General features: G+C 40.3%; 1 protein-coding gene across 1 annotated transcript; it reads right to left on the reverse strand.

Annotated features, from left to right (window-relative positions):
* Nucleotides 1-34,649: 34,649 nt before the first annotated feature.
* LOC306849878 (uncharacterized protein) lies at nt 34,650-63,888 on the reverse strand. Its single transcript, XM_079385253.1, has 9 exons — nt 63,609-63,888; nt 51,726-51,764; nt 46,588-46,843; nt 46,355-46,500; nt 38,064-38,337; nt 37,817-37,956; nt 37,550-37,641; nt 36,518-36,617; nt 34,650-36,414 (listed from the first exon to the last, which is right to left on the reverse strand). The coding sequence occupies exons 1-9, from the start codon at nt 63,643-63,645 to the stop codon at nt 36,389-36,391; spliced, it is 1,110 nt and encodes a 369-aa protein (XP_079241379.1). The 5' UTR covers nt 63,646-63,888; the 3' UTR covers nt 34,650-36,388.
* Nucleotides 63,889-144,179: the final 80,291 nt, after the last annotated feature.

Consider the following 144,179-nt stretch of genomic DNA (forward strand, 5'->3'; position numbering starts at 1 on the left):
CTAACTGTGCTTATTTCCGTCGTTTGGAATAAATGGCAGTGGTTGGTAATAGACAAGAAATGTACAGCTTTATACCATCCTGCTGTTAATGTTTCTTTAGTCATTCGGCAATCCTTCAGCCTGAACCACTGTATAGAAACCACCCTTACAAACCATTTACATACACAAACAAGCAAATATTTTACATTAGATTTGTTTGGTAAAGTAGATCCAAAAAAATAATAAACTGAGAAAAACAGTCCTAGAGATCAAGTGACAAACAAAACCATAATTGACAATCTACACTACCTTTCAAAAGTTTAGGGGCAGTATTTTCTTAAGAAATTGATACTTTTATTCATCAAGGACACAAATAGAATGAATCACGGTTTCCACAAAAATATGAAGCAGCACAACTGTTTTCAACATTGCTAATAATCAGAAATGTTTCTTGAGCAGCAAATCAGCATATTAGAATGATTTCTGAAGGATCATGTGACACTGAAGACTGGAGTAATGATGCTGAAAATTCAGCTTTGATCACAGAAATAAATTACATTGTACATATATTCACATGTGTGGTTTAAAAAAAAAAAAACTGCTTAATTATAGACAAGCATGAATGCATGCAACTGATTTAGATTATTTAGGTTTGTTTGGCCAGAAATTGTAACACTTTATAATATGCTGTAAATCCCCATTAGAGCCCTGTTGAAAAAAAAACAGCATATGCTAGTTAGGTATGTTTTGAAGCCAGGATGCTGGTTTGAGCTGGTCCTTTGCTGGTTTATGCTGGTCCGACCAGCTTAAGACCAGCTAAGGACGAGCTTAACCAGCTCAAACCAGCATCCCAGCCTCAAATCATACCTAACTAGCATATGCTGTTTTTTTTTCAACAGGAAGGATGAGTGTTGGCATCTCTGAACAAAAGAAAACATTACAGAAAACTCAGGTGTTAATATCTGTGTAAATCTAGTAAAATAGCAGATACGTGAATGTTGTACGTTACCTAGTAAGAACCACAGGAACTTGTAGAGCTTCTTCATGGCTGATTAAAGGAATCTGTCTTTCTTTAGGATGAAGAGTGTGAGTGATGCACGTTTTATGGGGGATGATCTGTTTAAATGTGCATCACATGACCAACCTGGTCTCTCCTCCCTTCAGTCACACTCGCACTGTATTTGTTTACCTTGTCCTAATGTCTATTGGATCAATGTGAATTTTGTGCACATCTTTATTTTCGTGCATACTGTGCAAGAACCTGCCAGAATTGCAGAACTGCGCAAAACATTATGTTTAGCACATATTTTCAGGGAGTTTGTGCTGAAACTCCCGTCAGTTTACACAGACCTGCCAAATCAGGTGCAAACACGCAGACAAACAAAAACACAGACAGATTAACAAATAAGCGTCAAATAAGCAGCTGTATACTCTACCATCGACACTTGAGACACTTTAAGGTGATCATGCTTTTTCCATTGCTGAACAACTTATCTGTGGACATCAGAGCTTCTCCATCTCTTATGGTTTTTAAAGGCTTTGTAAAGTTTTATTTGTGTTCTCTAACCTTAGTGTAGTTTAAAAGACTTAGCAGGCATGAATGAATGAGCAAATAAATGCTACGAAACACATTAGTGTAAGAAAACATCCTAATTAGTCCATTTATGCACCAGAGGAGCCAGAGCCATCCATACTGCATTTACATCCATTTTTATGCAAACTTTGCATCGTCAACTAAAACATTGACATAAAGGCTTAATTCACTATAGGCTGAGGTTTTTTGGAGTTTTGAGTCGACAGATTTTCAGTGCAAAAGAAATGCTATTCGTAATAAGCATTTTTTTTTATTATTACTATTATTATTTTTCAGTAAAAAAATAAATCTAGATATCTAGAAGATATTAAGACTTTTTTCAGAGACTATATCTTTAATCTAATTGTATTTTTCTCCACTTGCAGATTTTCCCCCCACTTGTTTCAAGTATAAGCACATTATAAATACATGAAAAAAGTACTGTAGTAGTCAACAGTAATAACTTATTGTTGATATTTGTAAACATACTGCCTCTTTTGTCTCTTTTGCCAGTATTTTTGACACTCATTTTAGCACAATAGTTTGATAGAGGGAAAACCATTAGCATATAATGCAAAAAGGACTGCTAAAGTCCTTTTTTTATGATACCATCTTTCTGGAGTCTTTTTTTCCCCTCCTGTAATTTGGCTCCAAACCTCAGATGAGAATGGTCATTTTGACTCCTGTCTTCAAAATAGCAGATTACTCAGTAAATATTAATTTGTGCCTTTTAATATTCTGGCTTTCATTGCTATATATGTCTTTCATTAGAGAAAATATGAAAAAAAAAACTATTTTTTTAACAATTTCTAAAATTTGGTATATTTGACAGAATTACTCTAATTGTTTAAGGATTTACTTACTAAGATTGAGTAAGAAAAGTCAGAAAATCCTCTGATTTCCAATGCTGATTTGTTTGATGTTTTTGTATTTATCCTCACATTTGTTTTGTACCTGAGAGAGATAGTAGGCAACCTTTTGTCAAAAATTTGATTAATGAGGGGGGTCATAAAAATTCCACCCCCACCCATAACTGGACACCTGTTCCCATCCACCCCCACCCATCTAACCGGCCATCTGGTTATCCACTCCAATGATCGAAAGGAATTTATGACTGTTTTGGGAAATGTGTTTTTGTGTGTGGTCTGTTGAAACTGTTTTGTGCTTTAAACTTTAAAATGTGAAACAGTGTTAAATGGGGATGAAGGGAAGTTTTTATTAAAGTTTTTTCACACACATATCAAACATAAGCTTAAAATGAGCAATGGCTTTTTTTCCTGTAAAACAAGTCAAGACGAGCTAGTGTTGTTAAAACAATTTTAGGAAAAGGTAGAGTTTGTTACAAGTTAGAAAATACCCACGGCACATCTGGGGCCATGGTGGATTAGGGAGCTTGGGTGGCCATGGTGGATTAGGGAGCTTGGGCGGCCATGGTGGATTAGGGAGTTTGGGCGGCCATGGCAGATCAGGGAGCTTGGGCGGGGCCCCCCCAAAAAAAATTCCTTGGGGAAAGTAGGGGCTCGATCTGGCTGGCATTCTGGAGGAGTGGACACTAGAGGGCGCTTTGGAGGAGCGGACACTTGGGCTAGAGTCAGCGGTGGCCGCAGACGGCAGCGTTGAGTTCCCTGCGGACGGCAGCATAGAGTTCCCCGAGGATGGCAGGCTTGGGAGAGCCACGGATGGCGAAGTTGAGTTCTCTGTGGATGGCAGGCTTGGGAGAGCCACGGACACAATAACAACTTCGCCGCAGAGGGCGGCAGCTTTGAATTCGCCGTGGACGTCGGTGGGCATGACTTCGACGAGGATGTGAGTGAGCCACGGAGGGCAGCGGGCTTTTTGACTTTGCCGCGGACGGAGGGCTGAGGACAAGGGTGGAGCTTTGGAGGATACGGGGGCATTTGAAGTTGGGCAGCTTCTTTTATCTCTTCTACTTCTTACTCGGAACAATTGAGGAAAAGGACGAGATTAATCAGCTCGATCAAGAGAAAATCACCGACAGGGAGATCGCAGTGGATTGATTCACGACTGTTTTTTGATGGTTGTTCATGACTCCCTTGTTTGTTCTGAACAGTTAAACTAAACACTGTTCTTCAGAAAAATCCTCCCTCTCCTGCGGAATCTTCAGTTTTCCAGCATCTTCCTGCATGTTTGAATCCTTTCCAGCAGTGACTGTATGATTTTGAGATGCATCTTTTCACACTGAGGACAATTGAGGGACTCGAACACAACTATTAAAAAAGGTTCAAACATTCACTGATGCTCCAGAAGGAAACACAATGTATTAAGAGCCGGGGGGCTGAAAACTTTTTTAATTTGAAGATCAAGGTAAATTGTACTCAATTTGTCTTCCGGGAACCATGCAAGTATCTTCTGTTGCTTCTGATCTACAAAATAATACAAATTTGGAGATCTTCATCCTGTTCAAAAGTTTTCACCCCACATCGTGTTTCCTTCTGGAGCATCAGTGAATGTTTGAACCTTTTTAACCTGTTAACGTTTACCAGAGCGACAGCGCACTGAAGCGGTTTCTTCCCCACTAGTTTAATGTTTATGAATGAATTTAACGTGAAAGAATATCGTTAATCTTGAGAAACTATATATCATTCTGAAGGTCTAAGCCTCAAGCATCGACGACAGATCGCTGTTTTTCGATGGAAAGCTTATAAGGAATGTATTTGCTACATTTGTGTAAGCAGTACACATCCAAACAAGCAGAGAAAAAAGCAGTACGTACCTTTATCATTGTAATAACGAGCCACAAACGCGTCCACTGCTGAAATCCCAGTTTAGTTAGAGAGGTAAGGGTCCACAGAACAACATCCCAGCGAGCACTTTTAGTTCAGCGAAACAATAACGTTGTAATAAGGATGAATATTCCTTTGTTTACATTTCATTTCTTCGGGAGAGTTATTGTTCGCGTCCGTTATGAAATAAATTACGCTCAAAAACAGCGTCTTGGTGATAAAAAAAAACAACACGGTGTTGTAACATACAGTTTTACAAACAGAATGAGACCGTCCACGGAAAAAAAAGTATCAGAAAAGCAGAATATAGTTTATTTGAATTTGGCGCTCCTTCCTGAAAGCATTTTAAGCATATACATTTTTTATATGTGTGTGTGTGTGTATTGTGTGGGGAATGTGGCCGTATCTGCATGATTATAATCTGTATGGACGGACATCAGCGTGTTTATTACCGACTCTATGACGGCTATCATTGTGATTCAATGATCAGCTATTATTGATTATATGGCCCATCTGTATGATTATCATCTGAATGGAAGCACATCAGCATGTGATTACTGACTGTATGACCATGTCTGGCAATATCACTTCATGTCTGGCAATCAGAATACTTCAGTATACATACTATATACAACGCATTTTTTTTCTATTTTTTATTACTCAAATAATTATTTTTGAATTTTTTAGTGCTCAAATAAATCTGTATTATTTTATAATTGAAAAACTATGCAGGAACATGTATAATGACTAAAATAGCTTGTATAATTCTGCAATCCATTTGGTGGTTATTTTTCCTCAAACAGGGGGGTGGGAGAACTATAAATAGTTTCAGAAAAAATATTGCAGGAATCTCATTTTTCATGGTATCTTCTTCTTCAAATTTGAAATATAAACTCATGAGACACGTGGCTTTCAATCCATTACTTTTCTGGATTGCTCCAGGACTTATTTCATGAATTTGTATATGAAATAAAAAAACATTCAGTGTGGAAAAATATTTTTCAAGGCACGTCAGTGTCTAAAACTTTTTATCTTTTTGAACATTATCAAGTCTGGATGATAGATAGTAAAGCCTAGATTTGTTTGTGTAGCACACTTTGTCACAAACTGTTACCATTTTAATTTAGGTAGGTTATTTTCACCTGTGAGGCCCCAAATGGGGGCGAAGGTTAACAGGTTAAATACAGGTCCTTCTCAAACAATTAGCATATTGTAATAAAGTTCATTATTTTCTGTAATGTACTGATAAACATTAGACTTTCATATATTTTAGATTCATTACAACACAACTGAAGTAGTTCAAGCCTTTTATTGTTTTAATATTGATGATTTTGGCATACAGCTCATGAAAACCCAAAATTCCTATCTCAAAAAATTAGCATATTTCATCCGACCAATAAAAGAAAAGTGTTTTTAATACAAAAAAAGTCAACCTTCAAATAATTATGTTCAGTTATGCACTCAATACTTGGTCGGGAATCCTTTTGCAGAAATGACTGCTTCAATGCGGCGTGGCATGGAGGCAATCAGCCTGTGGCACTGCTGAGGTGTTATGGAGGCCCAGGATGCTTCGATAGCGGCCTTAAGCTCATCCAGAGTGTTGGGTCTTGCGTCTCTCAACTTTCTCTTCACAATATCCCACAGATTCTATATGGGGTTCAGGTCAGGAGAGTTGGCAGGCCAATTGAGCACAGTAATACCATGGTCAGTAAACCATTTACCAGTGGTTTTGGCACTGTGAGCAGGTGCCAGGTCGTGCTGAAAAATGAAATCTTCATCTCCATAAAGCTTTTCAGCAGATGGAAGCATGAAGTGCTCCAAAATCTCCTGATAGCTCGGTCACCTATATAAGCTCGGAAACATAAAACATGGATCTGTGTAATGACCATGTTGGATGAAACCAGCGGCACATTAATAATACAGATTCATCAAGCAGAAGACTGAAATCTAAAGTGGGACAAGGACACGTTCCTGTGAATCACTACCAGACTTTCTGGACAAACATAGTCATCAAGAACATCAAACCATTTACATTCACCAGCGAGCTAATATTTAACATAAGATTTGTTTGGTAAAGTAGATCTTTGAAAAGCAATCCTAGAGATTAAGTGACAAACAAAACCATTGTTAGGTACAGTGGATAAAGATGACACGAGAGGCAAGGATCCAAATGCAAATCCATTTAATGAACAAACAAAATAAAACAGGATTGGGAACACTGAACACAAAGAGAACATTCAGCAACAGGCTAAATCAACAACTGACAAAGAACTGAAAAAGTAGTGATGTTACGTTCAAAACTGAAGCTCCGAAGCTTGTATTAAAAAACAACACATTTCACATTGAAGCACTATATCGTAGCTTGATTTGTTTTGCCAAAAGCACATGATCTATGACGTCTGAACCTTCATTCACCTGAAAACCACGTGATTACTTCCTTGAGTAGGTTGATTCTGGCTAAAAAATAAAATGAATGAATGATGCAAAATAAAATAATATATAATTATATTATATAAAATTAAATTAAATTAAAGAGAAGATGAATGAAATACATTGAATTTAAATAGAATAAAAAATAATGTAAATATAAATACTGAAAATACTACATAAAGGAAAAAGGTAATAGAAATAAATGTTGGAGGAAATGACATTACTAATGAATGTGTTTTTTCCTTTCCTTTTTTTAGTTGTTTATTTATTTGTAATTTTTTGCACTGTTTGTTGTTGGATTCTAGGCTGACTGAATATGCAGGACTGACATCATAATGCGTTTATGATGGAAAATATATTTTCAAAATTACCTATATTTCACTGCTCTGTATAATTATGTATGTGACAAATAAAATTGAATTGAATTGAAATATACTTACAAGACAAACACACACACACACACAGTGGTGTGAAAAAGTGTTGGTAAAGTAGATACCAAAAACAATATAATAATATAAATATATAAAAACAATCCTAGAGATTAAGTGACAAACAAAACCATAGTTAGGTACGGTAGATAAAGATGACACGAGAGGCAAGGATCCAAATGCAAATCCATTTAATGAACAAACAAAATAAAACAAAGGATTGGGAACACTGAACACCAAGAGAACATTCAGCAACAGGCTAAATCAACAACTGACAAAGAACTGAAAAAGTAGTGATGTTACGTATATATACAGTGGTGTGAAAAAGTGTTGGCACCCTTCCTGATTTTTTATTTTATTGCATGTTTGTCACACTTTAATGTTTCAGATCATCAAACAAATGTAAATATTAATCAAAGATAACACAAGTAAACACAACATGCAGTTTTTAAATGAAGGGGTTTTGTTTTTATGAAGGGAAAACAAAATCCAAACCCACATGGCCCTGTGTGAAAAAGTGAAGTAGACCAAAAGATCCTCAAAAGCTACACATCATGTTGAGATCCAAAGAAATTCAGGAACAAATGAGAAAGAAAGTAATTGAGATCTATCAGTCTGGAAAAGGTTATAAAGCCGTTTCTAAAGCTTTGGGACTCCAGCGAACCCCAGTGAGAGGCATTATCCACAAATGGAGAAAACATGGAACAGTGGTGAACCTTCCCAGGAGTGGCCAGCCAACCAAAATTACCCCAAGAGCGCAGCGACGACTCATCCAAGAGGTCACAAAAGACCCCACAACAACATCTAAAGAACTGCAGGCCTCACTTGCCTCAGTTAAGGTCAGTGTTCATGACTCCACCATAAGAAAGAGACTGGGCAAAAATGGCCTGCATGGCAGAGCTCCAAGACGAAAACTGAGCAAAGCTGCTGAGCAAAAAGAACATAAAGGCTCGTCTCAGTTTTGCCAGAAAACATCTTGATGATCCCCAAGACTTTTGGGAAAATACTCTATACTCGGCCTGCAGTTCTTTAGATGTTGTCGTGGGGTCTTTTGTGACCTCTTGGATGAGTCGTCGCTGCGCTCTTGGGGTAATTTTGGTCGGCTGGCCACTCCTGGGAAGGTTCACCACTGTTGCATGTTTTCTCCATTTGTGGATAATAGCTCTCACTGTGGTTCGCTGGAGTCCCAAAGCTTTAGAAACGGCTTTATAACCTTTTCCAGACTGATAGATCTCAATTACTTTCTTTCTCATTTGTTCCTGAATTTCTTTGGATCTCAACATGATGTGTAGCTTTTGAGGATCTTTTGGTCTACTTCACTTTGTCAGGCAGGTCCTATTTAAGTGATTTCTTGATTGTGAACAGGTGTGGCAGTAATCAGGCCTGGTGTGGCTAGAGAAACTGAACTCAGGTGTGATAAACCACAGTTATGTTTTAACAGGGGGGCAAACACTTTTTCACACAGGGCCATGTGGGTTTGGATTTAGTTTTCCCTTCATATTGCTGATATGCTCACTGAATATAAACCAAACAGACCACTCAGATCATTAGGATCGAGTCAGTTAGAAATACCAAGGGTTCACACAAAACAAGGGGAGTCTGCTTTTAGCTATTATGCGGCCCGCAGTTGGAACCAGCTTCCAGAAGAGATCAGATGTGCTAAAACATTAGCCACATTTAAATCAAGACTCAAAACTCATCTGTTTAACTGTGCATTTGTTGAATGAGCACTGTGCTATATGTCCGAACTGACTGCAATACATTTTATGTATAATCATTTTCTTTAAATTTATTTTAAATCATTTTCTATATCATTTTAAAATTCTTTGTTTTTATTATTTTTATTTCCATGTTTTTATTGATTTTAAATGTCTTTCACTTTCTTTTATGTAAAGCACTTTGAATTACCACTGTGTATGAAATGTGCTATATAAATAAACTTGCCTTGCCTTCATAATAAAAAACTTCATTCAAAAATTGCATGTTGTGTTTACTTGTGTTATCTTTGATTAATATTTACATTTGTTTGGTGATGCTTTTTTTGTTTGTTTGTTTTTGTTTATACAAATGGTATAGTTAAACTATAGTTAGCATAGCAAAACCATGGTTAATTTATGGTAATGATAAAGGAAAAAAAATTATAATAAAAAATTATATTAAATTATAATCTGGCCTGTTTTAGGCTTTTCCTTATTTTTATAGCCTATTTTAGACAGTGATGAAAAAAATGACTCGCCATCTCATTGGACGTGCCTTCAATTAGAGAGAAATGCATCTTTACGGTTACATAATGAAAGAGTTTTTGTTTTCGATTTGAATGATTTTGTTTTAAAATAGTAATTTAAAGCTTTCTGTATATATATTTATCATATCTGTGAGTCAATTCGCTGAGTTTCGGTTCATAATTGTGAAGCGCTCTTGCTGAAGACAGAAAGCGCATAGGCCTAGGCCTACTCTGTTTTCCTATTCATTTTATAAAAGCACAATTTTTTTGTGAATGTAAGCATATTTAACATATAAAGGTAGACCGTTTACAGCTCAGAATTATATATTACTCCTTACCAGAGCTGGGTAGATTCTTTACAAATTGTAATCCGTTACTTATTCCAGATTACATGACAAAAATTGTAGTCAGTAACGTAATCTGTTACATTACACATTTTAGGTAATATAATCAGATTACTTTTAGATTACTTTTGATTTAACTCATTAATCACATTGATTTAAATAGCATTATCTTGTACCATAATGATGTAAAAAATGCAGAGTAAGAAAACTTGTTCCATTCATTGTAATTTACAATATAAAGTGCATGAAACATTATATTACATCAAGGTTTCCCAAACTAGAGTTCGTAAAGGAACTGCAGGGGGGTTGTGTGTTTAATGAAAAGCTGACAATTAATTAAATCATAAAAAAAAAATTATAATAATTTTAAAACAAACTCCCTTTTGAGGAAAGTCGCTTCACTCGGCCGCCATATTTGCAACGCCTTCTTAATCTTAATGAATGGGGGAATCCTGAAATCTCAAAAACTGCTTGCTGAACTCACCATTAAAATACATGTCAAATCAGCAACAAAAATCTGAAATTAATGGCCCAATGAATGTTGTTTCTTATGCTAAAATAGCATTTAAAAAGCTTATTTTTCAGGCTAGACCAGCCAATGCGCATGCGGAGTTATAATATGCTTATTCTGCACATGTGCATTATCTGGTCTAGTCAGGTTTCTATGGGAAATTTGGCTCTTTTTTAATTTAGAAGGTGGGACTGTTCCTACATATTGCGTATTGCAGTTTCTTCCATTCATAAGTAGGCCTATAGGAGTGAACCGTCTATGTATTTCTATAGTCTTTGTTTTAAATAAAACAATTACTAAAAAAGATGAAATATTTTTATTTACCTGCATGCCATGTGATCATTAATCAACATCAAAGAAACCGTGAAGATACAAATGTGATACTTAATTATTGAAATATTTATTTTAAAACCTTAAAGCAAATATATTCGGTGAATAAGGTATAGATGACAAAAAGTTTTGGAATGCCTGCATTACATGTAACTAAGAAATAATGTGAATATGTGCATTTTAATTAATTAATAACACACGGTTAAAAAAAACCTAGAGTAATATTCAAATAAAAATGAATGTGTTCATCAGTAGTTGATGCAATGTTGAAACCCTTCTTAAACCTGACATTATTTTTGTAAATCCAGTGGTCAAATGCTGTCTCTGTGTGAATGTCCACAAAACTGGACTATATATACTATATATAATATGTATATAATCGCTAGGCTATTTTAGAAAGGAAAATGCAAAAGATGAAAAAGAGAAATTAGGGAGAATTAATCATTTATGAATAATTTATTGCAATTGTGTGAATAATATGTAATCATGTAATCCATAAAAATGTAACTGTAGTCTGATTATGAGTACTTTAAAATGTAATTTACTCTAATTACAAGTACTTCATTTTTGGAATCTGATTACGTAATCCAGATTACATGTAATCAGTTACTACCCAGCTCTGCTCCTTACCTTTATGAGCAAAAATGAAGGCGTATTTTAAGTTGTTTCTACTGTAAGAAAAAAATGCAAGTGAGCGTGCTGGCGCGCCTCCATGTCATATAAAAGCATGCTTTAGCTCCTCTCCGCACAAACCGTCTAACAGCGCACGGATATGGGTTAAACATTTATCACCTTGTGATATGCTTGAACTGTTTTATATCTATAGATTTTATTTTAGGCAAATCGTGTTGATTTGAGAAGGCTAAATGGATGACTGTGAGACTCCCGGCCTGTCTGAAATTTTGTCCCAGCATTAAATAATTTGTGAATATTACTTATTAGTTAATACTTATGGCTTGGAGTTTATTAAAGAGGAGAGTGAAGACATGAAGACTGAAGAAACATTCAGAGTCAAACAACAAAGATACTGAGACAAAAACAGGTTGGTTTTCATTCTCAAAGCTGAACTCACTCATTTGATACTAATTTAAATGTCCAGGCATACGCACTAGAGGTCTTCTCGGGTCCTAAAACCCGTGCCCGACTCGAATCACTTCTTACCCGAACCCGACATGCATTAATAATTAAAAAAAAAAGATAAGCCCGACCCAACCTGACCACATTTATTTTCGAACCCGACTGGACCCGAACGTAAACGGCATTTTCCGCATCGGTCCAGAAAATTCCCGGCCGCTGCTCCATTACTTTCATTCAGTTTATTTACTTATTAGCCTATTTGTCCTGCCTGATACATGTTATTTCTGAGTTTGGCTTTCAATTGTAACCAGTGGATTAGAAATATAAACTTGATAGTTTAAAAAATTTGAATTTGAATTTAATAAATCATGGATTTGCTAGTTTTGTCTACAACGTTAGCTACCTCATCTCCGGTGAAGGGCACACAAAAAAAGAAAAGCCTTGCATTGACAAGTGGATTTCCTGACGGATCTTATATCTATAAGGTGGGTTTCTGAGGTAACAAACGTGTTCCTTTTTTATGTGCGTTTCTCAAAAATTAACTTAACATTAATGCACAAGTAGGCTACGCATCCGGAAAGTTTAAAATAATTCGGGTCCATTTGGGAAAAGCACATTCATTTTAATTACCGGGTTTTACTATTCGGGTTTTTGGATCCAAGTGGACCCGTGAAGACCTCTAGTATGCACAAACCCTGAGCCCTGAAAGAGGCGTACGCCACTTCCTACGCAAAAGGTGGGATTTATGAAAACAAACTTGACGGGTGTGCACCTGTATGCAAACTCAGACCCATGCATATGAACTTTTTTTCCTGGAGAGAGAAAAGTAATGAAGTAAACAATTTTAAACTCTGTTCTCATTTCAATATATACATTTACATTAAATATTCCACTCTCATTAATGGAGATAAGCACTGAAATAGGGATGGGTCACAATTTTCGAATATTCGATTAGTCGATTTATTAATAGAATATCGAATAGGTTGTGCGATTATATTTGTCTAATTCCCCATGTTTTCGGTGCTGATGCGGTGGGGACGCGTAAGCAGAGGTAAGCGTTGTCAATAACGCACCTAAAAGCTGTCAAAGACAACAGAAGAACACACGAACACTGTGTCAAATAAGAGTTCTGTGTGCACCACAAATATCCCAGACTGGGTAAGAGGTGTGCTGAATCCATTCTGGGAAAGGCACAGAAAACAACTCAACTCAACTTTATTTATATAGCACCAATAAAAACAACGATAGTTGACCAAGGTGCTGCACAATCAATAAAAAATCAACAACATTAATACTCAGAACAACATAGATTACAGCACGGAACAGAGCTGACACCACACAATTAATTACAATTAAAGGCCAAAGAGAAAACATGGGTTTTGAGTTGAGGCTGTAAACTCATTCAATGTAGAGGCAGTTCTAATAGAAACCAGTGAGTTTCGGAGCAGCAACAGCAAAGGCTCGGTCACCTCTTGATTTCAATTTAGCCCGAGGAACATTTAAAAGTCTCTGTTTGGAAGACCTAAGAGACCTTCCAGGATTGTGAGCAGATACTAAGTCAGACAGATATACAGCAGTTAACACATTCAGAGCCTTAAAAACTAGAAGCTGGACTTTAAAATCAATTTTGTATCGAATTGTGAGCCAATGCAAAGATATTAAAACTGGGGTAATGTGCTCTCGTTTACGCTCACCTGTAAGGCTTGGGTCCCTCATGACCGAAGCACACACACCTATTTTCAAAAACATACCCAATTGCCAGACAGCCTGGTGTCTCCTGGTATTAACTCCCTTATCTCCTGAGACCATAAAACCAGGATCGAGCGAAGAAAATTCCCGTTTTGTCATTTTGAAAGAAAACAGAACTCATATTCCCAGATTCTAATTTACGTGGCGCCAGAGACTCCCCTGAATCTGACTCCGTTGAGCGCCGTAATTCAAAAAAGAAGACTTTTTTGACTTCGCGCTTCTCCCAAAGGAGGGGGAAACGCGCCTGTTTTTCTGTGGTGCTATCTAACAAAGAGAACCACACCTTTGAATTAGAAACGAGTTTAAAAGGGAACAAAGTTATACTAGTTTCTGCTACTGAAACAAATTATACTCGAAAACAAAACACTATAGACAATATAGTTATAACTCATATGAAGAATGTTTTTGTTTGTGACATTTATAAGCTTGTTGTGTTATTTTGAACTTATGGTAATCTTTTTCCAGAATGTATAAAGTTTACTTGATGACTAGATGTCAGTTCACATGCTCGATGTGATTATTTAGAATTCAGGATCGTTTAACCTGTTAACCTTCGGCCCCATTGTGGGCCTCATAGGTGAAAATAACCTACCTAAATTAAAATGGTAACAGTTCGTGACAAAGTATGCTACACACACAAATTAGGTATCTTTGGAAAGAAGACACTCTCTGCTTTACTATCCATCATCCAGAGTTGATAATGCTAAAAAAGATAAAAAGTTATACACACTGACGTGCCTTGAAAAATATTTTTCCACACTGAATGTTTTTTTATTTCATATACAAATTCATGAAATAAGTCCTGGAGCAATCCAAACAAAGGAATATTCATCCTTATTACAATGTTATTGTTTCGCTGGACTAAAAGTGCTCGCTGGATGTTGTTCTGTGGACCCTTACCTCTCTAACTAAACTGGGATTTCAGCAGTGGACGCGTTTGTGGCTCGTTATTACAATGATAAAGGTACGTACTGCTTTTTTACTCTGCGTGTTTGGATGTGTACTGCTTACACAAATGTAGCAAATACATTCCTTATAAGCTTCCCATTGAAAAACAGCGATCTGTCGTCGATGCTTGAGGCTTAGACCCTCAGAATGATATATAGTTTGTCAAGATTAACTTTGTCCCGTTTCATTTATTCTATTAGAAAACAATGACACATGCAAACAAAGAGCGTTCAGTGCGACGTCGCTCTGGTGAACGTTAACAGGTTAATCAACGCATTTAACCGAGTAATATCATTTGCATTCATATGTATTTTTGGCTATGCAAAGTTACATGGTGTTTGGTTTCGTCAGAAAGCTAATCTCATGAAGAATATTATGGTGTGAATGGAGATGATCTGTTTTCATCAATGCATGAGTACAATACGAATAGAAGTCTGCTGTTTATAAGGTTTTCATGTGGTAAAATAACTGAATCAGATAAGGTATGCACAACACGCAAACCCCACAGAAACACTTGCGATTGGATCAAACGCCCCACAGGAAGAATCCGATTGGATCAGGCGCCCGTGGGCGGATCCCAAATCGGCCCGTTAAAACCCAGATGCACAACTGAAAAGTTCGGTTGGAGTTGAAAACTGAAAAGGAAGAGCTCACGCTCGCCTCTCTCGTTCTGCACGCGCTGCAAAGCGCTTCTGGACACTAACATCACGGCTGAGCATTGCAACCGCTTCAACTTCCTGAGCGCTTCATCGAGTCAGAACGAAGCCCTCCAACCACTGAAGAGTACCCTCGTGACACGACCTACCGAGCAGCCAATCAGCGCACGGTCCGTCTCGAACCCGGAAAGAACTGATCTCAACTGAGAGCCAAATTTTCAGCAGAGACGTCTTCAACCGAAAAAAGACTGAGTTTCCGATCGGAAACAACTGAAGAAACAGTAAGGCAAGCAGAATCTCTCAAAATTGGCTGAAACTGGTGATATCTATTTGTTAAGAGTAAGGATAAAAGAGTTCCGGCGTGTGATTTCCCTCAGGTTGAAACGAGCATTAGAACCTAAGACTCTCTTCAGATCAAAACAACTCATTACCTGTATGTATGTCTGTTTAAATCGTCTGTTTTGTGTTGTCTAGTTAGTATTGGGTTAGAGTAGTAAATAAACTTTGATTTTATTAAGAAATCTCTTGTCTGTGCTATGTGATTTTGCAGATCATAATTATTTGCCAAAAAGATTGCGTTTTACCTACGCTCATGAGCTTGATAACTAAAGTTAACTATTTGGTTTATTTTATCGTTGGCCACGAATGAGATAAATACAATGGTTAAAAGATAAACGTGCTGATTTTAATACTTGCAGGACAAGTCGTTAATAAGGTATCGTTAACCTGGTATAAGTTGGACATTCTGATTAATAGCAATTAATCATATGACCATCGACTCGTAAGAGTGATTCCCTAAAAGCTAAAATAAAGATAATATGTGGGGTTAGAATCCCTACACCACAGACGTTAGAGCCACAGGCCTGTAGTCTTTTAGTCCTGTAATTTTGGATTTTATGGGATGGGGATGATGGTGGAGCATTTGAAGCATGAGGGGACTTCGCACAGTTCCGGTGATCTGTTGAAGATCTTTGTGAATATGGGGGCCAGCTGGTCAGCAGAGGATTTCAGACAGACTGGTGTAACAGTCTGGGCCTTATGCTTTTTTCCTTTTCTGCTTCCAGAAGACCTGGCACACCTCGTCTTCACTGATCTGAATTGCAGTCGTGGGGGAGAGGGGGGTTGCTGAAGGTGTTAATGGCTGTGTGGAGAGGTGTTCAGGGCGGGTATGGGGTGTTTTTTCAAACCTGTAATAGAACTAGGGCTGGGTATCGAGTTCGATACTTTTTAGGCACCGACCGAATTGCCTCGATACCACCGAGTATCGAAAAACGTCTTGTCGTTCGGTACCAAATTTCGATACCTAAGGGGTTAATCTCATCACCGTCAGTGAGCCAATAATCCTGCAGCACTAGGTGTGCTAGGCGACGCGCTGATTGATCAGTGTTTGACATCCGCGAGAGCGTTTCTAAAGTGCACGGAGCAGTCTGCTCTTTAAATCGCGCGGTTTGTTTATTATACACAGACTGAAGCACGCGTGACGCTCGCGGTCATTTCAGCGTCTGACGCCTCACTAAATGAGGACATGAACAACATCTCCAGACCTGCTCAGAAAGTCACTTCATGAGCATTTTACCGTTTGATTCGAGTAAAACTAACTCATATCATCTACACACAGAACTGTAAAGGTATTCCAGGCAACCCGTCAAAATAAAAGTTCGGTGTAACTTGGAAGACACTGCGGCAGAAATATATTAATATTGTTCAGCAGACAGTACATACTGCTACTACTAGGCTACTATTCAAATTATTAAAACTTTTTTTTTTAGATAGAAAAAAGATAAATTAAATTAATGTTTTATGTCTTCATTTGAAAACCAGATACAGAACACAGAATTTCTGAGGAAAAATAAAACATTTCATAAGGCTATTTTAAGAATAAATTTAAATAAACTAAGTTGTTTTTATGCATTCAAATAATTAGACATACTACACCAGAATTTAATAACAATAAAACATATGGTGAAAGAAAATAAAACACCCACTTATGAAAGTGGATGAAGATTTCAAATTTCTTGAAGTCTTTAACAACCTAGAAATGATGATTCTGTCTGAGCTTTGTGTTTTAAAATGAACACACACTAATGTAAACGTAGCCTAACAGATGTGTAAACTGAAAACAATTTGAACTTTATTAAAATAATTTATTTATTTATTGTGTTGGATATATTTTGTTCCTTTGTGCAGTGGCTCAGGAGATGAGGCTTTGAGTCTGTATAAATATCAACAAGCTAAAAAAATAGTTTTTTGAGATAATGTAATCTTATTAAAACTGGTATCGAAAAAAGTATCGTTCAGGAACCGGTATCGAACTCAAGGTATCGGTATCGATATCGAAAATTTTTGAATGATACCCAGCCCTAAATAGAACTCATTCAAATCGTCTGCCAGTTGTTGATTCTCCACAGTGCTGGAGGATGGTGTCTTGTAGTTGGTTATCTCTTTCAGACCTTTCCACACTGATGCTGAGTCACTGGAAGAGAATTGGATCCTTAGCTTATCGGATTAATTTCTCTTTGCCACTCTGATCTCCTTTTCCAGTGTATTTAGCCTGTTTATACAAGATTTTATCCCCCTTCCTGAACGCTACTTTATCAGATAAAATTAAATCTTTCTGATCGTGCCGGCGCCTCATGCACAGTTAAGCATAGCCTACTGACTCCACAACGCAGCCTGTTCATGTCATAATAAAATACAGTCAGCCAAAAATATTGAAGAAACATGAAAAAAATATTTTATTTCCCTCACTCCACAACAAATCATTTAAATTTAATGGTAGAAAGAATTCAGAACAAAGCAAGAATAAAAATATAAGAAGCTAACAAGCCAAAACAAATTAATTTAAACTTTTGTACTACACGTTCCAATATGTAAAACAAAATGTGCTTGGCATAATATCACGGGGTTATGGTGATCAAGCTGAAAGGCACGGACTACAGGATATTTACACTGAACAGTGCACTGTAAAAAAAATTAATAATCATGTAAACGTAGGCTAGCCTACAAATTAAGATAAGTATGTTTGAGAGGTAACTCGTCTTTTTCTTACTATGTATAAAATAATTTTAGATACAATTGAATAATATGAATATGATTTAATGCGCTTTTGAACTACAGGGAAACGGTGCTTTAACGTGAGCAACACCATGAACACAGACGCTGCTTATAGGCTAATTATGTCATGTGACACAACATTTATTTGCGTTAAAGCCCGTTCGCTCGACAAAAAGTGTTTCCAAACAAATTTTTGCAACATTTGAAGTATCAATATGGAAGTTAAACGGAAAAAAGATTTTGTCAGCACGAGAAATTTAATCGATAATTGGCATTTCCATCAGCTATATCGTAAATATTTTAAAACGCTAAATATTGTTTTTGCAAAAAAATCCTTGGATGCAAACCTGGTTACAGTCGAGCGCTTCCGCTTCTTCCGGTCGAGCGTATGTGAGGTAAAACAGCACTGTTTTATCATACTAGATACATTTGCATGTTCACGGTTTCTTTGATGTTGATTAATGATCACATGGCATGCAGGTAAATAAAAATATTTCATCTTTTTTAGTGTTTTATTTAAAACAATGCCTATAGAAATACAAAGACGGTTCACTCCTAGACTTATGAATGGCAGAAGCTGCAGTGCGCAATATGGAGGAATAGTCCCACCCTCTAAATGAAAGAGCCATATTCCCCATAGAAATATTCTTTCATTTTCTAAACAATTCTCTAATATAGAATTGATGTTTCTTGTGAATATTTTCTATATTTGTTTGGTCACAGAAAAGTCTATCAAAAGTTAGAGAATATGTATGACCCTAGCGAGAAATGACCACAGTATTATGAATCATTAGGTTTTAAACACTTCATAAATAAATAATCATAAGGTTTTGTCATTAAGTAATATTGAACTGTTTAATTGTTTAGATGACAGTGTGTCATAATCATATGCTAGTGTCACTCACCTGTAGCTCAGCCTGCTGTATGAAATGGGATTCAACCAAATACATACATGTACAGTAGTTTGGAATTTATGTTTTATATTTATTGATTGATTGTCATTATAGGTGTTTGGGTGTATATTTATTTCAACTTATTTTTGATTACTGTTTTTTAAAAATGTCTTAATGTCTTTGAATGCAGTGTTTTATTAGAGGACCAGCTGACCAACAGCAAACTTTGTAATTTACTGATTACATTCTTCCAACAGCCAGGGACCTGTAACAATATGATTATATTCTTATAATGCCAAAACCAAATAAGTAAAAATGTGTAAAAAAAATAAAATAATTACAGATTGACAGTTATTGGGTTATATCTGTAATGTGTATGGAAATTAAACTTAACTTCCAACCATATTTTTGCATCGCCCTAAGCCAAAGAGAAGGAAGGGTCCAGCAAGAAGTGCCACAGAACCTCCAGTACAAGTTCATGCAATGGCCAGTGACCACACATACAGTCTTAAAATGAACTTTGGTATGAATACTGTGAAGTCATTATTTATACATTTCCAAGTTCTATAATACTTGCCACATTTTTGTAACACTAACAATGCCATGTCATCATTTCAGAGATAAAGAGAGGAAAGTGAAAGAAGGGAAAGAGAAGACTGTGAGCAAACTGAGAGGGACATACCAGGAGACAGTGAGCCAGGAACTAGTGTGCAGGGGCATGTGAGCCAGAGAAGAATGATGGAGGAGCTAGAAATACAAAAAAATAAGTCACTAAGAGCAGAGGGAGCCCTGAACAAAATTAACAGCTATGAAAAAGATCAGATAAAGAAGATCGTTGGGAAGAGTAAGAGGGGCATGAGATGGGAAAACAACACAATTAAAAAGGCAATTAAACTACATTTTGCCACAGGCTCAACAGGTTACAGGCTAATTCAGGACATGGAAATATCTCTTCCTGACATCAGAACCCTGCAAAGAAGACTGCATCACATAAAGATGGAGCCAGGCATATTAGGAGAGGTGTTTGAAATGTTGAAGGTACCTGGCCTGACAGAGATGGAAAGGGAGTGTGTGCTGACTCTGGATGAGATGGCAATCACACCAAGTGTGGAGCTGCACCTGGGAACAGGAAAACTTTATGGGGATGTGACGTTACCCGGCCACACAGGGGCGACAACAACACATGCACGTGTTTTTATGTTGGCAGGGACCACAACAAGATGGAAGCAAGTAGTGGCTTACCACTACAGCGGCAATTCCACTAATGGGGCAACTTAAAAGCCAATCATCGTTGACATTATTTCCATTATGTATTGCATTTGGATATATATTTGAGATATTATCAAAGACTACATAAATACATACAAGCAAACAGTGTTAATTTCATTGACGATGGCAAAAAATATTCGTCAACAAACCTTTTTTCTGTGACTAAGACGAGACGTTGACAAGCTAAAACTAATATCTTATTCTGTTCTCACCATTGCGTCACTTTAGCAAAGGGTTAACAGATAGCGAACAAAGAAAACTCCAGAAAGCACTCTTGTGACCTTGGCGACTTTACTGGTTATTTTCAACTGTAAAACTACAAACAAAGAAGAAAATTATGTTTAAGCATTACATTTATATCTATGACATATACAGTTAAACAATACAATGTACATAGTTTCTTCACAACATTACTTTAGCTTGTATATACTATAAATATATGCATTTGTGTTAAACAAAGAGAAACCTAATGTTCCCTTAAACCGTTAGCATGTAGCATTAATTATTAAAGCAATTCGTTTCCCACAATAAATGCAGTATCAATCAATTATTCCAACAATTAAACAACTCCTTATGGACATCAGTATGTATTAACAAAAATATGGCACTTACGGACATATATATCCAAAGCTCAAACGAAGAAATCACCCAATCAAAGTACATTGCGTTAGACGATCTTCACTGAGATAAAACGAAAGTAAAAAGTAAACATGTCACGGGTAGTACCTTAAATGTCCAGTAGGTGGCGGGTCAAAAACGACCTAGGTTACGTATGTAACCCAGGTTCCCTAAGGGAACGAGAGCTGCATCGGAGACGCTATGGGAACGCTCTCAGCGTCATTCCGCTCTGAATATCGTATGCAATCAGTCCAATAGAAAGGGCGAAGCGTCACGGGCGGGGTGACGTCACGACCAGGAAGTATATAAGCACGTGAGGCGGCGCCCGCGTTAGCTCCATGTCATGAAGCAAGCGCTGGCAGGGATGCCGGAAGTATGGCTGCGAGACGCAGCTCTCGTTCCCTTAGGGAACCTGGGTTACATACGTAACCTAGGTCGTTCCCTTTCAGGAACGTCGAGCTGCGTCGGAGACGCTATGGGAACGCTATACCAACGCCTCCATACTGACAAGTCCCTGCCTATGTCAGGACAAAAGGACAGAGGAGCCTGGAGTGGCTCGGAGATCAAGGTTGTAAAAACCTCGCAAAGGTCAGGGGCGTGGACCATCCAGCAGCGTCGCAGATGTCCCGTATTGGGACACCTGCCCAAAGGGCCTTTGAGGCCGCCATACCTCTAGTTGAGTGCGCTCTGACTCCCAGCGGATGGGCAAGCCCAGAGGCCTCGTAAGCAAGGTTAACAGCATCCACAATCCACCTACTAAGAGTGGGCTTCGTAGCAGGAAGACCCCTCTTAGGCGGACCATAGCATACCAGCAACTGGTCCGTCTTTCTCCACAGGGCAGCTCTGTGGATGTATGCTCGCACTGGGCACACACAGTGGTGCTTCTCCTGGTCAGGCTCCCTGAAGGGAGGAGGACAGAAGGCCTGCAGTACGACCGGCTGTGGTACGACTGTCGGGACTTTAGGAAGGTACCCCGGACGGGGGTAGAGAAATACTTTCGCCAAGCCGGGCGCAAAGTCAATGTGAGAAGGGGCCGAAGAAAGAGCCTGAAGATCCCCCACCCTCCTCAGAGAGGTGATGGCCAACAGGAAGACAGTCTTGATAGTGAGGAGTCTCTCAGTTATCTCCTCAAGAGGCTCGAAAGGCGCCCTACTCAGAGCCTCCAATACCACAGCCAAGTCCCACGTAGGGACTCGTGGTCGCACCGGAGGCTTCAGCCTCAGCGCACCGCGGAGGAAACGTATCACCAGGGGTTGTCTGCCCACTGACTGGCCATCGATAAGGGCGTGGTATGACGAAATAGCAGCCACGTAGACCTTGATCGTGGAGTGGGTTAACCCTGCGGAGAACCGGGCCTGCAGGAACTCCAGCACTGTACCAACTGGGCAGTTAACTGGGTCAAATTGGCGGTCTCCGCACCAGGAAGTGAAGAGTTTCCACTTCAGGGCATACAGTTTCCTCGTAGAGGGAGCTCTGGATTGAAGGAGGGTCTCAACAACCTCAGTTGACAGACCGGAAGCTACGAGTTGCACCCCCTCAGAGGCCAAACCCACAGCTTCCATAGCTCCGGGCGGGGGTGCACAATGGTGCCCCCTGACTGTGAGAGGAGATCTCTTCTGACAGGCACCGGCCACGGGGTGCCGTCGAGAAGAGCAATCAGGTCCGAGAACCATACTCGGCCCGGCCAGAACGGCGCTACTAGCAGTAGACTGACCGCGTCCCGGCGCACTCTCTCCAGAACTCCCGGGAGCAAAACGATCGGGGGGAAGGCGTACAGACGCAGCCTCGGCCACGTCTGCACCATAGCGTCCAGACCCAGCGGGGCTGGCGGAGCTAGAGAGAACCAGAGGGGACATTGCGCTGACTCTCGAGTGGCGAAGAGGTCCACCTGTGCCTGGCCAAAGACCTTCCAGATCTGCTTCACCACCTCTGGGTGAAGCATCCATTCCCCGGGCCTCAGCCCCTGCCTCGACAGAACGTCTGCTCCCACGTTGAGATGCCCAGGGATGTGAACAGCTCTCAAGGATAGGAGCTTGCCCTGGGCCCACACCAGGATCTGGCGCGCCAGCTTGTACAAGGGGCGCGACCTCAGACCTCCTTGGCGGTTGATATACGAGACTACTGCCGTGCTGTCGGTGCGCACCAGCACATGGCGGTCTCTTAGGTCCGGGAGGAAGTGCTTGATCGCACGGAACACAGCTAGGATTTCTAGCCGGTTGATATGCCACGATAGGTGGCGTCGACTCCACAGACCACGGGCAGGGTGGCCACTCATGACCGCACCCCAACCGGTGAGGGATGCGTCCGTCGCTAGCGAGACGCGGCGACACGGAGCTCCCAGCACCGGGCCCTGAATCAAGAACTGAGGATCTCTCCACATGTCTAAGGCACGGAACCCACGGCGTGACACTTTGACAGTGCGGAGCGAGTCTCCCCTCAAGGAGACCCCTCTGTTCTTGAGCCACCACTGTAGGGGCCTCATGTACAGCAGGCCAGAAGGAATCACGCTGGACGCTGCTGCCATAAGCCCTAGCAGCCTCTGAAACTGCTTGACAGTGAATGGCTGGCCTTGACGCACTCTCCTGACTGCCGTGAGGATCGACTCGATCCGAGCAGGGGTCAAACATGCCTGCATCGTGGTCGAATCCCACACCATGCCTAGATAAGTGGTTCTCTGAACTGGAGACAGCACACTTTTCTTGGCGTTGAGTCTCAACCCCAACTCTCTCATGTGGGCGAGAACGACATCTCGATGCCGAACCGCCAACTGCTCTGTCTGAGCGAGAATCAACCAATCGTCGATGTAATTGAGTATGCGGATGCCCTGCAGTCGCAACGGGACCAGTGCCGCGTCCACACACTTGGTGAAAGTGCGGGGTGAGAGTGCTAGGCCGAAAGGAAGAACCCGATACTGATACGCTTTGCCCCCGAAAGCGAACCTCAGGAACTTCCTGTGAGAGGGAAGGATGGATATATGGAAATAGGCATCTTTGAGATCTATCGAGACAAACCAGTCCTCGGACCTGATCTGAGATATAATCTGCCTGACTGTAAGCATCTTGAACTTCAGCTTTCTGACTGAGCGGTTCAGAGCTCGCAGATCCAATATGGGCCTCAGCCCTCCATCCTTCTTTGGAACAATGAAGTATCGGCTGTAGAAGCCGGCGCGAGTCTCGTGAGGAGGAACCAACTCGATGGCTTCCTTCCTCACTAAATTCTCGACTTCTTGTTCCAGAACCAGAGCCTGCTCGGGGCGGACCGTAGTCACGCAAACCCCGTTGAACGGCGGAGGTGGGCCATCGAACTGGATGGAATAACCACGCTCTACCGTCCGCAGGACCCAAAGAGACACGTCTGGCAGCCGCTGCCAGGCCGCCAGATGATCTACTAAGGGAATCAGTCTCTCGAGACTGACCTCTGGTGTTAGAGATATGGCCAGACCACTGTCTTGCTGCGGCTCTCCGGAGGAAGACGCGGTCTCTGGCGCTTGAGGCGAGGTTCTCAGGCCCGCAGACACCACCGGCGGGGAATTCTGAGAAAAGCACTCGCTGGGACCTGCTGTGCCCTGGAGCTGCAGGGTTGGCAGACAGATCCCCGGAGAGCACCGAGGGGAGACGGTCACCGGGTACCGCGGTGTAAGCCGCTCCACCCCAGTAGGGGCCGCCCTCCGAAGTCCTGGAGCACGCCCATCAGGACTTGTGTGCCGAGGACCTCCTAGCCATTAGGGTATCCCGAAGATCAGCCTTCGGCTTCGAGGTACTCGGTGCAGAGCGCCGCCGCGCTCGGCTCCGCCGCGGGGGAGCACGAGTGGCCACGCTCTGCTTCTGCGCAGCCCGGTACGAGGAGCTGGTATGCGGAGGGGACTGCTCCCGCCCAGCAGTCCCCCGAGTTAGAGATCGGCGAGGGAGAAACCGCTGAAACGCCTCCGCCTGCTTACGAGCCTCCTGAAATCTGTCGACGACCAAGCTGACTGCGTCGCCGAACAGACCAGAAGGCTGAAGCGGGGCGTCCATGAGGCAGACCCTGTCTTTCTCCTTTATCTCAGACAGGGTCAGCCACAAATGCCTCTCCGTCGCCACCATAGCTGCCATGGAGCGGCCGATGGCACGGGCCGACTCCTTGGTAGCGCGGAGGGCAAGATCAGCGGTCTTCCTCAGCTCAGAAATATCTTCTGGCCTAACCTCGCCGCCCTCATCTAACTCTCTCAGCAGTTCGGCCTGGTACGCCTGTAACACCGCCATGGTGTGCAGACACGCACCGGCCTGGCCTGCTGCCGCATACCCCCTGCCCACTAAGGATGAAGTCGTGCGCAGAGGCTTAGTAGGCAGGGTAGGAGCCTTCAAGGACGACGCCGTGAGCGGGGACAGATAGCTCGCAAGCGTCCGTTCAACCCGCGGCATCGTCCTGTACCCGCACACGTCCAGGTCCCGCACATTGCCATAATAATATGATGCGGGGACGAACGGGCGGGACGAGAACGGTCTCGACCACGATCTCGACACCTCAGCGTGGAGATCGGGGAAAAATGGAAGGCTCCTGCGGTGAGGTGGTTGCCGCGAGCGCAGAAAACGCTCATCTAATAGACTTGACTGCGGCTTTGTTGATTTTTCGGGGGGCCAACTGATGTCAAGCTTGGCCACTGCCCTAGTAACCACCTCTAAAAGCTCCTCGTACTGGGGTGTGGGCGGCGAACCCTCGTCGGCGCTCGACGCCTCAGCCTCCTCAGAGGACGAGAGACGGAGCTCCGAGCCCTCGCCTCGAGAGGAAGGAACCGCTCCCTCAAGAGACGGGGCACCAGATCTGGCGGTTACGGGAGGAGATAGGGAAATTCCCGTCTCACTCTCGTCCGCCAAATCAGCCTGTGAACCCCACGAGTGCAGCCGCCGCTCTGCCTCGGCAAAAGCGGGGCCAGCACCGCGTGGGACGCTCACAAAGGCTCCCTTCTCAAAGAGAGCCCTCCGGGTGCGGAGTGTGCGCAGCGAGAGCCGCTCACAGTGCGGGCAAACGGCTCCCTCGACAGCCGCTGCCGCATGCTCCGCACCCAGGCAGACCACGCACAGATCATGTGTGTCCTCGCCCGTAATGTAGCGCGGGCAAGGACTAACACACAACCTATAGCGTGATCTGAGATCACCCCCTGCCTTGGTCTTAGCTTTAGGCATTCTTGTCACTTTCACTCAGGACAAACAACAGTAAATAAGACTCACAAGACAGATTGGACTGACACACACACAGAGCGCTTGCTGAATGACAGAAAGCTAACGCGGGCGCCGCCTCACGTGCTTATATACTTCCTGGTCGTGACGTCACCCCGCCCGTGACGCTTCGCCCTTTCTATTGGACTGATTGCATACGATATTCAGAGCGGAATGACGCTGAGAGCGTTCCCATAGCGTCTCCGACGCAGCTCGACGTTCCTGAAAGGGAACACAAAGATATATGCAACAGCACACTCCCCGCCTGGTATAATAACTTTTATACCACTATTGAACCTTCTATGACTTTCCAGGCAGGAGTATTATCACCTCTGAGATGGGCTTCAGATATACCTTTGCAGATCCTTCTTTAATTATCTTTACCTCTACCTTCCTCACTCTATTATCGCTGCTGGGTATGGTTTTCACAATAAGCCCAATAGGCCACTCATTGCGTTTCGCATTAGAATCCTTAAGCAAGACGACATCTCCTTCTTGAAGGTTTCGTTTTTCTGCCGTCCACTTTCTCCGTACTTGCAATGTTGCAAGATAGTCTCTCTTCCATGCCTTCCAGAAAGCATCAGCCAGACATTGAACCTGTCTCCATTCTTTCTTGTAGAGGTCCTTCATGTCAAAGTCTCCAAGAGGTGCCGGTAGAGTACTGGCCTTTTGTGTGAGTAGCATTGAAGGAGACAGAATTTCCAATGTGTTGGGATCAGAAGAAATAGGAAGTAAAGGTCTAGCATTCATTATTGCCATGACTTCAGACATGAGAGTAGTCAAGACTTCATGGGTAAGACGGGAAAGATGGGTTTTTAGCAACAGTGCATCAAGAATGCGTCGCGCAGTGTTGATCATCCTTTCCCAAGCTCCTCCCATATGGGAAGAGTGGGGAGCGTTAAATGACCATGTACAACCTTGCTCCTGCAAGTACCCCTTGAGCTCTGGATCATCAGTATTGATATTCAGTTCTCGACAGGCCCCAATGAAATTTGTTCCTCTGTCGGATCTAAAGTGTTTGACCGGTTCGCGAACTGCCAGGAACCGTCTGAGGGCATTAATCAAGCTAGAAGTTGACATGGACTCGATGACCTCCAAATGGACAGCTCGTGTACTTAAGCAGGAAAAGATGACAACCCATCTTTTGCTGTCAGCACTTCCCCCTCTGGTACGGCGTGACGTTATGCTCCATGGCCCAAACACATCTAGGCCCACGTGAGTGAATGGTGGATCTACTGCCACTCTATCCATGGGTAGTTCTGACATTCTTTGTTCTTCGAGTCTTCCTCTTAACTTCCTGCAAGTAACACACTGATGAATCACACTGTTAATTAGCTTTGTTCCTTTTACAATCCAGAGACCTGCCGATCGTAGTGCTCCAGCGGTCAGATGTCGTCCTTGGTGTGCCACCCGATCATGGTAGTACCTGACCAATAATGTTGCTACATGTTGTCTTGCTGGGATTATTAACGGGTGTTTCTCCTGTTCTGACAGTTCCGCCGACTGCAAGCGGCCTCCAACTCGAATCAGTCCTTCTCCATCTACAAAGGGAGCTAGTTCCTTCAGAGAGCTTCGTTGTAAGATTTCTTCTCCCTTCCTCAAGCATTTGAGTTCATCTTTATAGTGTTCTTGCTGCACACACCGTATGATAATAGTTTTTGCTTGTGTGATCTCAGACTGGAGACTTTTTTGGCACCAGTGCCAGCCTTTGCAATCCCCTGTATGTTTCTTTTCATAAAGTGATTTTGCAACATGGACAAGCTTTGCTATGCTTCTTACAAGGGATCTCCACTCTGAGAAACGCTCAAAACGGTGTGATCCTAGAGACTATTCTGTCACATCAGTGACCAATGTTGCCACTTGAGGACGGATCTCCTGATCCCTCTCTGGCTCTACAAGCCCGAACGGTTTATCCTTAGCCGTTTCCTCAAGAAAAGGCTGTCGTAGGAATTCTGGACCAGAGAACCAATCAGTGTGAGGAAGGGTGGTTGCTGGAATAAATCTAGTACCAAGATATGCTGGGTTCAGGTCAGAACCAACATGATACCACTGTTCTGGTTTGGTGGAACTTCTGATTTGTGCCACTCGGTTTGCAACATACACATAGAATCGCCGAGATGTATTGTGGATGTACCCTAACACAATTTTACTGTCAGTGTAGAATTTTACTGCAGTCAGTTCCAGATCCAATTCTTCTGTAATCAATTCTGCTAGCTCAACAGCTAGAACTGCTGCACACAGCTCCAGCCGCGGCACTGTGTGAGCCGGGTATGGTGCCAACTTTGATTTAGCCATGATAAACCCAACATGACACTGACCATCCATAGTGACAACTCTGAGATAGGCAACCGCTGCTATGGCCACTGTGGAAGCATCAGAAAATATGATCACATCTTTCTTGGAAGCACAGGACATAGAGACTGGTACATAGGGTCTGTGAATCTGGACTTCTCTGAGATCGGTTAAAGAATCTGTCCATGCCTTCCATTGGGCCTCCTTATCTGGTGGGAGTGGTGTGTCCCAGTCAAACTGGTCTGAAGACAGCTCTCTTACTAAGGCCTTACCCTGCATGGTAACAGGAGCAACAAATCCCAAAGGATCATAGAGACTGTTAACTGTTGAAAGTATGCCCCGTCGAGTGAATGGTCTAACATCTGGAGATACTTGGAACGTGAAACAATCTGTCTCTAAACTCCAACTCACCCCTAAGCTTCGTTGGAGAGGCAGAGGATCGACACTTAAATCCAGATCCTTCAGGTCATTTGCCCTATCAGATGAAGGGAATGCTTCCATGACTTGATGGTTATTTGAAGAAATCTTGTGAAGCTTTATGTTTGATTCAGCCAACATGTTTTTGGTGTTTTCCAGGAGACTGATGGCTTCGGCTGCACTGGAAACAGAGATCAGGCCGTCGTCCACGTAACAATTTCTATGGACAAACTGTTTGGCTTCTCTACCATATTACTCTTCTCCAAAATCCGCTGCCCGTCTTATCCCGGAGATTGCTACAGCTGGAGATGGGCTGTTCCCAAAAACATGTACAGTCATTCTATACTCTGTGATTTCTTTGGAGAGATCGTTATCCTTGAACCACAAGAACCTCAGAAAGTTTTGGTGATCTTCTCGGACCTTGAAGCAGTAGAACATCTGTTCCACGTCAGCTGTGACTGCAACTTGTTCCTTACGAAAACGCATCAGGACCCCAAGTAGCCTGTTGTTTAGATCTGGTCCACGAAGAAGAGTGTCGTTCAAAGAGATTCCTTCACACTGAGCACTAGAATCGAAGACGACCCTAATCTTCCCAGGTTTCATGGGGTGGTATACACCAAATATTGGTAAATACCAGCACTCTTCATCAGACTGACATGGTAGAGCTAGCTCTGCGTGTTTGTTGATGAACATATTTTGCATAAACTCCACAAAGTGTTTGGCCATTTCAGGTTTCCTTTGTAAGGTGCGTTGCAGAACATTAAGACACTTCATTGCTTGGTCTCGGTTGTTCGGTAATGGGTTGTGAGGTAAACGGAACGGCAAGGGAGCTACCCAGTGGTTTGAATCATCCATGTACATTTCTCTGTTCATAATATCAAGGAAGATGCCATCTTCAACAGACAGCGAAAGCTTATCATCACTGGGAGTCTTTTGAAACACAGTGTCTCCTAAGTGATCTGTACAAGAGCTTGTGACTGGATAGCAAGGTAGAGTCGACTGGTATCGACAAATGGGAGTGCAAAACTGTTCTTTGACCTGAATTTCTTTAGAACAGGATGGGAAAAAAGAAGTGCGTCCATTTTGCAGTATGTTTGTCCTGAAAACATTTGCTGTCTCAGACTTGTGTACTCCTCCCATACACACTTCTCCCACGATGACCCAGCCTAAATCCAGGCGTTGAGCATATGGCATGTTACCAGGTCCATTACACTGTTCTCGGACCTTATGGACACTTAGAATGTCCCTCCCTAAAAGGAGAAGAATGGGAGCGCTTGCGTCAAAGGGTGGTAACTTGTCAGCCACTGGCTTGAGATGAGAGAAGTACCTTGCTATTGTAAGGGAACTGTTGTGTGTGTGTCATGTGTTCCTGCCTCTTGTGCCCATATTTGGTTTGTTTCCTGTCCTTGTTAAATGTAATCATTAGTTTAATTCTTGTCCAGCCATGTTCGTCTCATTATCTATGATTTACCTGTGTATTTATAGTCCTGTCTGTGTAGTGCCATTTTGTCTGGTCTACTCGTTACTCCCCGGTGTTCCTGTTGATGTCTGTGTCTTGCCCTGCCTTGTGTTGCCCTGCCTTGATGTCAGTAAAGAATGTTATTTGAGTTTATATCCTCGTCTGCGTGTTCCTGGTTCCTCCCTCGTGTGTGCACCGTGACGGCTATTTCAGGTGTTGGAATTTCGTCTCTATCTTCAGGCAACATATTACATTCTAAGAGCATTGGAAGTGACACCTGGGTTTCCCCATCAAGTGACCTAACAATGAAATTGTTCGCTCTTCTTCCCATTGCCTTTGCTGTTCCTGCACATGTGCGTAAAGTATAGGGGTACCAATCTCCATTGATACCAAACTGCTTGAAAAAGGCAGACTTTGCTAAAGACCGGTTACTTTGTTCATCCAGAACAACATATATTCTCTCAGCTTGTTCAGGACAATCAGATGGAAAAACGTCAACCAAACAGATTTTCGAGCACGATTTAGGTCTAGGAGCTTTACCACAAATTTCTGTGCACTTGGAGGTAACTTCGGAAGATATGTCTCCTTCGGACTCCCCGCCTTGCTCTTGCTCTGTCACTAGAGCTCCCTCTGCCCATGGAGCAGGCCCTGGGTGCATTGCGGAGACATGGCGCTCACTGTTACACTCTCGACATATAACCGCAGCCTCACACTCTTTTGCCATGTGTTTATTGGAACCGCAACACCTGAAGCAGATAGACAAATCTTTGAGGTATGTTTTTCTTTCATCCAGTGGCTTTACTCGAAATCCACGGCATTTCGACAATGGATGCGGCTTGTTGTGAATTGGACATTGCTTACTAGGATCCAGAATCTTCTGTTCAGAGAGTTGCTTGGCTTTAGAATTTGAAACAGTGGCTAGTACCTCAGTTTTCCTTACTGACACAGGTATTTTGTTGCTGAGCCGTGAAAGATGACTCTGCATAGACAAAGAAAAACTGGGATCATTTCTTATTCTTGCTTGATCACAAACAAATTGCACAAAGAAGCCAAATGGTGGGAAAGAGACACGATGATCCTCTTTATACCTGGCTCCATGAGTGATCCATCTTTCTTGCAGGTTAAAGGGAAGTTTTTCAATGATGGGATTGACTCCCCTCGCTGTGTCAAGAATTGCCAACCCAGGTAAATGTCCACCTGTCTTTGCCGATTCCAATTCCAAAAGCATGTCTCCTAGCTCCCTGAGTCTCCGACCATCTCTGTTAGAAATCCTTGGAAACTCTTCCAGTTTTCTCAACAGTGCATTCTCAATTACTTCTGGGCTCCCGTAACACTCCTCCAATCGCTGCCAAAGCATACGGACACCTGCTATGGGATAGTGCGCATGAACCGATCTGATCCGTTTTGCTTGCGTGGATGACTCTGGGCCCAGCCATTTTGTGAGAAGATCAAGCTCTTCTCTGGCTGTTAAACCAAGGTCCTTTGTCACATCTTGAAAAGAGGATTTCCAGGCCCAGTAGTTCTCAGGACAATCATCAAACTTCATGAGACCTAAACTAATCTCTTTTCTCACCATGTAATTAGCTAAATCAGACGTGTATGGCAAACTAACCATGGGAGCTCTAATGTTGGGAGTAGGAGATGCTTGGAAAGCAGAGCGGCATCCATGAACTTCATCTTTCCGGTTATCCATTGTCTCCTGTTTGATTTTTAACTCCTCCATCCCATATGATGGATATTCACGACGAGAAGTTCCTGTAGCCTCGTGCTGAAGGGGTTCATCACCTCTAAAGGGTGACTGTGCAATCGGGATATCATCAAACTGCTGCTGATGTTGTTCAATCGCCTGCTTCTGAACATACTCCTTGGTACGCTGGGTTCGAATTGAGTGTGTCTCACTAACCAATTCATCTATATTTCCCTCCTCAATGTCGGCTGCTGCCTCATAAATCGCTGCTTCGGCAGATGCTGCAGTTGCTTCTTTTTGAGATTGTAGCACAAACAGATCTGCTTCCACCTCCGCTTTTTTCCTCATCATAGCTGCCTCTTTTTCCGCATAAGATGCTTTAGCTCTCGCTGCTTCTGCTTTAGCTCTCGCCCGAGATGACTTTGAGATGACTTTGAGCCAGAAGTTTGTGATCTTATTTCAAAGGCTTGTGACACATCTTTCTCCTCACTGTGTGACTCCATACTTCACTAGCTTCTGCTGAGCTGTACGATGCAATGTAATAATGACAGTGTGATTCTGTTGTCTTCACCCGCTGTGTCAATGTCCTTTTACTATTCTGTTCTCACCAATGCGTCACTTTAGCAAAGGTGTAACAGATAGCGAACAAAGAAAACTCCAGAAAGCAGTCTTGTGACCTTGGCGACTTTACTGGTTATTTTCAACTGTAAAACTACAAACAAAGAAGAAAATTATGTTTAAGCATTACATTTATATCTATGACATGTACAGTTAAACAATACAATGTACATAGTTTCTTCACAACATTACTTTAGCTTGTATATACTATAAATATATGCATTTGTGTTAAACAAAGAGAAACCTAATGTTCCCTTAAACCGTTAGCATGTAGCATTAATTATTAAAGTCAAGTCAAGTCAAGTCACCTTTACTTATATAGCGCTTTTTACAATGCAAATTGTGTCAAAGCACTGCACAATATCAAAAAAAAAAGGAAAATAAAGTGTCAATAAGTTTGAATAGTGTCTTTGCAATAAGGTCGGCGATATCGCTGGAAATGAAGCGTCCCCAACTAAGCAAGCCAGAGGCGACAGCGGCAAGGAACCAAAACTCCATCGGTGACAGAATGGAGAAAAAACCTTGGGAGAAACCAGGCTCAGTCGGGGGGCCAATTCTCCTCTGGCCAAACAAACCAGCAGTTCAGTAAAGCAATTCGTTTCCCACAATAAATGCAGTATCAATCAATTATTCCAACAATTAAACAACTCCTTATGGACATCAGTATGTATTAACACAAATATGGCACTTACGGACATATATATCCAAAGCAAAGCTCAAACGAAGAAATCACCCACTCAAAGTACATTGCGTTTTAGACGATCTTCACTGAGAGAAAACGAAAGTAAAAAGTAAACATGTCACGGGTAGTACCTTAAATGTCCAGTAGGGTCAAAAACACAAAGATATATGCAACAGCACATATCTGATGATAAAAACTATGACAAAATTTATGCTGGGTTATCAGGCTTACTCGATAAATGCACTGTAATGGACTGCAGAAGCTCATCTGGGGTGCGTTTCCCAAAAGCATTGTTAGCTAACTATGGTGGTACGTTCCATTGAGCTCTATTGGTAAAGATGGTTTCTTTTGGGAAACGCACCCCTCATCTGTAACTCCGCCCATCTCTTATTGACACCTAAAACTATAGTAAATGTTTATTTTTATGCAGTATGTTATATACATATAATCACATTTTATTTATTACCATCTTCTTTCAAAGAAGAGAATGATGTGTTTATTTTTAAGTTCAATAAGCTTTAAATAAATGTTGAATACATGTTTAAAATGTATGATAAATGATTTGGTTGGCTTTAGTAACATGTTTGTTTCTATGCTGTCATATATAATTCTATTGTTTCTTTATTACTATATTCTTTAAAATAGAGATACGCCTCTTTTGAAGCTTGAAATGTTTATGTATGTGTGTGCTTGTTTATATGATTTATCGGGACACAAATTTGTATAATGACATGGGTATTACATTGATATAACAACGTAAATGTGGTTTATGATTAAATTTCTTGAGCCCTCATAATTAAGTCACATACTAAAATGTAAAAATGCAGAAATGTTTGTGTGATGGATAGGTGTACAGTTTGTACAGTAAAAAATCAAAGGGGTTGAGACAGTATTAAAATCATTATGTCTATGGAAAGCCTTTTATAAAACATGTAAATTGGACATATCCGGACTTGCCGCGGTCCACAATATCCTCGTATCCTTGTTCCTCATTGGTTGGTTCTTGTCATGTGGCCTATATTGTTTGGTATAAGTAGCCCTTTTGTTGCCTTTGTCTCTTGTCGTGTATTGATGCTGTAACCCGCTGTCGGTGAGTCAAGTCTGTTCATGCCACGTCAAGTCTGTTTCAAATCATGTGTGTTTCAAGTCAAGTCTTCATCTGTTTGGATTCTGTTTGTATCTTGGATCACTTTGTAAATAAACTGCACTTGGGTTCTCACTACACTTGCCTTCAGTGGACTGAATTGTTACAGCTACATATCTGTGTTGCAAACATTAAATAATAACAAAAGTATTAAGATAAAAGTTTATAGTCCGGGTATAGCCGCAGTCAAAATTAGGAACTGACCTTTGTAACTAATGTTACGCTTCAAATAAAGACTGTATATGTTACATTATGCCAGAAGGTGGTGACCAGTGATTGAATGTATTTGATGTCTTAATTATTCATTCAAGAGATTCATTCAAAAACTCTGGAGGAAGTCTTTATTCATTTATTTCAAATTATTTTTTACATAATGAATTTATTTAAATGAATACTTTTTTTATTTTTTATTAAATTTTCCAATAAAACAACAGTGGGACTGGTATCTCATAACAACATGTACAGCTAGTACATATTAGACATTCAAATGCATAAGAGCAAAGACAGAAATAAAAGAAAATTATAAACCAAAAGCAGAAAGACATAGTCCCTGAGTATCCTCAAGAAAGTTCCCGAGAGAGGACCAAATGCACCAGAACACAGATCTTTGATGTAAATCATAAGTTAATTTTTCCAATGGTAAAAGAGTTGTCGCCTGACTCATATTGATTGAAGGTATCTGAGCAGTTGACCATAATAATAGTACATTTTTTGGCCAGATATATACAGAAGTTGAGTACAGATTCTGTCACAGTCCAGAGACAGATCCACTGTTCAGTGAAGAAGGTGTACATTTGGGGACATTACAAAAGTCTTTCCAATAATCTTTTGAATAATTTAGTGAATCTCTTTCCAGTACATTTTGATTTTGTCACAATCCCAAAATACATGCATCACTGTGCCAATGTCTACCTTACATTTGAAGCATAACTGAGATCTATTGGGAGATATTCTATGGAGGCGAACTGGGGTTAGATAAGTCCTGTGAAAAAAAATATAATTTTGTTCGTGAACCGAAATTGCAGCACTTTTGGGGAAGATATTTGAACAGACAGACAGCCACTCCTCATTTCTAAAACTAGACTCTATGTTCTTTTCCCAGATCACCCTTAAAGAGTCAAAGGATGAAGGACCAACATTAAACAGCATTGTATATAATTCAGAGAGCTTCTTTTTAGAGTAAATGAAGAAAAAATATGTTTTCTATTTCAATAAGATCAAGTTGTATATTACCTTCGTTTAACTGTAACTCTAAAAAGTGTCGGATTTAAAAGAATTTATGAAAATATTTTCTGGGCAGATTAAATGCCTTTCTTAACTCCTGAAACGATCTCATTTGACCGTCATCAAATACATGACCTAACTCCAACACTCCTCTATTCTGTATGAGAGTGGGAAAATCAGGATTGAATGCAATTGGAGACTTCAGAGACAACTGATTTGGAATGGATAAATATTTCTATATTTAGTTATTAAATATAATTTTCAACACATGCAATAATATGTAGGCTAATGTTTTGTTTTCTGAATCGTGGGAGAACCGTGATCTCTATTCTAAAAATCAATCCAAAGTCATAGCTTAAAAAACACATGATATATCTGGCATCTAACTAATGCTATTAGTACTGTTTCTAATATTAAAAAGTAAAGACTAGGATTACACTAGACTGTAGTTACTACTCTCACAATTCTGAGAAATAAAGTCACAATTCTGAGAAATAAAGTCATAATTCTGAGTAATAAAGTCATAATTCTGAGAAATAGTCACAATTCTGAGAAATAAAGTCAAATAAAGTCGTAATTCTGAGAAATAAAGTCATAATTCTGAGAAATAAAGTCATAATTCTGAGAAATAAAGTCATAATTGCGAGATACAAACTTGCAATTGTAAGAAAATAGTCTCTTTTTTCCCCTCAGAAGGGACTTTATGTCAGAATTGTGAGATAAAAAGTCACAGTTACCTTGTTTTATATTTTATTCAGTGGTGGAAACGGGCTTTCATAAATTATGAATAAACTGAATGAATGTGAATTTAGTGAGTCAAAGACACTGTTGATTTCCAGGGCATTATTGCATACTTCTATCACAGCGACCTGTAAATGAAAATTTTTTCTATTAAATATCATCATTTTATAATCATTCCTATTTGTACAGCATATGTCATAAGTTATTGTACAGCTGTGGGAACAGACTCACGTTTGTCAGCGTCCACTTTCCGCATCACTTCCTGTTTAGGGGTTTGAGACCACCTCAGTGTCACGTTTGTGAGTCCTCTATCAGCCAGAGCAGATCCCAACTGGAAATAACATTCATACTGGACTGGGTTATGTTTCCCGAACAATGACGTAACTCACTGATTAACCACCATAGTACGATGCATCGTTTTGGAAACTAACTAGCTAGTCACAACTGTTTCCTGAACATGGGCGCATCTCCGTCGTCTGAACCACGTTAGTTCAGCAACATAGGGCCACTGTTAATGACGTCACATGCATGTGGTGGAGGAATAACTTCTGCTATTTAACTGATTAGAGATGCTACTGTATTGAACATGGCACCTACTGACTAATTTATTATTTTTTTGTTCCCTGTCATTTTTCTTTATTTGATGTTTGATTGATCGCGGGTTCCCTCTTACGTCATACTCCGGGGTTCCCTTAGGCATTTAAGCACATGCGCACTTTTCTAAAACGGCGCTTACAATGGATGCGTAATTAAAAAGTACATAATTAAAATGCATTTATATTTAGATAGAATGGCAGATACAGATAGTCCTGCATGTTAGCTTGCTTGTTGTGTCCAAGAGCATATTTATTTAAGCCCATATATCTTACTAACAAGAAACTATGCTTCTAACCACAGGTCGAGAGCTGTAGCTCCAACCATGTAAGTTTGCTACACTGATTGCGAACGTTCGTTTGAACTATGGTTTCGGGAAACACCAAATCGTTCAACTATGCTGGTAAAGATATAGTTGGCTAACTATGCTTTTGGGAAACGCACCCCAGATTAGATCAGAATATGAAGACATTCAAATCTTCCTCTCCTCTTTTCTCGTGTCATGTCCCAAACAGTACTTTTGTAAAATCATGTCTCTTTAAAATGTGAGAATATTGTAAATTTGTTGATGCTGTAAATAGTTTGACTGAATAATCAATAGGTGATCAGCACTCCTGTCGTAAACCTATTGTGGTAAGTGTTTGTTTTCTCATCACTTGTTACTTTTACCTGTTTGAGAACGTTTTCTCTCATTGTAGAGTCGGTCAAATCATTGCTGGAGTGAAACAGCAGTTTTACAAATGATCTTTTTAAACAGGGACCTAGAAAAATATATTTGTACATATGTAAATTCATAAAAATATGGTTTGCACCCTACAAATGAGCTTGAATTTATTAAAACCTTTCCAAGCTCCTCACTGCGTCATATTGACAAAAATGTATAATGTGAAGAAATTATTATCTGATATATTATAAACCAATATTACTGATGTATACCTTCTCCATAGACCTTCACCTCACACAGAGTGAGGATCTTCTTGTCTCCAGGAATGATCAGATTCACGTAACGTCCCTCCATCCCATCACATGAGTAGCTGTAGGACTCACCTGCTGGAATAGCAGGAATAACAGCACATCTACAGACAGAGAAACACATGAAGGATATAAAAATACTGTCATATCTGTATTAATCCTTCACATTTGTACTTGACGTCTCACGCTCTTTCAGCCTCAAGTTTCTCACATGGGATTGTTGGTGCCGTTGTTCTCCAAAGAGTTTCCGATGCGAATCTCCGCTCCATTTATTTGTTCAGCACAGCAGTCTTTTCTATTAGTGAAGACCACTTCACTAACTCGGTAGACATCACGCAGATCCAGCCTCCACCATGGGTTAGTCTCATTAAGGGTTGAGGAGCATCCCGTATAGAACTGCTGGAGACCTCGATCAATGGCCTTTTCAGCAAACCAGTCCGCAGATGTTGACGACTGTATAGCAGCTCCAGCACCTGCCAGATTTTCTAAAAAATGTATGAAAAAAAATGTCATGACTCGTCTTGATGCACAAAGTTTGCAGCAGAGGGGAAGATTACTGAGGAACAATGACTGAAGATGAAGCGAGTTCCCTTTCGAGGGAACTTCAAGCTGCATCCTCTAGGGCAGTGGTTCTCAACCTGGGGGTCGCTAAAGATTTACAAGGGGTTGCCAAGCTCACTCTAGTCTGACCACAAGATTACATTCCCGACAGTTAGTGCTACCGTTTAATAGTTTTGTTTGAAAATATGGCTGAAAGCAGTGAAAGGTTTTACAGAGGGAAATTATATGAATTAAAATATGAAGGAATTAGGGGTGTGCAATATGACGATTTTTGATCGTGGACGATAAAATCTCTCCACGATCTGCTTTTGAAGAAATATCATAGAATATTTTCTGTAGCACGATACTATCAATTACAGTTCTGCGCCGCTGTCTCTGTATTCTGTACAACACGACATACAGCAGTAGAGTTACTCTGACAGGACACTGCACTTATTAGCGATTGCAAAAGTACATTATTTTGCATATTTGCCGGTTAAATGTTTCATTCGCGCGCTGGTCTGATGTGCGCTTTTTCTGAGAGCATACACCAGAATCGCGCACTAAAACCCTTTCAAACAGCGCCTGATTACTGAAGTAAGTTATCTTTTGCTCTAATGCTGTCAAAACACACAAGATTTACATATAGACTCAGTTATGTCTAAAATGAAAGTAAACTGTTGAGAGAAAAATGGATGTGTGTCTGTATATGCGTGCAGGTCTGAAAGGGACAGAACTAAACATGCTGTCGACTGTCATTAAAGAGATAGTTCACCCTACAATTGAATTCTGTCATTATTTACTCACTCACATGTTGTCCCAAACCAGTATTAATTTATTTCTTGTGCTGAACACAAAAGAAGATATTTTGAAGAATGAGGCTCACCAAAAAGTTGCGGGTCCACATTGAATTTGATAGTAGGACAAAATCCTATGGAAGTCACTGTGGACCAGCAACTGTTTGGTTTTCCACGTTCTTCACAACAGCATTTATGTTCAGCAGAAGAAAGAAACTCACTCAGGTTTAAAACAACTTTTGAGTAAATGATGGTATAAAAATAAAACATCATGACAGAATTGACAGACATATGACAGAATTTTTATTTTTGGGGGAACTATTCCTTTAACGTTAATAAAACAACAAAACGCAAAGAGAAAAATCACTCACTACTTTTGACTGAAAAACTTGAATACAGTTGCTTTAGGAATCAGTCTATATACTTTTTTTTGTTTTTATATTTGTTCATTCAATTTCTTGAATGCTCCTGCTAAATACACCTATTGCACCTGGAAATAAAGCACTGTTTGTTCTATTTATATATTATATGTACTTGTAATGTGTATCTTTGTTCTTAGTTTTTAATAAGAAAGATAAAATAATGACAAAGATTTTTATCTTCGCCCACCTTGGCCTGTCTCCCGTTATTGTTCAAATCAACACTAATTTTTTTATGCACAGTTGTAAATTTTAACCGGTTGATGAAAATTACCTAATGTTCTAAAAATCTGATAAAATAATATAATCACCTATAATCATTCATCATTTTGACTAATCTCTTTTCTTATAAACGGTTTTCAGTATGAAATGTAAGTGTAGAGCTTAGTAGACCAGGACACAGATAATTTGGGACATTCCTGAGCAGAAATCAAAGCTCCCACTCCCAGCATTTGACTGGCTGGCCGATTTCCTGCCCTAAATCTCCTTATCTCAGGAGACCTCTAAAAAACAGGAGATATCTGAGAGGAACATGTCTTTAAAGAACAGAACCTTCAATGTTTGCAACAGGACTTTACTGTGGCTTTCTTACCACTTAAACATAATTCAACCAGAAACAGGGCAAAGACCTTGTCATCTGGAAAGGATCCAGCACATAACTCCTGATGGTGTAATGCAGTAATTCAATGATGGTATCAACAAGGAGACGGTTTTACAACCGACGTCCGAGCTAAGGAAATCTCCAGATCTCCACAAACGTGACATTCCCATGACCTCGCGTTCCCTAGCAGAGGAACGCGCCTTTTCTGCTTATTAACAGACAAAGAGACTCAAACCTTTGCTTAAGTATTTCAAAAGGGACAAATTATACTAGTTTCTGCTATTGAAGCAATATACTCAAAAACAATATATACAATATATTTACAATATATATTAAGGTTGTATTTCATGTCATTTATAAGCTTGCTGTGTTATTGGAATCTAGGGTATTGTTGTAATCTTTCAATGTCTAATGTCTCACGATCACTATTGTTTAGTTTCACATGCTTGGTGTGATTTATTTAGAATTTAGGATCGTTTAATCGATGTACTGTATTAACCCATGTAAGTATATAAAATTAAGGTATGTACTTTGTTTATGCCAAATACCTAATGTTTGATGTTGAACGAGAGCTGATTTCGTCAGCAATAATCTCTTGTGGATGAAAGTTGACTTTTTTTATTATAATGTATGATTACAACACGTATAGAAATCTGCTGTCAATAGTTTCTTCATGTGATAAAATAACTGAAAAGATAATGTATGCACGGAAAGAAGCCGTGCAGAGCGGGCCTCCGCCCCACAGGAAGAATCCGATTGGGTCAGTCGCCCGTGGGTGGATCCCAAATCAGCCCGTTAAAGACAGACGCCCAGCTGTGCTGTGCGCTCTCTCTGCTTGCTCGCACGCTGTTTGAAACTTCGGCTCCTGCTCTGATCGCGTTGTTAAGCGCTTCTTGCCATTAACATCTGGCAGAGCACTGAACAACAATCAAGACTTAGTCAAACTTCTAAAGAAACTTCAACACCTGAAGCCGAAGAACTGAAACGAACTTCCTAAGAGCCATCACCACTCCACAGAGAACCCAACCAATATGCTAGAGGGGTTCCCCGTGACGACGACACATCAGCAGCCAATCCGCACCCGGGGTTCCCTTAACCAGGAAGGAACGGAAACTCAGCTGAAAGCAAGTAATATCAAACAAATCTCCTTACTTGTGCTGGAACTGGTTGTATTCATCTCTAAGAGTAAAGATAGTGAAGTTCCTTGCTTGTGACTCCCTCAGTTTGAAGTTAGAGCATTCTTGAAAACGAGCATTAGAACCTAAAACTCTCTTCAGATCAAAACAATTCATTGCCTGCAATGTGTGTGTGTGTGTGTGTGTGTGTGTGTGTTTACGTATTCTGTTTTGTGTTATTTAGCTTAGTATTGTGGTAGAATAGTGAAATAAACTTTGATTCTATTAAGAAATTTCTTGTCTGTTGCTATGTGATTTTCAAGTCTTAACTATTTGCCAAAGATCGCGTTACCTGTGCTAATTTTACCCATGCTCAACATTACCTAATCAATTCAGTAGTACTGTGGCCACGGAAATAATCTGAATTGTTAAGGCCTACTGGTTTAATGCTTGCTGGACAAATCGTTAATGAGGTATGGTTAATAAGGTATAAGTTGGACATTTTGATTAATATCAAAATGTCCAACTTATCTGCAGCTCAGGCCTTTGGCAACTTATTTGCAGGTATGCAGCTCAGGCCTTTGACCGAAGGGGATAATGTCACTGACAGCCATCGCACCATCCCAGGGGCAACTCCCTTAGCTTGGTAGAGTTGGTACTAGTGCTCGTCTTTGTGCTGGCATGCACGCCCCTCAGCAAGGTGGCATGGGTATTCTGTTACCCAAAGGGACCCCTAGAGGACGCATATTGAAGTTCCCTCCAAAGGGAACGTCTCAGGTTACGTATGTAACCATGGTTCCCTGAGTAGGGAAGGAGACACTGCATCCTCTAGGCCAGGGGTGCCCAATAGGTCGATCGCCTAGGCAATGCTGGTAGATCACGCTTTAGGACAGTGGTAACTAGATAACTTAAAACTAAAGGTAACACTTTATAATAACGTCCAGTTATAAGTCATTTATAAGTGATTAGTTAATGATTAACTAATCGTTTACAAAACATTCATAAGCGATTAATAAGTGATATGCTAACAATTTGTGTATGTTTTGTTAATTCATTTAAAAGTCATTTACAAGTAATTCGCTAATGATGAACTAATCATTTACAAAACATAACTATACATTCACAAATGATTAAGTAATATGCTAACGATTTATAAATCTGTCATAAGTTATCTTTATAAATAGCATCATGAAATAATTAAACACATCCTTAATGGTTAATAGTTACTAGTTAATATATTATTAATCACTTATAAATCATTGAAATGTCAACATTGTACTATTATCTCAATAAACATAATAAATCATTTACAAAGCTTTCTGCGTCCCCTAATCTAAAGTGTAAACTACTCATCAGTTGTAAATGTTTTACAAACCTTCCAGGTTACAGGTTGTTTGTGAATATATATATATATTTACGCACACACGACTGGAAACCATAAAGTTTGTAAAACATTTACAACTGATGAGTAGTTTACACTTTAGATTAGGGGACGCAGAAAGCTTTGTAAATGATTTATTATGTTTATTGAGATAATAGTACAATGTTGACATTTCAATGATTTATAAGTGATTAATAATATATTAACTAGTAACTATTAACCATTAAGGATGTGTTTAATTATTTCATGATGCTATTTATAAAGATAACTTATGACAGATTTATAAATCGTTAGCATATTACTTAATCATTTGTGAATGTATAGTTATGTTTTGTAAATGATTAGTTCATCATTAGCTAATTACTTGTAAATGATTCAAAACTTATTCTACAAAACATAGATAAAAATATTAACTTATCAATTATTAATCATCTATGAATGCATAGTCATGTTTTGTAAATGATTAGTTCATCATTAGGTAATTACTTGTAAATGACTTTTAAATGAATTAACAAAACATACACAAATTGTTAGCATATCACTTATTAATCGCTTATGAATGTTTTGTAAACGATTAGTTAATCATTAACTAATCACTTATAAATTACTTATAACTGGACGTTATTATAAAGTGTTACCAAACTAAAATATAATATTGACTAATGTTATGACTAATATGTTAAATAATGTAATATATATATATATATATATATATATATATATATATATATATAACAGCACCACCTCTCTACGTATTCTGTGTTTCGGAGAAGCAAACCGTTATTCATCACGCTGTGTGAAATACAGACAGAATGGCGGCTCAAAACCGCTGTATGAGCATATGATATGCAAATTACAGCTCTCGGCTGGATAAAAGAAGGCAGTGTCACACTAGTAGCCTAAAGTTTTAATGGAGGACAATTGTAATCAAGGTAAAGATGATTACAGTGACAAAGTATTGTGGATTAGGCGCGCGTTTTGTCCTTTATTTTATGCGCAAACGAACCGAGTGGAAGCTATGTGCGCTCTCGGCACATCAAATTTATAACATCAAATTTCTGCTTGAATATAGCTCAGCATATTTACGTAGTTAAATCCAGTGAGGGTTTTATAACGGATGCTCGCATGTTTTGAAGTTTGTGAGTCATTTTTGCGAAGTAGGCCTATTTTTGCAAAAAAGAACATGGAATGTTTAAATCTATCTTGAATTTTCTTTGTTTAAAAAAAATAAAAATAAAATAAATACATGAAAATACTAATGTTTTTAGTGAATAGAAAAGTTTGGGCTTGCAGTATTGATTTGGAGAGGAGGGGGTCTTGGAGTAAAAAAAAGGTTGAGAACCACTGCTTTAGGTAAATGTAGGCACGGTTCTATAGGGATACTAATGATTGAACATTATTTTTATTATAATTTTTTTTTTTAATTAAAAAGTAAATTAATGCAATATAAAGATACAACCCAACAAACTTTTTTATTTAGGCCTATTTATTTTATATGCATTTTATTATTTATTTATTTTTCACTTGGTAGATCTCGGTGAGTTTCTCATTTCAAAAGTAATCCCCACATAAAAAAGGGTGGGCACCCCTGCTCTAGGCTTTGTGCCATGCTTCGGACACAAGCTTCAGACAAAGAAGTGGATGACTTATTCTCCCGGCGCCCCTTTATGCCCCTTTATATTATACCTTATACCTTTATACCGGTAGTGACATCATAGGCTGGCGCTGGCAAACATGTTGTGGTTTTTGTATGTATGCTTCAGGCACGGGTCACGTTGACGGCGTTGCCCAAAGCGACTCCTAGAGGACGCAATGTCTCGTTCCCTACTCAGGGAGCCATGGTTACATACGTAACCTGGAGACGTTATTACTACATCAACTACCCTCACCAAACCGAATTTTGGAAGTTAAGATTTTGTGTTCCTTTATAGTACGTTTCAAGTATGGCATGATATTACATGAATTATATATTAATGTAGAATATTGAATATAATGCTCTACAACCTGCCAAGTACCCGTAGACTTCAACCTCACAAAGCGCAAGAATCTTCCAGTCTCCAGGAATATGAATAATCACGTAACGTCCATCCAATCCATTACACGAGTAGTTGTAAATTATTGCATTACTTATGCAATGGAATCATTTAAGTTTTTAAGCAACATAAAACGTTAAAAAAATTAAGGGGTATGAATACTTTCGCAAGGCACTGTACATCTATGTTTGCGCAAATCATTTGTGATCCAGCTTCATCTACAGAAGAAGTGAGTTATCGTAAGCCCCGCCCCCTTAGTTACTTTTGCTCCCTCGGACAAACAGATAACTGTCTTACGATGACAGCTGCAGTGTGAAAACCTTGTCCCACGATGTTTTTGCACAATTCTGGACACAGAAGGCCACCAAATGGGAATTAAAATTTCCAAAAAGTGATTTATAAAATATTTAAAAATAAATACGGTGGGTAACTCGAAGCGAGGGTTTACAGATCACAATGCAAGCGGGAGAAGTCTCATATTACGGTCGGTCATCACGATCGCGGATGACAACATGCAGGATCAACACTGTTTATGTATTGCAGGGTATGATTAAATTAATGTACATTTAACCAGTTTAATATGGAGAGATAGTGAAATGTAGACCTTCATTTATGTGTTTTTGCCCTACACTGTACAAGACATGAGAACAGTCCACTATTTAGGTTTGTACATTAGCATGGACTCACTAACTTTAACGTTAGCTAGTTTTAGCCAGAGATACCTTGCTAAAGCACAAGATGACATTAACGTTCTGCTTGAGCATTATAAATTGTAACTTAATGAGTGTATGACAACCATAAAATGAATGTTTTTGTCTTCATTTGGATTGAGGTTGAATGCTTTGGGACATTTTGCTCTGTTTTGTTTAGATTCAGGAAATGTAATAAAATAAGTCATACAGCTCATCCTCTCAGGATACCTGGAATCAGTGTTACAAGTACCCCAGGCATAGTTTTTGCATTTTTTTGTAGCATAAACCTCTTCGGATCGTCCAGTGTTTCTCTATGGCGCTGAAACCTAAAGATGTCCGAGTTCTGCTCTCCGTGCAACTGCTACTCGACTGCCATTGGCTCATCTGCGTTCTAGGGGAGGGGCTTACCGATAGGTCAATTAACCCTTCTAGGCTGTTGGTGTCTGTGCTTATTTGTTTTTGTGACTTCCTGCACTTGCTATACCTCATAGTCAATTTGTAATAAATCCAAGAGCAAAACTTGGGAAAAAACAGGGAGTGGAAACGGCAACTGAGCTAATGAGTGATGCTCTGCTGGCATCTACTGGTAATTTCATGTCATTTTCATCTTACAAATCTTTGTTTTCCACCAGGAGACAATTTTTCATCTTCATGAACTAAATGTAAAAATCATAAAGGTTTTTAAAATATTTTAGGGGGGGGTCTTTGTCACCTTTTTCACCCATGATGAGTTTGTATCCCTGTTATATGCTCAAGCCCCATGTTTATCAGAATCATCTGTACATAAGACACCAGTTAAGCATGAATAGTGTCATACTGGTTTGGAAAGACATGAGTGTGATTTCTGGTGAACTATGAGTTTAAAGTAAGTTTCTAAAAAAGTATTTATTACATTCAATAAAGTGCTCTACAAAAACTAATTACCTGCCAAATACCCGTAGACTCCAGCTTCAGTAATACTAAGAATCTTCAGATTTCCAGCAAGATGAACAACCATATAACGTCCCTTCATACCACCGCATGAGAAAGTGGTCGTGGCACTGGCTCCAAGAGTAGAAATCACACCACATCTACAAACAGAAAGATCATCTGTTATCTGTTTCTGTTCATTCTTCACTTCAGCCACAGAAATCAAATCAAAAGAAAGAAATCCTCACATGGTGTTGTTGTAAATGGCAAGAAAGTTCCCGATACGAATCACCGCTCCATTAATCCTATCAGCACTGGTCGGTCTATTAGTGATGGTCACTCTGTTCACTTTGTACACTTTCAGTAGATCCACTCTCCACCATGGATTGGTCTCTTGGTTAGTGTGTGTAAAGCTGGCCAACGATCCATCAACAGCCTTTTCAGGACCATATCCTGGACCATAAGTTGATGACTGACTAGCTTGGCCCCATAGTGCTGCATTCTCTGGAAGAAATTCATGGATAAAGGCCAATAAGAAGTCATCTACTACTGCAGAAGACCTTTACCAAACTAATGTTTCTTACTCATCATCAGCTACATGTCCACCACAGGGTCAGAAATTAAGGGTTAAGGGTGCAAAACAGTGACAGATATTTAAAACACAAGGGTAAAAGGATGATTGCGAACATCTTTTTTATTATTTTGGATATCCAACATTTGTTACTCAGTTTAATTCTAATCTTGGCCTATATATCATGATGGGCTTGGTATGTTCTATTATACAAAAGCAGTATAATATGCAATACCTGCCAAATAGTGAGCCATTTTTAACTCACATGTTATAAATGCTTAACAAATATATTTATTAATACTTATTTCACTCAAAACCAGATTCCTGATTTATTTCATGATTTCATGACCTGTGAACCATTTATTAATGATTTATGAACGTTAATAACCTATGAACATGAATCTTACAAGTGAACACCTGTGAACCATTTATTGATGCGGTATGAACATCATTAACCTGTTAAAGTGAACTTACTAATCATTTATTAATGCAGACACAAAATATATTTTTTTCTCTGTTAAATGTATTTTATTATTGATGCACTATATCAGTAAACAAAACTACTTAAACAACATTACTGAGCATAACTGCACATGGAAAGTGGCTTATACAAATGAAAAAAGTGGCTTATACAAATGAAAAAAAGTACATATTTTTATTTTATCTAACAGTTCTGAAATAATAATTAAATAAATGACTGAAAGCACCATTACAGAACATTATATTAATAAACAATCAGTGTTTTTTTAAGTTTTTTATATCATGATAAACCCGCTGTAACTTCAGTATTTGTTCATTCACACTCGCAGTAACGTTACCTGTGTGCGGGCAAACCGTCCGTGGATCGCCGGCGTGGTTATTTTTACGGTAACAAATTAATTCAACTAACAAAACGATTACACATTTAAACACTTGAAAAGTATACTCTGCAGTGTCACCTCACAGTTAGCTGATCCCTAAAATTAATAAACACTTTGTGAGATTAAAATTTCACTTCAGAGCACGTTGGACCAATCCTAGCAGTGTGACTTCCTCATCTTTGAGGATGCTCGTTAGCACCAACTAGAGGCCTTGGTGACACACAGGCAACTACAGACACACAGGCTTTGGTGATGTGATCCCTTTTTTTCCCCAAAATGTAACAGGAATGTAAATGTAACTAAAAAATAAAAGGAAAGAAAAGAATCACAAATTTGCACACCAGAATTGATCAGAAATTGTATAACAGCATTTTCACAGATTTCTAATGTTGTTTCTATGTATTATTATAATATGTATTTATATAATGTCATGTTTAGGTCCGTGTTTGTTTGCTTAGTGATTCTTTCATATTATTGCCTAATGATAATAACCTGCCCAACTCAATCAGAGCAGCTGAGTCCTTAGCCGTCTTCAAGAATTTACTAAAAACACACTCTTCCATTTTTATTTGACCCCCTAACTCTAGCACTCTCTATTCTAATTCTATTCTAAAAAAAAAAGAACTTGTTCCTTTTAGATTTGCACTTTATTCTTTTACTGTTTGTTTTATTTAAAAAAACAACAAAAAACCTATCACTAGCTTTACTAGTCTTTTTGTATGCTATGTTTTATTTTTATTTAAAAAAATCTGTTTTCCTTTTATAATATTATTTAAAAATCTTGCTACGTGTATTACGAGACTTGTTATAGTACTAGATTTCATTGCTCTTTTGTTAATTTTGATTGCTTCCATTGTCCTCATTTGTAAGTCGCTTTGGATAAAAGCATCTGCTAAATTACTAAATATAAATGTATTGCATTATATTTTGTTCCTTTCTCCTTTGGTCTATTATAGTCCTAGAGTGTAGAGTAGTAGAGTTTTAGTCTTTGGTTGTCTGAATTCCTTTGTATGTGGATGGTTTGTTCTCCTACATTTCCCTGAGTTAAGTAATCTTCTTAATAAAAATAGTAGATACTGCTGCATCTGAATCCTACTTCCTCACTGCCCTTCACTACGATCTGTGACAAATATGTATATTTATTTATTTATTAGACGTAGCATAACATTGCATTTGTAAGTAATCATTAGAATCATTGTTCTAACTTTAGCTTTTAGGGAATCACTCTTAAGATTCGATATGTATATGATTAATTGAGATTAATCAGAATGTCCAACTTATACCTTGTTAACGATACCTTATTAACGACTTGTCCAGCGAGCATTAAAATCAGCACGTTATCTCTTCACAATTTTGTTTATCTTATTCGCGGCCAACGATAAAACAAACCAAATAGTTAGTTATCAAGCTCATGAGCACCGGTAACGCGATCTTTTGGCAAGTAATTTCAAGACTTGGAGAATCACATAGCAACAGACATGAGATTTCTTAATAGAATCAAAGTTTATTTCACTACTCTAACACAATACTAAGCTAAACAACACGAAACAAAAGACGTAAACAAACACACACATTCGTTGCAATGAATTGTTTTGATCTGAAGAGAGTTTTAGGTTCTAATGCTCGTTTTCAACCTGAGGGAAATCACACACGCATAGAACTCTTCTGTCTTTACTCTTAAAAGATGAATACAACCAGTTCAGCCGATTCAGGAGATTTTGTCTTACTTTCTCGCTTTCAGTTGAGTTCAGTTGTTCCCGGCTCAGAAAAGATCGCGCGCTGATGGGCGGCTTGGTAGTTCGTTGTCACGAGAATACTCTTCAGTGGTTGGTTGGCCTCGTTCTGACTTGATGACGCTCCCAGGAAGTTGGTTCAGTTTCTGAGGCTTTTAGATGTCAAAGTTCTTTGGAAGCTTGAGTCTTGATCTCAGTTTACTGCGCGATCATGATGTTAAATGGCTGAGAGCATCCAGCAAGGAGCGAGCTGAGCTTAAGCTTTTCTTTTCAATTTCCAACCACTACAACTCTGAAGAGTATCTGTTTTTAACGGGCCGATTTGGGATCTGCCCCCCGGGCGACTGACCCAATCGGATTCTTCCTGTGGGGCGGAGCCCCGCCCTGTACAGCTTCTCTCCGTACGCATACCTTATCTGTTCAATTATTTATCACATGAAAAACATATTGACAGCAGATTTCTATTCGTATTGTAATCATGCATTGATGAGAACAAACAAATTTCATCCACACCAGCTTACTATTAATGAAATCAGCTTTCATCTGAAACCAAACACCACGTATTTGACATGCACAAAAATACATATATCCTTTGTATTCATTACGCGGTTAATGCATCGATTAAACGATCCTAAATTCTAAATAAACACATCCAGCATGTGAACTGAACACTAGGCATCAGGTGAAGTTATGCATCAGAAGATTACAACAATTTCATACGTTCCAATACCATAGTAAAGTTTATACATGTCGTGACAACCTTAATATATGTTGTGAATATATTATATATAGTGTTTTTCCAGTATATTGCTTCAATAGCAGAAACTAGTATAATTTTGTCCTTTTTAGATACTTGAGCAAGGCGTCTCTTTGTCTGTTAGAGAGCAACAAGGCGCGTTCCTGGAATGTGCTGATAACGCGAGGTCGTAATTTCACGTTTTTGGGAAGATCTGGAGATTTTCCTAGTTGGACGTTGATCGTAAAAACATCATCTTCAACGATACCATCCTTGAATTTACTGCGTTAATGGAAAGAGATTCGGGAGGGTTTGTGTGAAGTTTCTCCAAATGACAAGGTCTTTGCCCTTGTTCGACTTTATTTATGATAAATCCAGCCAAGCTCTTAAAGTTGCTCTTCTCTAAAGACATCCAGATGTCCTTCTCCAATATATCCTGGTTTTTATGGTCCCAGGAGATAAGGAGGTTCGGGGCGAACGATGGGCTGGAATGGGAGCTTTCATTCCTGCTTCAGGAATGTGTTGAAATTAGGTGTGTGTGTGTATTCTGGTTTCGACCAGGTCTTACACATTTAATACATTTATTATATTATATATTATTATATTCTTTCAGGATCACATCACCAAAGCCTGTAGTTGGCACTAGCGAGCATCCGATGTAAAGTCACGTTTTCAAAGAAGTAGTAGTCACGGATTGCTCCAACATGCTCTGAAGTGAAATTTTAATCTCTCAAAGTGTATATTAATATGTCATCAAGTCACGGTTGCGCTTTTATGATTTTCCCCCCAAAATAAAAATCAAGATGGTAATTTAATCTTAATAAACAAAATACATCAATTTCTAAGTGGATAGGCATCATGAACTTTTGCGGAGAATCATGGGAAGGTACAGAGTAGATTCTGATAAGAAACATTGTATATAAATATATGTATATAAATGAGAAAACTGTAAAATACAACATCCTTCAGGCTTGCTATAATAGTAAATTTTTGCTGCATCATGAAATAAATCAGCAATCTGGTTTTGAGTGAAATAAGTATTAATATATTTGTTAAGCATTTATATCATATGAGTTAAAAATGGCTCACTATTTGGCAGGTATTGCATCAAAAACACCCTTTTATTCATGCATTTATAACTGCTTATCAATGATTTATAATGCATTTGTAAGAGAGTTATTAGTCATTTATGAACACCTTTATAAACCCTTAATAAAGGAAACCTTAATGTAAAGTGTTACCCAAATGTGTAAAGCCTGTTTCTGAAAAAAATCAATTTTGGAGGGAAATATTGCCTGTTAATAAGTAGTTCATTTTCTGACTTTGGTCTATCTGGTATCAGGAACTATAACTAACAGGACGATAAAACTTGGGCATCAAACTGCATCAGATCTTCATTACAGGGCTAAATTTCTAAGTACTTTTATATCTGCCCATTTAACAGACAAAACAGAACAAAAGTGTTAAGACACTGAAGGATTCTTACCTTCTTGTCCACGTGCCATCTCCTCAACCAATAAAAACCCTGTGGAAACAAGTGAAACGACTGGGTTTTGTTGAATCACATTTGAATTTGCATTTTAATTCACCTTGATTTTGTCTGAATGATAAAGGAAACATAAAACATTGAGCTACGAAATGATTGACACATTAATAATACAAATAATTATTCATGTGTCAGTGGTTTCATCCAGCATGGTCATCAAGCAGAAGACTGAAATCCAAAGTGGGATGAGGACACGTTCCTGTGAATCACTACCAGACTTTCTGGACAAACACAGTCATAAAGTCTGTCAAACCTGTAAGTTTGAAAATGATCAAAGACTTCTGCTTTCCTGTCCTAAACCTGTCTTCCATAACAAAAGGGCCATTTGGCATTCCTGAAAACACAGAAGTGCTGATAGCAATCAAGGCCAGTAGGCCAAGATGTGTATACACTGGGGGTCTACTAATCATCACACCTTTAGTACAGTTAGTGAAGCTGTAGTTTGCTGATTGGTCAGTTTGAATGTCTCATATTTGTGTTTTAGTCAAATGATCAAGGAAGGGATAACAGAGGATTGTAACTGTTGCTCTGTCTCTTGTCTTTACTGTATATTTTCTTGGCTGGCGAGCTCTCTTTCTTCGCTGGGGCCCTCTTCATGGGGCTCTGCTCTCTCTCTTTTTCTCTCTCTCTCAGGTAACATTTTACATACATGCTGGGTACAAATCTGTTTATCTTTTACTATACTTCACCTATTTTGTAACCAATTAAAGTGTAACATAACAAAATACTGTTATTAAACCATTTCAATTATGAATTATATGCTAACTAGTCTTGATTAAAAGTTAAAGGGGACCTATTATGCAAAAATCACTTTTAAAAGGTGTTTGAACATAGTTGTGTGAACGCAGTGTGTGAAAACAACCAGCCTATATAATGGTAAAAATCCACCCCCTCCTTTTTTTATAATCTAAAAAAAAATCATAAACAGTCTCTCAGAACGAGCAGTTTCAGATTCTCCCTCTGTTCATGTCACCGAGGGGAAAAATTCCCGCCCATTTGTGACGCTGTCCTATTAGCATAGACACAGCCCTGAGTGAGAAGCAGAAAGGGTGTGACCATAGGGATGGTCTGCAGCAGGAAAGTTGTCACGACAGACGCCTCCAACATGGGTTGGGGGGTACTGTGCGAAGGCAAACCGACCTTTGGTCGAAGGCGGAGCGGAACCTCCACATCAACTGTTTAGAAATGCTAGCAGTGTGTCGAGCCTGCCAGTTTTTCCTGCCAGAGCTAAAGGAACGACATGTGCTGATCCGCTCAGACAACATGTCAGTGGTGTCCTACGTAAATCACCAGGGAGGTCTCTCCTCGAAGCGCCTCTTCCTTATGGTAGAGCGACTTCTGGAGTGGGCTCAGCTCAACTTGCGCTCGCTGAGAGCAGCACATTTGCTGGGCAGATTGAACCAAGGAGCGGATATGTTATCACGGAGCAACGTCCCCTCAGAAGAGTGGATGCTCCATCCGCAGACGGTTCGAATGATCTGGAGAATCTTTGGCAAGGCTGAAGTAGACCTTTTCGCCTCCAAAGACAACTCTCACTGCCCAGCCTATTATTCGAAGATCAAGGACGCGTTGGCCCACGACTGGCCCAACCTCCTCCTTTATGCATTCCCTCCGATCGCTCTGATTCCTCAGGTGATCAGGCGAATCAGGGATCAACGACACAAGGTCTTGTTGGTGGTCCCCCTGTGGGAGAACCAGCCTTGGATGTCAGAGCTGACCCAGCTGCTAACCACAGCCCCCTGGCCCGTGCTCCTGAGACGAGACGTCCTCTCTCAGGCGAACGGTTTATTTTGGCACCCTCGTCCCGAACTGTGGGCTTCACCTCTGGCCGCTCAACGGGAGCCTACCAGCCTCCCAGAGCGAGTGCTAAATACCATTTCTGAGGCTAGAGCCCAGTCTACGAGACGCCTCTATGCCCTTAAATGGGCGGTTTTCTCCAAATGGTGTCTAAACCGCGGTGAGGACCCCCCTGCTTCTGAGTTGGCGGTGATTCTGTCCTTCCTGCAGGAACTGCTGGATAAAGGACGCTCTCCCTCCACACTCAGGGTGTTCGTATCGGCTATAGCGTCCTTTCACGCCCCTATTGCGGGCTAATCAGTGGGCAGGGACAATGCTGTCGTCCGCTTTCTGAGGGGTGCCAAGAGGCTGAATCCGCCTCGGCCCCTTACTGTCCCTACGTGGGAGTTACCCACTGTGCTGAGGGCCCTGAGGGGCCCTCCTTTTGAGCCGCTCCAGTCCACGAACATTCGGTCACTGTCGCTGAAGACTGCTCTGCTACTAGCGTCAGTCAAGCGAGTAGGAGACCTGCAGGTGCTCTCTATGAGCCCTGCCTGCCTGGAATTTGGGCCAAACGACTCCAAGGTCGTCCTAAAACCAAGGCATGGATACATACCTAAGGTACTTTCCACTCCGTTCAGAGCTCAGGTCATCACACTCTCCGCGCTTCCTCCCTCCGAGGTGGACCGGGAGTTAATTTTGTTATGCCCTGTTAGAGCCCTACGGATCTACTTTGAGCGTTCCGCCTCCTTCAGGCGCACGGAACAGCTCTTTGTTAGCTTCGGTAACCGCGCCAAAGGGCTTCCGGTCATGAAGCAGAGACTCTCTAAGTGGATAGAGGATGCCGTTACGCTGGCTTACTCTTCCTTGGGCCTTCAATGCCCCATTGGAGTACGAGCCCATTCGACTAGAGGCATTGCCTCGTCATGGGCCTGGTCTAGCGGTGTGTCCATTACAGACATTTGTGCGGCGGCCGGCTGGGCCTCGCCGTCCACATCTGCAAGGTTTTATATGCTGGATGTACCGGCCTTGCAGGCCAGGGTCCTATCTGCTTAGATGAGTATGACTTACGTTGTGGGAACAACCCTAACGGAGAACTCTTGACTGCACGGGCACTCAAGCTCTCTGATGGGTTCCTTACATATCTCAGCCCTGAAAGTGCTGAGTATGTGAGGAATACATGGAATGACCCAGGCCGAGCGTGACCTCTATGAGCTCAGCTCGCTTTAGCCCAAGTATACTACTTCCCTCTGAGCATGGAATGCTTATGGAGGTATTTTACACAGTCGTTCCTCTACCATAGCACGGCGTGATTGAATTGTGTTCCCATAGCATCTTTAGCAAGACGCAGTACGAGTGGAGTATCGATAGGGAACGTACTCGGTTACTATCGTAACCTCGGTTCCCTGAGATACGGAACGAGTACTGCGTACTTTGCCGTGCCAGGTAGCTGCACGACTCAGTCGTCGCTTCAGTCGAAGTAAACCTGAGGATCCTATGGTGAGACGGCCGATTATATAGCCAGATAACCCCGCCCATTCTGGCGGGCTCCGTCGCCATAGGCTCGTGCAGCTCCGCTGCCGACACATTGGTTCGTTTTAACACACTGCACGAACCAATGATCGTGCCGTTTCACTGCGTGATTGAATAAGGCTTCAGTAAAGGAGAAAAAAGGCTTTTTCCCATAGCGTCTTTAGTAAGACGCAGTACTCGTTCCGTATCTCAGGGAACCCAGAGAGTACGATTTCTCAAAAACACAATCATGTACAAACCCGATTCCAAAAAAGTTGGGACACTGTACAAATTACGAATAAAAAAGGAATGCAATAATTTACAAATATCATAAACTTATATTTTATTCACAATAGAATATAGATAACATATCAAATGTTGAAAGTGAGACATTTTGAAATGTCATGCCAAATATTGGCTCATTTTGGATTTCATGAGAGCTACACATTCCAAAAAAGTTGGGACAGGGAGTAATAAGAGGCCGGAAAAGTTAAATGTACATATAAGGAACAGCTAGAGGACCAATTTGCAACTTATTAGGTCAATTGGCAACATGATTGGGTATAAAAAGAGCCTCTCAGAGTGGCAGTGTCTCTCAGAAGTCAAGATGGCAAGATGATCACCAATTCCCCCAATGCTGCGGCGAAAAATAGTGGAGCAATATCAGAAAGGAGTTTCTCAGAGAAAAATTACAAAGAGTTTGAAGTTATCATCATCTACAGCGCATAATATCATCCAAAGATTCAGAGAATCTGGAACAATCTCTCTGCGTAAGGGTCAAGGCCGGAAAACCATTCTGGATGCCCGTGATCTTCGGGCCCTTAGACGGCACTGCATCACATACAGGAATGCTACTGTAATGGAAATCACAACATGGGCTCAGGAATACTTCCAGAAAACATTGTCGGTGAACACAATCCACCGTGCCATTCACCGTTGCCGGCTAAAACTCAATAGGTCAAAAAATAAGCCATATCTAAACATGATCCAGAAGCGCAGGCGTTTTCGCTGGGCCAAGGCTTATTTAAAATGCACTGTGGCAAAGTGGAAAACTGTTCTGTGGTCAGACGAATCAAAATTTGAAGTTCTTTTTGGAAAATTGGGACGCCATGTCATCCGGACTAAAGAGGACAAGGACAACCCAAGTTGTTATCAGCGCTCAGTTCAGAAGCCTGCATCTCTGATGGTATGGGGTTACATGAGTGCGTGTGGCATGGGCAGCTTACACATCTGGAAAAGCACCATCAATGCTGAAAGGTATATCCAAGTTCTAGAACAACATATGCTCCCATCCAGACGTTGTCTCTTTCAGGGAAGACCTTGCATTTTCCAACATGACAATGCCAGACCACATACTGCATCAATTACAACATCATGGCTGCGTAGAAGGAGGATCCGGGTACTGAAATGGCCAGCCTGCAGTCCAGATCTTTCACCCATAGAAAACATTTGGCGCATCATAAAGAGGAAGATGCGACAAAGAAGACCTAAGACAGTTGAACAACTAGAAGCCTGTATTAGACAAGAATGGGACAATATTCCTATTCCTAAACTTGAGCAACTTGTCTCCTCAGTCCCCAGACGTTTGCAGACTGTTATAAAAAGAAGAGGGGATGACACAGAGTGGTAAACATGGCCTTGTCCCAACTTTTTTGAGATGTGTTGATGCCATGAAATTTAAAATCAACTTATTTTTCCCTTAAAATTATACATTTTCTCAGTTTAAACATTTGATATGTCATCTATGTTGTATTCTGAATAAAATATTGAAATTTGAAACTTCCACATCATTGCATTCTGTTTTTATTCACAATTTGTACAGTGTCCCAACTTTTTTGGAATCGGGTTTGTACATAAATGCTGCTAACATATTATTGTAGTCCAGTTTGTGCTGTTTACAATGTTATTAGACTTTAGCCATTTCTATTTTTATAAGCAACTGAAAAAAGCATAAATGTCAGGGCATGTCGAAAGTTCTCCAGGCCCCCAAAACACCCTCAAGCCCCAGAGGGTTAACCTGTTAACCTTCGCCCCCCATTTGGGGCCTCACAGGTGAAAATAACCTACCTAAATTAACCTGTTAACGTTCACCAGAGCGACGTCGCACTGAACGCTCTTTGTTTGCATGTGTCATTGTTTTCTAATAGAATAAATGAAACGGGACAAAGTTAATCTTGACAAACTATATATCATTCTGAGGGTCTAAGCCTCAAGCATCGATGACAGATCGCTGTTTTTCGATGGAAAGCTTATAAGGAATGAGTGGCACAAATTTGCTACATTTGTGTAAGCAGTCCACATCCAAACACGCAGAATAAAAAAGCAGTACGTACCTTTATCATTGTAATAACGAGCCACAAACGCGTCCACTGCTGAAATCCCAGTTTAGTTAGAGAGGTAAGGGTCCACAGAACAACATCCCAGCGAGCACTTTTAGTCCAGCGAAACAATAACGTTGTAATAAGGATGAATATTCCTTTGTTTACGTTTCATTTCTTCAGAGAGTTATTGTTTGCGTCCGTTATGGAATAAATTACGCTCAAAAACAGCGTCTTGGTGGTAAAAAAAACAACACGGTGTTGCAGCATACGGTTTTACAAACATAATGAGACCGTCCACGGAAAAAAAAGTCTCAGAAAAGCGGAATATAGTTTATTTGAATTTGGCGCTCCCTCCTGCCAGCTCTGACGCACGCTGTGACACGCACGCTGTCATCTGAGCGATCTGCTTTATCCATAAAAAACTGTTTTTTTTTCTTCTACATATTTTATATGTGTGTGTGTGTATTGTGTGGGGAATGTGGCCGTATCTGCATGATTATAATCTGTATGGACGGACATCAGCGTGTTTATTACCGACTCTATGACGGCTATCATTGTGATTCATTGATCAGCTATTATTGATTATATGGCCCATCTGTTTGATTATCATCTGAATGGAAGCACATCAGCGTGTGTTTACTGACTCTATGACCATGTCTGGCAATATCACTTCACGTCTGGCAGTGATATTTATCATTGTAATAACGAATAACGAAGAATACTTCAGTATACATACTATATACAAAGCATTTTTTTTCTATTTTGTTTTCCTTTTTTATTACTCAAATAATTATTTTTGTATTTTTTGGTGTTCAAATAAATCTGTCTATTATTTTATAATTGAAAAACTATGCAGGAATATGTATAATGACTAAAATATCTTGTATAATTCTGCAATCCATTTGGTGGTTATTTTTCCTCAAACAGGGGGGTGGGAGGACTATAAATAGTTTCTGAAAAAATATTGCAGGAATCTCATTTTTCATGGTATCTTCTTCAAATTTGAAATATGAACTCATGAGACACATGGCTTTCGATCATGCTTTTTGATAATCAAACAGATGGGCCATATAATCAATAATAGCTTATCATTGAATCACAATGATAGCCGTCATAGAGTCGGTAATAAACACGCTGATGTGCGTCCATACAGATGATAATCATGCAGATACGGCCACATTCCCCACACACACATATAAAAAATGTTGAAAAAATTTTTTTAAGTTTTTTTATGGAAAAAGCAGACCGCTAAGTTACGCCCCCGCTCAGATGACAGCTGCGTCACAGCGTGCGTCACGCTTTCAAGATAGAGCGCCAGAGACCCCCCCCCTGACAGAAACAGCGGACCACCGGCACCGGAATCCAAGCCGCGTTCCTAATGCTGTCTCTCGGAGGAGGAAAGCTGCACCCAGCACCGAAGACGAGCCACTGAAGAAGTTTGCTCGCTCCGCTGTGTGTGCTCACCGCGCCCCCCTGCCTGTTGCGGGTGGCAAGAGCAATTGTCATGTTTGTGTTTTGACTGTTACACTATGTAGTGCAATAAAGTAAAAAAACATACAAAACTGACCTGAATATCAGGGCAATTTTCCTCCTCTCACTCCCCTCTCCCCCATCACTCGCTCTCACACTCATGTGGTATTAAACTCCCCATTCCCCAACGGCTAGTTATCCCTCACGGTACGCAATCCGCCTCGTCCGCTGTCACAGTTCACAGAAGCGTGGCAGGCACTGCCAGGGGTATCAGAGTGGGTTATGAAATCAATAAAGAACAAACGCGTCCACTGCTGAAATCCCAGTTTAGTTAGAGAGGTAAGGGTCCACAGAACAACATCCCAGCGAGCACTTTTAGTCCAGCGAAACAATAACGTAATAAGGATGAATATTCCTTTGTTTACATTTCATTTCTTCGGGAGAGTTATTGTTCACGTCCGTTATTGAATAAATTACGCTCAAAAACAGCGTCTTGGTGGTAAAAAAACAACACGATGTCGTAGCATATAGTTTTATAAACAGAATGAGACCATCCACGGAAAAAAAAGTCTAAAATAAGCAGAATATAGTTTATTTTAATTTGGCGCTCTATCTTGAAAGCGTGACGCACGCTGTGACGCAGCTGTCATCTGAGCGGGGGCGTAACTTAGCGGTCTGCTTTTTCCATAAAAAAACTTAAAAAAATTTTTTCAACATTTTTTATATGTGTGTGTGGGGAATGTGGCCGTATCTGCATGATTATCATCTGTATGGACGCACATCAGCGTGTTTATTACCGACTCTATGACGGCTATCATTGTGATTCAATGATAAGCTATTATTGATTATATGGCCCATCTGTTTGATTATCAAAAAGCATGATCGAAAGCCATGTGTCTCATGAGTTCATATTTCAAATTTGAAGAAGATACCATGAAAAATGAGATTCCTGCAATATTTTTTCAGAAACTATTTATAGTCCTCCCACCCCCCTGTTTGAGGAAAAATAACCACCAAATGGATTGCAGAATTATACAAGATATTTTAGTCATTATACATATTCCTGCATAGTTTTTCAATTATAAAATAATAGACAGATTTATTTGAACACCAAAAAATACAAAAATAATTATTTGAGTAATAAAAAAGGAAAACAAAATAGAAAAAAATGCTTTGTATATAGTATGTATACTGAAGTATTCTTCGTTATTCGTTATTACAATGATAAATATCACTGCCAGACGTGAAGTGATATTGCCAGACATGGTCATAGAGTCAGTAAACACACGCTGATGTGCTTCCATTCAGATGATAATCAAACAGATGGGCCATATAATCAATAATAGCTGATCAATGAATCACAATGATAGCCGTCATAGAGTCGGTAATAAACACGCTGATGTGCGTCCATACAGATGATAATCATGCAGATACGGCCACATTCCCCACACACACATATAAAAAATGTTGAAAAATTTTTTTTAAGTTTTTTTATGGAAAAAGCAGACCGCTAAGTTACGCCCCCCGCTCAGATGACAGCTGCGTCACAGCGTGCGTCACGCTTTCAAGATAGAGCGCCAAATTAAAATAAACTATATTCTGCTTATTTTAGACTTTTTTTTCCGTGGATGGTCTCATTCTGTTTATAAAACTATATGCTACGACATCGTGTTGTTTTTTTACCACCAAGACGCTGTTTTTGAGCGTAATTTATTCAATAACGGACGTGAACAATAACTCTCCCGAAGAAATGAAATGTAAACAAAGGAATATTCATCCTTATTACGTTATTGTTTCGCTGGACTAAAAGTGCTCGCTGGGATGTTGTTCTGTGGACCCTTACCTCTCTAACTAAACTGGGATTTCAGCAGTGGACGCGTTTGTTCTTTATTGATTTCATAACCCACTCTGATACCCCTGGCAGTGCCTGCCACGCTTCTGTGAACTGTGACAGCGGACGAGGCGGATTGCGTACCGTGAGGGATAACTAGCCGTTGGGGAATGGGGAGTTTAATACCACATGAGTGTGAGAGCGAGTGATGGGGGAGAGGGGAGTGAGAGGAGGAAAATTGCCCTGATATTCAGGTCAGTTTTGTATGTTTTTTTACTTTATTGCACTACATAGTGTAACAGTCAAAACACAAACATGACAATTGCTCTTGCCACCCGCAACAGGCAGGGGGGTGCGGTGAGCACACACAGCGGAGCGAGCAAACTTCTTCAGTGGCTCGTCTTCGGTGCTGGGTGCAGCTTTCCTCCTCCGAGAGACAGCATTAGGAACGCGGCTTGGATTCCGGTGCCGGTGGTCCGCTGTTTCTGTCAGGGGGGGGGTCTCTGGCCCTTTGAGCCCTGATGGCGCTTTGGCCACGATTGTCTTGACCTCACCGCCGGATCCTGTTCGCCCCGAACAGCAGCAGAAGAGGCGTGCGGTCTTCCCGCGCGCTGCGCTGAGGAGGAAGTGGCTAATGGCTTTCAACTGCTTCTGCGCTTCAACGAAGCGCTCCGTGAACGTCTCCACTTTCTCACTCTCCAGTTCGCCGCAGCTGAAGGACAGAGATGGGCAGCGACAGCTTCTTCCACGGGGGGGAGTTTGACATACCCCACTTGGTCAGCTCCGTCCACAGAAGACAGGAGGGAGGATCCCGGATTATGCACCCGACTGGTGAGTAGCGCAGATCACGGTGAGTAGTATTGCTTCTCGTAGAAGGTTGGCTGAGGAAAGAGATTCTGAATGGATGACATACAAGCACTGCCTTATGGAGAGTGGGATTCCCGCTCATATTTCGTGCTTGGATGCCATTGAACAGTTTCACTGGCGTGATTCAATAAGGCTTCAGTAGTATTCGAGGAAAATGTATTTCCCATAGCAATGTAGAGTGACCTAATTGAAGGGGGACATAGGAGTCTCCATAGACACTGGTTAAGTTTCATTGTCTAAGGAAATGTCCTGGAAAAAATCTGTAAAGTCCCCAATATGTTTAGGGATCAACACCAATGCTTTGTCTGGAGCTGACGTTCGCGCACGAAGTAAGTAGCACGCGTTTGTTTTCCAAATTGCCTTTCTGAAAGAGCTTCTTGGCACTCTGTAAGGCTGAAGCTACCATCGTCTCTGCCTGTTTTCACTGGTGCTCTCTTCATGAATGATCGTGAATAGGAATGTGGTAGTTAAAAGTTGCATATGAAAGCAATGCGTGTCGATTGCTTGAGTTTGTTGAGCTCATAATCACGAGTGGGACTTATAAAGTTTGTGATAGAATGCCATGCACTATGAGACCAGCTATGTTGTTATTTTTATCCCGCCGTGTTCCCGTCTGTGTAATTCATAAACGTAAATTTATTATGCACAGTACAATCAGATGACTGACTTTTAAACGGAGTATGTTTTCTGTAAAGAGAACAGGCTTGTACTAATAGTGGAATGTTTATTTGCAAAGGCTAGCACTGCTAATGCCGGAGCTTGAACTCTTGAAGCTCCGCCCTCTTCTCCGGGAGCACCAGCTCATTTGCATTAAAGCAACATACTCAAATACAGCACTTTTTGGCTCATACCCTAAAAGTGGCAATTTTAACAAGCTATAAAACATTAATCTGTCAGGTATTTTGAGCTAAAACTTCAGATACACACTCAGTATATCAGAGACTTATTTTACATCTTGTAAAAAGAAGCATAATAGGTCCCCTTTAATATTGAAGTGCTACCTATTGCAATACAATATAGTCACATAATAGCAACGCTCTCCCACATATTTGGCTATTCTAACTGTGCTTATTTCCGTCGTTTGGAATAAATGGCAGTGGTTGGTAATAGACAAGAAATGTACAGCTTTATACCATCCTGCTGTTAATGTTTCTTTAGTCATTCGGCAATCCTTCAGCCTGAACCACTGTATAGAAACCACCCTTACAAACCATTTACATACACAAACAAGCAAAACATTTACATTAGATTTGTTTGGTAAAGCAGATCCAAAAAAATAATAAACTGAGAAAAACAGTCCTAGAGATCAAGTGACAAACAAAACCATAATTGACAATCTACACTACCTTTCAAAAGTTTAGGGGCAGTATTTTTTTAAGAAATGTATATTTTTATTCATCAAGGACACAAATAGAATGAATCACGGTTTCCACAAAAATATGAAGCAGCACAACTGTTTTCAACATTGATAATAATCAGAAATGTTTCTTGAGCAGCAAATCAGCATATTAGAATGATTTCTGAAGGATCATGTGACACTGAAGACTGGAGTAATGATGCTGAAAATTCAGCTTTGATCACAGAAATAAATTACATTGTACATATATTCACATGTGTGGTTTAAAAAAAAAAAAACTGCTTAATTATAGACAAGCATGAATGCATGCAACTGATTTAGATTATTTAGGTTTGTTTGGCCAGAAATTGTAACACTTTATAATATGCTGTAAATCCCCATTAGAGCCCTGTTGAAAAAAAAACAGCATATGCTAGTTAGGTATGTTTTGAAGCCAGGATGCTGGTTTGAGCTGGTCCTTTGCTGGTTTATGCTGGTCCGACCAGCTTAAGACCAGCTAAGGACGAGCTTAACCAGCTCAAACCAGCATCCCAGCCTCAAATCATACCTAACTAGCATATGCTGTTTTTTTTTCAACAGGAAGGATGAGTGTTGGCATCTCTGAACAAAAGAAAACATTACAGAAAACTCAGGTGTTAATATCTGTGTAAATCTAGTAAAATAGCAGATACGTGAATGTTGTACGTTACCTAGTAAGAACCACAGGAACTTGTAGAGCTTCTTCATGGCTGATTAAAGGAATCTGTCTTTCTTTAGGATGAAGAGTGTGAGTGATGCACGTTTTATGGGGGATGATCTGTTTAAATGTGCATCACATGACCAACCTGGTCTCTCCTCCCTTCAGTCACACTCGCACTGTATTTGTTTACCTTGTCCTAATGTCTATTGGATCAATGTGAATTTTGTGCACATCTTTATTTTCGTGCATACTGTGCAAGAACCTGCCAGAATTGCAGAACTGCGCAAAACATTATGTTTAGCACATATTTTCAGGGAGTTTGTGCTGAAACTCCCGTCAGTTTACACAGGCCTGCCAAATCAGGTGCAAACACGCAGACAAACAAAAACACAGACAGATTAACAAATAAGCGTCAAATAAGCAGCTGTATACTCTACCATCGACACTTGAGACACTTTAAGGTGATCATGCTTTTTCCATTGCTGAACAACTTATCTGTGGACATCAGAGCTTCTCCATCTCTTATGGTTTTTAAAGGCTTTGTAAAGTTTTGTTTGTGTTCTCTAACCTTAGTGTAGTTTAAAAGACTTAGCAGGCATGAATGAATGAGCAAATAAATGCTACGAAACACATTAGTGTAAGAAAACATCCTAATTAGTCCATTTATGCACCAGAGGAGCCAGAGCCATCCATACTGCATTTACATCCATTTTTATGCAAACTTTGCATCGTCAACTAAAACATTGACATAAAGGCTTAATTCACTATAGGCTGAGGTTTTTTGGAGTTTTGAGTCGACAGATTTTCAGTGCAAAAGAAATGCTATTCGTAATAAGCATTTTTTTTTATTATTACTATTATTATTTTTCAGTAAAAAAATTAATCTAGATATCTAGAAGATATTAAGACTTTTTTCAGAGACTATATCTTTAATCTAATTGTATTTTTCTCCACTTGCAGATTTTCCCCCCACTTGTTTCAAGTATAAGCACATTATAAATACATGAAAAAAGTACTGTAGTAGTCAACAGTAATAACTTATTGTTGATATTTGTAAACATACTGCCTCTTTTGTCTCTTTTGCCAGTATTTTTGACACTCATTTTAGCACAATAGTTTGATAGAGGGAAAACCATTAGCATATAATGCAAAAAGGACTGCTAAAGTCCTTTTTTTATGATACCATCTTTCTGGAGTCTTTTTTTCCCCTCCTGTAATTTGGCTCCAAACCTCAGATGAGAATGGTCATTTTGACTCCTGTCTTCAAAATAGCAGATTACTCAGTAAATATTAATTTGTGCCTTTTAATATTCTGGCTTTCATTGCTATATATGTCTTTCATTAGAGAAAATATGAAAAAAAAAACTATTTTTTTAACAATTTCTAAAATTTGGTATATTTGACAGAATTACTCGAATTGTTTAAGGATTTACTTACTAAGATTGAGTAAGAAAAGTCAGAAAATCCTCTGATTTCCAATGCTGATTTGTTTGATGTTTTTGTATTTATCCTCACATTTGTTTTGTACCTGAGAGAGATAGTAGGCAACCTTTTGTCAAAAATTTGATTAATGAGGGGGGTCATAAAAATTCCACCCCCACCCATAACTGGACACCTGTTCCCATCCACCCCCACCCATCTAACCGGCCATCTGGTTATCCACTCCAATGATCGAAAGGAATTTATGACTGTTTTGGGAAATGTGTTTTTGTGTGTGGTCCGTTGAAACTGTTTTGTGCTTTAAACTTTAAAATGTGAAACAGTGTTAAATGGGGATGAAGGGAAGTTTTTATTAAAGTTTTTTCACACACATATCAAACATAAGCTTAAAATGAGCAATGGCTTTTTTTCCTGTAAAACAAGTCAAGACGAGCTAGTGTTGTTAAAACAATTTTAGGAAAAGGTAGAGTTTGTTACAAGTTAGAAAATACCCACGGCACATCTGGGGCCATGGTGGATTAGGGAGCTTGGGTGGCCATGGTGGATTAGGGAGCTTGGGCGGCCATGGTGGATTAGGGAGTTTGGGCGGCCATGGCAGATCAGGGAGCTTGGGCGGGGCCCCCCCAAAAAAAATTCCTTGGGGAAAGTAGGGGCTCGATCTGGCTGGCATTCTGGAGGAGTGGACACTAGAGGGCGCTTTGGAGGAGCGGACACTTGGGCTAGAGTCAGCGGTGGCCGCAGACGGCAGCGTTGAGTTCCCTGCGGACGGCAGCATAGAGTTCCCCGAGGATGGCAGGCTTGGGAGAGCCACGGATGGCGAAGTTGAGTTCTCTGTGGATGGCAGGCTTGGGAGAGCCACGGACACAATAACAACTTCGCCGCAGAGGGCGGCAGCTTTGAATTCGCCGTGGACGTCGGTGGGCATGACTTCGACGAGGATGTGAGTGAGCCACGGAGGGCAGCGGGCTTTTTGACTTTGCCGCGGACGGAGGGCTGAGGACAAGGGTGGAGCTTTGGAGGATACGGGGGCATTTGAAGTTGGGCAGCTTCTTTTATCTCTTCTACTTCTTACTCGGAACAATTGAGGAAAAGGACGAGATTAATCAGCTCGATCAAGAGAAAATCACCGACAGGGAGATCGCAGTGGATTGATTCACGACTGTTTTTTGATGGTTGTTCATGACTCCCTTGTTTGTTCTGAACAGTTAAACTAAACACTGTTCTTCAGAAAAATCCTCCCTCTCCTGCGGAATCTTCAGTTTTCCAGCATCTTCCTGCATGTTTGAATCCTTTCCAGCAGTGACTGTATGATTTTGAGATGCATCTTTTCACACTGAGGACAATTGAGGGACTCGAACACAACTATTAAAAAAGGTTCAAACATTCACTGATGCTCCAGAAGGAAACACAATGTATTAAGAGCCGGGGGGCTGAAAACTTTTTTAATTTGAAGATCAAGGTAAATTGTACTCAATTTGTCTTCCGGGAACCATGCAAGTATCTTCTGTTGCTTCTGATCTACAAAATAATACAAATTTGGAGATCTTCATCCTGTTCAAAAGTTTTCACCCCACATCGTGTTTCCTTCTGGAGCATCAGTGAATGTTTGAACCTTTTTAACCTGTTAACGTTTACCAGAGCGACAGCGCACTGAAGCGGTTTCTTCCCCACTAGTTTAATGTTTATGAATGAATTTAACGTGAAAGAATATCGTTAATCTTGAGAAACTATATATCATTCTGAAGGTCTACGCCTCAAGCATCGACGACAGATCGCTGTTTTTCGATGGAAAGCTTATAAGGAATGTATTTGCTACATTTGTGTAAGCAGTACACATCCAAACAAGCAGAGAAAAAAGCAGTACGTACCTTTATCATTGTAATAACGAGCCACAAACGCGTCCACTGCTGAAATCCCAGTTTAGTTAGAGAGGTAAGGGTCCACAGAACAACATCCCAGCGAGCACTTTTAGTCCAGCGAAACAATAACGTTGTAATAAGGATGAATATTCCTTTGTTTACATTTCATTTCTTCGGGAGAGTTATTGTTCGCGTCCGTTATGAAATAAATTACGCTCAAAAACAGCGTCTTGGTGATAAAAAAAAACAACACGGTGTTGTAACATACAGTTTTACAAACAGAATGAGACCGTCCACGGAAAAAAAAGTATCAGAAAAGCAGAATATAGTTTATTTGAATTTGGCGCTCCTTCCTGAAAGCATTTTAAGCATAAACATTTTTTATATGTGTGTGTGTGTGTATTGTGTGGGGAATGTGGCCGTATCTGCATGATTATAATCTGTATGGACGGACATCAGCGTGTTTATTACCGACTCTATGACGGCTATCATTGTGATTCAATGATCAGCTATTATTGATTATATGGCCCATCTGTATGATCATCATCTGAATGGAAGCACATCAGCGTGTGTTTACTGACTCTATGACCATGTCTGGCAATATCACTTCATGTCTGGCAATCAGAATACTTCAGTATACATACTATATACAACGCATTTTTTTTCTATTTTTTATTACTCAAATAATTATTTTTGAATTTTTTAGTGCTCAAATAAATCTGTATTATTTTATAATTGAAAAACTATGCAGGAATATGTATAATGACTAAAATAGCTTGTATAATTCTGCAATCCATTTGGTGGTTATTTTTCCTCAAACAGGGGGGTGGGGTGGACTATAAATAGTTTCAGAAAAAATATTGCAGGAATCTCATTTTTCATGGTATCTTCTTCTTCAAATTTGAAATATAAACTCATGAGACACGTGGCTTTCAATCCATTACTTTTCTGGATTGCTCCAGGACTTATTTCATGAATTTGTATATGAAATAAAAAAACATTCAGTGTGGAAAAATATTTTTCAAGGCACGTCAGTGTCTAAAACTTTTTATCTTTTTGAACATTATCAAGTCTGGATGATAGATAGTAAAGCCTAGATTTGTTTGTGTAGCACACTTTGTCACGAACTGTTACCATTTTAATTTAGGTAGGTTATTTTCACCTGTGAGGCCCCAAATGGGGGCGAAGGCTAACAGGTTAAATACAGGTCCTTCTCAAACAATTAGCATATTGTAATAAAGTTCATTATTTTCTGTAATGTACTGATAAACATTAGACTTTCATATATTTTAGATTCATTACAACACAACTGAAGTAGTTCAAGCCTTTTATTGTTTTAATATTGATGATTTTGGCATACAGCTCATGAAAACCCAAAATTCCTATCTCAAAAAATTAGCATATTTCATCCGACCAATAAAAGAAAAGTGTTTTTAATACAAAAAAAGTCAACCTTCAAATAATTATGTTCAGTTATGCACTCAATACTTGGTCGGGAATCCTTTTGCAGAAATGACTGCTTCAATGCGGCGTGGCATGGAGGCAATCAGCCTGTGGCACTGCTGAGGTGTTATGGAGGCCCAGGATGCTTCGATAGCGGCCTTAAGCTCATCCAGAGTGTTGGGTCTTGCGTCTCTCAACTTTCTCTTCACAATATCCCACAGATTCTCTATGGGGTTCAGGTCAGGAGAGTTGGCAGGCCAATTGAGCACAGTAATACCATGGTCAGTAAACCATTTACCAGTGGTTTTGGCACTGTGAGCAGGTGCCAGGTCGTGCTGAAAAATGAAATCTTCATCTCCATAAAGCTTTTCAGCAGATGGAAGCATGAAGTGCTCCAAAATCTCCTGATAGCTCGGTCACCTATATAAGCTCGGAAACATAAAACATGGATCTGTGTAATGACCATGTTGGATGAAACCAGCGGCACATTAATAATACAGATTCATCAAGCAGAAGACTGAAATCTAAAGTGGGACAAGGACACGTTCCTGTGAATCACTACCAGACTTTCTGGACAAACATAGTCATCAAGAACATCAAACCATTTACATTCACCAGCGAGCTAATATTTAACATAAGATTTGTTTGGTAAAGTAGATCTTTGAAAAGCAATCCTAGAGATTAAGTGACAAACAAAACCATTGTTAGGTACGGTGGATAAAGATGACACGAGAGGCAAGGATCCAAATGCAAATCTATTTAATGAACAAACAAAATAAAACAGGATTGGGAACACTGAACACAAAGAGAACATTCAGCAACAGGCTAAATCAACAACTGACAAAGAACTGAAAAAGTAGTGATGTTACGTTCAAAACTGAAGCTCCGAAGCTTGTATTAAAAAACAACACATTTCACATTGAAGCACTATATCGTAGCTTGATTTGTTTTGACAAAAGCACATGATCTATGACGTCTGAACCTTCATTCACCTGAAAACCACGTGATTACTTCCTCGAATAGGTTGCTCGACTACTTCCTTGAGTAGGTTGACTCTGGCTAAAAAATAAAATGAATGAATGATGCAAAATAAAATAATATATAATTATATTATATAAAATTAAATTAAATTAAAGAGAAGATGAATGAAATACATTGAATTTAAATAGAATAAAAAATAATGTAAATATAAATACTGAAAATACTACATAAAGGAAAAAGGTAATAGAAATAAATGTTGGAGGAAATGACATTACTAAAGAATGTGTTTTTTCCTTTCCTTTTTTTAGTTGTTTATTTATTTGTAATTTTTTGCACTGTTTGTTGTTGGATTCTAGGCTGACTGAATATGCAGGACTGACATCATAATGCGTTTATGATGGAAAATATATTTTCAAAATTACCTATATTTCACTGCTCTGTATAATTATGTATGTGACAAATAAAATTGAATTGAATTGAAATATACTTACAAGACAAACACACACACACACAGTTGTGTGAAAAAGTGTTGGTAAAGTAGATATTTAAAAAATAAACTGAAAAACAATCCTAGAGATTAAGTGACAAACAAAACCATTGTTAGGTACGGTGGATAAAGATGACACGAGAGGCAAGGATCCAAATGCAAATCCATTTAATGAACAAACAAAATAAAACAAAGGATTGGGAACACTGAACACCAAGAGAACATTCAGCAACAGGCTAAATCAACAACTGACAAAGAACAGAAAAAGTAGTGATGTTACGTATATATACAGTGGTGTGAAAAAGTGTTGGCACCCTTCCTGATTTTTTATTTTATTGCATGTTTGTCACACTTTAATGTTTCAGATCATCAAACAAATGTAAATATTAATCAAAGATAACACAAGTAAACACAACATGCAGTTTTTAAATTAAGGTTTTTTTTTAGGAAGGGAAAACAAAATCCAAACCCACATGGCCCTGTGTGAAAAAGTGAAGTAGACCAAAAGATCCTCAAAAGCTACACATCATGTTGAGATCCAAAGAAATTCAGGAACAAATGAGAAAGAAAGTAATTGAGATCTATCAGTCTGGAAAAGGTTATAAAGCCGTTTCTAAAGCTTTGGGACTCCAGCGAACCACAGTGAGAGCCATTATCCACAAATGGAGAAAACATGCAACAGTGGTGAACCTTCCCAGGAGTGGCCAGCCGACCAAAATTACCCCAAGAGCGCAGCGACGACTCATCCAAGAGGTCACAAAAGACCCCACGACAACATCTAAAGAACTGCAGGCCTCACTTGCCTCAGTTAAGGTCAGTGTTCATGACTCCACCATAAGAAAGAGACTGGGCAAAAATGGCCTGCATGGCAGAGTTCCAAGACGAAAACTGCTGCTGAGCAAAAAGAACATAAAGGCTCGTCTCAGTTTTGCCAGAAAACATCTTGATGATCCCCAAGACCTTTGGGAAAATACTCTATACTCGGCCTGCAGTTCTTTAGATGTTGTCGTGGGGTCTTTTGTGACCTCTTGGATGAGTCGTCGCTGCGCTCTTGGGGTAATTTTGGTCGGCTGGCCACTCCTGGGAAGGTTCACCACTGTTGCATGTTTTCTCCATTTGTGGATAATGGCTCTCACTGTGGTTCGCTGGAGTCCCAAAGCTTTAGAAACGGCTTTATAACCTTTTCCAGACTGATAGATCTCAATTACTTTCTTTCTCATTTGTTCCTGAATTTCTTTGGATCTCAACATGATGTGTAGCTTTTGAGGATCTTTTGGTCTACTTCACTTTGTCAGGCAGGTCCTATTTAAGTGATTTCTTGATTGTGAACAGGTGTGGCAGTAATCAGGCCTGGTGTGGCTAGAGAAACTGAACTCAGGTGTGATAAACCACAGTTATGTTTTAACAGGGGGGCAAACACTTTTTCACACAGGGCCATGTGGGTTTGGATTTAGTTTTCCCTTCATATTGCTGATATGCTCACTGAATATAAACCAAACAGACCACTCAGATCATTAGGATCGAGTCAGTTAGAAATACCAAGGGTTCACACAAAACAAGGGGAGTCTGCTTTTAGCTATTATGCGGCCCGCAGTTGGAACCAGCTTCCAGAAGAGATCAGATGTGCTAAAACATTAGCCACATTTAAATCAAGACTCAAAACTCATCTGTTTAACTGTGCATTTGTTGAATGAGCACTGTGCTATATGTCCGAACTGACTGCAATACATTTTATGTATAATCATTTTCTTTAAATTTATTTTAAATCATTTTCTATATCATTTTAAAATTCTTTGTTTTTATTATTTTTATTTCCATGTTTTTATTGATTTTAAATGTCTTTCACTTTCTTTTATGTAAAGCACTTTGAATTACCACTGTGTATGAAATGTGCTATATAAATAAACTTGCCTTGCCTTCATAATAAAAAACTTCATTCAAAAACTGCATGTTGTGTTTACTTGTGTTATCTTTGATTAATATTTACATTTGTTTGGTGATGCTTTTTTTGTTTGTTTGTTTTTGTTTATACAAATGGTATAGTTAAACTATAGTTAGCATAGCAAAACCATGGTTAATTTATGGTAATGATAAAGGAAAAAAAAATTATAATAAAAAATTATATTAAATTATAATCGGGCCTGTTTTAGGCTTTTCCTTATTTTTATAGCCTATTTTAGACAGTGATGAAAAAAATGACTCGCCATCTCATTGGACGTGCCTTCAATTAGAGAGAAATGCATCTTTACGGTTACATAATGAAAGAGTTTTTGTTTTCGATTTGAATGATTTTGTTTTAACCTGTTAGCCTGCACCAGAGCGACCTCGCACTGAACGCTCTTTGTTTGCATGTGTCATTGTTTTCTAATAGAATAAATGAAACGGGACAAAGTTAATCTTGTCAAACTCTATATCATTCTGAGGGTCTAAGCCTCAAGCATCGACGACAGATCGCTGTTTTTCGATGGAAAGCTTATAAGGAATGAGTGGCACAAATTTGCTACATTTGTGTAAGCAGTACACATCCAAACACGCAGAGTAAAAAAGCCGTACGTACCTTTATCATTGTAATAACGAGCCACAAACGCGTCCACTGCTGAAATCCCAGTTTAGTTAGAGAGGTAAGGGTCCACAGAAAAACATCCCAGCGAGCACTTTTAGTCCAGCGAAACAATAACGTTGTAATAAGGATGAATATTCCTATGTTTACGTTTCATTTCTTCAGAGAGTTATTGTTCGCGTCCGTTATGGAATAAATTACGCTCAAAAACAGCGTCTTGGTGGTAAAAAAACAAAACGATTTTGTAGAATACGGTCTTACAAACATAATGAGACCGTCTACGGAAAAAAAAGTCTCAGAAAAGCGGAATATAGATTATTTGAATTTGGCGCTCCCTCCTGCCGGCAGTGACGCTTCTGTGACGCACGCTGTCATCTGAGCGGGGCATAACTTAGCGATCTGCTTTATCCATAAAAAACTGTTTTTTTTTTCTTCTACATTTTTTATATGTGTGTGTGTGTATTGTGTGGGGAATGTGGCCGTGTCTGCATGATTATAATCTGTATGGACGCACATCAGCGTGTTTATTAGCGACTCTATGACGGCTATCATTGTGATTCATTGATCAGCTATTATTGATTATATGGCCCATCTGTTTGATTATAATCTGAATGGAAGCACATCAGCGTGTGTTTACTGACTCTATGACCATGTCTGGCAATATCACTTCACGTCTGGCAGTGATATTTATCATTGTAATAACGAATAACGAAGAATACTTCAGTATACATACTATATACAAAGCATTTTTTTCTATTTTTTTTCCTTTTTTATTACTCAAATAATTATTTTTGTATTTTTTAGTGCTCAAATAAATCTGTCTATTATTTTATAATTGAAAAACTATGCAGGAACATGTATAATGACTAAAATAGCTTGTATAATTCTGCAATCCATTTGGTGGTTATTTTTCCTCAAACAGGGGGGTGGGGGGGACTATAAATAGTTTCAGAAAAAATATTGCAGGAATCTCATTTTTCATGGTATCTTCTTCAAATTTGAAATATGAACTGATGAGACACATGGCTTTCGATCCATTACTTTTCTGGATTGCTCCAGGACTTATTTCATGTATTTGTATATGAAATAAAAAAACATTCAGTGTGGAAAAATATTTTTCAAGGCACGTCAGTGTCTATAACTTTTTATCTTTTTGAGCATTATCAACTCTGGATGATAGATAGTAAAGCCCAGAGTCTCTTCTTTCCAAAGATACCTAATTTGTTTGTGTAGCACACTTTGTCACAAACTGTTACCATTTTAATTCAGGTAGGTTATTTTCACCTGCGAGGCCCTAAATGGGGTTGAAGGTTAAAGTGTTAAAATAGTAATTTAAAGCTTTCTGTATATATATTTATCATATCTGTGAGTCAATTCGCTGAGTTTCGGTTCATAATTGTGAAGACAGAAAGCGCATAGGCCTAGGCCTACTCTGTTTTCCTATTCATTTTATAAAAGCACAATTTTTTTGTGAATGTAAGCATATTTAACATATAAAGGTAGACCGTTTACAGCTCAGAATTATATATTACTCCTTACCAGAGCTGGGTAGATTCTTTACAAATTGTAATCCGTTACTTATTCCAGATTACATGACAAAAATTGTAGTCAGTAACGTAATCTGTTACATTACACATTTTAGGTAATATAATCAGATTACTTTTAGATTACTTTTGATTTAACTCATTAATCACATTGATTTAAATAGCATTATCTTGTACCATAATGATGTAAAAAATGCAGAGTAAGAAAACTTGTTCCATTCATTGTAATTTACAATATAAAGTGCATGAAACATTATATTACATCAAGGTTTCCCAAACTAGAGTTCGTAAAGGAACTGCAGGGGGGTTGTGTGTTTAATGAAAAGCTGACAATTAATTAAATCATAAAAAAAAAATTATAATAATTTTAAAACAAACTCCCTTTTGAGGAAAGTCGCTTCACTCGGCCGCCATATTTGCAACGCCTTCTTAATCTTAATGAATGGGGGAATCCTGAAATCTCAAAAACTGCTTGCTGAACTCACCATTAAAATACATGTCAAATCAGCAACAAAAATCTGAAATTAATGGCCCAATGAATGTTGTTTCTTATGCTAAAATAGCATTTAAAAAGCTTATTTTTCAGGCTAGACCAGCCAATGCGCATGCGGAGTTATAATATGCTTATTCTGCACATGTGCATTATCTGGTCTAGTCAGGTTTCTATGGGAAATTTGGCTCTTTTTTAATTTAGAAGGTGGGACTGTTCCTACATATTGCGCATTGCAGTTTCTTCCATTCATAAGTAGGCCTATAGGAGTGAACCGTCTTTGTATTTCTATAGTCTTTGTTTTAAATAAAACAATTACTAAAAAAGATGAAATATTTTTATTTACCTGCATGCCATGTGATCATTAATCAACATCAAAGAAACCGTGAAGATACAAATGTGATACTTAATTATTGAAATATTTATTTTAAAACCTTAAAGCAAATATATTCGGTGAATAAGGTATAGATGACAAAAAGTTTTGGAATGCCTGCATTACATGTAACTAAGAAATAATGTGAATATGTGCATTTTAATTAATTAATAACACACGGTTAAAAAAAACCTAGAGTAATATTCAAATAAAAATGAATGTGTTCATCAGTAGTTGATGCAATGTTGAAACCCTTCTTAAACCTGACATTATTTTTGTAAATCCAGTGGTCAAATGCTGTCTCTGTGTGAATGTCCACAAAACTGGACTATATATACTATATATAATATGTATATAATCGCTAGGCTATTTTAGAAAGGAAAATGCAAAAGATGAAAAAGAGAAATTAGGGAGAATTAATAATTTATGAATAATTTATTGCAATTGTGTGAATAATATGTAATCATGTAATCCATAAAAATGTAACTGTAGTCTGATTATGAGTACTTTAAAATGTAATTTACTCTAATTACAAGTACTTCATTTTTGGAATCTGATTACGTAATCCAGATTACATGTAATCAGTTACTACCCAGCTCTGCTCCTTACCTTTATGAGCAAAAATGAAGGCGTATTTTAAGTTGTTTCTACTGTAAGAAAAAAATGCAAGTGAGCGTGCTGGCGCGCCTCCATGTCATATAAAAGCATGCTTTAGCTCCTCTCCGCACAAACCGTCTAACAGCGCACGGATATGGGTTAAACATTTATCACCTTGTGATATGCTTGAACTGTTTTATATCTATAGATTTTATTTTAGGCAAATCGTGTTGATTTGAGAAGGCTAAATGGATGACTGTGAGACTCCCGGCCTGTCTGAAATTTTGTCCCAGCATTAAATAATTTGTGAATATTACTTATTAGTTAATACTTATGGCTTGGAGTTTATTAAAGAGGAGAGTGAAGACATGAAGACTGAAGAAACATTCAGAGTCAAACAACAAAGATACTGAGACAAAAACAGGTTGGTTTTCATTCTCAAAGCTGAACTCACTCATTTGATACTAATTTAAATGTCCAGGCATACGCACTAGAGGTCTTCTCGGGTCCTAAAACCCGTGCCCGACTCGAATCACTTCTTACCCGAACCCGACATGCATTAATAATTAAAAAAAAAAGATAAGCCCGACCCAACCTGACCACATTTATTTTCGAACCTGACTGGACCCGAACGTAAACGGCATTTTCCGCATCGGTCCAGAAAATTCCCGGCCGCTGCTCCATTACTTTCATTCAGTTTATTTACTTATTAGCCTATTTGTCCTGCCTGATACATGTTATTTCTGAGTTTGGCTTTCAATTGTAACCAGTGGATTAGAAATATAAACTTGATAGTTTAATAAATCATGGATTTGCTAGTTTTGTCTACAACGTTAGCTACCTCATCTCCGGTGAAGGGCACACAAAAAAAGAAAAGCCTTGCATTGACAAGTGGATTTCCTGACGGATCTTATATCTATAAGGTGGGTTTCTGAGGTAACAAACGTGTTCCTTTTTTATGTGCGTTTCTGAAAAATTAACTTAACATTAATGCACAAGTAGGCTACGCATCCGGAAAGTTTAAAATAATTCGGGTCCATTTGGGAAAAGCACATTCATTTTAATTACCGGGTTTTACTATTCGGGTTTTTGGATCCAAGTGGACCCGTGAAGACCTCTAGTATGCACAAACCCTGAGCCCTGAAAGAGGCGTACGCCACTTCCTACGCAAAAGGTAGGATTTATGAAAACAAACTTGACGGGTGTGCACCTGTATGCAAACTCAGACCCATGCATATGAACTTTTTTTCCTGGAGAGAGAAAAGTAATGAAGTAAACAATTTTAAACTCTGTTCTCATTTCAATATATACATTTACATTAAATATTCCACTCTCATTAATGGAGATAAGCACTGAAATAGGGATGGGTCACAATTTTCGAATATTCGATTAGTCGATTTATTAATAGAATATCGAATAGGTTGTGCGATTATATTTGTCTAATTCCCCATGTTTTCGGTGCTGATGCGGTGGGGACGCGTAAGCAGAGGTAAGCGTTGTCAATAACGCACCTAAAAGCTGTCAAAGACAACAGAAGAACACACAAACACTGTGTCAAATAAGAGTTCTGTGTGCACCACAAATATCCCAGACTGGGTAAGAGGTGTGCTGAATCCATTCTGGGAAAGGCACAGAAAACAACTCAACTTTATTTATATAGCACCAATAAAAACAACGATAGTTGACCAAGGTGCTGCACAATCAATAAAAAATCAACAACATTAATACTCAGAACAACATAGATTACAGCACGGAACAGAGCTGACACCACACAATTAATTACAATTAAAGGCCAAAGAGAAAACATGGGTTTTGAGTTGAGGCTGTAAACTCATTCAATGTAGAGGCAGTTCTAATAGAAACTAATAGAGTTTCGGAGCAGCAACAGCAAAGGCTCGGTCACCTCTTGATTTCAATTTAGCCCGAGGAACATTTAAAAGTCTCTGGTTGGAAGACCTAAGAGACCTTCCAGGATTGTGAGCAGATACTAAGTCAGACAGATATACAGCAGTTAACACATTCAGAGCCTTAAAAACTAGAAGCTGGACTTTAAAATCAATTTTGTATCGAATTGTGAGCCAATGCAAAGATATTAAAACTGGGGTAATGTGCTCTCGTTTACGCTCACCAGTAAGGTCTGACCACTGTAAGGCTTGGGTCCCTCATGACCGAAGCACACACACCTATTTTCAAAAACATACCCAATTGCCAGACAGCCTGGTGTCTCCTGGTATTAACTCCCTTATCTCCTGAGACCATAAAACCAGGATCGAGCGAAGAAAATTCCCGTTTTGTCATTTTGAAAGAAAACAGAACTCATATTCCCGGATTCTAATTTACGTGGCGCCAGAGACTCCCCTGAATCTGACTCCGTTGAGCGCCGTAATTCAAAAAAGAAGACTTTTTTGACTTCGCGCTTCTCCCAAAGGAGGGGGAAACGCGCCTGTTTTTCTGTGGTGCTATCTAACAAAGAGAACCACACCTTTGAATTAGAAAGTTTAAAAGGGAACAAAGTTATACTAGTTTCTGCTACTGAAACAAATTATACTCGAAAACAAAACACTATAGACAATATAGTTATAACTCATATGAAGAATGTTTTTGTTTGTGACATTTATAAGCTTGTTGTGTTATTTTTAACTTATGGTAATCTTTTTCCAGAATGTATAAAGTTTACTTGATGACTAGATGTCAGTTCACATGCTCGATGTGATTATTTAGAATTCAGGATCGTTTAACCTGTTAACCTTCGGCCCCATTGTGGGCCTCATAGGTGAAAATAACCTAGCTAAATTAAAATGGTAACAGTTTGTGACAAAGTATGCTACACACACAAATTAGGTATCTTTGGAAAGAAGACACTCTCGGCTTTACTATCCATCATCCAGAGTTGATAATGCTAAAAAAGATAAAAAGTTATACACACTGACGTGCCTTGAAAAATATTTTTCCACACTGAATGTTTTTTTATTTCATATACAAATTCATGAAATAAGTCCTGGAGCAATCCAAACAAAGGAATATTCATCCTTATTACAATGTTATTATTTCGCTGGACTAAAAGTGCTCGCTGGATGTTGTTCTGTGGACCCTTACCTCTCTAACTAAAATGGGATTTCAGCAGTGGACGCGTTTGTGGCTCGTTATTACAATGATAAAGGTACGTACTGCTTTTTTACTCTGCGTGTTTGGATGTGTACTGCTTACACAAATGTAGCAAATACATTCCTTATAAGCTTTCCATCGAAAAACAGCGATCTGTCGTCGATGCTTGAGGCTTAGACCCTCAGAATGATATATAGTTTGTCAAGATTAACTTTGTCCCGTTTCATTTATTCTATTAGAAAACAATGACACATGCAAACAAAGAGCGTTCAGTGCGACGTCGCTCTGGTGAACGTTAACAGGTTAATCAACGCATTTAACCGAGTAATATCATTTGTATTCATATGTATTTTTGGCTATGCAAAGTTACATGGTGTTTGGTTTCGTCAGAAAGCTAATCTCATGAAGAATATTATGGTGTGAATGGAGATGATCTGTTTTCATCAATGCATGAGTACAATACGAATAGAAGTCTGCTGTTTATAAGGTTTTCATGTGGTAAAATAACTGAATCAGATAAGGTATGCACAACACGCAGCTGTGCAGGGCGGGGCTCCGCCCCACAGAAACACTTGCGATTGGATCAAACGCCCTACAGGAAGAATCCGATTGGATCAGGCGCCCGTGGGCGGATCCCAAATCGGCCCGTTAAAACCCAGATGCACAACTGAAAAGTTCGGTTGGAGTTGAAAATCGAAAAGGAAGAGCTCACGCTCGCCTCACTCGTCTCTCGTTCTGCACGCGCTGCAAAGCGCTTCTGGACACTAACATCACGGCTGAGCATTGCAACCGCTTCAACTTCCTGAGCGCTTCATCGAGTCAGAACGAAGCCCTCCAACCACTGAAGAGTACCTTCGTGACACGACCTACCGAGCAGCCAATCAGCGCACGGTCCGTCTCGAACCCGGAAAGAACTGATCTCAACTGAGAGCCAAATTTTCAGCAGAGACGCCTTCAACCGAAAAAAGACTGAGTTTCCGATCGGAAACAACTGAAGAAACAGTAAGGCAAGCAGAATCTCTCAAAATTGGCTGAAACTGGTGATATCTATTTGTTAAGAGTAAGGATAAAAGAGTTCCGGCGTGTGATTTCCCTCAGGTTGAAACGAGCATTAGAACCTAAGACTCTCTTCAGATCAAAACAACTCATTACCTGTATGTATGTCTGTTTAAATCGTCTGTTTTGTGTTGTCTAGTTAGTATTGGGTTAGAGTAGTAAATAAACTTTGATTTTATTAAGAAATCTCTTGTCTGTGCTATGTGATTTTGCAGATCATAATTATTTGCCAAAAAGATTGCGTTTTACCTACGCTCATGAGCTTGATAACTAAAGTTAACTATTTGGTTTATTTTATCGTTGGCCACGAATGAGATAAATACAATGGTTAAAAGATAAACGTGCTGATTTTAATACTTCCTGGACAAGTCGTTAATAAGGTATCGTTAACCTGGTATAAGTTGGACATTCTGATTAATAGCAATTAATCATATGACCATCGACTCGTAAGAGTGATTCCCTAAAAGCTAAAATAAAGATAATATGTGGGGTTAGAATCCCTACACCACAGACGTTAGAGCCACAGGCCTGTAGTCTTTTAGTCCTGTAATTTTGGATTTTATCGGATGGGGATGATGGTGGAGCATTTGAAGCATGAGGGGACTTCGCACAGTTCCGGTGATCTATTGAAGATCTTTGTGAATATGGGGGCCAGCTGGTCAGCAGAGGATTTCAGACAGACTGGTGTAACAGTCTGGGCCTTATGCTTTTTTCCTTTTCTGCTTCCAGAAAACCTGGCACACCTCGTCTTCACTGATCTGAATTGCAGTCGTGGGGGAGAGGGGGGTTGCTGAAGGTGTTAATGGCTGTGTGGAGAGGTGTTCAGGGCGGGTATGGGGTGTTTTTTCAAACCTGTAATAGAACTAGGGCTGGGTATCGAGTTCGATACTTTTTAGGCACCGACCGAATTGCCTCGATACCACCGAGTATCGAAAAACGTCTTGTCGTTCGGTACCAAATTTCGATACCTAAGGGGTTAATCTCATCATCGTCAGTGAGCCAATAATCCTGCAGCACTAGGTGTGCTAGGCGACGCGCTGATTGATCAGTGTTTGACATCCGCGAGAGCGTTTCTAAAGCGCACGGAGCAGTCTGCTCTTTAAATCGCGCGGTTTGTTTATTATACACAGACTGAAGCACGCGTGACGCTCGTGGTCATTTCAGCGTCTGACGCCTCACTAAATGAGGACATGAACAACATCTCCAGACCTGCTCAGAAAGTCACTTCATGAGCATTTTACCGTTTGATTCGAGTAAAACTAACTCATATCATCTACACACAGAACTGTAAAGGTATTCCAGGCAACCCGTCAAAATAAAAGTTCGGTGTAACTTGGAAGACACTGCGGCAGAAATATATTAATATTGTTCAGCAGACAGTACATACTGCTACTACTAGGCTACTATTCAAATTATTAAAACTTTTTTTTTTTAGATAGAAAAAAGATAAATTAAATTAATGTTTTATGTCTTCATTTGAAAACCAGATACAGAACACAGAATTTCTGAGGAAAAATAAAACATTTCATAAGGCTATTTTAAGAATAAATTTAAATAAACTAAGTTGTTTTTATGCATTCAAATAATTAGACATACTACACCAGAATTTAATAACAATAAAACATATGGTGAAAGAAAATAAAACACCCACTTATGAAAGTGGATGAAGATTTCAAATTTCTTGAAGTCTTTAACAACCTAGAAATGATGATTCTGTCTGAGCTTTGTGTTTTAAAATGAACACACACTAATGTAAACGTAGCCTAACAGATGTGTAAACTGAAAACAATTTGAACTTTATTAAAATAATTTATTTATTTATTGTGTTGAGTATATTTTGTTCCTTTGTGCAGTGGCTCAGGAGATGAGGCTTTGAGTCTGTATAAATATCAACAAGCTAAAAAAATAGTTTTTTGAGATAATGTAATCTTATTAAAACTGGTATCGAAAAAAGTATCGTTCAGGAACCGGTATCGATATCGAAAATTTTTGAATGATACCCAGCCCTAAATAGAACTCATTCAAATCGTCTGCCAGTTGTTGATTCTCCACAGTGCTGGAGGATGGTGTCTTGTAGTTGGTTATCTCTTTCAGACCTTTCCACACTGATGCTGAGTCACTGGAAGAGAATTGGATCCTTAGCTTATCGGATTAATTTCTCTTTGCCACTCTGATCTCCTTTTCCAGTGTATTTAGCCTGTTTATACAAGATTTTATCCCCCTTCCTGAACGCTACTTTATCAGATCAAATGAAATCTTTCTGATCGTGCCGGCGCCTCATGCACAGTTAAGCATAGCCTACTGACTCCACAACGCAGCCTGTTCATGTCATAATAAAATACAGTCAGCCAAAAATATTGAAGAAACATGAAAAAAATATTTTATTTCCCTCACTCCACAACAAATCATTTAAATTTAATGGTAGAAAGAATTCAGAACAAAGCAAGAATAAAAATATAAGAAGCTAACAAGCCAAAACAAATTAATTTAAACTTTTGTACTACACGTTCCAATATGTAAAACAAAATGTGCTTGGCATAATATCACGGGGTTATGGTGATCAAGCTGAAAGGCACGGACTACAGGATATTTACACTGAACAGTGCACTGTAAAAAAAATTAATAATCATGTAAACGTAGGCTAGCCTACAAATTAAGGCGAGACACGGCAGGCAAAAACATCGTTTTTTTTTTATTGGTCAATTTTGAGATTTTTGGATATTTGTCTTCAATAACATGTCTTCTTTCAGACTTGTGGTGAAAAAAAGTCCGAAATACACATTTTACTGCACTTTGTCTGTTTGCGTCTGTAGATTTCTCATAAATTCAACAAAAGTTGACGTTCTAAATCAACATGCTGCTCCGCGATCTCTGCCTGTACACAGTCATCACGTATACTGCTGGAAAGCTCTCTCTCTTCTCTACAATGCTGTCGGATCCAAATATGGTCATTTCCTTTCTATCAGCAACCAATCGTGAAAGTAAAAGAGGGGATTTAACTCTAAATGCGCAATCTCATTGGCTGAAGACAATTTCTGACAACGTGATTCGTTCAGAATCGTCACATGACATGGTATGCTTTGACGCTTCCTTGTTTGGTTAAGCTTTCCGCGGGATCTTTTGAGTGAATTAATGAAAATAACTTCGCGTCAATCATCGAAAAGAGTACAGCAGTTGTCACTTGCAAAGGGGAAAAGGAAAATTAGTGATGGATTACCCAGTGAAATGCCCTCGGGAAGCGCATCTGAACGTAAGCTGTCGATGGGAGGTTTAGAATTTCTAATGTCAGAAATAGCCCAATACGTGTGGCTGTTACCACCTTGTAACATATTATAACATTACTGTAACAATATTTGTTTTTTATGGATGAAATTATTTATTGATTTATAAGAATAGAATAAAGTGCCATCTCATTCATTATGTTGTGTTGCGGTGGTCAGTTTTACTTTTACAGTACAGATTTCTGTGTGCTGTATCTATAAAAACAAAACAAATGAACAGTTATTGATACAATACACATTTCATTTTAGCGGCAGAAATTGAGAGGTCTTGAGTCACTTCACAGGACCAGGGAGCAGGTCAGGCAGGCCTATGCAGATATTGATGCAGATGTGGCAGAGTTGCTGAGAGAGGATGCAGATGCGGTGATAAATATCAGTGTGTCTTTTGATGGCACTTGGCAGAAAAGAGGGTTCACATCACACTATGGGATCGGGGTGTGCATCGATATTTTTACGGGACTGGTGATCGACTTTGAGGTTCTATCCTCCTATTGCCATGCTTGTGCCCTTTAAGAAGCTGCCAGGCATGAGGGAAAGATTACAGATGAGGAAATTGACAGCTGGAGAGAAACGCATGACTGTGCACAACATTTTAGGGGCTCAAGCAAGGCTATGGAGCAGGAGGCAGCGAAGAGGATGTGGGCCAGGTCTGTGAGTCGCCACCAGCTGAGATACATTCAGATGCTGTCAGATGGGGACAGTGCTGCATTCAGGGAGGTGGTATCCCTCAACCCATACCCTGGGCATGAGGTAGTAAAATTAGAATGCATCAACCATGCCCATAAACGTATGGGCACAGCACTACGAAAATTAAGTGCTGAACGCAAATTGGGGGGGGAAGGGTCTGGGAAAATTAACGGCCAAAAAATGTAAAACATTACAAAATTATTGCAGGGGGGCAATTTTAAATAACCAGGGTTCCATAGAGAAAATGAAAAATGAGATCTGGGCTGGTCTCCTCCATAGCATGTCCTGTGACGAAGTCCCCTTGCACACCAGGTGCAGCCTGTCCTGGTGTTGGTATAGGAGAGCGGAGGAAAATGGAGAAACTCCAGAGAGCCACAGGCTCCATGCAGGAAACTTTTTGTCTTGAGAGGTGGGCCAGAAGCTGATACCTGTATACCACCGCATGTCAAGTGACAGCCTGCTGCAGCGCATGCAGCATGGTGGCACTCAAAATGCGAATGAGTGCCTCAACTCCGTCATTTGGGCCCGCTGTCCAAAAACAGTGTTTGTAGGTAAGAGTAGAGTTGAGGCAGCTGCAAGTATGGCCATTTAAACTTTTAAGACTCTGAGCACAGCTAAAAAGCTGAAAAGGCATCAGCAAGAGAGGGGTGAGGGGCCTACATATGGTGCAGGCATGGAGAGCTAGGCTTTCAACCCTCATGGGTGAACTTTGTGTTCCGATGGACATAGATGACTAGAGTTGCAGTTCTGATGATAAGTTTGTGTCTGTATTTGTGGTTCTCTGTGGTTAGTTGAAGGTCTTATTTGGCAATGTTGTTTTATTCAGTTGTCATTGTTCATGGTCTACATTGTTATAAACATTTACTTGGCCTGTTGTTTTGCTTGTTAGCCATGTTTTCATATAAAAATGTGTGGATTTTTACAATATAAATCTTTAAAGCCCGTTTTCTCAAAATGACTTTTCTCTCATACTCCAAGTACGAAATCTCCACTTCATAAGCACCTATATACACCAAACTTTCCAGTCTTGTACCTAGTTATATTATGAAGACAATTACAGAGGGATTTGTAAATATATTATTCCTAGCCTGATTTATATAACATTTTATTCCAAAAAACATGGCGAAAATACATTTTTTAAGGCTATTGACAGTATATTCTGATTTACAGGATAACAAAAGTAGATATCCATAAAGCCCTCTGTAATTTTTTTCCCATCTAATATGTGAACACAATGAAAAAATAATTTTGAACCTGGCTTTATCCAATTCTGAGATTTCGTTTTTTAAAATATATGCAAATTAGTGCATATTTAATTAGATAATGCCTAATTTGCATATTTAAACATAAAATTACAGAAACTTTGTAATACATTTTTTTCTCATCTTAATGTAGGTAATCAACTGGGAAAGTTTCATGGTGATATCTGCTAGTTAAAAATTTTACCCTATTCACCTGTAGTGTCTCGCCTTAAGATAAGTATGTTTGAGAGGTAACTCGTCTTTTTCTTACCATGTATAAAATAATTTTAGATACAATTGAATAATATGAATATGATTTAATGCGCTTTTGAACTACAGGGAAACGGTGCTTTAACGTGAGCAACACCATGAACACAGACGCTGCTTATAGGCTAATTATGTCATGTGACACAACATTTATTTGCGTTAAAGCCCGTTCGCTCGACAAAAAGTGTTTCCAAACAAATTTTTGCAACATTTGAAGTATCAATATGGAAGTTAAACGGAAAAAAGATTTTGTCAGCACGAGAAATGTAATCGATAATTGGCATTTCCATCAGCTATATCGTAAATATTTTAAAACGCTAAATATTGTTTTTGCAAAAAAATCCTTGGATGCAAACCTGGTTACAGTCGAGCGCTTCCGCTTCTTCCGGTCGAGTGTATGTGAGGTAAAACAGCACTGTTTTATCATACTAGATACATTTGCATGTTCACGGTTTCTTTGATGTTGATTAATGATCACATGGCATGCAGGTAAATAAAAATATTTCATCTTTTTTAGTGTTTTATTTAAAACAATGCCTATAGAAATACAAAGACGGTTCACTCCTTTGACTTATGAATGGCAGAAGCTGCAGTGCGCAATATGGAGGAATAGTCCCACCCTCTAAATGAAAGAGCCATATTCCCCATAGAAATATTCTTTCATTTTCTAAACAATTCTCTAATATAGAATTGATGTTTCTTGTGAATATTTTCTATATTTGTTTGGTCACAGAAAAGTCTATCAGAAGTTAGAGAATATGTATGACCCTAGCGAGAAATGACCACAGTATTATGAATCATTAGGTTTTAAACACTTCATAAATAAATAATCATAAGGTTTTGTCATTAAGTAATATTGAACTGTTTAATAGTTTAGATGACAGTGTGTCATAATCATATGCTAGTGTCACTCACCTGTAGCTCAGCCTGCTGTATGAAATGGGATTCAACCAAATACATACATGTACAGTAGTTTGGAATTTATTTATGTTTTATATTTATTGATTGATTGTCATTATAGGTGTTTGGGTGTATATTTATTTCAACTTATTTTTGATTACTGTTTTTTAAAAATGTCTTAATGTCTTTGAATGCAGTGTTTTATTAGAGGACCAGCTGACCAACAGCAAACTTTGTAATTTACTGATTACATTCTTCCAACAGCCAGGGACCTGTAACAATATGATTATATTCTTATAATGCCAAAACCAAATAAGTAAAAATGTGTAAAAAAAATAATAATTACAGATTGATGTCTTACCATGGTTGGCTGTGTGGTGTTTGGTTGGCTTAAGTTAGCAGAAGCAACCTGATCATTAAGAGCGACTACAATAACATGAAACTGTGTACAGTTAAGTTTATAATATTTATTTGGACATTTCACTTGTGGACCAAATATCACTGTATTTCACTGTCATATGTACATTATTAAATGGAATTTCGATTGACAGTTATTGGGTTATATCTGTAATGTGTATGGAAATTAAACTCATAAGCCACTCTTTCAGGCACATTTTGAGGAAGAGCAATTCAGCAGAACAAAAAAAGGTGGCGTGAAATTGAAGGATGATGCTGTTCCAACCATATTTTTGCATCGCCTAAGCCAAAGAGAAGGAAGGGTCCAGCAAGAAGTGCCACAGAACCTCCAGTACAAGTTCATGCAATGGCCAGTGACCACACATACAGTCTTAAAATGAACTTTGGTATGAATACTGTGAAGTCATTATTTATAAATTCCCAAGTTCTATAATACTTGCCACATTTTTGTAACACTAACAATGCCATGTCATCATTTCAGAGATAAAGAAAGGAAAGTGAAAGAAGGGAAAGAGAAGACTGTGAGCAAACTGAGAGGGACATACCAGGAGACAGTGAGCCAGGAACTAGTGTGCAGGGGCCATGTGAGCCAGGAGTCAGTGTGAGAAGAATGATGGAGGAGCTAGAAATACAAAAAAATAAGTCACTAAGAGCAGAGGGAGCCCTGAACAAAATTAACAGCTATGAAAAAGATCAGATAAAGAAGATCGTTGGGAAGAGTAAGAGGGGCATGAGATGGGAAAACAACACAATTAAAAAGGCAATTAAACTACATTTTGCCACAGGCTCAACAGGTTACAGGCTAATTCAGGACATGGAAATATTTCTTCCTGACATCAGAACCCTGCAAAGAAGACTGCATCCCATAAAGATGGAGCCAGGCATATTAGGAGAGGTGTTTGAAATGCTGAAGGTACCTGGCCTGACAGAGATGGAAAGGGAGTGTGTGCTGACTCTGGATGAGATGGCAATCACACCAAGTGTGGAGCTGCACCTGGGAACAGGAAAACTTTATGGGGATGTGACGTTACCCGGCCACACAGGGGCGACAACAACACATGCACATGTTTTTATGTTGGCAGGGACCACAACAAGATGGAAGCAAGTAGTGGCTTACCACTACAGCGGCAATTCCACTAATGGGGCAACTTACAAGCCAATCATCGTTGACATTATTTCCATTATGTTTTGCATTTGGATATATATTTGAGATATTATCAAAGACTACATAAATACATACAAGCAAACAGTGTTAATTTCATTGACGATGGCAAAAAATATTCGTCAACAAACCTTTTTTCTGTGACTAAGACGAGACGTTGACAAGCTAAAACTAATATCTTATTCTGTTCTCACCATTGCGTCACTTTAGCAAAGGGTTAACAGATAGCGAACAAAGAAAACTCCAGAAAGCACTCTTGTGACCTTGGCGACTTTACTGGTTATTTTCAACTGTAAAACTACAAACAAAGAAGAAAATTATGTTTAAGCATTACATTTATATCTATGACATATACAGTTAAACAATACAATGTACATAGTTTCTTCACAACATTACTTTAGCTTGTATATACTATAAATATATGCATTTGTGTTAAACAAAGAGAAACCTAATGTTCCCTTAAACCGTTAGCATGTAGCATTAATTATTAAAGCAATTCGTTTCCCACAATAAATGCAGTATCAATCAATTATTCCAACAATTAAACAACTCCTTATGGACATCAGTATGTATTAACAAAAATATGGCACTTACGGACATATATATCCAAAGCTCAAACGAAGAAATCACCCAATCAAAGTACATTGCGTTAGACGATCTTCACTGAGATAAAACGAAAGTAAAAAGTAAACATGTCACGGGTAGTACCTTAAATGTCCAGTAGGTGGCGGGTCAAAAACGACCTAGGTTACGTATGTAACCCAGGTTCCCTAAGGGAACGAGAGCTGCGTCGGAGACGCTATGGGAACGCTCTCAGCGTCATTCCGCTCTGAATATCGTATGCAATCAGTCCAATAGAAAGGGCGAAGCGTCACGGGCGGGGTGACGTCACGACCAGGAAGTATATAAGCACGTGAGGCGGCGCCCGCGTTAGCTCCATGTCATGAAGCAAGCGCTGGCAGGGATGCCGGAAGTATGGCTGCGAGACGCAGCTCTCGTTCCCTTAGGGAACCTGGGTTACATACGTAACCTAGGTCGTTCCCTTTCAGGAACGTCGAGCTGCGTCGGAGACGCTATGGGAACGCTATACCAACGCCTCCATACTGACAAGTCCCTGCCTATGTCAGGACAAAAGGACAGAGGAGCCTGGAGTGGCTCGGAGATCAAGGTTGTAAAAACCTCGCAAAGGTCAGGGGCGTGGACCATCCAGCAGCGTCGCAGATGTCCCGTATTGGGACACCTGCCCAAAGGGCCTTTGAGGCCGCCATACCTCTAGTTGAGTGCGCTCTGACTCCCAGCGGATGGGCAAGCCCAGAGGCCTCGTAAGCAAGGTTAACAGCATCCACAATCCACCTACTAAGAGTGGGCTTCGTAGCAGGAAGACCCCTCTTAGGCGGACCATAGCATACCAGCAACTGGTCCGTCTTTCTCCACAGGGCAGCTCTGTGGATGTATGCTCGCACTGGGCACACACAGTGGTGCTTCTCCTGGTCAGGCTCCCTGAAGGAAGGAGGACAGAAGGCCTGCAGTACGACCGGCTGTGGTACGACTGTCGGGACTTTAGGAAGGTACCCCGGACGGGGGTAGAGAAATACTTTCGCCAAGCCGGGCGCAAAGTCAATGTGAGAAGGGGCCGAAGAAAGAGCCTGAAGATCCCCCACCCTCCTCAGAGAGGTGATGGCCAACAGGAAGACAGTCTTGATAGTGAGGAGTCTCTCAGTTATCTCCTCAAGAGGCTCGAAAGGCGCCCTACTCAGAGCCTCCAATACCACAGCCAAGTCCCACGTAGGGACTCGTGGTCGCACCGGAGGCTTCAGCCTCAGCGCACCGCGGAGGAAACGTATCACCAGGGGTTGTCTGCCCACTGACTGGCCATCGATAAGGGCGTGGTATGACGAAATAGCAGCCACGTAGACCTTGATCGTGGAGTGGGTTAACCCTGCGGAGAACCGGGCCTGCAGGAACTCCAGCACTGTACCAACTGGGCAGTTAACTGGGTCAAATTGGCGGTCTCCGCACCAGGAAGTGAAGAGTTTCCACTTCAGGGCATACAGTTTCCTCGTAGAGGGAGCTCTGGATTGAAGGAGGGTCTCAACAACCTCAGTTGACAGACCGGAAGCTACGAGTTGCACCCCCTCAGAGGCCAAACCCACAGCTTCCATAGCTCCGGGCGGGGGTGCACAATGGTGCCCCCTGCCTGTGAGAGGAGATCTCTTCTGACAGGCACCGGCCACGGGGTGCCGTCGAGAAGAGCAATCAGGTCCGAGAACCATACTCGGCCCGGCCAGAACGGCGCTACTAGCAGTAGACTGACCGCGTCCCGGCGCACTCTCTCCAGAACTCCCGGGAGCAAAACGATCGGGGGGAAGGCGTACAGACGCAGCCTCGGCCACGTCTGCACCATAGCGTCCAGACCCAGCGGGGCTGGCGGAGCTAGAGAGAACCAGAGGGGACATTGCGCTGACTCTCGAGTGGCGAAGAGGTCCACCTGTGCCTGGCCAAAGACCTTCCAGATCTGCTTCACCACCTCTGGGTGAAGCATCCATTCCCCGGGCCTCAGCCCCTGCCTCGACAGAACGTCTGCTCCCACGTTGAGATGCCCAGGGATGTGAACAGCTCTCAAGGATAGGAGCTTGCCCTGGGCCCACACCAGGATCTGGCGCGCCAGCTTGTACAAGGGGCGCGACCTCAGACCTCCTTGGCGGTTGATATACGAGACTACTGCCGTGCTGTCGGTGCGCACCAGCACATGGCGGTCTCTTAGGTCCGGGAGGAAGTGCTTGATCGCACGGAACACAGCTAGGATTTCTAGCCGGTTGATATGCCACGATAGGTGGCGTCGACTCCACAGACCACGGGCAGGGTGGCCACTCATGACCGCACCCCAACCGGTGAGGGATGCGTCCGTCGCTAGAGAGACGCGGCGACACGGAGCTCCCAGCACCGGGCCCTGAATCAAGAACTGAGGATCTCTCCACATGTCTAAGGCACGGAACCCACGGCGTGACACTTTGACAGTGCGGAGCGAGTCTCCCCTCAAGGAGACCCCTCTGTTCTTGAGCCACCACTGTAGGGGCCTCTTGTACAGCAGGCCAGAAGGAATCACGCTGGACGCTGCTGCCATAAGCCCTAGCAGCCTCTGAAACTGCTTGACAGTGAATGGCTGGCCTTGACGCACTCTCCTGACTGCCGTGAGGATCGACTCGATCCGAGTCTGCCGCATACCCCCTGCCCACTAAGGATGAAGTCGTGCGCAGAGGCTTAGTAGGCAGGGTAGGAGCCTTCAAGGACGACGCCGTGAGCGGGGACAGATAGCTCGCAAGCGTCCGTTCAACCCGCGGCATCGTCCTGTACCCGCACACGTCCAGGTCCCGCACATTGCCATAATAATATGATGCGGGGACGAACGGGCGGGACGAGAACGGTCTCGACCACGATCTCGACACCTCAGCGTGGAGATCGGGGAAAAATGGAAGGCTCCTGCGGTGAGGTGGTTGCCGCGAGCGCAGAAAACGCTCATCTAATAGACTTGACTGCGGCTTTGTTGATTTTTCGGGGGGCCAACTGATGTCAAGCTTGGCCACTGCCCTAGTAACCACCTCTAAAAGCTCCTCGTACTGGGGTGTGGGCGGCGAACCCTCGTCGGCGCTCGACGCCTCAGCCTCCTCAGAGGACGAGAGACGGAGCTCCGAGCCCTCGCCTCGAGAGGAAGGAACCGCTCCCTCAAGAGACGGGGCACCAGATCTGGCGGTTACGGGAGGAGATAGGGAAATTCCCGTCTCACTCTCGTCCGCCAAATCAGCCTGTGAACCCCACGAGTGCAGCCGCCGCTCTGCCTCGGCAAAAGCGGGGCCAGCACCGCGTGGGACGCTCACAAAGGCTCCCTTCTCAAAGAGAGCCCTCCGGGTGCGGAGTGTGCGCAGCGAGAGCCGCTCACAGTGTGGGCAAACGGCTCCCTCGAGAGCCGCTGCCGCATGCTCCGCACCCAGGCAGACCACGCACAGATCATGTGTGTCCTCGCCCGTAATGTAGCGCGGGCAAGGACTAACACACAACCTATAGCGTGATCTGAGATCACCCCCTGCCTTGGTCTTAGCTTTAGGCATTCTTGTCACTTTCACTCAGGACAAACAACAGTAAATAAGACTCACAAGACAGATTGGACTGACACACACACAGAGCGCTTGCTGAATGACAGAAAGCTAACGCGGGCGCCGCCTCACGTGCTTATATACTTCCTGGTCGTGACGTCACCCCGCCCGTGACGCTTCGCCCTTTCTATTGGACTGATTGCATACGATATTCAGAGCGGAATGACGCTGAGAGCGTTCCCATAGCGTCTCCGACGCAGCTCGACGTTCCTGAAAGGGAACACAAAGATATATGCAACAGCACACTCCCCGCCTGGTATAATAACTTTTATACCACTATTGAACATTCTATGACTTTCCAGGCAGGAGTATTATCACCTCTGAGATGGGCCTCAGATATACCTTTGCAGATCCTTCTTTAATTATCTTTACCTCTACCTTCCTCACTCTATTATCGCTGCTGGGTATGGTTTTCACAATAAGCCCAATAGGCCACTCATTGCGTTTCGCATTAGAATCCTTAAGCAAGACGACATCTCCTTCTTGAAGGTTTCGTTTTTCTGCCGTCCACTTTCTCCGTACTTGCAATGTTGCAAGATAGTCTCTCTTCCATGCCTTCCAGAAAGCATCAGCCAGACATTGAACCTGTCTCCATTCTTTCTTGTAGAGGTCCTTCATGTCAAAGTCTCCATGAGGTGCCGGTAGAGTACTGGCCTTTTGTGTGAGTAGCATTGAAGGAGACAGAATTTCCAATGTGTTGGGATCAGAAGAAATAGGAAGTAAAGGTCTAGCATTCATTATTGCCATGACTTCAGACATGAGAGTAGTCAAGACTTCATGGGTAAGACGGGAAAGATGGGTTTTTAGCAACAGTGCATCAAGAATGCGTCGCGCAGTGTTGATCATCCTTTCCCAAGCTCCTCCCATATGGGAAGAGTGGGGAGCGTTAAATGACCATGTACAACCTTGCTCCTGCAAGTACCCCTTGAGCTCTGGATCATCAGTATTGATATTCAGTTCTCGACAGGCCCCAATGAAATTTGTTCCTCTGTCGGATCTAAAGTGTTTGACCGGTTCGCGAACTGCCAGGAACCGTCTGAGGGCATTAATCAAGCTAGAAGTTGACATGGACTCGATGACCTCCAAATGGACAGCTCGTGTACTTAAGCAGGAAAAGATGACAACCCATCTTTTGCTGTCAGCACTTCCCCCTCTGGTACGGCGTGACGTTATGCTCCATGGCCCAAACACATCTAGGCCCACGTGAGTGAATGGTGGATCTACTGCCACTCTATCCATGGGTAGTTCTGACATTCTTTGTTCTTCGAGTCTTCCTCTTAACTTCCTGCAAGTAACACACTGATGAATCACACTGTTAATTAGCTTTGTTCCTTTTACAATCCAGAGACCTGCCGATCGTAGTGCTCCAGCGGTCAGATGTCGTCCTTGGTGTGCCACCCGATCATGGTAGTACCTGACCAATAATGTTGCTACATGTTGTCTTGCTGGGATTATTAACGGGTGTTTCTCCTGTTCTGACAGTTCCGCCGACTGCAAGCGGCCTCCAACTCGAATCAGTCCTTCTCCATCTACAAAGGGAGCTAGTTCCTTCAGAGAGCTTCGTTGTAAGATTTCTTCTCCCTTCCTCAAGCATTTGAGTTCATCTTTATAGTGTTCTTGCTGCACACACCGTATGATAATAGTTTTTGCTTGTGTGATCTCAGACTGGAGACTTTTTTGGCACCAGTGCCAGCCTTTGCAATCCCCTGTATGTTTCTTTTCATAAAGTGATTTTGCAACATGGACAAGCTTTGCTATGCTTCTTACAAGGGATCTCCACTCTGAGAAACGCTCAAAACGGTGTGATCCTAGAGACTATTCTGTCACATCAGTGACCAATGTTGCCACTTGAGGACGGATCTCCTGATCCCTCTCTGGCTCTACAAGCCCGAACGGTTTATCCTTAGCCGTTTCCTCAAGAAAAGGCTGTCGTAGGAATTCTGGACCAGAGAACCAATCAGTGTGAGGAAGGGTGGTTGCTGGAATAAATCTAGTACCAAGATATGCTGGGTTCAGGTCAGAACCAACATGATACCACTGTTCTGGTTTGGTGGAACTTCTGATTTGTGCCACTCGGTTTGCAACATACACATAGAATCGCCGAGATGTATTGTGGATGTACCCTAACACAATTTTACTGTCAGTGTAGAATTTTACTGCAGTCAGTTCCAGATCCAATTCTTCTGTAATCAGTTCTGCTAGCTCAACAGCTAGAACTGCTGCACACAGCTCCAGCTGCGGCACTGTGTGAGCCGGGTATGGTGCCAACTTTGATTTAGCCATGATAAACCCAACATGACACTGACCATCCATAGTGACAACTCTGAGATAGGCAACCGCTGCTATGGCCACTGTGGAAGCATCAGAAAATATGATCACATCTTTCTTGGAAGCACAGGACATAGAGACTGGTACATAGGGTCTGTGAATCTGGACTTCTCTGAGATCGGTTAAAGAATCTGTCCATGCCTTCCATTGGGCCTCCTTATCTGGTGGGAGTGGTGTGTCCCAGTCAAACTGGTCTGAAGACAGCTCTCTTACTAAGGCCTTACCCTGCATGGTAACAGGAGCAACAAATCCCAAAGGATCATAGAGACTGTTAACTGTTGAAAGTATGCCCCGTCGAGTGAATGGTCTAACATCTGGAGATACTTGGAACGTGAAACAATCTGTCTCTAAACTCCAACTCACCCCTAAGCTTCGTTGGAGAGGCAGAGGATCGACACTTAAATCCAGATCCTTCAGGTCATTTGCCCTATCAGATGAAGGGAATGCTTCCATGACTTGATGGTTATTTGAAGAAATCTTGTGAAGCTTTATGTTTGATTCAGCCAACATGTTTTTGGTGTTTTCCAGGAGACTGATGGCTTCGGCTGCACTGGAAACAGAGATCAGGCCGTCGTCCACGTAACAATTTCTATGGACAAACTGTTTGGCTTCTCTACCATATTACTCTTCTCCAAAATCCGCTGCCCGTCTTATCCCGGAGATTGCTACAGCTGGAGATGGGCTGTTCCCAAAAACATGTACAGTCATTCTATACTCTGTGATTTCTTTGGAGAGATCGTTATCCTTGAACCACAAGAACCTCAGAAAGTTTTGGTGATCTTCTCGGACCTTGAAGCAGTAGAACATCTGTTCCACGTCAGCTGTGACTGCAACTTGTTCCTTACGAAAACGCATCAGGACCCCAAGTAGCCTGTTGTTTAGATCTGGTCCACGAAGAAGAGTGTCGTTCAAAGAGATTCCTTCACACTGAGCACTAGAATCGAAGACGACCCTAATCTTCCCAGGTTTCATGGGGTGGTATACACCAAATATTGGTAAATACCAGCACTCTTCATCAGACTGACATGGTAGAGCTAGCTCTGCGTGTTTGTTGATGAACATATTTTGCATAAACTCCACAAAGTGTTTGGCCATTTCAGGTTTCCTTTGTAAGGTGCGTTGCAGAACATTAAGACACTTCATTGCTTGGTCTCGGTTGTTCGGTAATGGGTTGTGAGGTAAACGGAACGGCAAGGGAGCTACCCAGTGGTTTGAATCATCCATGTACATTTCTCTGTTCATAATATCAAGGAAGATGCCATCTTCAACAGACAGCGAAAGCTTATCATCACTGGGAGTCTTTTGAAACACAGTGTCTCCTAAGTGATCTGTACAAGAGCTTGTGACTGGATAGCAAGGTAGAGTCGACTGGTATCGACAAATGGGAGTGCAAAACTGTTCTTTGACCTGAATTTCTTTAGAACAGGATGGGAAAAAAGAAGTGCGTCCATTTTGCAGTATGTTTGTCCTGAAAACATTTGCTGTCTCAGACTTGTGTACTCCTCCCATACACACTTCTCCCACGATGACCCAGCCTAAATCCAGGCGTTGAGCATATGGCATGTTACCAGGTCCATTACACTGTTCTCGGACCTTATGGACACTTAGAATGTCCCTCCCTAAAAGGAGAAGAATGGGAGCGCTTGCGTCAAAGGGTGGTAACTTGTCAGCCACTGGCTTGAGATGAGAGAAGTACCTTGCTATTGTAAGGGAACTGTTGTGTGTGTGTCATGTGTTCCTGCCTCTTGTGCCCATATTTGGTTTGTTTCCTGTCCTTGTTAAATGTAATCATTAGTTTAATTCTTGTCCAGCCATGTTCGTCTCATTATCTATGATTTACCTGTGTATTTATAGTCCTGTCTGTGTAGTGCCATTTTGTCTGGTCTACTCGTTACTCCCCGGTGTTCCTGTTGATGTCTGTGTCTTGCCCTGCCTTGTGTTGCCCTGCCTTGATGTCAGTAAAGAATGTTATTTGAGTTTATATCCTCGTCTGCGTGTTCCTGGTTCCTCCCTCGTGTGTGCACCGTGACGGCTATTTCAGGTGTTGGAATTTCGTCTCTATCTTCAGGCAACATATTACATTCTAAGAGCATTGGAAGTGACACCTGGGTTTCCCCATCAAGTGACCTAACAATGAAATTGTTCGCTCTTCTTCCCATTGCCTTTGCTGTTCCTGCACATGTGCGTAAAGTATAGGGGTACCAATCTCCATTGATACCAAACTGCTTGAAAAAGGCAGACTTTGCTAAAGACCGGTTACTTTGTTCATCCAGAACAACATATATTCTCTCAGCTTGTTCAGGACAATCAGATGGAAAAACGTCAACCAAACAGATTTTCGAGCACGATTTAGGTCTAGGAGCTTTACCACAAATTTCTGTGCACTTGGAGGTAACTTCGGAAGATATGTCTCCTTCGGACTCCCCGCCTTGCTCTTGCTCTGTCACTAGAGCTCCCTCTGCCCATGGAGCAGGCCCTGGGTGCATTGCGGAGACATGGCGCTCACTGTTACACTCTCGACATATAACCGCAGCCTCACACTCTTTTGCCATGTGTTTATTGGAACCGCAACACCTGAAGCAGATAGACAAATCTTTGAGGCATGTTTTTCTTTCATCCAGTGGCTTTACTCGAAATCCACGGCATTTCGACAATGGATGCGGCTTGTTGTGAATTGGACATTGCTTACTAGGATCCAGAATCTTCTGTTCAGAGAGTTGCTTGGCTTTAGAATTTGAAACAGTGGCTAGTACCTCAGTTTTCCTTACTGACACAGGTATTTTGTTGCTGAGCCGTGAAAGATGACTCTGCATAGACAAAGAAAAACTGGGATCATTTCTTATTCTTGCTTGATCACAAACAAATTGCACAAAGAAGCCAAATGGTGGGAAAGAGACACGATGATCCTCTTTATACCTGGCTCCATGAGTGATCCATCTTTCTTGCAGGTTAAAGGGAAGTTTTTCAATGATGGGATTGACTCCCCTCGCTGTGTCAAGAATTGCCAACCCAGGTAAATGTCCACCTGTCTTTGCCGATTCCAATTCCAAAAGCATGTCTCCTAGCTCCCTGAGTCTCCGACCATCTCTGTTAGAAATCCTTGGAAACTCTTCCAGTTTTCTCAACAGTGCATTCTCAATTACTTCTGGGCTCCCGTAACACTCCTCCAATCGCTGCCAAAGCATACGGACACCTGCTATGGGATAGTGCGCATGAACCGATCTGATCCGTTTTGCTTGCGTGGATGACTCTGGGCCCAGCCATTTTGTGAGAAGATCAAGCTCTTCTCTGGCTGTTAAACCAAGGTCCTTTGTCACATCTTGAAAAGAGGATTTCCAGGCCCAGTAGTTCTCAGGACAATCATCAAACTTCATGAGACCTAAACTAATCTCTTTTCTCACCATGTAATTAGCTAAATCAGACGTGTATGGCAAACTAACCATGGGAGCTCTAATGTTGGGAGTAGGAGATGCTTGGAAAGCAGAGCGGCATCCATGAACTTCATCTTTCCGGTTATCCATTGTCTCCTGTTTGATTTTTAACTCCTCCATCCCATATGATGGATATTCACGACGAGAAGTTCCTGTAGCCTCGTGCTGAAGGGGTTCATCACCTCTAAAGGTGATGAACCCCTTCTTTTTGAGATTGTAGCACAAACAGATCTGCTTCCACCTCCGCTTTTTTCCTCATCATAGCTGCCTCTTTTTCCGCATAAGATGCTTTAGCTCTCGCTGCTTCTGCTTTAGCTCTCGCCCGAGATGACTTTGAGATGACTTTGAGCCAGAAGTTTGTGATCTTATTTCAAAGGCTTGTGACACATCTTTCTCCTCACTGTGTGACTCCATACTTCACTAGCTTCTGCTGAGCTGTACGATGCAATGTAATAATGACAGTGTGATTCTGTTGTCTTCACCCGCTGTGTCAATGTCCTTTTACTATTCTGTTCTCACCATTGCGTCACTTTAGCAAAGGTTTAACAGATAGCGAACAAAGAAAACTCCAGAAAGTCGGTGCGCACCAGCACATGGCGGTCTCTTAGGTCCGGGAGGAAGTGCTTGATCGCACGGAACACAGCTAGGATTTCTAGCCGGTTGATATGCCACGATAGGTGGCGTCGACTCCACAGACCACGGGCAGGGTGGCCACTCATGACCGCACCCCAACCGGTGAGGGATGCGTCCGTCGCTAGAGAGACGCGGCGACACGGAGCTCCCAGCACCGGGCCCTGAATCAAGAACTGAGGATCTCTCCACATGTCTAAGGCACGGAACCCACGGCGTGACACTTTGACAGTGCGGAGCGAGTCTCCCCTCAAGGAGACCCCTCTGTTCTTGAGCCACCACTGTAGGGGCCTCTTGTACAGCAGGCCAGAAGGAATCACGCTGGACGCTGCTGCCATAAGCCCTAGCAGCCTCTGAAACTGCTTGACAGTGAATGGCTGGCCTTGACGCACTCTCCTGACTGCCGTGAGGATCGACTCGATCCGAGTCTGCCGCATACCCCCTGCCCACTAAGGATGAAGTCGTGCGCAGAGGCTTAGTAGGCAGGGTAGGAGCCTTCAAGGACGACGCCGTGAGCGGGGACAGATAGCTCGCAAGCGTCCGTTCAACCCGCGGCATCGTCCTGTACCCGCACACGTCCAGGTCCCGCACATTGCCATAATAATATGATGCGGGGACGAACGGGCGGGACGAGAACGGTCTCGACCACGATCTCGACACCTCAGCGTGGAGATCGGGGAAAAATGGAAGGCTCCTGCGGTGAGGTGGTTGCCGCGAGCGCAGAAAACGCTCATCTAATAGACTTGACTGCGGCTTTGTTGATTTTTCGGGGGGCCAACTGATGTCAAGCTTGGCCACTGCCCTAGTAACCACCTCTAAAAGCTCCTCGTACTGGGGTGTGGGCGGCGAACCCTCGTCGGCGCTCGACGCCTCAGCCTCCTCAGAGGACGAGAGACGGAGCTCCGAGCCCTCGCCTCGAGAGGAAGGAACCGCTCCCTCAAGAGACGGGGCACCAGATCTGGCGGTTACGGGAGGAGATAGGGAAATTCCCGTCTCACTCTCGTCCGCCAAATCAGCCTGTGAACCCCACGAGTGCAGCCGCCGCTCTGCCTCGGCAAAAGCGGGGCCAGCACCGCGTGGGACGCTCACAAAGGCTCCCTTCTCAAAGAGAGCCCTCCGGGTGCGGAGTGTGCGCAGCGAGAGCCGCTCACAGTGTGGGCAAACGGCTCCCTCGAGAGCCGCTGCCGCATGCTCCGCACCCAGGCAGACCACGCACAGATCATGTGTGTCCTCGCCCGTAATGTAGCGCGGGCAAGGACTAACACACAACCTATAGCGTGATCTGAGATCACCCCCTGCCTTGGTCTTAGCTTTAGGCATTCTTGTCACTTTCACTCAGGACAAACAACAGTAAATAAGACTCACAAGACAGATTGGACTGACACACACACAGAGCGCTTGCTGAATGACAGAAAGCTAACGCGGGCGCCGCCTCACGTGCTTATATACTTCCTGGTCGTGACGTCACCCCGCCCGTGACGCTTCGCCCTTTCTATTGGACTGATTGCATACGATATTCAGAGCGGAATGACGCTGAGAGCGTTCCCATAGCGTCTCCGACGCAGCTCGACGTTCCTGAAAGGGAACACAAAGATATATGCAACAGCACACTCCCCGCCTGGTATAATAACTTTTATACCACTATTGAACATTCTATGACTTTCCAGGCAGGAGTATTATCACCTCTGAGATGGGCCTCAGATATACCTTTGCAGATCCTTCTTTAATTATCTTTACCTCTACCTTCCTCACTCTATTATCGCTGCTGGGTATGGTTTTCACAATAAGCCCAATAGGCCACTCATTGCGTTTCGCATTAGAATCCTTAAGCAAGACGACATCTCCTTCTTGAAGGTTTCGTTTTTCTGCCGTCCACTTTCTCCGTACTTGCAATGTTGCAAGATAGTCTCTCTTCCATGCCTTCCAGAAAGCATCAGCCAGACATTGAACCTGTCTCCATTCTTTCTTGTAGAGGTCCTTCATGTCAAAGTCTCCATGAGGTGCCGGTAGAGTACTGGCCTTTTGTGTGAGTAGCATTGAAGGAGACAGAATTTCCAATGTGTTGGGATCAGAAGAAATAGGAAGTAAAGGTCTAGCATTCATTATTGCCATGACTTCAGACATGAGAGTAGTCAAGACTTCATGGGTAAGACGGGAAAGATGGGTTTTTAGCAACAGTGCATCAAGAATGCGTCGCGCAGTGTTGATCATCCTTTCCCAAGCTCCTCCCATATGGGAAGAGTGGGGAGCGTTAAATGACCATGTACAACCTTGCTCCTGCAAGTACCCCTTGAGCTCTGGATCATCAGTATTGATATTCAGTTCTCGACAGGCCCCAATGAAATTTGTTCCTCTGTCGGATCTAAAGTGTTTGACCGGTTCGCGAACTGCCAGGAACCGTCTGAGGGCATTAATCAAGCTAGAAGTTGACATGGACTCGATGACCTCCAAATGGACAGCTCGTGTACTTAAGCAGGAAAAGATGACAACCCATCTTTTGCTGTCAGCACTTCCCCCTCTGGTACGGCGTGACGTTATGCTCCATGGCCCAAACACATCTAGGCCCACGTGAGTGAATGGTGGATCTACTGCCACTCTATCCATGGGTAGTTCTGACATTCTTTGTTCTTCGAGTCTTCCTCTTAACTTCCTGCAAGTAACACACTGATGAATCACACTGTTAATTAGCTTTGTTCCTTTTACAATCCAGAGACCTGCCGATCGTAGTGCTCCAGCGGTCAGATGTCGTCCTTGGTGTGCCACCCGATCATGGTAGTACCTGACCAATAATGTTGCTACATGTTGTCTTGCTGGGATTATTAACGGGTGTTTCTCCTGTTCTGACAGTTCCGCCGACTGCAAGCGGCCTCCAACTCGAATCAGTCCTTCTCCATCTACAAAGGGAGCTAGTTCCTTCAGAGAGCTTCGTTGTAAGATTTCTTCTCCCTTCCTCAAGCATTTGAGTTCATCTTTATAGTGTTCTTGCTGCACACACCGTATGATAATAGTTTTTGCTTGTGTGATCTCAGACTGGAGACTTTTTTGGCACCAGTGCCAGCCTTTGCAATCCCCTGTATGTTTCTTTTCATAAAGTGATTTTGCAACATGGACAAGCTTTGCTATGCTTCTTACAAGGGATCTCCACTCTGAGAAACGCTCAAAACGGTGTGATCCTAGAGACTATTCTGTCACATCAGTGACCAATGTTGCCACTTGAGGACGGATCTCCTGATCCCTCTCTGGCTCTACAAGCCCGAACGGTTTATCCTTAGCCGTTTCCTCAAGAAAAGGCTGTCGTAGGAATTCTGGACCAGAGAACCAATCAGTGTGAGGAAGGGTGGTTGCTGGAATAAATCTAGTACCAAGATATGCTGGGTTCAGGTCAGAACCAACATGATACCACTGTTCTGGTTTGGTGGAACTTCTGATTTGTGCCACTCGGTTTGCAACATACACATAGAATCGCCGAGATGTATTGTGGATGTACCCTAACACAATTTTACTGTCAGTGTAGAATTTTACTGCAGTCAGTTCCAGATCCAATTCTTCTGTAATCAGTTCTGCTAGCTCAACAGCTAGAACTGCTGCACACAGCTCCAGCTGCGGCACTGTGTGAGCCGGGTATGGTGCCAACTTTGATTTAGCCATGATAAACCCAACATGACACTGACCATCCATAGTGACAACTCTGAGATAGGCAACCGCTGCTATGGCCACTGTGGAAGCATCAGAAAATATGATCACATCTTTCTTGGAAGCACAGGACATAGAGACTGGTACATAGGGTCTGTGAATCTGGACTTCTCTGAGATCGGTTAAAGAATCTGTCCATGCCTTCCATTGGGCCTCCTTATCTGGTGGGAGTGGTGTGTCCCAGTCAAACTGGTCTGAAGACAGCTCTCTTACTAAGGCCTTACCCTGCATGGTAACAGGAGCAACAAATCCCAAAGGATCATAGAGACTGTTAACTGTTGAAAGTATGCCCCGTCGAGTGAATGGTCTAACATCTGGAGATACTTGGAACGTGAAACAATCTGTCTCTAAACTCCAACTCACCCCTAAGCTTCGTTGGAGAGGCAGAGGATCGACACTTAAATCCAGATCCTTCAGGTCATTTGCCCTATCAGATGAAGGGAATGCTTCCATGACTTGATGGTTATTTGAAGAAATCTTGTGAAGCTTTATGTTTGATTCAGCCAACATGTTTTTGGTGTTTTCCAGGAGACTGATGGCTTCGGCTGCACTGGAAACAGAGATCAGGCCGTCGTCCACGTAACAATTTCTATGGACAAACTGTTTGGCTTCTCTACCATATTACTCTTCTCCAAAATCCGCTGCCCGTCTTATCCCGGAGATTGCTACAGCTGGAGATGGGCTGTTCCCAAAAACATGTACAGTCATTCTATACTCTGTGATTTCTTTGGAGAGATCGTTATCCTTGAACCACAAGAACCTCAGAAAGTTTTGGTGATCTTCTCGGACCTTGAAGCAGTAGAACATCTGTTCCACGTCAGCTGTGACTGCAACTTGTTCCTTACGAAAACGCATCAGGACCCCAAGTAGCCTGTTGTTTAGATCTGGTCCACGAAGAAGAGTGTCGTTCAAAGAGATTCCTTCACACTGAGCACTAGAATCGAAGACGACCCTAATCTTCCCAGGTTTCATGGGGTGGTATACACCAAATATTGGTAAATACCAGCACTCTTCATCAGACTGACATGGTAGAGCTAGCTCTGCGTGTTTGTTGATGAACATATTTTGCATAAACTCCACAAAGTGTTTGGCCATTTCAGGTTTCCTTTGTAAGGTGCGTTGCAGAACATTAAGACACTTCATTGCTTGGTCTCGGTTGTTCGGTAATGGGTTGTGAGGTAAACGGAACGGCAAGGGAGCTACCCAGTGGTTTGAATCATCCATGTACATTTCTCTGTTCATAATATCAAGGAAGATGCCATCTTCAACAGACAGCGAAAGCTTATCATCACTGGGAGTCTTTTGAAACACAGTGTCTCCTAAGTGATCTGTACAAGAGCTTGTGACTGGATAGCAAGGTAGAGTCGACTGGTATCGACAAATGGGAGTGCAAAACTGTTCTTTGACCTGAATTTCTTTAGAACAGGATGGGAAAAAAGAAGTGCGTCCATTTTGCAGTATGTTTGTCCTGAAAACATTTGCTGTCTCAGACTTGTGTACTCCTCCCATACACACTTCTCCCACGATGACCCAGCCTAAATCCAGGCGTTGAGCATATGGCATGTTACCAGGTCCATTACACTGTTCTCGGACCTTATGGACACTTAGAATGTCCCTCCCTAAAAGGAGAAGAATGGGAGCGCTTGCGTCAAAGGGTGGTAACTTGTCAGCCACTGGCTTGAGATGAGAGAAGTACCTTGCTATTGTAAGGGAACTGTTGTGTGTGTGTCATGTGTTCCTGCCTCTTGTGCCCATATTTGGTTTGTTTCCTGTCCTTGTTAAATGTAATCATTAGTTTAATTCTTGTCCAGCCATGTTCGTCTCATTATCTATGATTTACCTGTGTATTTATAGTCCTGTCTGTGTAGTGCCATTTTGTCTGGTCTACTCGTTACTCCCCGGTGTTCCTGTTGATGTCTGTGTCTTGCCCTGCCTTGTGTTGCCCTGCCTTGATGTCAGTAAAGAATGTTATTTGAGTTTATATCCTCGTCTGCGTGTTCCTGGTTCCTCCCTCGTGTGTGCACCGTGACGGCTATTTCAGGTGTTGGAATTTCGTCTCTATCTTCAGGCAACATATTACATTCTAAGAGCATTGGAAGTGACACCTGGGTTTCCCCATCAAGTGACCTAACAATGAAATTGTTCGCTCTTCTTCCCATTGCCTTTGCTGTTCCTGCACATGTGCGTAAAGTATAGGGGTACCAATCTCCATTGATACCAAACTGCTTGAAAAAGGCAGACTTTGCTAAAGACCGGTTACTTTGTTCATCCAGAACAACATATATTCTCTCAGCTTGTTCAGGACAATCAGATGGAAAAACGTCAACCAAACAGATTTTCGAGCACGATTTAGGTCTAGGAGCTTTACCACAAATTTCTGTGCACTTGGAGGTAACTTCGGAAGATATGTCTCCTTCGGACTCCCCGCCTTGCTCTTGCTCTGTCACTAGAGCTCCCTCTGCCCATGGAGCAGGCCCTGGGTGCATTGCGGAGACATGGCGCTCACTGTTACACTCTCGACATATAACCGCAGCCTCACACTCTTTTGCCATGTGTTTATTGGAACCGCAACACCTGAAGCAGATAGACAAATCTTTGAGGCATGTTTTTCTTTCATCCAGTGGCTTTACTCGAAATCCACGGCATTTCGACAATGGATGCGGCTTGTTGTGAATTGGACATTGCTTACTAGGATCCAGAATCTTCTGTTCAGAGAGTTGCTTGGCTTTAGAATTTGAAACAGTGGCTAGTACCTCAGTTTTCCTTACTGACACAGGTATTTTGTTGCTGAGCCGTGAAAGATGACTCTGCATAGACAAAGAAAAACTGGGATCATTTCTTATTCTTGCTTGATCACAAACAAATTGCACAAAGAAGCCAAATGGTGGGAAAGAGACACGATGATCCTCTTTATACCTGGCTCCATGAGTGATCCATCTTTCTTGCAGGTTAAAGGGAAGTTTTTCAATGATGGGATTGACTCCCCTCGCTGTGTCAAGAATTGCCAACCCAGGTAAATGTCCACCTGTCTTTGCCGATTCCAATTCCAAAAGCATGTCTCCTAGCTCCCTGAGTCTCCGACCATCTCTGTTAGAAATCCTTGGAAACTCTTCCAGTTTTCTCAACAGTGCATTCTCAATTACTTCTGGGCTCCCGTAACACTCCTCCAATCGCTGCCAAAGCATACGGACACCTGCTATGGGATAGTGCGCATGAACCGATCTGATCCGTTTTGCTTGCGTGGATGACTCTGGGCCCAGCCATTTTGTGAGAAGATCAAGCTCTTCTCTGGCTGTTAAACCAAGGTCCTTTGTCACATCTTGAAAAGAGGATTTCCAGGCCCAGTAGTTCTCAGGACAATCATCAAACTTCATGAGACCTAAACTAATCTCTTTTCTCACCATGTAATTAGCTAAATCAGACGTGTATGGCAAACTAACCATGGGAGCTCTAATGTTGGGAGTAGGAGATGCTTGGAAAGCAGAGCGGCATCCATGAACTTCATCTTTCCGGTTATCCATTGTCTCCTGTTTGATTTTTAACTCCTCCATCCCATATGATGGATATTCACGACGAGAAGTTCCTGTAGCCTCGTGCTGAAGGGGTTCATCACCTCTAAAGGGTGACTGTGCAATCGGGATATCATCAAACTGCTGCTGATGTTGTTCAATCGCCTGCTTCTGAACATACTCCTTGGTACGCTGGGTTCGAACTGAGTGTGTCTCACTAACCAATTCATCTATATTTCCCTCCTCAATGTCGGCTGCTGCCTCATAAATCGCTGCTTCGGCAGATGCTGCAGTTGCTTCTTTTTGAGATTGTAGCACAAACAGATCTGCTTCCACCTCCGCTTTTTTCCTCATCATAGCTGCCTCTTTTTCCGCATAAGATGCTTTAGCTCTCGCTGCTTCTGCTTTAGCTCTCGCCCGAGATGACTTTGAGATGACTTTGAGCCAGAAGTTTGTGATCTTATTTCAAAGGCTTGTGACACATCTTTCTCCTCACTGTGTGACTCCATACTTCACTAGCTTCTGCTGAGCTGTACGATGCAATGTAATAATGACAGTGTGATTCTGTTGTCTTCACCCGCTGTGTCAATGTCCTTTTACTATTCTGTTCTCACCAATGCGTCACTTTAGCAAAGGTGTAACAGATAGCGAACAAAGAAAACTCCAGAAAGCAGTCTTGTGACCTTGGCGACTTTACTGGTTATTTTCAACTGTAAAACTACAAACAAAGAAGAAAATTATGTTTAAGCATTACATTTATATCTATGACATGTACAGTTAAACAATACAATGTACATAGTTTCTTCACAACATTACTTTAGCTTGTATATACTATAAATATATGCATTTGTGTTAAACAAAGAGAAACCTAATGTTCCCTTAAACCGTTAGCATGTAGCATTAATTATTAAAGTCAAGTCAAGTCAAGTCACCTTTACTTATATAGCGCTTTTTACAATGCAAATTGTGTCAAAGCACTGCACAATATCAAAAAAAAAAGGAAAATAAAGTGTCAATAAGTTTGAATAGTGTCTTTGCAATAAGGTCGGCGATATCGCTGGAAATGAAGCGTCCCCAACTAAGCAAGCCAGAGGCGACAGCGGCAAGGAACCAAAACTCCATCGGTGACAGAATGGAGAAAAAACCTTGGGAGAAACCAGGCTCAGTCGGGGGGCCAATTCTCCTCTGGCCAAACAAACCAGCAGTTCAGTAAAGCAATTCGTTTCCCACAATAAATGCAGTATCAATCAATTATTCCAACAATTAAACAACTCCTTATGGACATCAGTATGTATTAACACAAATATGGCACTTACGGACATATATATCCAAAGCAAAGCTCAAACGAAGAAATCACCCACTCAAAGTACATTGCGTTTTAGACGATCTTCACTGAGAGAAAACGAAAGTAAAAAGTAAACATGTCACGGGTAGTACCTTAAATGTCCAGTAGGGTCAAAAACACAAAGATATATGCAACAGCACATATCTGATGATAAAAACTATGACAAAATTTATGCTGGGTTATCAGGCTTACTCGATAAATGCACTGTAATGGACTGCAGAAGCTCATCTGGGGTGCGTTTCCCAAAAGCATTGTTAGCTAACTATGGTGGTACGTTCCATTGAGCTCTATTGGTAAAGATGGTTTCTTTTGGGAAACGCACCCCTCATCTGTAACTCCGCCCATCTCTTATTGACACCTAAAACTATAGTAAATGTTTATTTTTATGCAGTATGTTATATACATATAATCACATTTTATTTATTACCATCTTCTTTCAAAGAAGAGAATGATGTGTTTATTTTTAAGTTCAATAAGCTTTAAATAAATGTTGAATACATGTTTAAAATGTATGATAAATGATTTGGTTGGCTTTAGTAACATGTTTGTTTCTATGCTGTCATATATAATTCTATTGTTTCTTTATTACTATATTCTTTAAAATAGAGATACGCCTCTTTTGAAGCTTGAAATGTTTATGTATGTGTGTGCTTGTTTATATGATTTATCGGGACACAAATTTGTATAATGACATGGGTATTACATTGATATAACAACGTAAATGTCGTTTATGATTAAATTTCTTGAGCCCTCATAATTAAGTCACATACTAAAATGTAAAAATGCAGAAATGTTTGTGTGATGGATAGGTGTACAGTTTGTACAGTAAAAAATCAAAGGGGTTGAGACAGTATTAAAATCATTATGTCTATGGAAAGCCTTTTATAAAACATGTAAATTGGACATATCCGGACTTGCCGCGGTCCACAATATCCTCGTATCCTTGTTCCTCATTGGTTGGTTCTTGTCATGTGGCCTATATTGTTTGGTATAAGTAGCCCTTTTGTTGCCTTTGTCTCTTGTCGTGTATTGATGCTGTAACCCGCTGTCGGTGAGTCAAGTCTGTTCATGCCACGTCAAGTCTGTTTCAAATCATGTGTGTTTCAAGTCAAGTCTTCATCTGTTTGGATTATGTTTGTATCTTGGATCACTTTGTAAATAAACTGCACTTGGGTTCTCACTACACTTGCCTTCAGTGGACTGAATTGTTACAGCTACATATCTGTGTTGCAAACATTAAATAATAACAAAAGTATTAAGATAAAAGTTTATAGTCCGGGTATAGCCGCAGTCAAAATTAGGAACTGACCTTTGTAACTAATGTTACGCTTCAAATAAAGACTGTATATGTTACATTATGCCAGAAGGTGGTGACCAGTGATTGAATGTATTTGATGTCTTAATTATTCATTCAAGAGATTCATTCAAAAACTCTGGAGGAAGTCTTTATTCATTTATTTCAAATTATTTTTTACATAATGAATTTATTTAAATGAATACTTTTTTTATTTTTTATTAAATTTTCCAATAAAACAACAGTGGGACTGGTATCTCATAACAACATGTACAGCTAGTACATATTAGACATTCAAATGCATAAGAGCAAAGACAGAAATAAAAGAAAATGATAAACCAAAAGCAGAAAGACATAGTCCCTGAATATCCTCAAGAAAGTTCCCGAGAGAGGACCAAATGCACCAGAACACAGATCTTTGATGTAAATCATAAGTTAATTTTTCCAATGGTAAAAGTTGTCGCCTGACTCATATTGATTGAAGGTATCTGAGCAGTTGACCATAATAATAGTACATTTTTTGGCCAGATATATACAGAAGTTGAGTACAGATTCTGTCACAGTCCAGAGACAGATCCACTGTTCAGTGAAGAAGGTGTACATTTGGGGACATTACAAAAGTCTTTCCAATAATCTTTTGAATAATTTAGTGAATCTCTTTCCAGTACATTTTGATTTTGTCACAATCCCAAAATACATGCATCACTGTGCCAATGTCTACCTTACATTTGAAGCATAACTGAGATCTATTGGGAGATATTCTATGGAGGCGAACTGGGGTTAGATAAGTCCTGTGAAAAAAAATATAATTTTGTTCGTGAACCGAAATTGCAGCACTTTTGGGGAAGATATTTGAACAGACAGACAACCACTCCTCATTTCTAAAACTAGACTCTATGTTCTTTTCCCAGATCACCCTTAAAGAGTCAAAGGATGAAGGACCAACATTAAACAGCACTGTATATAATTCAGAGAGCTTCTTTTTAGAGTAAATGAAGAAAAAATATGTTTTCTATTTCAATAAGATCAAGTTGTATATTACCTTCGTTTAACTGTAACTCTAAAAAGTGTCGGATTTAAAAGAATTTATGAAAATATTTTCTGGGCAGATTAAATGCCTTTCTTAACTCCTGAAACGATCTCATTTGACCGTCATCAAATACATGACCTAACTCCAACACTCCTCTATTCTGTATGAGAGTGGGAAAATCAGGATTGAATGCAATTGGAGACTTCAGAGACAACTGATTTGGAATGGATAAATATTTCTATATTTAGTTATTAAATATAATTTTCAACACATGCAATAATATGTAGGCTAATGTTTTGTTTTCTGAATCGTGGGAGAACCGTGATCTCTATTCTAAAAATCAATCCAAAGTCATAGCTTAAAAAACACATGATATATCTGGCATCTAACTAATGCTATTAGTACTGTTTCTAATATTAAAAAGTAAAGACTAGGATTACACTAGACTGTAGTTACTACTCTCACAATTCTGAGAAATAAAGTCACAATTCTGAGAAATAAAGTCATAATTCTGAGTAATAAAGTCATAATTCTGAGAAATAGTCACAATTCTGAGAAATAAAGTCAAATAAAGTCGTAATTCTGAGAAATAAAGTCATAATTCTGAGAAATAAAGTCATAATTCTGAGAAATAAAGTCATAATTGTGAGATACAAACTTGCAATTGTAAGAAAATAGTCTCTTTTTTCCCCTCAGAAGGGACTTTATGTCAGAATTGTGAGATAAAAAGTCACAGTTACCTTGTTTTATATTTTATTCAGTGGTGGAAACGGGCTTTCATAAATTATGAATAAACTGAATGAATGTGAATTTAGTGAGTCAAAGACACTGTTGATTTCCAGGGCATTATTGCATACTTCTATCACAGTGACCTGTAAATGAAACATTTTTTCTATTAAATATCATCATTTTATAATCATTCCTATTTGTACAGCATATGTCATAAGTTATTGTACAGCTGTGGGAACAGACTCACGTTTGTCAGCGTCCACTTTCCGCATCACTTCCTGTTTAGGGGTTTGAGACCACCTCAGTGTCACGTTTGTGAATCCTCTATCAGCCAGAGCAGATCCCAACTGGAAATAACATTCATACTAAACTGGGTTATGTTTCCCGAACAATGACGTAACTCACTGATTAACCACCATAGTACGATGCATCGTTTTGGAAACTAACTAGCTAGTCACAACTGTTTCCTGAACATGGGCGCATCTCCGTCGTCTGAACCACGTTAGTTCAGCAACATAGGGCCACTGTTAATGACGTCACATGCATGTGGTGGAGGAATAACTTCTGCTATTTAACTGATTAGAGATGCTACTGTATTGAACATGGCACCTACTGACTAATTTATTATTTTTTTGTTCCCTGTCATTTTTCTTTATTTGATGTTTGATTGATCGCGGGTTCCCTCTTACGTCATACTCCGGGGTTCCCTTAGGCATTTAAGCACATGCGCACTTTTCTAAAACGGCGCTTACAATGGATGCGTAATTAAAAAGTACATAATTAAAATGCATTTATATTTAGATAGAATGGAAGATACAGATAGTACTGCATGTTAGCTTGCTTGTTGTGCCCAAGAGCATATTTATTTAAGCCCATATATCTTACTAACAAGAAACTATGCTTCTAACCACAGGTCGAGAGCTGTAGCTCCAACCATGTAAGTTTGCTACACTGATTGCGAATGTTCGTTTGAACTATGGTTTCGGGAAACACCAAATCGTTCAACTATGCTGGTAAAGATATAGTTGGCTAACTATGCTTTTGGGAAACGCACCCCAGATTAGATCAGAATATGAAGACATTCAAATCTTCCTCTCCTCTTTTCTCGTGTCATGTCCCAAACAGTACTTTTGTAAAATCATGTCTCTTTAAAATGTGAGAATATTGTAAATTTGTTGATGCTGTAAATAGTTTGACTGAATAATCAATAGGTGATCAGCACTCCTGTCGTAAACCTATTGTGGTAAGTGTTTGTTTTCTCATCACTTGTTACTTTTACCTGTTTGAGAACGTTTTCTCTCATTGTAGAGTCGGTCAAATCATTGCTGGAGTGAAACAGCAGTTTTACAAATGATCTTTTTAAACAGGGACCTAGAAAAATATATTTGTACATATGTAAATTCATAAAAATATGGTTTGCACCCTACAAATGAGCTTGAATTTATTAAAACCTTTCCAAGCTCCTCACTGCGTCATATTGACAAAAATGTATAATGTGAAGAAATTATTATCTGATATATTATAAACCAATATTACTGATGTATACCTTCTCCATAGACCTTCACCTCACACAGAGTGAGGATCTTCTTGTCTCCAGGAATGATCAGATTCACGTAACGTCCCTCCATCCCATCACATGAGTAGCTGTAGGACTCACCTGCTGGAATAGCAGGAATAACAGCACATCTACAGACAGAGAAACACATGAAGGATATAAAAATACTGTCATATCTGTATTAATCCTTCACATTTGTACTTGACGTCTCACGCTCTTTCAGCCTCAAGTTTCTCACATGGGATTGTTGGTGCCGTTGTTCTCCAAAGAGTTTCCGATGCGAATCTCCGCTCCATTTATTTGTTCAGCACAGCAGTCTTTTCTATTAGTGAAGACCACTTCACTAACTCGGTAGACATCACGCAGATCCAGCCTCCACCATGGGTTAGTCTCATTAAGGGTTGAGGAGCATCCCGTATAGAACTGCTGGAGACCTCGATCAATGGCCTTTTCAGCAAACCAGTCCGCAGATGTTGACGACTGTATAGCAGCTCCAGCACCTGCCAGATTTTCTAAAAAATGTATGAAAAAAAATGTCATGACTCGTCTTGATGCACAAAGTTTGCAGCAGAGGGGAAGATTACTGAGGAACAATGACTGAAGATGAAGCGAGTTCCCTTTCGAGGGAACTTCAAGCTGCATCCTCTAGGGCAGTGGTTCTCAACCTGGGGGTCGCTAAAGATTTACAAGGGGTTGCCAAGCTCACTCTAGTCTGACCACAAGATTACATTCCCGACAGTTAGTGCTACCGTTTAATAGTTTTGTTTGAAAATATGGCTGAAAGCAGTGAAAGGTTTTACAGAGGGAAATTATATGAATTAAAATATGAAGGAATTAGGGGTGTGCAATATGACGATTTTTGATCGTGGACGATAAAATCTCTCCACGATCTGCTTTTGAAGAAATATCATAGAATATTTTCTGTAGCACGATACTATCAATTACAGTTCTGCGCCGCTGTCTCTGTATTCTGTACAACACGACATACAGCAGTAGAGTTACTCTGACAGGACACTGCACTTATTAGCGATTGCAAAAGTACATTATTTTGCATATTTGCCGGTTAAATGTTTCATTCGCGCGCTGGTCTGATGTGCGCTTTTTCTGAGAGCATACACCAGAATCGCGCACTAAAACCCTTTCAAACAGCGCCTGATTACTGAAGTAAGTTATCTTTTGCTCTAATGCTGTCAAAACACACAAGATTTACATATAGACTCAGTTATGTCTAAAATGAAAGTAAACTGTTGAGAGAAAAATGGATGTGTGTCTGTATATGCGTGCAGGTCTGAAAGGGACAGAACTAAACATGCTGTCGACTGTCATTAAAGAGATAGTTCACCCTACAATTGAATTCTGTCATTATTTACTCACTCACATGTTGTCCCAAACCAGTATTAATTTATTTCTTGTGCTGAACACAAAAGAAGATATTTTGAAGAATGAGGCTCACCAAAAAGTTGCGGGTCCACATTGAATTTGATAGTAGGACAAAATCCTATGGAAGTCACTGTGGACCAGCAACTGTTTGGTTTTCCACGTTCTTCACAACAGCATTTATGTTCAGCAGAAGAAAGAAACTCACTCAGGTTTAAAACAACTTTTGAGTAAATGATGGTATAAAAATAAAACATCATGACAGAATTGACAGACATATGACAGAATTTTTATTTTTGGGGGAACTATTCCTTTAACGTTAATAAAACAACAAAACGCAAAGAGAAAAATCACTCACTACTTTTGACTGAAAAACTTGAATACAGTTGCTTTAGGAATCAGTCTATATACTTTTTTTTGTTTTTATATTTGTTCATTCAATTTCTTGAATGCTCCTGCTAAATACACCTATTGCACCTGGAAATAAAGCACTGTTTGTTCTATTTATATATTATATGTACTTGTAATGTGTATCTTTGTTCTTAGTTTTTAATAAGAAAGATAAAATAATGACAAAGATTTTTATCTTCGCCCACCTTGGCCTGTCTCCCGTTATTGTTCAAATCAACACTAATTTTTTTATGCACAGTTGTAAATTTTAACCGGTTGATGAAAATTACCTAATGTTCTAAAAATCTGATAAAATAATATAATCACCTATAATCATTCATCATTTTGACTAATCTCTTTTCTTATAAACGGTTTTCAGTATGAAATGTAAGTGTAGAGCTTAGTAGACCAGGACACAGATAATTTGGGACATTCCTGAGCAGAAATCAAAGCTCCCACTCCCAGCATTTGACTGGCTGGCCGATTTCCTGCCCTAAATCTCCTTATCTCAGGAGACCTCTAAAAAACAGGAGATATCTGAGAGGAACATGTCTTTAAAGAACAGAACCTTCAATGTTTGCAACAGGACTTTACTGTGGCTTTCTTACCACTTAAACATAATTCAACCAGAAACAGGGCAAAGACCTTGTCATCTGGAAAGGATCCAGCACATAACTCCTGATGGTGTAATGCAGTAATTCAATGATGGTATCAACAAGGAGACGGTTTTACAACCGACGTCCGAGCTAAGGAAATCTCCAGATCTCCACAAACGTGACATTCCCATGACCTCGCGCTCCCTAGCAGAGGAACGCACCTTTTCTGCTTATTAACAGACAAAGAGACTCAAACCTTTGCTTAAGTATTTCAAAAGGGACAAATTATACTAGTTTCTGCTATTGAAGCAATATACTCAAAAACAATATATACAATATATTTACAATATATATTAAGGTTGTATTTCATGTCATTTATAAGCTTGCTGTGTTATTGGAATCTAGGGTATTGTTGTAATCTTTCAATGTCTAATGTCTCACGATCACTATTGTTTAGTTTCACATGCTTGGTGTGATTTATTTAGAATTTAGGATCGTTTAATCGATGTACTGTATTAACCCATGTAAGTATATAAAATTAAGGTATGTACTTTGTTTATGCCAAATACCTAATGTTTGATGTTGAACGAGAGCTGATTTCGTCAGCAATAATCTCTTGTGGATGAAAGTTGACTTTTTTTATTATAATGTATGATTACAACACGTATAGAAATCTGCTGTCAATAGTTTCTTCATGTGATAAAATAACTGAAAAGATAATGTATGCACGGAAAGAAGCCGTGCAGAGCGGGCCTCCGCCCCACAGGAAGAATCCGATTGGGTCAGTCGCCCGTGGGTGGATCCCAAATCAGCCCGTTAAAGACAGACGCCCAGCTGTGCTGTGCGCTCTCTCTGCTTGCTCGCACGCTGTTTGAAACTTCGGCTCCTGCTCTGATCGCGTTGTTAAGCGCTTCTTGCCATTAACATCTGGCAGAGCACTGAACAACAATCAAGACTTAGTCAAACTTCTAAAGAAACTTCAACACCTGAAGCCGAAGAACTGAAACGAACTTCCTAAGAGCCATCACCACTCCACAGAGAACCCAACCAATATGCTAGAGGGGTTCCCCGTGACGACGACACATCAGCAGCCAATCCGCACCCGGGGTTCCCTTAACCAGGAAGGAACGGAAAGGAAACTCAGCTGAAAGCAAGTAATATCAAACAAATCTCCTTACTTGTGCTGGAACTGGTTGTATTCATCTCTAAGAGTAAAGATAGTGAAGTTCCTTGCTTGTGACTCCCTCAGTTTGAAGTTAGAGCATTCTTGAAAACGAGCATTAGAACCTAAAACTCTCTTCAGATCAAAACAATTCATTGCCTGCAATGTGTGTGTGTGTGTGTGTGTGTGTGTGTGTTTACGTATTCTGTTTTGTGTTATTTAGCTTAGTATTGTGGTAGAATAGTGAAATAAACTTTGATTCTATTAAGAAATTTCTTGTCTGTTGCTATGTGATTTTCAAGTCTTAACTATTTGCCAAAGATCGCGTTACCTGTGCTAATTTTACCTATGCTAATTTTACCCATGCTCAACATTACCTAATCAATTCAGTAGTACTGTGGCCACGGAAATAATCTGAATTGTTAAGGCCTACTGGTTTAATGCTTGCTGGACAAATCGTTAATGAGGTATGGTTAATAAGGTATAAGTTGGACATTTTGATTAATATCAAAATGTCCAACTTATCTGCAGCTCAGGCCTTTGGCAACTTATTTGCAGGTATGCAGCTCAGGCCTTTGACCGAAGGGGATAATGTCACTGACAGCCATCGCACCATCCCAGGGGCAACTCCCTTAGCTTGGTAGAGTTGGTACTAGTGCTCGTCTTTGTGCTGGCATGCACGCCCCTCAGCAAGGTGGCATGGGTATTCTGTTACCCAAAGCGACCCCTAGAGGACGCATATTGAAGTTCCCTCCAAAGGGAACGTCTCAGGTTACGTATGTAACCATGGTTCCCTGAGTAGGGAAGGAGACACTGCATCCTCTAGGCCAGGGGTGCCCAATAGGTCGATCGCCTAGGCAATGCTGGTAGATCACGCTTTAGGACAGTGGTAACTAGATAACTTAAAACTAAAGGTAACACTTTATAATAACGTCCAGTTATAAGTCATTTATAAGTGATTAGTTAATGATTAACTAATCGTTTACAAAACATTCATAAGCGATTAATAAGTGATATGCTAACAATTTGTGTATGTTTTGTTAATTCATTTAAAAGTCATTTACAAGTAATTCGCTAATGATGAACTAATCATTTACAAAACATAACTATACATTCACAAATGATTAAGTAATATGCTAACGATTTATAAATCTGTCATAAGTTATCTTTATAAATAGCATCATGAAATAATTAAACACATCCTTAATGGTTAATAGTTACTAGTTAATATATTATTAATCACTTATAGATCATTGAAATGTCAACATTGTACTATTATCTCAATAAACATTATAAATCATTTACAAAGCTTTCTGCGTCCCCTAATCTAAAGTGTAAACTACTCATCAGTTGTAAATGTTTTACAAACCTTCCAGGTTACAGCTTGTTTGTGAATATATATATATATTTACGCACACACGACTGGAAACCATAAAGTTTGTAAAACATTTACAACTGATGAGTAGTTTACACAGGGTTTACAGGGTTTTATAACGGATGCTCGCATGTTTTGAAGTTTGTGAGTCATTTTTGCGAAGTAGGCCTATTTTTAAAAAAATAAAAATAAAATAAATACATGAAAATACTAATGTTTTTAGTGAATAGAAAAGTTTGGGCTTGCAGTATTGATTTGGAGAGGAGGGGGTCTTGGAGTAAAAAAAAGGTTGAGAACCACTGCTTTAGGTAAATGTAGGCACGGTTCTATAGGGATACTAATGATTGAACATTATTTTTATTATAATTTTTTTTTTTAATTAAAAAGTAAATTAATGCAATATAAAGATACAACCCAACAAACTTTTTTATTTAGGCCTATTTATTTTATATGCATTTTATTATTTATTTATTTTTCACTTGGTAGATCTCGGTGAGTTTCTCATTTGAAAAGTAATCCCCACATAAAAAAGGGTGGGCACCCCTGCTCTAGGCTTTGTGCCATGCTTCGGACACAAGCTTCAGACAAAGAAGTGGATGACTTATTCTCCCGGCGCCCCTTTATGCCCCTTTATATTATACCTTATACCTTTATACCGGTAGTGACATCATAGGCTGGCGCTGGCAAACATGTTGTGGTTTTTGTATGTATGCTTCAGGCACGGGTCACGTTGACGGCGTTGACCAAAGCGACTCCTAGAGGACGCAATGTCTCGTTCCCTACTCAGGGAGCCATGGTTACATACGTAACCTGGAGACGTTATTACTACATCAACTACCCTCACCAAACCGAATTTTGGAAGTTAAGATTTTGTGTTCCTTTATAGTACGTTTCAAGTATGGCATGATATTACATGAATTATATATTAATGTAGAATATTGAATATAATGCTCTACAACCTGCCAAGTACCCGTAGACTTCAACCTCACAAAGCGCAAGAATCTTCCAGTCTCCAGGAATATGAATAATCACGTAACGTCCATCCAATCCATTACACGAGTAGTTGTAAATTATTGCATTACTTATGCAATGGAATCATTTAAGTTTTTAAGCAACATAAAACATTAAAAAAATTAAGGGGTATGAATACTTTCGCAAGGCACTGTACATCTATGTTTGCGCAAATCATTTGTGATCCAGCTTCATCTACAGAAGAAGTGAGTTATCGTAAGCCCCGCCCCCTTAGTTACTTTTGCTCCCTCGGACAAACAGATAACTGTCTTACGATGACAGCTGCAGTGTGAAAACCTTGTCCCACGATGTTTTTGCACAATTCTGGACACAGAAGGCCACCAAATGGGAATTAAAATTTCCAAAAAGTGATTTATAAAATATTTAAAAATAAATACGGTGGGTAACTCGAAGCGAGGGTTTACAGATCACAATGCAAGCGGGAGAAGTCTCATATTACGGTCGGTCATCACGATCGCGGATGACAACATGCAGGATCAACACTGTTTATGTATTGCAGGGTATGATTAAATTAATGTACATTTAACCAGTTTAATATGGAGAGATAGTGAAATGTAGACCTTCATTTATGTGTTTTTGCCCTACACTGTACAAGACATGAGAACAGTCCACTATTTAGGTTTGTACATTAGCATGGACTCACTAACTTTAACGTTAGCTAGTTTTAGCCAGAGATACCTTGCTAAAGCACAAGATGACATTAACGTTCTGCTTGAGCATTATAAATTGTAACTTAATGAGTGTATGACAACCATAAAATGAATGTTTTTGTCTTCATTTGGATTGAGGTTGAATGCTTTGGGACATTTTGCTCTGTTTTGTTTAGATTCAGGAAATGTAATAAAATAAGTCATACAGCTCATCCTCTCAGGATACCTGGAATCAGTGTTACAAGTACCCCAGGCATAGTTTTTGCATTTTTTTGTAGCATAAACCTCTTCGGATCGTCCAGTGTTTCTCTATGGCGCTGAAACCTAAAGATGTCCGAGTTCTGCTCTCCGTGCAACTGCTACTCGACTGCCATTGGCTCATCTGCGTTCTAGGGGAGGGGCTTACCGATAGGTCAATTAACCCTTCTAGGCTGTTGGTGTCTGTGCTTATTTGTTTTTGTGACTTCCTGCACTTGCTATACCTCATAGTCAATTTGTAATAAATCCAAGAGCAAAACTTGGGAAAAAACAGGGAGTGGAAACGGCAACTGAGCTAATGAGTGATCCTCTGCTGGCATCTACTGGTAATTTCATGTCATTTTCATCTTACAAATCTTTGTTTTCCACCAGGAGACAATTTTTCATCTTCATGAACTAAATGTAAAAATCATAAAGGTTTTTAAAATATTTTAGGGGGGGGTCTTTGTCACCTTTTTCACCCATGATGAGTTTGTATCCCTGTTATATGCTCAAGCCCCATGTTTATCAGAATCATCTGTACATAAGACACCAGTTAAGCATGAATAGTGTCATACTGGTTTGGAAAGACATGAGTGTGATTTCTGGTGAACTATGAGTTTAAAGTAAGTTTCTAAAAAAGTATTTATTACATTCAATAAAGTGCTCTACAAAAACTAATTACCTGCCAAATACCCGTAGACTCCAGCTTCAGTAATACTAAGAATCTTCAGATTTCCAGCAAGATGAACAACCATATAACGTCCCTTCATACCACCGCATGAGAAAGTGGTCGTGGCACTGGCTCCAAGAGTAGAAATCACACCACATCTACAAACAGAAAGATCATCTGTTATCTGTTTCTGTTCATTCTTCACTTCAGCCACAGAAATCAAATCAAAAGAAAGAAATCCTCACATGGTGTTGTTGTAAATGGCAAGAAAGTTCCCGATACGAATCACCGCTCCATTAATCCTATCAGCACTGGTCGGTCTATTAGTGATGGTCACTCTGTTCACTTTGTACACTTTCAGTAGATCCACTCTCCACCATGGATTGGTCTCTTGGTTAGTGTGTGTAAAGCTGGCCAACGATCCATCAACAGCCTTTTCAGGAACATATCCTGGACCATAAGTTGATGACTGACTAGCTTGGCCCCATAGTGCTGCATTCTCTGGAAGAAATTCATGGATAAAGGCCAATAAGAAGTCATCTACTACTGCAGAAGACCTTTACCAAACTAATGTTTCTTACTCATCATCAGCTACATGTCCACCACAGGGTCAGAAATTAAGGGTTAAGGGTGCAAAACAGTGACAGATATTTAAAACACAAGGGTAAAAGGATGATTGCGAACATCTTTTTTATTATTTTGGATATCCAACATTTGTTACTCAGTTTAATTCTAATCTTGGCCTATATATCATGATGGGCTTGGTATGTTCTATTATACAAAAGCAGTATAATATGCAATACCTGCCAAATAGTGAGCCATTTTTAACTCACATGTTATAAATGCTTAACAAATATATTTATTAATACTTATTTCACTCAAAACCAGATTCCTGATTTATTTCATGATTTCATGACCTGTGAACCATTTATTAATGATTTATGAACGTTAATAACCTATGAACATGAATCTTACAAGTGAACACCTGTGAACCATTTATTGATGCGGTATGAACATCATTAACCTGTTAAAGTGAACTTACTAATCATTTATTAATGCAGACACAAAATATATTTTTTTCTCTGTTAAATGTATTTTATTATTGATGCACTATATCAGTAAACAAAACTACTTAAACAACATTACTGAGCATAACTGCACATGGAAAGTGGCTTATACAAATGAAAAAAAGTACATATTTTTATTTTATCTAACAGTTCTGAAATAATAATTAAATAAATGACTGAAAGCACCATTACAGAACATTATATTAATAAACAATCAGTGTTTTTTTAAGTTTTTTATATCATGATAAACCCGCTGTAACTTCAGTATTTGTTCATTCACACTCGCAGTAACGTTACCTGTGTGCGGGCAAACCGTCCGTGGATCGCCGGCGTGGTTATTTTTACGGTAACAAATTAATTCAACTAACAAAACGATTACACATTTAAACACTTGAAAAGTATACTCTGCAGTGTCACCTCACAGTTAGCTGATCCCTAAAATTAATAAACACTTTGTGAGATTAAAATTTCACTTCAGAGCACGTTGGACCAATCCTAGCAGTGTGACTTCCTCATCTTTGAGGATGCTCGTTAGCACCAACTAGAGGCCTTGGTGACACACAGGCAACTACAGACACACAGGCTTTGGTGATGTGATCCCTTTTTTTCCCCAAAATGTAACAGGAATGTAAATGTAACTAAAAAATAAAAGGAAAGAAAAGAATCACAAATTTGCACACCAGAATTGATCAGAAATTGTATAACAGCATTTTCACAGATTTCTAATGTTGTTTCTATGTATTATTATAATATGTATTTATATAATGTCATGTTTAGGTCCGTGTTTGTTTGCTTAGTGATTCTTTCATATTATTGCCTAATGATAATAACCTGCCCAACTCAATCAGAGCAGCTGAGTCCTTAGCTGTCTTCAAGAATTTACTAAAAACACACTCTTCCATTTTTATTTGACCCCCTAACTCTAGCACTCTCTATTCTAATTCTATTCTAAAAAAAAAAGAACTTGTTCCTTTTAGATTTGCACTTTATTCTTTTACTGTTTGTTTTATTTAAAAAAACAACAAAAAACCTATCACTAGCTTTACTAGTCTTTTTGTATGCTATGTTTTATTTTTATTTAAAAAAATCTGTTTTCCTTTTATAATATTATTTAAAAATCTTGCTACGTGTATTACGAGACTTGTTATAGTACTAGATTTCATTGCTCTTTTGTTAATTTTGATTGCTTCCATTGTCCTCATTTGTAAGTCGCTTTGGATAAAAGCATCTGCTAAATTACTAAATATAAATGTATTGCATTATATTTTGTTCCTTTCTCCTTTGGTCTATTATAGTCCTAGAGTGTAGAGTAGTAGAGTTTTAGTCTTTGGTTGTCTGAATTCCTTTGTATGTGGATGGTTTGTTCTCCTACATTTCCCTGAGTTAAGTAATCTTCTTAATAAAAATAGTAGATACTGCTGCATCTGAATCCTACTTCCTCACTGCCCTTCACTACGATCTGTGACAAATATGTATATTTATTTATTTATTAGACGTAGCATAACATTGCATTTGTAAGTAATCATTAGAATCATTGTTCTAACTTTAGCTTTTAGGGAATCACTCTTAAGATTCGATATGTATATGATTAATTGAGATTAATCAGAATGTCCAACTTATACCTTGTTAACGATACCTTATTAACGACTTGTCCAGCGAGCATTAAAATCAGCACGTTATCTCTTCACAATTTTGTTTATCTTATTCGCGGCCAACGATAAAACAAACCAAATAGTTAGTTATCAAGCTCATGAGCACCGGTAACGCGATCTTTTGGCAAGTAATTTCAAGACTTGGAGAATCACATAGCAACAGACATGAGATTTCTTAATAGAATCAAAGTTTATTTCACTACTCTAACACAATACTAAGCTAAACAACACGAAACAAAAGACGTAAACAAACACACACATTCGTTGCAATGAATTGTTTTGATCTGAAGAGAGTTTTAGGTTCTAATGCTCGTTTTCAACCTGAGGGAAATCACACACGCATAGAACTCTTCTGTCTTTACTCTTAAAAGATGAATACAACCAGTTCAGCCGATTCAGGAGATTTTGTCTTACTTTCTCGCTTTCAGTTGAGTTCAGTTGTTCCCGGCTCAGAAAAGATCGCGCGCTGATGGGCGGCTTGGTAGTTCGTTGTCACGAGAATACTCTTCAGTGGTTGGTTGGCCTCGTTCTGACTTGATGACGCTCCCAGGAAGTTGGTTCAGTTTCTGAGGCTTTTAGATGTCAAAGTTCTTTGGAAGCTTGAGTCTTGATCTCAGTTTACTGCGCGATCATGATGTTAAATGGCTGAGAGCATCCAGCAAGGAGCGAGCTGAGCTTAAGCTTTTCTTTTCAATTTCCAACCACTACAACTCTGAAGAGTATCTGTTTTTAACGGGCCGATTTGGGATCTGCCCCCCGGGCGACTGACCCAATCGGATTCTTCCTGTGGGGCGGAGCCCCGCCCTGTACAGCTTCTCTCCGTACGCATACCTTATCTGTTCAATTATTTATCACATGAAAAACATATTGACAGCAGATTTCTATTCGTATTGTAATCATGCATTGATGAGAACAAACAAATTTCATCCACACCAGCTTACTATTGATGAAATCAGCTTTCATCTGAAACCAAACACCACGTATTTGACATGCACAAAAATACATATATCCTTTGTATTCATTACGCGGTTAATGCATCGATTAAACGATCCTAAATTCTAAATAAACACATCCAGCATGTGAACTGAACACTAGGCATCAGGTGAAGTTATGCATCAGAAGATTACAACAATTTCATACGTTCCAATACCATAGTAAAGTTTATACATGTCGTGACAACCTTAATATATGTTGTGAATATATTATATATAGTGTTTTTCCAGTATATTGCTTCAATAGCAGAAACTAGTATAATTTTGTCCTTTTTAGATACTTGAGCAAGGCGTCTCTTTGTCTGTTAGAGAGCAACAAGGCGCGTTCCTGGAATGTGCTGATAACGCGAGGTCGTAATTTCACGTTTTTGGGAAGATCTGGAGATTTTCCTAGTTGGACGTTGATCGTAAAAACATCATCTTCAACGATACCATCCTTGAATTTACTGCGTTAATGGAAAGAGATTCGGGAGGGTTTGTGTGAAGTTTCTCCAAATGACAAGGTCTTTGCCCTTGTTCGACTTTATTTATGATAAATCCAGCCAAGCTCTTAAAGTTGCTCTTCTCTAAAGACATCCAGATGTCCTTCTCCAATATATCCTGGTTTTTATGGTCCCAGGAGATAAGGAGGTTCGGGGCGAACGATGGGCTGGAATGGGAGCTTTCATTCCTGCTTCAGGAATGTGTTGAAATTAGGTGTGTGTGTGTATTCTGGTTTCGACCAGGTCTTACACATTTAATACATTTATTATATTATATATTATTATATTCTTTCAGGATCACATCACCAAAGCCTGTAGTTGGCACTAGCGAGCATCCGATGTAAAGTCACGTTTTCAAAGAAGTAGTAGTCACGGATTGCTCCAACATGCTCTGAAGTGAAATTTTAATCTCTCAAAGTGTATATTAATATGTCATCAAGTCACGGTTGCGCTTTTATGATTTTCCCCCCAAAATAAAAATCAAGATGGTAATTTAATCTTAATAAACAAAATACATCAATTTCTAAGTGGATAGGCATCATGAACTTTTGCGGAGAATCATGGGAAGGTACAGAGTAGATTCTGATAAGAAACATTGTATATAAATATATGTATATAAATGAGAAAACTGTAAAATACAACATCCTTCAGGCTTGCTATAATAGTAAATTTTTGCTGCATCATGAAATAAATCAGCAATCTGGTTTTGAGTGAAATAAGTATTAATATATTTGTTAAGCATTTATATCATATGAGTTAAAAATGGCTCACTATTTGGCAGGTATTGCATCAAAAACACCCTTTTATTCATGCATTTATAACTGCTTATCAATGATTTATAATGCATTTGTAAGAGAGTTATTAGTCATTTATGAACACCTTTATAAACCCTTAATAAAGGAAACCTTAATGTAAAGTGTTACCCAAATTTGTAAAGCCTGTTTCTGAAAAAAAATCAATTTTGGAGGGAAATATTGCCTGTTAATAAGTAGTTCATTTTCTGACTTTGGTCTATCTGGTATCAGGAACTATAACTAACAGGACGATAAAACTTGGGCATCAAACTGCATCAGATCTTCATTACAGGGCTAAATTTCTAAGTACTTTTATATCTGCCCATTTAACAGACAAAACAGAACAAAAGTGTTAAGACACTGAAGGATTCTTACCTTCTTGTCCACGTGCCATCTCCTCAACCAATAAAAACCCTGTGGAAACAAGTGAAACGACTGGGTTTTGTTGAATCACATTTGAATTTGCATTTTAATTCACCTTGATTTTGTCTGAATGATAAAGGAAACATAAAACATTGAGCTACGAAATGATTGACACATTAATAATACAAATAATTATTCATGTGTCAGTGGTTTCATCCAGCATGGTCATCAAGCAGAAGACTGAAATCCAAAGTGGGATGAGGACACGTTCCTGTGAATCACTACCAGACTTTCTGGACAAACACAGTCATAAAGTCTGTCAAACCTGTAAGTTTGAAAATGATCAAAGACTTCTGCTTTCCTGTCCTAAACCTGTCTTCCATAACAAAAGGGCCATTTGGCATTCCTGAAAACACAGAAGTGCTGATAGCAATCAAGGCCAGTAGGCCAAGATGTGTATACACTGGGGGTCTACTAATCATCACACCTTTAGTACAGTTAGTGAAGCTGTAGTTTGCTGATTGGTCAGTTTGAATGTCTCATATTTGTGTTTTAGTCAAATGATCAAGGAAGGGATAACAGAGGATTGTAACTGTTGCTCTGTCTCTTGTCTTTACTGTATATTTTCTTGGCTGGCGAGCTCTCTTTCTTCGCTGGGGCCCTCTTCATGGGGCTCTGCTCTCTCTCTTTTTCTCTCTCTCTCAGGTAACATTTTACATACATGCTGGGTACAAATCTGTTTATCTTTTACTATACTTCACCTATTTTGTAACCAATTAAAGTGTAACATAACAAAATACTGTTATTAAACCATTTCAATTATGAATTATATGCTAACTAGTCTTGATTAAAAGTTAAAGGGGACCTATTATGCAAAAATCACTTTTAAAAGGTGTTTGAACATAGTTGTGTGAACGCAGTGTGTGAAAACAACCAGCCTATATAATGGTAAAAATCCACCCCCTCCTTTTTTTATAATCTAAAAAAAAATCATAAACAGTCTCTCAGAACGAGCAGTTTCAGATTCTCCCTCTGTTCATGTCACCGAGGGGAAAAATTCCCGCCCATTTGTGACGCTGTCCTATTAGCATAGACACAGCCCTGAGTGAGAAGCAGAAAGGGTGTGACCATAGGGATGGTCTGCAGCAGGAAAGTTGTCACGACAGACGCCTCCAACATGGGTTGGGGGGTACTGTGCGAAGGCAAACCGACCTTTGGTCGAAGGCGGAGCGGAACCTCCACATCAACTGTTTAGAAATGCTAGCAGTGTGTCGAGCCTGCCAGTTTTTCCTGCCAGAGCTAAAGGAACGACATGTGCTGATCCGCTCAGACAACATGTCAGTGGTGTCCTACGTAAATCACCAGGGAGGTCTCTCCTCGAAGCGCCTCTTCCTTATGGTAGAGCGACTTCTGGAGTGGGCTCAGCTCAACTTGCGCTCGCTGAGAGCAGCACATTTGCTGGGCAGATTGAACCAAGGAGCGGATATGTTATCACGGAGCAACGTCCCCTCAGAAGAGTGGATGCTCCATCCGCAGACGGTTCGAATGATCTGGAGAATCTTTGGCAAGGCTGAAGTAGACCTTTTCGCCTCCAAAGACAACTCTCACTGCCCAGCCTATTATTCGAAGATCAAGGACGCGTTGGCCCACGACTGGCCCAACCTCCTCCTTTATGCATTCCCTCCGATCGCTCTGATTCCTCAGGTGATCAGGCGAATCAGGGATCAACGACACAAGGTCTTGTTGGTGGTCCCCCTGTGGGAGAACCAGCCTTGGATGTCAGAGCTGACCCAGCTGCTAACCACAGCCCCCTGGCCCGTGCTCCTGAGACGAGACGTCCTCTCTCAGGCGAACGGTTTATTTTGGCACCCTCGTCCCGAACTGTGGGCTTCACCTCTGGCCGCTCAACGGGAGCCTACCAGCCTCCCAGAGCGAGTGCTAAATACCATTTCTGAGGCTAGAGCCCAGTCTACGAGACGCCTCTATGCCCTTAAATGGGCGGTTTTCTCCAAATGGTGTCTAAACCGCGGTGAGGACCCCCCTGCTTCTGAGTTGGCGGTGATTCTGTCCTTCCTGCAGGAACTGCTGGATAAAGGACGCTCTCCCTCCACACTCAGGGTGTTCGTATCGGCTATAGCGTCCTTTCACGCCCCTATTGCGGGCTAATCAGTGGGCAGGGACAATGCTGTCGTCCGCTTTCTGAGGGGTGCCAAGAGGCTGAATCCGCCTCGGCCCCTTACTGTCCCTACGTGGGAGTTACCCACTGTGCTGAGGGCCCTGAGGGGCCCTCCTTTTGAGCCGCTCCAGTCCACGAACATTCGGTCACTGTCGCTGAAGACTGCTCTGCTACTAGCGTCAGTCAAGCGAGTAGGAGACCTGCAGGTGCTCTCTATGAGCCCTGCCTGCCTGGAATTTGGGCCAAACGACTCCAAGGTCGTCCTAAAACCAAGGCATGGATACATACCTAAGGTACTTTCCACTCCGTTCAGAGCTCAGGTCATCACACTCTCCGCGCTTCCTCCCTCCGAGGTGGACCGGGAGTTAATTTTGTTATGCCCTGTTAGAGCCCTACGGATCTACTTTGAGCGTTCCGCCTCCTTCAGGCGCACGGAACAGCTCTTTGTTAGCTTCGGTAACCGCGCCAAAGGGCTTCCGGTCATGAAGCAGAGACTCTCTAAGTGGATAGAGGATGCCGTTACGCTGGCTTACTCTTCCTTGGGCCTTCAATGCCCCATTGGAGTACGAGCCCATTCGACTAGAGGCATTGCCTCGTCATGGGCCTGGTCTAGCGGTGTGTCCATTACAGACATTTGTGCGGCGGCCGGCTGGGCCTCGCCGTCCACATCTGCAAGGTTTTATATGCTGGATGTACCGGCCTTGCAGGCCAGGGTCCTATCTGCTTAGATGAGTATGACTTACGTTGTGGGAACAACCCTAACGGAGAACTCTTGACTGCACGGGCACTCAAGCTCTCTGATGGGTTCCTTACATATCTCAGCCCTGAAAGTGCTGAGTATGTGAGGAATACATGGAATGACCCAGGCCGAGCGTGACCTCTATGAGCTCAGCTCGCTTTAGCCCAAGTATACTACTTCCCTCTGAGCATGGAATGCTTATGGAGGTATTTTACACAGTCGTTCCTCTACCATAGCACGGCGTGATTGAATTGTGTTCCCATAGCATCTTTAGCAAGACGCAGTACGAGTGGAGTATCGATAGGGAACGTACTCGGTTACTATCGTAACCTCGGTTCCCTGAGATACGGAACGAGTACTGCGTACTTTGCCGTGCCAGGTAGCTGCACGACTCAGTCGTCGCTTCAGTCGAAGTAAACCTGAGGATCCTATGGTGAGACGGCCGATTATATAGCCAGATAACCCCGCCCATTCTGGCGGGCTCCGTCGCCATAGGCTCGTGCAGCTCCGCTGCCGACACATTGGTTCGTTTTAACACACTGCACGAACCAATGATCGTGCCGTTTCACTGCGTGATTGAATAAGGCTTCAGTAAAGGAGAAAAAAGGCTTTTTCCCATAGCGTCTTTAGTAAGACGCAGTACTCGTTCCGTATCTCAGGGAACCCAGAGAGTACGATTTCTCAAAAACACAATCATGTACAAACCCGATTCCAAAAAAGTTGGGACACTGTACAAATTACGAATAAAAAAGGAATGCAATAATTTACAAATATCATAAACTTATATTTTATTCACAATAGAATATAGATAACATATCAAATGTTGAAAGTGAGACATTTTGAAATGTCATGCCAAATATTGGCTCATTTTGGATTTCATGAGAGCTACACATTCCAAAAAAGTTGGGACAGGGAGTAATAAGAGGCCGGAAAAGTTAAATGTACATATAAGGAACAGCTAGAGGACCAATTTGCAACTTATTAGGTCAATTGGCAACATGATTGGGTATAAAAAGAGCCTCTCAGAGTGGCAGTGTCTCTCAGAAGTCAAGATGGCAAGATGATCACCAATTCCCCCAATGCTGCGGCGAAAAATAGTGGAGCAATATCAGAAAGGAGTTTCTCAGAGAAAAATTACAAAGAGTTTGAAGTTATCATCATCTACAGCGCATAATATCATCCAAAGATTCAGAGAATCTGGAACAATCTCTCTGCGTAAGGGTCAAGGCCGGAAAACCATTCTGGATGCCCGTGATCTTCGGGCCCTTAGACGGCACTGCATCACATACAGGAATGCTACTGTAATGGAAATCACAACATGGGCTCAGGAATACTTCCAGAAAACAATGTCGGTGAACACAATCCACCGTGCCATTCACCGTTGCCGGCTAAAACTCAATAGGTCAAAAAATAAGCCATATCTAAACATGATCCAGAAGCGCAGGCGTTTTCGCTGGGCCAAGGCTTATTTAAAATGCACTGTGGCAAAGTGGAAAACTGTTCTGTGGTCAGACGAATCAAAATTTGAAGTTCTTTTTGGAAAATTGGGACGCCATGTCATCCGGACTAAAGAGGACAAGGACAACCCAAGTTGTTATCAGCGCTCAGTTCAGAAGCCTGCATCTCTGATGGTATGGGGTTACATGAGTGCGTGTGGCATGGGCAGCTTACACATCTGGAAAAGCACCATCAATGCTGAAAGGTATATCCAAGTTCTAGAACAACATATGCTCCCATCCAGACGTTGTCTCTTTCAGGGAAGACCTTGCATTTTCCAACATGACAATGCCAGACCACATACTGCATCAATTACAACATCATGGCTGCGTAGAAGGAGGATCCGGGTACTGAAATGGCCAGCCTGCAGTCCAGATCTTTCACCCATAGAAAACATTTGGCGCATCATAAAGAGGAAGATGCGACAAAGAAGACCTAAGACAGTTGAACAACTAGAAGCCTGTATTAGACAAGAATGGGACAATATTCCTATTCCTAAACTTGAGCAACTTGTCTCCTCAGTCCCCAGACGTTTGCAGACTGTTATAAAAAGAAGAGGGGATGACACAGAGTGGTAAACATGGCCTTGTCCCAACTTTTTTGAGATGTGTTGATGCCATGAAATTTAAAATCAACTTATTTTTCCCTTAAAATTATACATTTTCTCAGTTTAAACATTTGATATGTCATCTATGTTGTATTCTGAATAAAATATTGAAATTTGAAACTTCCACATCATTGCATTCTGTTTTTATTCACAATTTGTACAGTGTCCCAACTTTTTTGGAATCGGGTTTGTACATAAATGCTGCTAACATATTATTGTAGTCCAGTTTGTGCTGTTTACAATGTTATTAGACTTTAGCCATTTCTATTTTTATAAGCAACTGAAAAAAGCATAAATGTCAGGGCATGTCGAAAGTTCTCCAGGCCCCCAAAACACCCTCAAGCCCCAGAGGGTTAACCTGTTAACCTTCGCCCCCCATTTGGGGCCTCACAGGTGAAAATAACCTACCTAAATTAACCTGTTAACGTTCACCAGAGCGACGTCGCACTGAACGCTCTTTGTTTGCATGTGTCATTGTTTTCTAATAGAATAAATGAAACGGGACAAAGTTAATCTTGACAAACTATATATCATTCTGAGGGTCTAAGCCTCAAGCATCGATGACAGATCGCTGTTTTTCGATGGAAAGCTTATAAGGAATGAGTGGCACAAATTTGCTACATTTGTGTAAGCAGTCCACATCCAAACACGCAGAATAAAAAAGCAGTACGTACCTTTATCATTGTAATAACGAGCCACAAACGCGTCCACTGCTGAAATCCCAGTTTAGTTAGAGAGGTAAGGGTCCACAGAACAACATCCCAGCGAGCACTTTTAGTCCAGCGAAACAATAACGTTGTAATAAGGATGAATATTCCTTTGTTTACGTTTCATTTCTTCAGAGAGTTATTGTTTGCGTCCGTTATGGAATAAATTACGCTCAAAAACAGCGTCTTGGTGGTAAAAAAAACAACACGGTGTTGCAGCATACGGTTTTACAAACATAATGAGACCGTCCACGGAAAAAAAAGTCTCAGAAAAGCGGAATATAGTTTATTTGAATTTGGCGCTCCCTCCTGCCAGCTCTGACGCACGCTGTGACACGCACGCTGTCATCTGAGCGATCTGCTTTATCCATAAAAAACTGTTTTTTTTTCTTCTACATATTTTATATGTGTGTGTGTGTATTGTGTGGGGAATGTGGCCGTATCTGCATGATTATAATCTGTATGGACGGACATCAGCGTGTTTATTACCGACTCTATGACGGCTATCATTGTGATTCATTGATCAGCTATTATTGATTATATGGCCCATCTGTTTGATTATCATCTGAATGGAAGCACATCAGCGTGTCTTTACTGACTCTATGACCATGTCTGGCAATATCACTTCACGTCTGGCAGTGATATTTATCATTGTAATAACGAATAACGAAGAATACTTCAGTATACATACTATATACAAAGCATTTTTTTTCTATTTTGTTTTCCTTTTTTATTACTCAAATAATTATTTTTGTATTTTTTGGTGTTCAAATAAATCTGTCTATTATTTTATAATTGAAAAACTATGCAGGAATATGTATAATGACTAAAATATCTTGTATAATTCTGCAATCCATTTGGTGGTTATTTTTCCTCAAACAGGGGGGTGGGAGGACTATAAATAGTTTCTGAAAAAATATTGCAGGAATCTCATTTTTCATGGTATCTTCTTCAAATTTGAAATATGAACTCATGAGACACATGGCTTTCGATCATGCTTTTTGATAATCAAACAGATGGGCCATATAATCAATAATAGCTTATCATTGAATCACAATGATAGCCGTCATAGAGTCGGTAATAAACACGCTGATGTGCGTCCATACAGATGATAATCATGCAGATACGGCCACATTCCCCACACACACATATAAAAAATGTTGAAAATTTTTTTTTAAGTTTTTTTATGGAAAAAGCAGACCGCTAAGTTACGCCCCCGCTCAGATGACAGCTGCGTCACAGCGTGCGTCACGCTTTCAAGATAGAGCGCCAAATTAAAATAAACTATATTCTGCTTATTTTAGACTTTTTTTTCCGTGGATGGTCTCATTCTGTTTATAAAACTATATGCTACGACATCGTGTTGTTTTTTTACCACCAAGACGCTGTTTTTGAGCGTAATTTATTCAATAACGGACGTGAACAATAACTCTCCCGAAGAAATGAAATGTAAACAAAGGAATATTCATCCTTATTACGTTATTGTTTCGCTGGACTAAAAGTGCTCGCTGGGATGTTGTTCTGTGGACCCTTACCTCTCTAACTAAACTGGGATTTCAGCAGTGGACGCGTTTGTTCTTTATTGATTTCATAACCCACTCTGATACCCCTGGCAGTGCCTGCCACGCTTCTGTGAACTGTGACAGCGGACGAGGCGGATTGCGTACCGTGAGGGATAACTAGCCGTTGGGGAATGGGGAGTTTAATACCACATGAGTGTGAGAGCGAGTGATGGGGGAGAGGGGAGTGAGAGGAGGAAAATTGCCCTGATATTCAGGTCAGTTTTGTATGTTTTTTTACTTTATTGCACTACATAGTGTAACAGTCAAAACACAAACATGACAATTGCTCTTGCCACCCGCAACAGGCAGTGGGGCGCGGTGAGCACACACAGCGGAGCGAGCAAACTTCTTCAGTGGCTCGTCTTCGGTGCTGGGTGCAGCTTTCCTCCTCCGAGAGACAGCATTAGGAACGCGGCTTGGATTCCGGTGCCGGTGGTCTGCTGTTTCTGTCAGGGGGGGGGTCTCTGGCCCTTTGAGCCCTGATGGCGCTTTGGCCACGATTGTCTTGACCTCACCGCCGGATCCTGTTCGCCCCGAACAGCAGCAGAAGAGGCGTGCGGTCTTCCCGCGCGCTGCGCTGAGGAGGAAGTGGCTAATGGCTTTCAACTGCTTCTGCGCTTCAACGAAGCGCTCCGTGAACGTCTCCACTTTCTCACTCTCCAGTTCGCCGCAGCTGAAGGACAGAGATGGGCAGCGACAGCTTCTTCCACGGGGGGGAGTTTGACATACCCCACTTGGTCAGCTCCGTCCACAGAAGACAGGAGGGAGGATCCCGGATTATGCACCCGACTGGTGAGTAGCGCAGATCACGGTGAGTAGTATTGCTTCTCGTAGAAGGTTGGCTGAGGAAAGAGATTCTGAATGGATGACATACAAGCACTGCCTTATGGAGAGTGGGATTCCCGCTCATATTTCGTGCTTGGATGCCATTGAACAGTTTCACTGGCGTGATTCAATAAGGCTTCAGTAGTATTCGAGGAAAATGTATTTCCCATAGCAATGTAGAGTGACCTAATTGAAGGGGGACATAGGAGTCTCCATAGACACTGTGGTTAAGTTTCATTGTCTAAGGAAATGTCCTGGAAAAAATCTGTAAAGTCCCCAATATGTTTAGGGATCAACACCAATGCTTTGTCTGGAGCTGACGTTCGCGCACGAAGTAAGTAGCACGCGTTTGTTTTCCAAATTGCCTTTCTGAAAGAGCTTCTTGGCACTCTGTAAGGCTGAAGCTACCATCGTCTCTGCCTGTTTTCACTGGTGCTCTCTTCATGAATGATCGTGAATAGGAATGTGGTAGTTAAAAGTTGCATATGAAAGCAATGCGTGTCGATTGCTTGAGTTTGTTGAGCTCATAATCACGAGTGGGACTTATAAAGTTTGTGATAGAATGCCATGCACTATGAGACCAGCTATGTTGTTATTTTTATCCCGCCGTGTTCCCGTCTGTGTAATTCATAAACGTAAATTTATTATGCACAGTACAATCAGATGACTGACTTTTAAACGGAGTATGTTTTCTGTAAAGAGAACAGGCTTGTACTAATAGTGGAATGTTTATTTGCAAAGGCTAGCACTGCTAATGCCGGAGCTTGAACTCTTGAAGCTCCGCCCTCTTCTCCGGGAGCACCAGCTCATTTGCATTAAAGCAACATACTCAAATACAGCACTTTTTGGCTCATACCCTAAAAGTGGCAATTTTAACAAGCTATAAAACATTAATCTGTCAGGTATTTTGAGCTAAAACTTCAGATACACACTCAGTATATCAGAGACTTATTTTACATCTTGTAAAAAGAAGCATAATAGGTCCCCTTTAATATTGAAGTGCTACCTATTGCAATACAATATAGTCACATAATAGCAACGCTCTCCCACATATTTGGCTATTCTAACTGTGCTTATTTCCGTCGTTTGGAATAAATGGCAGTGGTTGGTAATAGACAAGAAATGTACAGCTTTATACCATCCTGCTGTTAATGTTTCTTTAGTCATTCGGCAATCCTTCAGCCTGAACCACTGTATAGAAACCACCCTTACAAACCATTTACATACACAAACAAGCAAAACATTTACATTAGATTTGTTTGGTAAAGCAGATCCAAAAAAATAATAAACTGAGAAAAACAGTCCTAGAGATCAAGTGACAAACAAAACCATAATTGACAATCTACACTACCTTTCAAAAGTTTAGGGGCAGTATTTTTTTAAGAAATGTATATTTTTATTCATCAAGGACACAAATAGAATGAATCACGGTTTCCACAAAAATATGAAGCAGCACAGCTGTTTTCAACATTGATAATAATCAGAAATGTTTCTTGAGCAGCAAATCAGCATATTAGAATGATTTCTGAAGGATCATGTGACACTGAAGACTGGAGTAATGATGCTGAAAATTCAGCTTTGATCACAGAAATAAATTACATTGTACATATATTCACATGTGTGGTTTAAAAAAAAAAAAACTGCTTAATTATAGACAAGCATGAATGCATGCAACTGATTTAGATTATTTAGGTTTGTTTGGCCAGAAATTGTAACACTTTATAATATGCTGTAAATCCCCATTAGAGCCCTGTTGAAAAAAAAACAGCATATGCTAGTTAGGTATGTTTTGAAGCCAGGATGCTGGTTTGAGCTGGTCCTTTGCTGGTTTATGCTGGTCCGACCAGCTTAAGACCAGCTAAGGACGAGCTTAACCAGCTCAAACCAGCATCCCAGCCTCAAATCATACCTAACTAGCATATGCTGTTTTTTTTTCAACAGGAAGGATGAGTGTTGGCATCTCTGAACAAAAGAAAACATTACAGAAAACTCAGGTGTTAATATCTGTGTAAATCTAGTAAAATAGCAGATACGTGAATGTTGTACGTTACCTAGTAAGAACCACAGGAACTTGTAGAGCTTCTTCATGGCTGATTAAAGGAATCTGTCTTTCTTTAGGATGAAGAGTGTGAGTGATGCACGTTTTATGGGGGATGATCTGTTTAAATGTGCATCACATGACCAACCTGGTCTCTCCTCCCTTCAGTCACACTCGCACTGTATTTGTTTACCTTGTCCTAATGTCTATTGGATCAATGTGAATTTTGTGCACATCTTTATTTTCGTGCATACTGTGCAAGAACCTGCCAGAATTGCAGAACTGCGCAAAACATTATGTTTAGCACATATTTTCAGGGAGTTTGTGCTGAAACTCCCGTCAGTTTACACAGGCCTGCCAAATCAGGTGCAAACACGCAGACAAACAAAAACACAGACAGATTAACAAATAAGCGTCAAATAAGCAGCTGTATACTCTACCATCGACACTTGAGACACTTTAAGGTGATCATGCTTTTTCCATTGCTGAACAACTTATCTGTGGACATCAGAGCTTCTCCATCTCTTATGGTTTTTAAAGGCTTTGTAAAGTTTTGTTTGTGTTCTCTAACCTTAATGTAGTTTAAAAGACTTAGCAGGCATGAATGAATGAGCAAATAAATGCTACGAAACACATTAGTGTAAGAAAACATCCTAATTAGTCCATTTATGCACCAGAGGAGCCAGAGCCATCCATACTGCATTTACATCCATTTTTATGCAAACTTTGCATCGTCAACTAAAACATTGACATAAAGGCTTAATTCACTATAGGCTGAGGTTTTTTGGAGTTTTGAGTCGACAGATTTTCAGTGCAAAAGAAATGCTATTCGTAATAAGCATTTTTTTTTATTATTACTATTATTATTTTTCAGTAAAAAAATTAATCTAGATATCTAGAAGATATTAAGACTTTTTTCAGAGACTATATCTTTAATCTAATTGTATTTTTCTCCACTTGCAGATTTTCCCCCCACTTGTTTCAAGTATAAGCACATTATAAATACATGAAAAAAGTACTGTAGTAGTCAACAGTAATAACTTATTGTTGATATTTGTAAACATACTGCCTCTTTTGTCTCTTTTGCCAGTATTTTTGACACTCATTTTAGCACAATAGTTTGATAGAGGGAAAACCATTAGCATATAATGCAAAAAGGACTGCTAAAGTCCTTTTTTTATGATACCATCTTTCTGGAGTCTTTTTTTCCCCTCCTGTAATTTGGCTCCAAACCTCAGATGAGAATGGTCATTTTGACTCCTGTCTTCAAAATAGCAGATTACTCAGTAAATATTAATTTGTGCCTTTTAATATTCTGGCTTTCATTGCTATATATGTCTTTCATTAGAGAAAATATGAAAAAAAAAACTATTTTTTTAACAATTTCTAAAATTTGGTATATTTGACAGAATTACTCGAATTGTTTAAGGATTTACTTACTAAGATTGAGTAAGAAAAGTCAGAAAATCCTCTGATTTCCAATGCTGATTTGTTTGATGTTTTTGTATTTATCCTCACATTTGTTTTGTACCTGAGAGAGATAGTAGGCAACCTTTTGTCAAAAATTTGATTAATGAGGGGGGTCATAAAAATTCCACCCCCACCCATAACTGGACACCTGTTCCCATCCACCCCCACCCATCTAACCGGCCATCTGGTTATCCACTCCAATGATCGAAAGGAATTTATGACTGTTTTGGGAAATGTGTTTTTGTGTGTGGTCCGTTGAAACTGTTTTGTGCTTTAAACTTTAAAATGTGAAACAGTGTTAAATGGGGATGAAGGGAAGTTTTTATTAAAGTTTTTTCACACACATATCAAACATAAGCTTAAAATGAGCAATGGCTTTTTTTCCTGTAAAACAAGTCAAGACGAGCTAGTGTTGTTAAAACAATTTTAGGAAAAGGTAGAGTTTGTTACAAGTTAGAAAATACCCACGGCACATCTGGGGCCATGGTGGATTAGGGAGCTTGGGTGGCCATGGTGGATTAGGGAGCTTGGGCGGCCATGGTGGATTAGGGAGTTTGGGCGGCCATGGCAGATCAGGGAGCTTGGGCGGGGCCCCCCCAAAAAAAATTCCTTGGGGAAAGTAGGGGCTCGATCTGGCTGGCATTCTGGAGGAGTGGACACTAGAGGGCGCTTTGGAGGAGCGGACACTTGGGCTAGAGTCAGCGGTGGCCGCAGACGGCAGCGTTGAGTTCCCTGCGGACGGCAGCATAGAGTTCCCCGAGGATGGCAGGCTTGGGAGAGCCACGGATGGCGAAGTTGAGTTCTCTGTGGATGGCAGGCTTGGGAGAGCCACGGACACAATAACAACTTCGCCACAGAGGGCGGCAGCTTTGAATTCGCCGTGGACGTCGGTGGGCATGACTTCGACGAGGATGTGAGTGAGCCACGGAGGGCAGCGGGCTTTTTGACTTTGCCGCGGACGGAGGGCTGAGGACAAGGGTGGAGCTTTGGAGGATACGGGGGCATTTGAAGTTGGGCAGCTTCTTTTATCTCTTCTACTTCTTACTCGGAACAATTGAGGAAAAGGACGAGATTAATCAGCTCGATCAAGAGAAAATCACCGACAGGGAGATCGCAGTGGATTGATTCACGACTGTTTTTTGATGGTTGTTCATGACTCCCTTGTTTGTTCTGAACAGTTAAACTAAACACTGTTCTTCAGAAAAATCCTCCCTCTCCTGCGGAATCTTCAGTTTTCCAGCATCTTCCTGCATGTTTGAATCCTTTCCAGCAGTGACTGTATGATTTTGAGATGCATCTTTTCACACTGAGGACAATTGAGGGACTCGAACACAACTATTAAAAAAGGTTCAAACATTCACTGATGCTCCAGAAGGAAACACAATGTATTAAGAGCCGGGGGGCTGAAAACTTTTTTAATTTGAAGATCAAGGTAAATTGTACTCAATTTGTCTTCCGGGAACCATGCAAGTATCTTCTGTTGCTTCTGATCTACAAAATAATACAAATTTGGAGATCTTCATCCTGTTCAAAAGTTTTCACCCCACATCGTGTTTCCTTCTGGAGCATCAGTGAATGTTTGAACCTTTTTAACCTGTTAACGTTTACCAGAGCGACAGCGCACTGAAGCGGTTTCTTCCCCACTAGTTTAATGTTTATGAATGAATTTAACGTGAAAGAATATCGTTAATCTTGAGAAACTATATATCATTCTGAAGGTCTACGCCTCAAGCATCGACGACAGATCGCTGTTTTTCGATGGAAAGCTTATAAGGAATGTATTTGCTACATTTGTGTAAGCAGTACACATCCAAACAAGCAGAGAAAAAAGCAGTACGTACCTTTATCATTGTAATAACGAGCCACAAACGCGTCCACTGCTGAAATCCCAGTTTAGTTAGAGAGGTAAGGGTCCACAGAACAACATCCCAGCGAGCACTTTTAGTTCAGCGAAACAATAACGTTGTAATAAGGATGAATATTCCTTTGTTTACATTTCATTTCTTCGGGAGAGTTATTGTTCGCGTCCGTTATGAAATAAATTACGCTCAAAAACAGCGTCTTGGTGATAAAAAAAAACAACACGGTGTTGTAACATACAGTTTTACAAACAGAATGAGACCGTCCACGGAAAAAAAAGTATCAGAAAAGCAGAATATAGTTTATTTGAATTTGGCGCTCCTTCCTGAAAGCATTTTAAGCATATACATTTTTTATATGTGTGTGTGTGTGTATTGTGTGGGGAATGTGGCCGTATCTGCATGATTATAATCTGTATGGACGGACATCAGCGTGTTTATTACCGACTCTATGACGGCTATCATTGTGATTCAATGATCAGCTATTATTGATTATATGGCCCATCTGTATGATCATCATCTGAATGGAAGCACATCAGCGTGTGTTTACTGACTCTATGACCATGTCTGGCAATATCACTTCATGTCTGGCAATCAGAATACTTCAGTATACATACTATATACAACGCATTTTTTTTCTATTTTTTATTACTCAAATAATTATTTTTGAATTTTTTAGTGCTCAAATAAATCTGTATTATTTTATAATTGAAAAACTATGCAGGAATATGTATAATGACTAAAATAGCTTGTATAATTCTGCAATCCATTTGGTGGTTATTTTTCCTCAAACAGGGGGGTGGGGGGGACTATAAATAGTTTCAGAAAAAATATTGCAGGAATCTCATTTTTCATGGTATCTTCTTCTTCAAATTTGAAATATAAACTCATGAGACACGTGGCTTTCAATCCATTACTTTTCTGGATTGCTCCAGGACTTATTTCATGAATTTGTATATGAAATAAAAAAACATTCAGTGTGGAAAAATATTTTTCAAGGCACGTCAGTGTCTAAAACTTTTTATCTTTTTGAACATTATCAAGTCTGGATGATAGATAGTAAAGCCTAGATTTGTTTGTGTAGCACACTTTGTCACGAACTGTTACCATTTTAATTTAGGTAGGTTATTTTCACCTGTGAGGCCCCAAATGGGGGCGAAGGCTAACAGGTTAAATACAGGTCCTTCTCAAACAATTAGCATATTGTAATAAAGTTCATTATTTTCTGTAATGTACTGATAAACATTAGACTTTCATATATTTTAGATTCATTACAACACAACTGAAGTAGTTCAAGCCTTTTATTGTTTTAATATTGATGATTTTGGCATACAGCTCATGAAAACCCAAAATTCCTATCTCAAAAAATTAGCATATTTCATCCGACCAATAAAAGAAAAGTGTTTTTAATACAAAAAAAGTCAACCTTCAAATAATTATGTTCAGTTATGCACTCAATACTTGGTCGGGAATCCTTTTGCAGAAATGACTGCTTCAATGCGGCGTGGCATGGAGGCAATCAGCCTGTGGCACTGCTGAGGTGTTATGGAGGCCCAGGATGCTTCGATAGCGGCCTTAAGCTCATCCAGAGTGTTGGGTCTTGCGTCTCTCAACTTTCTCTTCACAATATCCCACAGATTCTCTATGGGGTTCAGGTCAGGAGAGTTGGCAGGCCAATTGAGCACAGTAATACCATGGTCAGTAAACCATTTACCAGTGGTTTTGGCACTGTGAGCAGGTGCCAGGTCGTGCTGAAAAATGAAATCTTCATCTCCATAAAGCTTTTCAGCAGATGGAAGCATGAAGTGCTCCAAAATCTCCTGATAGCTCGGTCACCTATATAAGCTCGGAAACATAAAACATGGATCTGTGTAATGACCATGTTGGATGAAACCAGCGGCACATTAATAATACAGATTCATCAAGCAGAAGACTGAAATCTAAAGTGGGACAAGAACACATTCCGGTGAATCACTACCAGACTTTCTGGACAAACATAGTCATCAAGAACATCAAACCATTTACATTCACCAGCGAGCTAATATTTAACATAAGATTTGTTTGGTAAAGTAGATCTTTGAAAAGCAATCCTAGAGATTAAGTGACAAACAAAACCATTGTTAGGTACGGTGGATAAAGATGACACGAGAGGCAAGGATCCAAATGCAAATCCATTTAATGAACAAACAAAATAAAACAGGATTGGGAACACTGAACACAAAGAGAACATTCAGCAACAGGCTAAATCAACAACTGACAAAGAACTGAAAAAGTAGTGATGTTACGTTCAAAACTGAAGCTCTGAAGCTTGTATTAAAAAACAACACATTTCACATTGAAGCACTATATCGTAGCTTGATTTGTTTTGACAAAAGCACATGATCTATGACGTCTGAACCTTCATTCACCTGAAAACCACGTGATTACTTCCTTGAGTAGGTTGATTCTGGCTAAAAAATAAAATGAATGAATGATGCAAAATAAAATAATATATAATTATATTATATAAAATTAAATTAAATTAAAGAGAAGATGAATGAAATACATTGAATTTAAATAGAATAAAAAATAATGTAAATATAAATACTGAAAATACTACATAAAGGAAAAAGGTAATAGAAATAAATGTTGGAGGAAATGACATTACTAATGAATGTGTTTTTTCCTTTCCTTTTTTTAGTTGTTTATTTATTTGTAATTTTTTGCACTGTTTGTTGTTGGATTCTAGGCTGACTGAATATGCAGGACTGACATCATAATGCGTTTATGATTGAAAATATATTTTCAAAATTACCTATATTTCACTGCTCTGTATAATTATGTATGTGACAAATAAAATTGAATTGAATTGAAATATACTTACAAGACAAACACACACACACACACAGTGGTGTGAAAAAGTGTTGGTAAAGTAGATACCAAAAACAATATAATAATATAAATATATAAAAACAATCCTAGAGATTAAGTGACAAACAAAACCATTGTTAGGTACGGTAGATAAAGATGACACGAGAGGCAAGGATCCAAATGCAAATCCATTTAATGAACAAACAAAATAAAACAAAGGATTGGGAACACTGAACACCAAGAGAACATTCAGCAACAGGCTAAATCAACAACTGACAAAGAACTGAAAAAGTAGTGATGTTACGTATATATACAGTGGTGTGAAAAAGTGTTGGCACCCTTCCTGATTTTTTATTTTATTGCATGTTTGTCACACTTTAATGTTTCAGATCATCAAACAAATGTAAATATTAATCAAAGATAACACAAGTAAACACAACATGCAGTTTTTAAATGAAGGGTTTTTTTATGAAGGGAAAACAAAATCCAAACCCACATGGCCCTGTGTGAAAAAGTGAAGTAGACCAAAAGATCCTCAAAAGCTACACATCATGTTGAGATCCAAAGAAATTCAGGAACAAATGAGAAAGAAAGTAATTGAGATCTATCAGTCTGGAAAAGGTTATAAAGCCGTTTCTAAAGCTTTGGGACTCCAGCGAACCACAGTGAGAGGCATTATCCACAAATGGAGAAAACATGGAACAGTGGTGAACCTTCCCAGGAGTGGCCAGCCGACCAAAATTACCCCAAGAGCGCAGCGACGACTCATCCAAGAGGTCACAAAAGACCCCACAACAACATCTAAAGAACTGCAGGCCTCACTTGCCTCAGTTAAGGTCAGTGTTCATGACTCCACCATAAGAAAGAGACTGGGCAAAAATGGCCTGCATGGCAGAGCTCCAAGACGAAAACTGAGCAAAGCTGCTGAGCAAAAAGAACATAAAGGCTCGTCTCAGTTTTGCCAGAAAACATCTTGATGATCCCCAAGACTTTTGGGAAAATACTCTATACTCGGCCTGCAGTTCTTTAGATGTTGTCGTGGGGTCTTTTGTGACCTCTTGGATGAGTCGTCGCTGCGCTCTTGGGGTAATTTTGGTCGGCTGGCCACTCCTGGGAAGGTTCACCACTGTTGCATGTTTTCTCCATTTGTGGATAATAGCTCTCACTGTGGTTCGCTGGAGTCCCAAAGCTTTAGAAACAGCTTTATAACCTTTTCCAGACTGATAGATCTCAATTACTTTCTTTCTCATTTGTTCCTGAATTTCTTTGGATCTCAACATGATGTGTAGCTTTTGAGGATCTTTTGGTCTACTTCACTTTGTCAGGCAGGTCCTATTTAAGTGATTTCTTGATTGTGAACAGGTGTGGCAGTAATCAGGCCTGGTGTGGCTAGAGAAACTGAACTCAGGTGTGATAAACCACAGTTATGTTTTAACAGGGGGGCAAACACTTTTTCACACAGGGCCATGTGGGTTTGGATTTAGTTTTCCCTTCATAATAAAAAACTTCATTCAAAAACTGCATGTTGTGTTTACTTGTGTTATCTTTGATTAATATTTACATTTGTTTGGTGATGCTTTTTTTGTTTGTTTGTTTTTGTTTATACAAATGGTATAGTTAAACTATAGTTAGCATAGCAAAACCATGGTTAATTTATGGTAATGATAAAGGAAAAAAAAATTATAATAAAAAATTATATTAAATTATAATCGGGCCTGTTTTAGGCTTTTCCTTATTTTTATAGCCTATTTTAGACAGTGATGAAAAAAATGACTCGCCATCTCATTGGACGTGCCTTCAATTAGAGAGAAATGCATCTTTACGGTTACATAATGAAAGAGTTTTTGTTTTCGATTTGAATGATTTTGTTTTAAAATAGTAATTTAAAGCTTTCTGTATATATATTTATCATATCTGTGAGTCAATTCGCTGAGTTTCGGTTCATAATTGTGAAGACAGAAAGCGCATAGGCCTAGGCCTACTCTGTTTTCCTATTCATTTTATAAAAGCACAATTTTTTTGTGAATGTAAGCATATTTAACATATAAAGGTAGACCGTTTACAGCTCAGAATTATATATTACTCCTTACCAGAGCTGGGTAGATTCTTTACAAATTGTAATCCGTTACTTATTCCAGATTACATGACAAAAATTGTAGTCAGTAACGTAATCTGTTACATTACACATTTTAGGTAATATAATCAGATTACTTTTAGATTACTTTTGATTTAACTCATTAATCACATTGATTTAAATAGCATTATCTTGTACCATAATGATGTAAAAAATGCAGAGTAAGAAAACTTGTTCCATTCATTGTAATTTACAATATAAAGTGCATGAAACATTATATTACATCAAGGTTTCCCAAACTAGAGTTCGTAAAGGAACTGCAGGGGGGTTGTGTGTTTAATGAAAAGCTGACAATTAATTAAATCATAAAAAAAAAATTATAATAATTTTAAAACAAACTCCCTTTTGAGGAAAGTCGCTTCACTCGGCCGCCATATTTGCAACGCCTTCTTAATCTTAATGAATGGGGGAATCCTGAAATCTCAAAAACTGCTTGCTGAACTCACCATTAAAATACATGTCAAATCAGCAACAAAAATCTGAAATTAATGGCCCAATGAATGTTGTTTCTTATGCTAAAATAGCATTTAAAAAGCTTATTTTTCAGGCTAGACCAGCCAATGCGCATGCGGAGTTATAATATGCTTATTCTGCACATGTGCATTATCTGGTCTAGTCAGGTTTCTATGGGAAATTTGGCTCTTTTTTAATTTAGAAGGTGGGACTGTTCCTACATATTGCGCATTGCAGTTTCTTCCATTCATAAGTAGGCCTATAGGAGTGAACCGTCTTTGTATTTCTATAGTCTTTGTTTTAAATAAAACAATTACTAAAAAAGATGAAATATTTTTATTTACCTGCATGCCATGTGATCATTAATCAACATCAAAGAAACCGTGAAGATACAAATGTGATACTTAATTATTGAAATATTTATTTTAAAACCTTAAAGCAAATATATTCGGTGAATAAGGTATAGATGACAAAATGTTTTGGAATGCCTGCATTACATGTAACTAAGAAATAATGTGAATATGTGCATTTTAATTAATTAATAACACACGGTTAAAAAAAACCTAGAGTAATATTCAAATAAAAATGAATGTGTTCATCAGTAGTTGATGCAATGTTGAAACCCTTCTTAAACCTGACATTATTTTTGTAAATCCAGTGGTCAAATGCTGTCTCTGTGTGAATGTCCACAAAACTGGACTATATATACTATATATAATATGTATATAATCGCTAGGCTATTTTAGAAAGGAAAATGCAAAAGATGAAAAAGAGAAATTAGGGAGAATTAATCATTTATGAATAATTTATTGCAATTGTGTGAATAATATGTAATCATGTAATCCATAAAAATGTAACTGTAGTCTGATTATGAGTACTTTAAAATGTAATTTACTCTAATTACAAGTACTTCATTTTTGGAATCTGATTACGTAATCCAGATTACATGTAATCAGTTACTACCCAGCTCTGCTCCTTACCTTTATGAGCAAAAATGAAGGCGTATTTTAAGTTGTTTCTACTGTAAGAAAAAAATGCAAGTGAGCGTGCTGGCGCGCCTCCATGTCATATAAAAGCATGCTTTAGCTCCTCTCCGCACAAACCGTCTAACAGCGCACGGATATGGGTTAAACATTTATCACCTTGTGATATGCTTGAACTGTTTTATATCTATAGATTTTATTTTAGGCAAATCGTGTTGATTTGAGAAGGCTAAATGGATGACTGTGAGACTCCC

Source organism: Barbus barbus (genome assembly GCF_936440315.1).
Source record: "Barbus barbus genome assembly, chromosome: 3".
NCBI classification, from domain to species: Eukaryota; Metazoa; Chordata; class Actinopteri; order Cypriniformes; family Cyprinidae; genus Barbus; species Barbus barbus.

Coding starts and splice junctions, on each gene's coding strand:
- LOC306849878 (XM_079385253.1), bottom strand. CDS start 63,645: ATGAAGAAGCTCTACAAGTTCCTGTGGTTCTTACTAG. Junction 51,765..63,608: donor GTTCCTGTGGTTCTTACTAG/GTAACGTACAAC, acceptor TTGTTTCCACAG/GGTTTTTATTGGTTGAGGAG. Junction 46,501..46,587: donor GCCATTTACAACAACACCAT/GTGAGGATTTCT, acceptor TTCTGTTTGTAG/ATGTGGTGTGATTTCTACTC.